The sequence below is a fragment of the Oratosquilla oratoria genome, chromosome 27, assembly GCF_046742065.1.
Source record: "Oratosquilla oratoria isolate Oo_2021 chromosome 27, ASM4674206v1, whole genome shotgun sequence".
Classification (NCBI taxonomy): Eukaryota; Metazoa; Arthropoda; class Malacostraca; order Stomatopoda; family Squillidae; genus Oratosquilla; species Oratosquilla oratoria.
Window position 1 is genome coordinate 55,434,620 of NC_134803.1, and position 117,500 is coordinate 55,552,119.

Here is a 117,500-nt window from a genome sequence, read left to right on the forward strand (position 1 = left end):
TCATGTAATGTTGATTCCTTCATGCTAGCTAAAGTGCACGTGCTTATCATTGCCCACCATTGTATGCTAAACCCATTCATGCTGCTTACTGACCCTTGACTTCACACCATACCATGCTGTTCTGTGCATATAAATGCCATTCCACTCTGCCCGTGCTGTTATGCTGGTTGCTCTAAGGCCTAAGCTTTGAAACTTCTGAAATTATACACTTATTCATTGCTGTCTGCCATCCTATGCTACACCTATCCATGCTGTCTACCGTCCCTTGATTTCACACCAGAGTATGCCGCGCCACATGCTGCCCAACATCCTATGCTAAAAGTGTAGCAGACTGGCTACTCTTGCAGTACGAGCGGTCTCTTCGGATCGGTGTGGATACTCTTGGTCCACCGCTGCCGTCAACATGTAACAGATTGGTTCTACCGAAAAATGGGCTCAGCGGGGTCAGATAAACCTTCTTCTGTTTTCTAGTTTTATTAGCAAAGATATATCCTCCCCTGGTGAGTCTAGGGAGTGTCTCCCCTAGCTCCTCTCTCTGACGAACGCAGTCGCCTCATTATAAGAAATAAAAAAGCCTAGGTAAGCACGTTTGGTGTAGGTTGTCACATAGGAAATGTGTCTGTGACAAAAACACATATGTGTGTCAGTTGCATTGTATGGGGTTTAGTAATATTATTTGTGCTTGTGACTAGTATGTATTGGATTTACGATAATGTAGCTTGGTAGGTATAAGGAAAGGTTAATGAACTGGTGTTATTAGGTACTTCCTTGCTGGGCGATGGCGCGATGTAGCTTATGATGCCTTGCGTTATCTGAGTCAGTTGTTTTGATTCGGAAATTTGAGGTCGTCAAGATAGCTAAAGGCTAGCGTCTTCATGTACGTGAGGGAATATATGTCATGGCGTGTGATAGTAATGGTAGGATACAAAAGCCATTTACAGTTGCCACTCTCATGTTGTCAGGATCTTAAGCATAGTGTCCGGTATATGCTGCTTAATAGCTTTACTTCATGCTGCCCTCCTGCCCATGCTGACGCTTTCTTTCCATGCTGCTTAATCATCCGAGCCAAGTGCAAGAATGCGTTACCCTTTCTGAATATTTAATGACGGTGGACTCGCACGGAACGCTGTCGGTTTTGTTTTTTCGTGCTCAGTAGTGCTACATAACAGATGGTGTTTATCACTGTACAATGCTAAGACGACCGCCCATTATGAGGGTATTTAATGATCACGTTGATGGTGTGTATGTGTGGTGCACTACTACTGTTCCGTTTTGTGTGCCACGAACAAAGTTTTTTTTTTGCTGCTACGAATTCCTGAACACGCAAACACACACACACACACACACACACACACACACACACACACACACACATACAAGATACAAGATTTTAAGAATAAACTGGATGCGGAGAGATACGGAAACGGGTCACTACGAGCGTAGCTCTCGTCCCGTAAAATACAATTAGGTAAATACAAGGTAAATACACACACACACACACACACACACACACACACACACACACACACACACACACACACACACACACACACATGCGCGCGCAAATAAAACGCAACGTGTCACCTGACAAACATAGCAGGATTATAGGAGAAACGTACATACTACTGCAGGATATTAAAGTGTCATTCCTCTGTATGGATGAAGAGATGATGAAAAAACTCATCGGAACCCTGATCCGTCCAAGACTGGAATATGCGTCAGTGGTATGGTCCCCACACAGAGTGAAGGATATAAGCAAGATCGAGAGAATACAAAGAACACCAAACAAAATGGTCCCCAGCCTGGTAGATAAACCATATGAGGAAAGACTAAAAGCACTGGGTCTACCAACTTTGAAAGATCGAAGAGAAAGAGGTGATATGATTACAGTATTCAGGTCACTAAAGAGGAGAGGTTACAATGACAGAAGAGATCTCTTGATTAATGATAGGAAGGCTCTGGTGAAGGCGGGTGATTTGTCCACGCAAGGCATTACTCGTAGACGCCACTTGAGCCCTGCCCACGTTCCTTCTCTTTCTCTGTATATTAGACATGTATTTTTCTCCACTGCTCTGTATTCCACTGAAGAGGATCACAGTCCGTGATCGAAATATATGGATATCGTCTATTCAATTTCTTCTTATCCAACATAGTGGGTTCTTGTTGAAATTTACGAATGTGTTACGACATTACTTTGTAGTTATGGGAACGAATGAAGGAGGACTACTTGTCTAAGGATATGAAGAAATAAAGTTTTCCATATAGATGCATAAATACTTAGAATGGCTTAGAAGTAGATATAGCACAAGCTGGAACAATACATGAAGTCAAATCTAAATATGATAATTGGAAGTCAAAGATATAGAATAAGTTGGAACTGTACATGAATTTGAGGCTAGGAATGACAGATTGGAGAGTGGGAGACGGGACCCTACGAGCATTGCTCCTTTCCTATATGCTACAATTAGGTAAATACATACATACATACATACATATACCATAGGCTTTTTCCCCCTACACGGGGGGTAGCCAAAAAGAAAAAGGCATAGAAACCACTCCCACCCATTCCATTTCCTATATATTCCACTCCCCTCCACCCTCCTCCCTCCCTCCTATCTTGGCACCTCCTGGATGACGGGTCATCCCTGCATCCTGTCCACTGCCCTGGGTCAGAAGTAGTGTCGCAAGGTAAATACAATCAGGTAAGCACACACATCTTCTTATCCACCAGAGATGGAGTACCGGCTCGTAGTACGGCAATCCTGATTTTTTCAGCTATGAGCGGTACTCAAATTCGGATCGCCGATCGAGCGATGTACCACCACACCATTGAGCCAGTATAGTATGCATGTAATTCACCATGGTCTTGGATCACGTGTTGGACTCGTGATCGACAGCTATTACCTTCCCGGAAGAGAGCTCAGAGCTCATATATGACCGATCTATGGGTAATGCTGTGACCTTACACGCACACACACACCCAACTCCCCGCCCACGAGAGTTGGAGTAACGACCCGCAGCGCAGCGATACTGAAATTATTTCAGCCCTGGGTGGGATTCGAACCCGGACCGCCGTAGTGGCGGCCGCGAACGCTACCCCTGCGTCATCGTGTCGTGTATGTATGTGCTTGTGCACGTGTGTGTGTGTGTGTGTGTGTGTGTGTGTGTGTGCGTGTGTGTGTTCCTGTAAGGGTCAAGCCTCGAAACAGTTACTGAAGTACTTGGTCCACCACTTCGTCGACAACACCGCTGGGTATGTATATACCATATGGTGATGGATACGGAGCTGCCTAGTGTAGGCCTTATGGTCTCTTGCAGTCTCCTTCATTCTTATGTTCTTGTGTAATTGTAGTATGCAGGAAAGGAGCAACGCTCGTGGGGTACCGTCTTAATCTCCAATTTATCATAACTACCTTCAAGTTCCTGTATAGTTCCAACTTGGGGCATGGCAGTCATTACCTAAGCAAGATGCTATAATGACTGCCGTTTATTTTATATTGTTTGTTTATTTGTTTGTTATTATTTGTCTGTTTATTATTTGCTTGATTTTTATTTATTGTTAATTATATGTTAATTTATTATTTACTATTTACCTGTTTGTTTATTATTTAACTATACCTATGCATTTATTTATTTTATTTATTATTATCTATATTATTATAATTTTTATTTATTTATTTTTATTTATTTATCATTATTATAATTTTTTCCGCATCCGACCTAGTTATGGACCAAAAGGTCTCCTGTCGGCATGCTCCGCCTTTGTAATCCTTTGTAATTCAAGTACTGGTCTAGCAGGCTAAGCAGTAGCCCAGGGGATAGCGTGTCGAACTCATGACCAGGTGGTCGTGAGTTCGAGTTCCGGGACCCACTGCGGCCTTGTTGCCTTGGTTCTCGACCGAGCCTGGCCAGGCAGGGAGGCGATCCAAAGTCGGCCTAGTAAACTCAGCGGCTTTCCGCAACTGACAGGGCTTTGCCTTACCAGGGGTTTTTCACTTCCCACTGCATGGAAGCTGGATGGCGAGTTTGTGTATTGTTCTAGCTTGAGCATTATCTGCCATGGTGTTGCAGGTGTTTATGCGTCTGAATGGAAAATGAATTCACATCCTTTATCAAATTGTTCCTATGATCTCTTAAAATCCTCCCATCCCTAATCAAAATATCTCTTCAATGTAGTTGTGTGTGTGTGTGTGTGTGTGTGTGTGTGTGTGTGTGTGTGTGTGTATATATGTATGTGTGTGCGCGTGCGTAATACGTATGTGTGGTGTTCATGTGTGTGTGTGTGTGTGTGTGTGTGTTATTGTTTATGATTGTGTGTGTTTTGCGTGTGTTTGTGTATGTATGTGTGTGTTTGTGTGTGCGTGCGTGTTTGTGTATGTGTGTGTGTTTGTGTATGTATGTGCATGTATGTGTGTGTGTGTGTATGTGTGTGCGAGGGCGCGCAAGCGTCGGAGTGCAAGACACACATGCAGGAATTAAATCCAGCTCTTGGTATTAGAAGTCAACCAAAGACGTTGCCAACTGTTCAGGAGCTGAACCAATACCACGCCATTAACTCCCCTCCTCCCTCTACCTCTCAGCCACTACTGGGCAACACAAATCAACTCCTCATCAAGGAAAACTTACGTCACGGGTTATGTTTGGCCTTGCACCGGACAATTCTATTTAGCCTATGAGCCTATGAAAGAACTTCACGACATGAGGAATTATTATATCTATTTACTTCGACACGAAAAGAGAAATTTGTATTGTGACACGGACTTCTCGTACACGGGAATCGATCTGACGGGTTGAATTAGTACCGACTGGAGAGTGCTGCCCGGAACAGACGTTGGAATTATGATCTTGTTAAACCATGTTCACGTGTTAAGCAGAACAGAGGCAAAGACACCTTGGATGATTCGATCAATGAGGACCTGTCTTTCCAACTTGTCTACACTAACACACACACACACACACACACACACACACACACACACACACACACACACACACACACACACACACACACACACACACACACACACACACACACACACGACTTGTGGCGCAGTGGTAGAGTTCCCGGCTGCCACTACGGCGGTCCGGGTTCGAATCCCGCCCAGGACTGAAGTAATTTCAATAACGCTGCGCTACGGGTCGTTACTCCAACTCTCGTGGGCGGGGAGTTAGGTGTGTGTGTGTGCATGTAAGGTCACAGCATTACCCATAGATCAGTCATATGAGCTCTGATCTCTCTTCTGGGAGGGAAATAGCGGTTGATCACAATTCCAACACATGATCCAAGACTATGGTGAATCACACACACACACACACACACACACACACACACACACACACACACACACACACACACACACACACACACACACACGACTCGTGCGCAGTGGTAGAGTTCCCGGCCGCCACTACGGCGGTCCGGGTTCGAATCCCGCCCAGGACTGAAGTAATTTCAATAACGCTGCGCTACGGGTCGTTACTCCAACTCTCGTGGGCGGGGAGTTCGGTGTGTGTGTGTGCGTGTGAGGTCACAGCATTACCCATAGATCAGTCATATATGAACTCTGAGCTCTCCTCTGGGAGGGAAATAGCTGTCGATCACGAGTCCAACACGTGATCCAAGACTATGGTGAATCACACACACACACACACACACACACACACACACACACACACACACACACACACACACACACACACACACACACACACACACACACACAAGAGGTCTATATCATCTACAAATACAGTTGAATTTTGAGAACTATGAAAGTGAAGACTTCGGTAGTATGAGAAGACACACCTTATGTTATAACAAAACTGAACGGTCAAATTTTACTGTGAAGCCAAGTATAAGCTGGTGGTCGGACCTTGGTGGCCTATGATCCTTTCCCTGAAGATGGCTGCTAAGCCGAAATGGAGGATTAAAATACTCGAACTTTCTATCATACATACATAATCTACTTCTGATGTAATTGTTTGATTAAAATTTTAGGTGCGGGTATGTGTGTTCGGTATGCGGATGAATCGAGTGATTATATGACTGAACGTAGTAATTTCTCCAATTTAACATGAATTAGTGGTTGGTTAGTTGCTTGTTTGAACTCTTAAGCCACACCCAAACCAAACTAACGTCAACTAGCTCGTGCAGACGCTGATTCAGTCGCTGTTCAGAAGTTGTAACGCTTTGTGAAGTGAGTGTGTTTTACATTTGTTTACATAATTTTCGTCTTGGTTTGTAATTTATTTGAATTTGTGATAAACTTCTAAGCCCCGTAATTGGCTCCACAAGTACCACCCGAAATGGAAGAAGCATCTAGGTCTGCATTTGAGAAACATGCTTTATTGCTATTACGAGCTGCCCTTTCATAGTCAGTGGTAGTTGAAACTGGATCAAGATATAATCTTAATTGCTTTAGGTGTGTTATAGATAAAATCATTAGGCACTTGTTTTTTGTTCCTTGCGATGCAGCATGCAAAGGAAACAGAGCAAGGCTCTCATCTAGCATAACATGCTTTGCATACAACTGAAACTTTACTGTTGCGGAATAGTCCAATCACACACACACACACACACACACACACACACACACACACACACACACACACACACACACACACACACACACACACACACACACACACACACACACACACACACACAGTTGGTAGAGCGCTGGGACTGGGAAGTACGATAGTGCTCGCAGTACCCAGTTCGAATCCTGCCCAGGGCCGAAATTATTTCGGTATCGCTGTGCCTCGGGTCGTTACTCTGACTCTCGTGGGCGGGGAGTTGGGTGTGTGTGTGTGTGTGAAAGGTCATAGCATTACCCATAGATCGGTCATGCGAGCTCTGAGCTCTCTTCCGGGAGGGAAATAGCTGTCGATCACGAGTCCAACACGTGATCCAAAGACCAAGGTGAATACACACACAGTTCCGAGGCGTTGATACTCGTGGAATTAACATGTTATCATCTTCATGTATGACAAATTCTTCTCTAATCGATTTATTTAATTCGTCAGTTATTTTTTCTATCCTATTTATATATATATAATTTTTTCAAGTTCAAATAAGAATAAATTATCAGAAATTCAATTCGGTCAAATATCCATTTATTCAAAGGTTTAGCGGTCAAATGTCTGGTCGGTCAAATGTCCGTCTGGTAATTGTCCGTTGGCCATCCGTCCGGCCACACACGCGTACACACGCACACACACACACACACACACACACACACACACACACACACACACACACACACACACACACACACACACACACACACACACACACACACACACCTCGTGGCGCTGTGGTTAGAGTTCTCGCCTGCCACTACGGCGGTCCGGGTTCGACTCCCGCCCAGGGCTGAAACAATTTCAGTATCGCTGCGCTGCGGGGTGTTACTCCAACTCTCGTGGGCGGGGAGTTGGGTGTGTGTGTGTGCGTGTAAGGTCACAGTATTACCCATAGATCGGTTATACGAGCTCTGAGCTCTCATCCGGGAGGTTAATAACTGTCGATCACGAGTCCAACACGTGATCCAAGACCATGGTGAATCACACACACACACACACACACACACACACACACACACACACACACACACACACACACACACACACACACACATACATGAACACACGCACACACGCACGCACATCGTACGAAGCAACAATGTTTACCTCGTAATTGAACTCTGGAATACTGGATGGCAACGTGCGTGCGTGCGTGCGTGCGTGCGTCTACACGAATGTGACTGCGTATCCGCATGCAACTTCTTCAAGTTTGTTTGTCACGATCATTAGTGTCCGTTTGCTGGTGTAGTATCCACATTCTTCATCCAAAGGTACACGGTACGCGCAGAATGAAACAAAGCGGGGTTAGGTCACTTGCGGGGGAATATATGAATTAATGCGTTGCCCAAGGCATTGGTGAGAGTGGTGGAGACACTACGTGGAAGCGTAGAGTGAAGCGAACGTGATCATGGAGCGGCTAGATTGGGAGGGGGGGGGGGGCTGCCCACCCGCCCCCCATGGGCAGGTAGGAGGGTGGAGAGGGGGAGGGGGAGGTGGCACCAGGCACGGCAGCGCCATGGAAGGGAAGTGTTTGGCACGGGTACCTCGTCAGTGAATCTTGGTTGGTCGTGCGGGCGAGTGTCCCGTTTATTTGTTCCTTGTCCTACGAACTCCCTACGCTGGCGCCAACCGCTTTGGCATAATACCTATTGACAGCACGTGCCTCGGCACCCACCCATTCCCCCTTGTAAGCACTTGTGCCCCTCTAGGTGTTGCGGAAGACCGGTGGGAATATTTGTGGAACGCGAAGATGACGCGCGGTTCTGTGTATCGAACTACGGTGAAGGAGGTACAGTCTTCCTGGCAGTTCGTGGCTGTCCATGTCGAAGAACGGCTGCAGACCCCATCATGGCTATTGAGAAAATTCCAAGCTGTTGGGTCACAGCTCCTGAGTACCAATGTATACCCAGGAACATTAACAGTATTATGAGAAAGAAAAAAAAAATAAAAGACGCGATAGAAATATTCTAGTTTTGACTTTGGACAAAGTGTACCATCTCGCCAAATGAACTGGTCAATATAGTGTAAGAGTATAAAGAGGTCTCGAAGCCCCAACAGGACTACCACGAAATGTAAACACTCTGTTGTGTGATTTTCTTCAACCCTGTGAAGAGGTTCTTACACAGATCTAAAGATAAAAACATTTGTTTTAGGGACGAAAGTGATGGATGAAGCAGGGTGTAACCCATAATGGAAGGCTATGAAACTAAGCTGAAATATTTGTCATAATTACAAGAGGTTATGTTGCCTCTTTGCCCGCAGGAGAATACGTCACAGACACTTCCATCTTTTCCTAAAAAACGAAAAATTCCATCAAGGTCCTTAGCTGTCGACAACATTCCCTGAAAGTTAACCGTGACGTTGTGTAAAAATATATTATCTATGACTTCCCTCCCCATAAATAAGAAGAAAATATATATTTAGTCACATACCTTTACTTGCATCGGGGACGTTTGGGGTGCTGGACCTATCTGCCTCTCAAACCTCAAGTGTGATTGTCATTCAAGTCATCAATCTTGCAATTTTAGAATACGAATAGAGGAAGCCTGTGTGGTGTCTTGCATTCTTGCTTTCGGCATTGTGACAGGTTGGTAAAGGTGGGCGAGGAAGACATAAATCAAAATCCAAGTTTATTTCTGACTAGTTTCGGACAAATAGGCTTATTTCTCTGAAGAAGCCTATTTGTGCGAAACTGGTCAGAAATAAACTTGGATTCTGATTTATGTCTCCCTCACCCAACTTTACCATTCTTGCTTTCATTTAGTATACTTGTGTGTGTGTTTGTATGTTTTGTTTTTGCGTGTGGAGGTATTTATCACGAAACTAAATCGCGAAAGGCACAGGGGGAGGGGGATATCTGTATACGACATTCTTGGACTTGGAGAAAACGTATGCAAGGGTGGGGAATATGGAGTACTGAAAAGGTATTAAGACTGCAGAGGAGAGTAAGGGTATGCGTGAAATGGAAAGACGTGTTTAAGGAAATGTAAAATAGAGACAGAATTATCCAGAGCGGTAACATTACTGAGGCAAGGCTGGGGTTGTGTCATATAATTATGACAGTAGATGGATGGAAGTCGAAAAGGGGAAAGTCAGGATTATGCAGATAGGAACAGACTTGGGGAAAGTATCTTTTGTTTGCAAGTGCTCTTGTATTGATGGAAGGCAATAGAAAAGAATTACAGAAACAAACACACACACACACATACACACACACACGCACACAAAATTTTGGACAGATATGTGAATAGATTAAAAATAACGTGATTCATCTTTAGTAGGCGGGAATGAGAGCCTGTCAAAGAGAGAGAAATTATAAAAAAAACAATAGGGAGAGAGGTTGTAATCTTTAGATTTTTATGAATTGGCATAGCAGCGGATGAGTGTATAGAGATGGAAATGATATTAGAATGCAGGAAGAAATGAAAACGGCAGGAGCACTCAAATAACATGGAGCAGGACACTGCTAATCCAGACTGAAATAAGGACTATACTGCTATATGGCAGTGAGTTGTGGATTTTGGAATTAGATGTAAGAAGGAAGGCAATAGCACAATAAATGGGTTATCCACGAGATATATGTATGATCAGCGGACTGAATAAGCTGTAAAATAAAATGATAATGGAAATGAATATTATAAAAAGGTGCATGTAGGGGAGAAGACGGACATGGGAAGGGAATGGAGAAGGACAGACAAATACAAAAATTGCAAGGCAAACGAGCAAGGAAAGAGAAAAGAAAGTCTGACATCGTGAGAGGGAGTTTAAAGAAAACGGAGATAGCAGCGGAGGAGGCAGAAATGCTGGTGCATGATAGGAGTGAATGGAGAAGGAAAAAGAGGGATAAAGAGGAAGAGAGAGGAAGGAAACGGATATGGTGATAAAAGGGGAATGGGGAAGGAGTAATGAAATTAGCGGAATAGGGGTTCCAGAAGGGAGATGATGTGGGAGGATTTAGTATTGTTTCACCAGTAACCAGCGTTTCTATCCTTGAAGAGCTGAGAAAAGGTTTATTCTTATGCAGTCCTTTCTGATAGCACCCAGGAAACTCGTCCCATCTGCCTCTGCTGTCATTCTGGTTTTGGGGCGAAATAGATATACTTTTATGGTTGGATTGACCCTTGTCTTGAATAAAAATCGCCCTACGTCAGCCAGAATAAAATCATTAAAGTGGTTACAGGTATTTAATAAGTTCATAATGGTACCTACAAGTTGAATAAAATCGTTAGGTACTAGCCAGAATAAAGTCATGAAGAGGATCTGCCCCTCAGTGACACAATGAAACCAACGGATGGCGGCTTTCATGATAAAGTCTCTAAAGTACGTCGCGCTGAAGTACCTAACGTTGTGTTTCTGATCTCCGACACGAAGTCACGTCGAAGAAGCCCCAAGTCGTCGTTCTACTCTTCGCCGAAGTCGTGGCCTTTGCGAACGGAATCGGACGCTCGAGAATCGATGGACGTTCGTTGGTGTTCGTGTCTTCACGGTTCCACTTCGTCCGTTCGTTGTCGGTTCGTCTCGGAGCTCACAGTCGCTTCTTCAGAGTTCCTAAATCGGAGTTCTCTCTCTGTGGGCATCGAGGCACCTACCGGCAGTATGCCTATACCACATTAAAGTATCTAGGGGTAGTGGGCGTCGAAAAGGAGTTTTGTGGGTCGTAATGAACTTTGATAATTCAACGCAAATGTGCATGAAACCAAGACTTCTGATGCGATCAAGGCGAGGTGTATATATATATATATATATATATATATATATATATATATATATATATATATATATATAAATATATAGTTATCAAATCCATTTTAATCACCCGGACAATGAGTGTTCGTATTCATGTCCTTCCCATAGGTCAGATGTGGGTCATCGATTCCATAATGAAGTAGGGTCACACGAATAACACACACACACACACACACACACACACACACACACACACACACACACACACACACACACACACACACACACACACACACGGACACATTCACATTCAGGGCTGGAATATGTTTAAACAATGAGATATGAAACAATTATTGAAGCCAAGGGGTAGTGGGACCTGGTCAAATTGGTTATGAATAATGTCGTCAGAAAACAGAGTAACAGCATAACGTGAGGCATATGAACGCTGCTGGCAAACATGAAAGTGGCACTTTACCATACTGATGAAGCGAAAAAAAAAATAGTTACGAGCTTATTTGCTCCAAATAGGAATACACAGTGGCAGTATGCTTTCCACGCAAAAGTAAATATATGATAATGAAAAAGGAAACATGTAAAATTATTTCTAGCCAAGTCGACAGACTATGCAAAAAAAAAGGACATGTTGGGATTGCTTACATTGGAAGAAAAGGCGATGTAAATGATGTCTACAACTCTGAGACATATGGGATATGCAAAAGACTGACGGAAATTATTCATAAGATGAAAGGATAGCAAAAAGACATAACAGGAACCTTAAGAAAGTGAAATGTTTTAAGGATGTTAAAAATGCAGCTTTCCGCAAATAATTAAGAATACATACATATATCAAGGGCCTTTTTCCCCCTTACAAGGGAGGTAGCCAAAGTCAAAGACATAAATCCACTCCCACCCATTTCATCCACACATACTCCACTCCCATTCACCACCCCTCTCTCCCTCTTTTCTTAGCTCTTCCTGGATGACAGGCCATCCCTGCATCTCACCCACTGCCCTGGGTCAGAGGGAATGCAGCAAGACACAGCACATCCACAGCAAGGCCGCTTCATTTAATCGGCGACCCCCCCTTCCCCGTCCCCTCACGTAGAAAAAGAGAAGATAGGGAGAAATCCCTTCGGGCTGCGTCAAAATATCATTCACACATACTCCCTAACTCCCCCATCCCCCACCCACTCCCTTTCATGCATCACAGCATCATCCATACACAACCATTCTCCATTCACCCCTATCTTCTGTCTTCTCCCTTTCTTCCTCAACAGACATCCCCCCTCTTTCCCAACGCCCCTTTTACCCCACCCATCCATCTCATCCTCATCGCAAATGATAATAGAGAAACGGAGAAACGGTTCATGCGGTAAACATAAATGAATGAGGATATGGTAGCTGGAGACAAATGCTATCCCAATAAAGTTAGCTCCTATTCTATATCTTTCAGTTAGGTAAATACAATGAGGTAAAGACACAAGAAAGTACAAAGCTAAAAAACACCATATTTTGCCCTATTCAAATAACGTTATTAATATACGAAACGGCTTCTCTAAGTGGAATAAAATAGTTATCCAAGAAGAAAATTTTTCAAGAGAGTTAGAATGTAGAGAATGAACCGAGATAGTTTTTGTCGAGTGTGACACACAAAAGAGAATAAGGTTTTACACAAGCAGGACATGGCTTGGCGGTAACCAACACAAAGTTCTTAAATTAGGTAAATCTAAGGAGTTGAATAACATCTAATGGGGGTGGAGAGGTTAACATGTACAGGACGCTGCGATGCCATGTACAGGACGGTGCTATGCCATTTACAGGACGCTGCGCTGGCCTGTACAGGACGCTGTGCTGACATATACAGGACACTGCGCTGGCCTGTACAGGACGCTGCGTTGGGCTGTACAGGACGCTGCGCTGGCCTGTACAAGACGCTGCGCTGGCATGTGCAGGACGCTGCGCTGGCATGTGCAGGACGCTGCGCTGGCCTGTACAGGACGCTGCTCTGGCCTGTACAGGACGCTGCGCTGGCCTGTACAGGACTCTGCTCTGGCTCGTACAGGACGCTGCTCTGGCCTGTACAGGACGCTGCTCTGGCATGTACAGGACGCTGCTCTGGCATGTACAGGACGCTGTGCTGACATATACAGGACGCTGCGCTGGCATGTGCAGGACGCTGCGCTGGCCTGTACAGGACGCTGCGCTGCCATTTACAGGGCGCTGCTCTGGCAAGTACAGGACGCTGCGCTGGCCTGTAAAGGACACTGCGCTGGCCTGTACAGGACGCTGCGCTGCCATTTAAAGGGCGCTGCTCTGGCCTGTACAGGACGCTACGTTGGCCTGTACAGGACACTGCTCTGGCCTGTACAGGACGCTGCGGTTGGAATTGAATGGTTCTTGACCTTTTCCCAAAATCGCATCAACTGAAATATCAGTGCGTCCCTCCATTCTCTCATCGATGTGAATCTCGAATATAGATAGTTGATTATATTTCTTAAAATATCTTAATCAGGATTTGGGTAATAGATGTACGACATTTTTAGATTTAGAGGTCGGTAATTATAGTTTACAAGTGGTTCTCTCCTTGTGGACAATTTCACGACGTTGTCGTGATTACACATTCGTAAGAATGAAAATGTACTGTACATTATTGTGTTTTAACAAGGAGGCTGTTCATGCTATCAATAATTCAGGTTTTATTACAAATGTTTCATTTATATACCATTTCTTCTCTGCCTCGTCCTTGACAAAAGGAATAACTATCTCATATTCTGTCCAGATCATCCGTTTGACGTCTGAAAATTAAAAAAGAAAAAGACTTAAGTGAACTTCACCATGACGAAACACAAATACACGGAGACGGTGTTACACACCAGGTAGCCCGGTGCCCCCAGTAACTCGTCGGACAGGACCAGAATCTCCGGTAGTATGCTGAGGAAGGCCAGTACATCCGGGCAGGTCGGCTACGCGGTGTGAAATGTCCGGTAACTCGTAGCGGACTGGAAAGAAGCTCCGTCCCCGGGACTTTAGCGCTGGCAGCCAAGAGACTCTTTGTGTGCGTCCGGGCAGGTCAGCTACACGTTGTGAAATGTCCGGGAACTCGTAGGTGACTGGAGAGAACCGCTGTCACCGGGACTTGAGCTCAGGCAGCCAGGAGACTCTTTCTGGTCCAGACACGCGGATCCGCCCTAGCGAACGGGCCTCCCGCTGGTGTGGAAGAGAGCATGGGGTCAGTGCACAACCCCGCCGGGAGTTCGCTGTCACCATGGCAACAGAATGGCAACTACTTAGGGAGCAACTGCTAACCCCAGACATCCTCTGCCTGCAGGTATGTTGACAGAAACCAATTTTGTATATTCATTTATCTAATCTCATTTATTTATATATTTCTTTATTCTTAATTATCTATTCATTTATTCTAATGTATGTATCTCTTCTCTGCCTGCAGGTATGTTCACAGAAACTAATTTTGTATATTCATTTATCTAATCTAATTTATCTATTTCTTTATTCTTAATTATCTATTCATTTATTCTTATGTATGTATCTCTTCTAATTCATTTATCTATGTATTCTTATTCATTTATCTAATTATTCTTACTTATCAATTCATTCTATCTATTCTTATTTATCTGTCTATTTATTCATTCTTATCTATTTATCTATCTATCGTTATTCATCTATTTATTTATTCTTACTTATTCATCTATTCATTCTTATAATTTTTTTTACTTAGTTCTACAGCGTCACACCTTGTTATTACCATAAAGTGAGTCTCGCCACCAAAGTTAACTCCAGACTAGGATGATATTTATTGTCGTTTAAAAAGCCAGACTCTTTTATTCATTGGGTTACGGGCCCACCGACTTTGGGAATCCCGAAATCAAAATAAAATGAAAACCGCTGAAATTCCTCTTCTTTTTTTATTATTTCCGTCGAACTGCCGACTAGCGCTGGTATAACGATCAAAGTAAAAAACAAAACAAAAAAACTGTAGGTCTACTGTTTGTACAAAAGATGCAAAGCCTGGTGCATTATACAGAAGCCTGGGAAGGTATAAATAAAACATATATATGTGTATATATATATATATATATTTATATATATGTATGTATATATATATATATGTATATATATATATATATAATTATATATTTGTGTGTGTATATATATATATATATATATATATATATATATATATATATATAATTTTTTTTTTTTTTTTTTTTTTTTTTTTTTTTTCCTCCGACCTGACATGACTTCCTAGTAGATAAATGTATTGGGTGCAATTAGTTAATTAATTTATTTATTTATTCAGTTATCATTATTTTTTCATTTCGCCCCTCTACCTAAGGGGAAGAATCCCTGGTGCCTCTAATTCAATGAATAAAAGAAAGTCTGGCTTTAAAGGTTAACCGCCACGCCCTGTGGCACAATTTTGCATTTTTTCTTTCGTAATGTCATCTATTTTCACAAGGACCATGTTTAAAACAAACACTTGATCTCAAAAGTAGTTTCTGAGGGACTTTTTGTCGAAAATATTTGTCGTCTGTTAGTTTGCATCCGAAAGCACCGCATACAGCGCCATAGTTTGCTGATGACGTCACCAGGGTACAATGTCAATAAACAGTCATCAAGTAGCGAAGTCGACGATTGATTCATTGATATTGAAAGGTTTCCGTCGTCTTTTGAGAGTAGTTTCGACTCCCTAAATATCAACCAAGAACAAGGAGTGGACGGCATAGTCACGGGCCATCAATTTGAACCGGAATATATCTCTGAAGAAGAAGAATTGGTGTCTCCAGACTTCGTTCAACCCGAAAACATGTATTGATAAAAAAAAATAAAAAAAAAAAAAAAAAAAAAAAAAAAAAATATATATATATATATATATATATATATATATATATATATATATATATATATATATATATATATATATATATATATATATATATATAAATGACGCCCCGTGTGCTATTTACTCTGTATTAAATTTCAGTCTGGTTTTATATTTGTTGTCGAACAAAATTGGGATGTATGGTTAGTGTGTATTAGAAACAATATTGGTCGAAACTATTTTGAGTTTAGCATTGTAATGCTGTGATCTTACGCACACACACACACACACACACACACACACACACACACACACACACACACACACACACACACACACACACACACACACACCAATACACACACACACACACACACACACACACACACACACACACACACACACACACACACACACACACACACACACACACACACAGCTCCTTGCTCATCAAAATTGGAGTGCCAATTCACAGTGCAGTGATGATGAGAATTTTTTAGCTTTGGGCGCGACATAATGTACTTCGTCACGTCACCGAGACTTTCAGAAAGCTTGGCTTCCCCACTGGTCTTCTCTCGTCCACCTTGAAGAGAGCCAAAGCTGTAAGGGAGAGAAAGAATAACAAGAAAGAAAACGCAAACGACAAAATATACGTAGTAGTTCCCACATCTGATTTGTCCTGCACACTAAGAACTAAGGAACCCAAATATCCGCATCTCGTGTGACGCAGGAAAGAAACTCGGTGACATCAATAAAACAAAGGCGGAAAATAATAATACCGACAGTTTAGTTTATAAAATCCCTTGCTCAGGTTGTGTGTTTCCCCCTACTCCTCTTACAACCTGTTAGGATGTCTTTTTTATATATATACAGTATATATAATATACAATATATATGTGTGTGTGTGTGCGTGCGTATACATATAGTTAGATATATAATTATATGCATTGGTAAAAAATGTAGAGAGAATATTTCAACTTTTCTTGACTAGTGTCACGATACCGTAGATAAGGAGGAGCTAAACCATCAGAACAACCTTAAGACTGCTTCTCTCTTATCATGAAAACTTTCTCGGTGTTGCGACGATCCTAAAGAAATTGGATGTCGATGTAGTTTTTAGATACAATAGCACCTTCAAGAAGTCTCTCATCCGGGACAATCCACCTAAGAACAAAGCGTTTGTCCATGACTGTGAAAAAATAAAGCGGTTGTCCATAAGGTTTTGTGTCATGACTGAAAAAAATAAAGCGGTTGTCTCTGAGGTTTCGTGTCATGACTGAAAAAAAAATATTCAGGACAATCTGGGAAAGCTTGGAAACAGGGATTTCCGAACATACAGTGTGAGAACTGCCCAAGAAAATAATGCTTTATTTCAGCACAAACTTTTTGATAATCAGCATTTTGGTTAATCATGGTCTAGGATCATAGCGGGGTCCAGGAGTGTGTTTAAGAGAAACGTGATTGAAGGGTAAAAGGAGTAGAAGAAGTTGACTAAGTGCTTTACTTACCAAATAACGTAGTTGACAAAGTAAGTTCATCTGTAGGAAGTGAACTCGTTATAGGGCCCTATTCTTCCTACCTCACACTACATTTACGTGAAATTAATTATCTTTGTGACCTATCTAATGGTGGCAGATAGACAGGGAAATAGAACCAAGAACTACTATGTGTTAAATATAATTCCTCCCTTTATTTTGTTGACAAACATGATTAAGTATGTGACAAAAACAATAGACAGTTTTACCCCAATGTGGCTACTTTTGGGCCTTCCTATTGTACGTACCGTAGGTCGGTAAGTGAAGGCGTCACAGGACTCCGTTCTCCCTACCTCTGTAGTGTTCTGTAGCCAACACGTGTAATTACCCCTTCAGGACTCGTGATCGCCGAGTACGGGATAAACAATAGTCACCCCTTAGAACATGCGTTCGACTAATTTTAATTAATATAGATAAAAATGTTCATTATAATAACTTAAATTACACGTGTTGGCTACAGAACACTACACCTCGCATTTACGTGCAACGATGATTAATTTCACAAACTTGGCCGCCCTCGTGACACCAAAAGAGAAAGTGTGGAGACCACGAGGGAAGGGGGCTGCGTTCTATCTCTCCCTAAAATCAACACCTACGTGCCACAAGGGGTCACGGAATTCTCCGTTCTTTTCCGCAGCAAGGCTGAGAGAGAGAGGGAGAGAGAGAGACGGGGAATGAGGGAGAGAGAGAGAGAGAGAAGGAAAGAAGAGAGATGAAAAGAGAGAAAGAAAGAAGAGAAATGTAGAGAGGAAGAAAGGAGAGAGAGAGAGGCAGGGAGAGCAAGAGAGAGAAGCAGGGAGAGAAAGAGAGAGAGAGAGAGACAGGAAGAGAAAGAGAGATAAAGAGGAGAGAAAAAGGGGAAATGAGAGAGAGAGGGAGAGAGAAATAGAGAGAGGAAGAGAGAGTGTGTGTGTGTTTGTGAAAAGGAGAATACACAGTTTCCTTTATGGTATCTAAACCCACAGACGCTCGAAGGGGATTAGATCAGTGGCGGCGCCAGGGGGGGGGGCTTGAGGGGGCTTTAGCCCCCCAAAAAAAGTGGCCAGCCCCCCCATTAGCCCCCCCCAACTGAAATGAGCAAATTGAAAATTTAAAACACTCATTGAAATAATTTTATCAAGTGGAATTTTTAATTGCCAGGGCTAAAGATTTGTCAGCCATCAGTGCTAGCCCAACCATTAACCCCCTCCCCTTCTGAAATGAGGATAATATATGTGTATTATCATATTACCATTAGCCCCCCAAAAAATTTGCTCAGCCCCGCCTTACCCTCCCCAACTAAAAATTCCTGGCGCCGCCGCTGGATTAGATGTTTTTTTTTTTTTTTTTCTTGAGGCGAATAAAGTCATTTCGATCTACCCAGGACAAAATTTCAAGTCAAATACTACATCACAAAGAATCAATTGAGATTGCGTGTTAACTCTGTGTCCAGGAAGTTTCTCTGAATAAAACTAAAATCGTTTAATGTTTGAGAGAGCAGAACCTAACGGGTCTGGGAAGGCTTAATCAAGGTAGTTTCTTTGGCGTAAATGAATGAGAGATTTCTTCTAATGTCAAATAAGATGATCTGAGGGACAATTCAATTTCTTCATTTTCACGTTCTCGATTATCAACAGGTACGTCATATCCAGAATTGTAAATATCAGTATTTTCATCGTATTCTGACCCGAAGACAGACACGAAGAAAGAAAACGTTACATCTTCTCTGATAAGCCGGAAGTTTCCGTGTTCAGGATGATTTAAAATGCTTTCCCAAGTACCGTAGCCACAAAAGTATCCACATGGAGTAAAACTGGCCATTGTCTTGGTCACATATCTAATTCTGTTTGTCAAAAAAAAAAATAATAATAATAAATAAATAAATAAATAAATAAATAAAGGGAGGAATTATACAAAACACAGTATATACTTGGTGGTTTTATTTCCCTATTTATCTGTCATCATTAGGAATGTCACAAAGAAATTGGCCAGTTTTACCTCAAGTGGCTACATTGGCCCCTTCCTTCGGTACATATACGTGAAAAAGTTTCAACAAATGTAACTTTGTACTTTTAACAAAGGTCTCATCCTTATATGGTGTCTACTTTCACCCTTTCTGTGTCCAGTTGGATGATAATTGTCATCACCTCCACGTACTACACCAAATGATATAATTCAAACAGTTACAGAAAACAGATTCAAGTGGTACTGATGACCCACTTTCGGAGAAGAATAAGTATCACTAAATTTCGATCACTAAATATACAGATCATACTTTCGCTTATTCTTCTCTGAAAGTGGGTCATCAGTATTATTTTACAAATGTGCTACGACATAACTTTGTTGTGATATTCAAGTGGAACAATGACCGTGCGTATGTTGACAAGATCGTGAGACATCCACTCCCGTGGCCAGTCTACGGACGGGAGATCCCCGATTCCCTCGAAGACGCAAAGAGTAATTTTCCTTCTAAGCCAGCGTTTCTCAACCTTTTTACCCTTGCGTAAACTTTAAAATAAATTTCACGTCTCAAGGAACCCCTACGGAAAATAAACACATATACCATATCTTTCTCATTTTATTTTCGGCGTAATGATAGGTTAGATAGGATGATGTCTATATTACATTATTACAATAACCTTTCGCGGAACCCTGGTTGAGAAACGCTGCTCTAAGCTGTTCGCAGGTGATTCACCATGGCCTGGATCACGTGTTGGACTCGTGATCGACAGCTATTCCCCTCCCGGAAGAGAGTTCCGAGCTCATATATAGCTAATCTATGGGTAGTGCTGTGGCGTTATACTTGCACACACACACCCAACTCCCCGCTCACGAGAGTTGGAGTGACGACCCGCAGCGCAGCGATACTGAAATTATTTCAGCCCTGGGCGGGATTCGAACCCGGACCGCCGTATTGGCAGTCGGAAACTCTACGACTGTGCCCCGAGTGCGCGTGCACACATGTTTTACAACAAGCGCGAAAAAGAAAAAATACACACACAAGGTTTTCAAGATGAAATTAATTTTCTTAATTAAGGAAATTAATCGTATGATTTTATAACGAGTTTAAAAAGATGTTGTTTTGAGAATATGTCTGAACCTTAGAAATGTAAGTGTACAATTTTATAATTTCATATGTAGTTTTGACTTTGTTCGGGGGTCAGTATAGTGACTTGCATGTATGCGTACATACTTTGCAAAGAAGACAAAATTTGCACACACATACTTTGCAAAGAAGACAAAATCTGCATACTTTGCAAATAAGACAAAATTTGCACACACATACTTTGCAAAGAAGACAAAATTTGCACACACATTGCAAAGAAGACAACATTTGCACACATTGCAAAGAAGATGAATTCTGCACACACATACTTTGCGAAGAAGAAAAAATTTGCACACACATACTTTGCAAAGAAGACAAAATTTGCACACACTTTGCAAAGTAGACAAAATCTGCACACACATACTTTGCAAAGAAGACAAAATTTGCACACACTTTGCAAAGAAGACAAAATTTGCACACTCATACTTTGCAAAGGAGACAAAATCTGCACACACATACTTTGCAAAGAAGGCAAAATCTGAACACACTTTGCAAAGAAGGCAAAATTTGCAAACACATACTTTGCAAAGAAGGCAAAATTTGCAAACACACTTTGCAAAGAAGGCAAAATTTGCACACATTGCAAAGAAGACAAAATCTGCACACCCATACTTTGCAAAGAAGACAAAATTTGCACACATTGCAAAGAAGACAAAATCTGCACACACATACTTTGCAAAGAAGGCAAAATCTGCACATATATACTTTGCAAAGAAGACAAAATTTGCACTCATTACAAAGAAGACAAAATCTGCACACACATACTTTGCGAAGAAGAAAAAATTTGCACACACATACTTTGCAAAGAAGGCAAAATCTGCACACATACTTTGCAAAGAAGACAAAATTTGTACACAAACAAATTTCTGCGCTCACTCACAGTAAGAAATTAGAGGGAACATTGTTCATGAGACGCTGGATTACTTGGAAGTGGAGCCAACTGTGTACAGAACGTTCTTTGAAAAGGGTCACGTGATGAGAGGCTACAGAATAAACGGTTATTTTTGAAGCGAGGCGCCTTATCTTCTTAATGGCGCCGCTCGGAACAGACACTTTAATATATTTGCATCGAAGAAAACGTGTCAACTTGTTTTCTTGCTCGCGGGTCCTGGGAGGGTGGTGGGTGAGGGGAAGGGGTAGGAGGACGACGATATGAAATTCTTTACCATGTGGTCTCTTCTCCGATTACTTCAGGTGACGTAATTTTTTTTTTTTTTTTTTTTTTTTTTTTTTTTTAGCCATGTGGTTGTCCGTACACTCCAAAATTCATGATGATTTTGACAGTTAAGGGTGTTTGAAAAGTATATGTCACACTAGATATTTATATCTAAGAAACTACAAATGCTATAGTTTCTATTTCCTGAGACATGAGTTCTTAGAAAATTATATGTAGTTTTGAAACATCCTGTATATCAAAGAAAGTTATGTTAGTGCAGTGGTCGGGAAAGGACCTCTTGAAGAAGAATTCTGTTATTGCGTTGGGTCCTTGACAGATGATTTCTTTCAGTTTAGGACCAAACTCAAACAAAATGGCGTCTCTATCTATTTTTTTTTTTTTTTTTATAATATATGATAAAGGAGACACGTTAAATGGCGTCTTTAATATATATATATATATATATATATATATATATATATATATATATATATATATAATATATATATATATATATATATATATATATATAATATATATATATATATATATATATATATATATAATATATATATATATATATATATATATATATATATATATATATATATATATATATATATATATATATATATATATATATATTCATATACATATATATATATATATACGATAAAGAAGACACGTTATATACCTTATATGGAAGAAACGATTTCACTCATTGCCTTGTAATGCTTTAAGTGTCAAATGTACGACAACGCTGCCAGAAAATGTACCCAAGAATTGAAATTTGCATGGTCGACCCATGACGACAAGCTTTCTGTATGCAAAGCAAACAAGAACTAGACGGATAACAAACGCTTGGCAAATAGTATTAAGTATTCAGTACATGAAGAAGAAATAACAGGCAGAAACAAAACGGATCTTGGTATCTAGAAGATGAATGAAAACGGTTTAAAGAAGAATATTAAAATCGTTTTGCAAAGAAACTGGGAAATAAGAAAAGTGAAAATAAGGTAGAAGATAGAAGTAAACTATAATCATAATTATAAAAGTAAAAAAATAGATGATAATGATAATAAAGGTATTAGTTATAACAACACTAATAACAATAGTTATAACAACACCACCGATAACAACAGTATAAAAATAAAGTTATATAATAACAACATTGATAACAATAACAACGATAACAATGATGATATCAATAACAACAAAAAAACGCTTTTGCATGGCCTGTCAGCACCGACAATGAATAATAAAAAATGAAAAAATATATATATATATATAGAAATAAATAAAAACAATCAAATAAAGTTAAATAAATTAAATAAGTAAATGAAATGGAGATAAATAAAGAAATAAACAAATAAAAAGATAAAATAAAATTGAAATAAAAACAGACATATGAAAGCGGCTTTCCACAGGGCTTTGTCCTACCAAGGAATTTCTCAATTCCCACTGCGTGCGGGTGGGACGGTGAGGTGACTGAACCTATCAAAGCACAGAGCAATCTTTTGTGATTTTATTCTGGTTTAGAGCAGACAATTTTATTTATCTTAGAGGAACACGTCTGGTAACGTATGGTTACGGCAACCAAGAACTTAGTAGCCATGTACGCCTTCTCGTGATCGTGATGGTGGCTCTCCATAATCTACGGGAGGAGACCAGACGTCGGGCAGTCACACCAAAGCCCATACTCACCACGTCCTACAAAAATTGCCAGGACGTAGTGAGGACCGGCTTGGACGCAGTGGGGACGCGGTGAGGTCGCAGTGGGGACGCAGTAGGAACGTAGTGGGGACGCAGTGGGAACGCAGTGGTGACGTGGTGAGGTCGCAGTGGGAACGTGGTGGGGACGCAGTGGGAACGTGGTGAGGATGCAGTGGGAACGTGGTTAGGACGCAGTGGGGACGTGGTGAGGTCGCAGTGGGAACGTAGTGGGGACGCAGTGGGAACGTAGTGAAGACGCAGTGTGGACTGCAAGGACGGCATGGACGTGGTCCAGTTTCGATTCTGCTCAAAATTGACGTAGCGAGAGTGTAGATGATTTAGGACCGGGTGGTGACCGTAGTAAGAACAGCCTCTAGTGTGAAGGAACCTTAATTTCAAATTCCTGCCACAGTTTGTAACCAAATAAGGAGCTAAAACTTGTTCTCGTTTTATGCTTGAATTTTATCATCTGAAAACGGTGAAGAGGAATGAAAAAAATCTGAATCCATTTCTTTTTTTTCGTGATTTGGTTTAACGTCACAAACTTCCCTCTATCGGGAGGCTAGTACGGTGCCCCTTACAGTGGACTTTGTAGCGTGGAATTTAATGAACCGTGCCCTTGGTTCAACTCGCCCCGAACAGGGTTCGATTCGTCATCAGCTCGACCTTTGCCGCAAGTAACGGCGCCCTAACCTGCTCGTCCAGCGATTTGTACAAATTTTTTTTTTTTTTTTTTTTTTTTTTTTTTTTTTTACCAGCTCCCGCGCGTGACCAGGGCAAGAGTTGCAGCGACAGGATACGAATTCCTTCTTCCAGTGATGTTTCCTAAAATGAGGAGACTGTGTGACCTCAGCAGTGTGACTTGGTTCAATATCCTTCTGCTTTTATAATTTTTGAATAACATTATTTCTGTCTTCGGCATCAATATGTACTAAGTCCCCTTCTTCATTTCTTCAATATTAAGGTACTTCGTAGATTTTTTCGTTGACGTCAGGTGATTTTATTCAGTTCAAGGTCACACCCAAGCGTGGGTGGTTGGGTATGGGGTCTTGATCCGCCAAAAAGTCATTCAAATCGGGGTCCGCTCCTCAGGTGAGATGACAGAATCGTTCGACGACAACAGACAACCTTACCTTATGTAACCTCATGTATGCACTGGACGCGGGTGCATTATACCTCAATGTCCCGATCTTCCGTATCAACTTCAAAGTCAACCGGTTGTGTGTTGTGGTCAGTATCGTAATTAAATTTCACTTCCTGATTTTTCCAGTATTTGTCTAAGCAATTTTCGAAAGAGTGCACACTAAGGGCATTCACTATTTGACTTGGCAGGCTATTCCAAGTGTCGGTAATATAATCCTTAGAGAAAACTGCTGTTGTCTCATTTTTCCTGCTGCCCTAATCTTGTAGAGTTTCAGACCATGGGTCCTGGTGATACCTTCAAGTTTTATCAACGTTGGTACAGTGTCTTGATCGTAGTAATTATACATAATCTTGTACACTTTAATCATATCTCCCCTGAGCCTTCTATATTTCAAAGTGGTCAGGTCCAATCTCTTAAGTCTTTCCTCAATTGATTCAGAAATAATGTCGTAATCCTGAAGGGACTTGAGGACACTTTGGTGCAGTCAGCTGAAGATCTCAAATATGCAACTGGATACCTCTTTGGCTATTGGTTGTCCGACTGTAAGTGACGACGATATGGACCTAAAGGTCTCCTGTCGGTATGCTCCGCCTTTGTAATCCTTTGTATGATGATAACCTACAGACGAAAATAACGGCGATGACGACGACGACGACAACGGCGATGATGATGGTAACGATCTATATTGACTGACGACGACGACGACGACGACGGTGACAACGACAACGACAGCACAACGACATCGACACCGATACCGTTAATAAAGAAAGGGGTAATCCAAACTTGAAATGAATTCGAAAAGACACTAAGATGCGTTCGGTTGCGTGCCTTCTTCCTGTACCCTTTGATGAAGTATCCAGAAGAAATAATTGATTAATCAACTCTATTTTCGTCAGTCTGGGGCCCAGCATGTCAAGGTTCTGTCGTATGATGGATGGTTCCGACCTCTCCTCAATCTCCTCAATCAAGCCCCCCTCCCCCCCCTCCCCTACCCTTTCTGGGAAGGATGGGTTGGGGGACAGGATGAATCCAAGTCTATAACATTTTTGGATCAATACAACCAGACAGCTAATCAATTGTGTGTGTTTGTGTGTGTGTGTGTGTGTGTGTGTATGTGCATGTGTGCAGTGCGTGTGTACGTTTATGGTCCCAGTGCACACCCATACTCTGCTTCAAATTGATCCAAGTTGCCTCCCTAGACAGTCTCAACTTTTTACATCCTTATCTCTTATCCCGTATCTCCTCCCTGACCTTCGCCAATTAATCATCTCCCGTCTTTTCTGTTACTTTAATTAAACGATTTCGTCTATTTCCTCATCTTTGTTATCCATTCATTCGATTGATCATTTCTCCTTCCTGCCTTCCTTCCTTCCTTCCTTCCTTCCTTCCTTCCTTCCTTCCTACACCACATCCACTTTTCGTCTTGCTCCCCTAATCTTCTTTCTCCTTCCTCCTCTTTCTTCTTCATCCCTTCTTCCTCTTCCTCCTCCTCTCCCTCTTCTCTTCATCTTCCCTCCACCTCCTCCTCTTTCTCCTCCTCCCTCTCCTTTTCCTTCCTTCCTTTTTCTTCTTCATTTCTCTTTCCTCTTCCATCTCCTATTCCTCCTTCTTTCTCCTCCTCCCCCTTCTCTTCATCTTCCCTCCACCTCCTCCTCTTCCTCCTCCTCCCTCTCCTTTTCCTTCCTTCCTTTTTCTTCCTCATTTCTCTTTCTTCTTCCATCTCCTCTTCCTCCTTCCTTCTCCTCATTCTCCCTCCTCCACCTCCTCTTGATATCGCTCCTCCTCATCTTCCTCTTCCTCTTCCTCCTCCTCCTCCTCGTGCTCCCGCCTGCCCTCGGCTTTCCACAGAGTGAATCGAACGCTTCCCACCGATGTGTCTATATTTAGCTTTCTTCCGTGCGCTGTAGCATTCCTGTCAGGACATTCCTCCTCCTCCTCTTCCTCCTTCTCCTCCTCCTCCTCCTCCTTCTCCATCTTCTCCCACTACTTATCATCCCCCTCCTTCTCCTCTTCCCCTCCCCCTTCCTCTTTCTCCTGCTCTTCCTTCCATCTCCTTCTCTCTCCCTCTTCTTCTTCCCCGTCCTCCTCTTCTTCCTCTTCCTCCTTCTCCCCCATCCTGTTTTTAACCTTCTCCTCTTCTCCTCCCTCCTCCTCCGCCTTTCTCTCACACACACACACACACACACACACACACACACACACACACACACACACACACACACACACACACGCACATACACACACACACACACACACACACACACACACACACACACACACACACACACACACACACACACACGCATATATATATATATATATATATATATATATATATATATATACACATCGTGAGCAGTAGCATTGCTATACGCTAATATATATATATATATATATATATATATATATATATATATATATATATATATATATATATATATATATATATATATATCCATAAAGTGACATAGCACTGTGGCAAAGGGGGTAAGTGTCTTTAACTATTTTCTGCTGGTTAATTCCAAGCAATTTTATTCAGCTGAGAGGAACTTGGTGTCTTGAGTGGTTCGAAAACAACCATCATGAGTAATTCACTTGCAATGCCCTTTCTAATGACACAGAGGGAATTCCACATCCGAAAATGACGAAGCTCACATATCTGGTTTACTGGATATACACGATGTCCTGACTGACTCGTGCTGACAGGAGATGCTGTGTGGAAGAGTATTAAGGTAGTGCACGTAGTATATTTCTGCGTTACAAAGCAGAAGTGGTGGAGAAATGATTATAATTAATTTTGTATTATTTGTTTTTGTTTTGTTATCATTTGTCTGTTTGATTCTCATTTATTATTAGTTATATGTCAATTTATTATTACTTACTATTTACTTATTATTTAACTATAACTATGCATTTATTTATGTATTTTATTTTTTATTTACGTTATTATAGTTTTTATTTATCAATTTATTATTATTATGATTTTTTTCGCATCCGACTTAGATATGGACCAAAATGTCTCCTGTCGGCATGCTGCGCCTTTGTAATCCTTTGTAACTGTAAAAATCAGGTGATGAGGTGTACAAGGGGTGAAGGTGGCAGTAAATAGAGACAAATAGATAGTTTTAGATATTTAGGGTCACATCTTTGCATGTATGAATGTATGTATGTTTGAATGAATGTATGTATGAATGTATGTATGCAAAGGATTACAAAGGCGGAGCATACCGACAGGAGACCTTTTGGTCCATATCTTGGTCGGATGGAAAAATCAAAATAATAATAAATGAATAAATGAAAACTATAATAATGTTAATTACAAATAAAATACATAAATAAATGCATAGTTATAGTTAGATAATAAACAAACAGATAAATAGTAAATAATATGAGTATATGTATGAACGTATGTATGTATGTGCAAATCACCACACAGTGTATATATCTAGGATGCACTTTCAACGCAGGCTCATCAACATAAGTCCCCTTCGGTAAATAACATTTGGGAAGAACTTTTTGAATGCGACTCAGTGGCTACAAAGTGATTGCGAAGCTCGGGAAAGGCAGCTTCGCCTCCGTCTACGCCGCCAGAAGAAAGAGCGACAAGACACCTGTGGCCATCAAGAAGGTGCCTCTCGATATGGTGCACACCTGGAGCGAGCATGAAGGACGCCTTGTGCCCGAAGAAGCTGCCCTTCTGTATAAGGTGCAGCACGTTCCAGGTGTCATCAAGCTCCTGGAATGCATCACCACGGAGGACACCATCTTCATGGTCATGGAACGCGTTTCTAGGTCCATGACCATTGAAGATTACCTGAGGACCCACGGACCCCTGAAAGAAAAAGTCATCAGGAGGATCTTCAGGCTCCTGGTAAGGACGGTCGAAGGATGCCTGGATGCGGGGGTTTCCCACAAAGACATCAAGACAGAGAATGTCTTAGTCTTCAGAGACCGGGAGACTAGAGCCCTCGACATCAGGCTGATCGACTTCGGGTGCGGGGAGTTCGTGAAGGGAGATCGAGGCACCGACACGGGGGGGACCGAGATGTATTGGCCCCCGGAGTTCTTGTTCGAGGGCGAGTACCTCCACGTCCCTGCTACGGTATGGAGCCTCGGGACTCTTCTCTACTACATGCTCTGCCGCAGGGACGCCTTCCGCACCGTCGGAGACATCCAGAAGGCGAGACCGAAGTTCGGTCACGAAGTCCCGGAGCTGTGTCGGGAGCTTCTGACGAGGTGCTTCGCCAGAGACCCCGAGGACCGTCCTTCCGTCGAGGGAATTCTCTCTCATCCTTGGCTCCAGAAGTCGTCCTCGAAGAGACACGACGCCAAGAGGAAGCGCCTGGCAGAGGAGGACCTCTCTGCGTCGACGAGGGAGGCCGAAGGGCGCAAGAGGCGTCGCCATGATGACGGGAACCGCCGGCGAAGACCCGCGGAAGGTCACAAGAAGAGGAGGAAGCACGGAAAGCTGTCCGAATGATCCTCCGACGGGTCACATAATAAAACAATTATAAAAAGTAAAAAAAAAATATATATATAGGAATAAGAAATAAGAATAGAAATAAGAAATAGAAATAGAAAATGAAAAAAATGACAATAAAAAGAAAATAAAAAACTAAAAAGAAAAAAAGATTAAAAAAAAATATATATATAAAAATGGAGGTGGGAGGTGACCCCTCAGCTGAATAAAAACGTCGTTATGCGTTATCCAGAGGAAAATCAATAGTGTGTGCCGCAGGATGCAACTTTATCATCATGGGCTCGAAACTCTTGGGCCCTATAACGGGCCCTCAGGAAAATATGGTGGACGATGCGTTCCCTTCCCCGTGTAGCTGCCATTTGAGCCTTTGTCATTTGTCTTTTTCACCTTAATCGTCTCCACGCATGTCGTTCTGTTGATGATACATTTTTCGCCGTCTGTGTTGGTTTTACAGTAATCATTCCCTTTCCCTGTCGATCACGAGTCCAGCATGTGATCCAAAGACCAAGGTGAATACCGTGTAGCTGTCAGTGTAGACTTTACCTTTGTCTTTTCGCCTTAGTCGTCTCCACGCATGCCATTCTGTTGATGATGCCTTTCGAGTCGTCTTCGTTGTCTGCGCCTACAATAGAGACGGTTGTCGAACAAGGGGGAGGGGCGATTTGAATCTTGTTGCTTTCGACTTTTTTCTTGGCTCTGACGTCATGCTTTGCATTTTTTTCCTTTTTCATTTTTTCCTTTCCCTCTTTTCTTCTTTTCTTTCATTATTTCTTATTTTCCTTTTCTTTTTCATTTCTGATTTTGTGTTTTCTCTCGTTTTATATGTTCTTGTTTTATTTTATTTCTCTTTTGCATCATTATTCATCTAATTATAATTACATTGTTATAATTTGATCACTATCTAAAGAAAATACAACTGTTGTACTAGTAGAGGCAAATTTCAACATAACTAATCTTGTTCTATCGGCCTATAAAAACTAAATATTGTTAACAATACTTTTGTATCTTTCATGATGTTCGTACATTTTCTTCACTGCACGATCAATAATATTGAACAACAGCCTATATTGAACAATATTATTGACAATGTAGAGATAGTACTGTTGGAGTCGTGTAAGGGTGGGGGTTGGACAAGAGTATTGTCAATAACATTGATCACAATATTATTGACAATGTAGGGATAGCACTGTTGGAGTCATGTAAGGATGCGGGTGGACAAGAGTATTGCCAATAACATTGATCACAATATTATTGACAATGTAGGGATAGTACTGTTGGAGTCGTGTAAGGATGCAGATTGGACAAAAGTATTGTCAATAACATTGATCGTAAGCGATAATATTGTTGGAGCCATATAAGGGTGCAGGTTGGACAAGAATATTGTCAATAACATTGATCGTAAGCGATGCAGTATACAAAGGTTAATTCCGGCTTCCATTCCTTTCTTCATCAACAATGAATCTCGGCCAAATGAAACCAAACGAGATATTTTGAGACATTTCCTCTATTCGAGTCTTTCGTGTTGGGTTGATTGCTCAATGATGAATGTTGTTGCGAAGCCGACTCCGCTCGTAATTACTGCCGCAGACGTTGGCGTCTTTCTCGCCGAGTCGTGGTCAGCGGAGAGGTTTCTGGTCGTAGAATTACGATCTGGATGAGTCATTGGCGACCTCGTAGTCTTAGTCGTATCGTAAATGTATGACATAATGAGGGATGGTTGTTGTAGTTTTGAGGAAGACCACCACCGTAGTACTTACAAGTGAAGCTAGTCGTCTCTGTTCAAAGAGCAATTATTGTTGTGACTCTGACAACAATGAAGACTGACACTAGTCAAGACGTTTACAACTGTTAACCCTCGTTTACACGAGGCAAGTTGAGAGTCAAGTTAAGTGTGCAAGTTACTTGAAATGAAGAGGAAAACGAGCAAGTACATGTTCACACAGGACAAGTGTCTGACAACAAGCAAGACTGTCACTACCGTAGTCAAGATCTTTACAGCCGTCTACCCTCGTTTACACAGGGCAAGTTGAGAGGCAAGTTAAGTGTGCAAGTTACTTGAAATGAAGAGGAAAACGAGCAAGTACATGTTCACACAGGACAAGTCAGAGACAAGTGGCCTTTGTGAATATGTACTTGCTTACTTTCCTTTCCAGTTCAAGCAAGAGACAAGTGGCCTGTGTGAACATGTACTTGCTCTCTTTCCTCTCCAATTCAAGCAACTTGCACACTTGACTTGCCTCTCATCTTGCCCCGTGTAAACGAGACTTGAACGCAGTTACGATTTTTTGGACGAGGAAGTAGTTTTGTTAGGCTGAGCTGTCGGCTAACGTGGTATGTCGTCTTACAGTCGCGGACTAAAGTTCGTTCTTCACGTTTCCTTGTTCAGCCAAGATATTACGTCTGCGATGACGTATAACGATGGAACTGGAAAAGAATGTGAGTTTGATAGACATCACATTGTATACACGTGTCACTTGACAACCAATATTCTCCCAAGACCTCTTGTAGTTGACTGAAGAATCGGAAGAGTAATTGGAAATAGTCCTCAAGAGTTCATAGTTACAGTATTCTTAAATCGAAAAAAGCGAAGATCTATTTAAAGTCGAAACAAGAACAGGTCACCTCACTTCGGGGAGGAAACGAACGATATGAGGTCATGCAAAGTGGCAAAAAGTGCCAACCAGAGAGACTCGAGATATGGCTCCGAGACAGAATTATTTATGAGCAATTGTCTGACAGTGTTCTTGTTGTTAAATACTACATCATGTAATTTTAATATTAATGTAGCTACGGAATTGTTTATGAACAATTGTCCTACAGTATTCTTGTTGTTATAAACTACATCACGTGATTTTAATGTTAATGTAATTTTAAAGGGAGGATTTATAAGCAATTGTCTTACAGTGTTCTTGTTGTTAAATACTACATCACGTAATTTTAATATTAATGTAACTACGGGATAATTTATGAACAATTGTACTACAGTATTCTTGTTAAATACTAAGTCACGCAATTTTAATGTTAATGTAAGTTTTAACGAAATTGTCAATGAACAATTGTCTTATACTATTCATGGTGCTAAAAATTACATCACGTAATTTTAATGTCAATATAGCTTCAACGGAATTGTTTATGAACTACATGTTTATGTATTACAGTATTTTTGTTTTTAAAAAATACATTTTCATCAAAAATATGTTATATAATTCTTAACAACAATGGTACTCTAAGACAATTGGTCATAGATAATTACTTACTGTGAGCTATACTATCGTTTAGGTCATTGTTGATTCCAAGTGTACAGACGTCTTGAGAATGGTGTCTGACTATGTTATGGCTTTTTCTTTAACAATACACGTCGCTGTTCACAAATATCGTTTATGAAAGATAAGCACTTATCGCGTGCGAATGAATGTCATGTTGCATAGAAAATTTCCGTTCTTCACTTGGTTCAAATCACAAATAAAATAATCTAATACTTAATTATTTATCAGACAGTGGGGCTTAAAGGTATTATTATGGATGTCTGAAGAAAAATCTATTAATTTTTGGGGTTGCTATGTGATTGGCATAAGGCCATTACAATGTTATTTTTTATCTTCAGTTTCATTCAACGAACGTTAAAGAATTGCATGAGAATATATGACACGTCCTCCTCTTCTTCCTCTTCCTCCTTCTCCCCCATCCTGTTTTTATCCTTCTCCTCTTCTCCTCCCTCCTCCTCCGCCTTTTCACACACACACACACACACACACACACACACACACACACACACACACACACACACACACACACACACACACACACACATGTATATATATATATATATATATATATATATATATATATATATATATATATATATATACACACACACGGAGTTAAACACGACAGCATTTTGGCACTGGTTAATCTTCTTACTGAGATTTTCAATTTTCCTCACAGTAGGTCTCATTTCAGGAGGGTGGGCAAATACAAGCCTTCCAAATTCTTCCATATTTAATTTAACGTTTCGACTTCAGGGAGTCATCTTCAGAATAGTTACAAGAGAAAAGTCACAATTTTCAAAGCTACATGATTCACAATTGACAATGGTGTACAGACAACATGGGTTTAAATATGGGCCGCTTGGGAACGGTGCATGGTTCGTGATCCGTTACGTAGCCGGGCACTACGTCTTGGAAGGGAAGGGGGAGGGGGAGGGGGAGGAGGAGGGAGAGGGGGGGAGTCAGGTAAGGTAGGTCTTCTCGCTGGGTCACCACGCTGGTCATGTGGGGGTTGGTGAGGTGTAGGAGGGGGAGGGGGAGAGGAAGGAGGTGGGTGTTGCTGTTGTTGGGCTCCAAATCTCGTGGAAGAATTAAATAGCGGGATGGCAGAAATCATATTACATTGAATATTAATAATTGGAGCTCTCTCCCTAATGTGGATGGCTTCAAGCATTTTTAGTTCCTTAATTTTGGCACAGTGTGCAACTATCCTAGTGTTATCCACGATTGTCTTCCTATCGATTAAAGCCTGGTGGTATTGGAGGTGGTGTTGTTTAATTGCTCCTTGTTGTAAATGTAAGGACAACCGTCTACTCAGTTGGTATGTCGTGAATTCAATGTATGAAGAATTACGAGGTGCGCAGCCCCCAGTTATACAGCGATATTCATAAATGACATTGGTTCTCGATGATATGCCGCCATTGCCAGACAGATTGTTTTTCACAACAAGGGAACAGGTACGGGGGTTTCCCTGAAGTCGAAACGTTAAATTAAATATGGAAGAATTTGGAAGGCTTGTATTTGCCCACCCTCCTGAAATGAGACCTACTGTGAGGAAAATTGAAAATCTCAGTAAGAAGATTAACCAGTGCCAAAATGCTGTCGTGTTTAACTCCGTGTGTATTAGTGAGAATCTGCGCCCTAAATATACAATATATATATATATATATATATATATATATATAAATATATATATATAGATATAGATATATATATATATATCTTTAAGTGACATAGCCCTGTGGCAAAGAGGGTAAGTGTCTTCAACTCGTTTCTGCTGGCTAATTTCATGTAATTTTATTCAGCTGAGAGGAACTTGGTGTCTTGAGTGGTTCGAAAACAACCATCATGAGTAATTCACTTGCAATGCCCTTTCTAATGACACAGAGGGAATTCCACATCCGAAAATGACGAAGCTCACATATCTGGTTTACTGGATATACACGATGCCCTGACTGACTCGTGCTGACAGGAGATGCAGTGTGGAAGAGTATTAAGGTAGTGCACGTAGTATATTTCTGCGTTACAAAGCAGAAGTGGTGGGGAAATGATTATAATTTATTTTGTATTATTAGTTTTTGTTTTGTTATCATTTATCTGTCTGATTCCCATTTATTATTAATGTGTCAATTTATTATTATTTACTATTTACCTGTTTGTTTATTATCTAACTATACCTATGCATTTGTTTATGTATTTTATTTGTTATTTACATTATTATAGTTTTTATTGATTAATTTATTATTATTATGATTTTTTTCGCATCCGACCTAGATATGGACCAAAAGGTCGTCTGTCGGCATGCTCCGCCTTTGTAATCCTTTGTAAATGTGAATGTAGCAGTTTTAGAGGGATCAGTTTGTTGAGTGCAGTTGGAGAAGCATATGGGGTAATTGGGAAGTGAGCCAGTTGTTGTTTGCTGATGACACTGCAGCGCTTAAGGGTGAGTCAGTGGGGGTCTGTGGCGGCCTGTGACGGATATTGGGAAGATATGTGATAGGAGAAAGTTGAAAGTAAACGTTGTTAAAAAGAAGGTGTTGAGGTCTACAAGGGGTGAAAGTGACAGTAAATAGAGACAAATAAATAGTGTTAGATATATAGGGTCACATCTATGCATGTATGAATGTATGTATGAATGTATGTATTCATGTATGAATGTATGTATGCATGTATGTATGAATGTATGTATGCATGTATGAATGTATGTATGCATGTGTGAATGTATGTATGCATGTATGCATGTGTGAATGTATGTATGCATGTATGAATGTATGTATACATGTATGAATGTATGTATGCATGTATGAATGTATGTATGAATGTATGTATGAATGTATGTATGAATGTATGTATGCATGTATGAATGTATGTATGCATGTATGAATGTATGTATGCATGTATGAATGTATGTATGCATGTATGAATGTATGTATGAATGTATGTATGCATGTATGTATGAATGTATGTATGAATGTATGAATGTATGTATGAATGTATGTATGCATGTATGAATGTATGAATGCATGTATGTATGAACGTATGTATGCATGTATGAATGTATGTATGCATGTATGAGTATATGTATGTACGTATGTATGTATGTGCAAATCACCACACAGTGTATATATCTAGGATGCACTTTCAACGCAGGCTCATCAACATTAAGTCCCCTTCGGTAAATAACCTTTGGGAAGAACTTTTTAAATGCGAATCAGAGGCTACAAAGTGATTGCGAAGCTCGGAAAAGGCAGCTTCGCCTCCGTCTACGCCGCCCGAAGAAAGAGCGACAGGACACCTGTGGCCATCAAGAAGGTGCCTCTCGATATGGTGCACACTTGGGCCGAGCATGAAGGACGCCTTGTGCCCGAAGAAGCTGCCCTTCTGTACAAGGTGCAGCACGTTCCAGGTGTCATCAAGCTCCTGGACTGCATCACCACGGAGGACACCATCTTCATGGTCATGGAACTCGTCTCCAGGTCCATGACCATTGAAGATTACATGAGGACCCACGGACCCTTGAAAGAGAAAGTCATCAGGAGGATCTTCAGGCTCCTGGTAAGGACGGTCGAAGGATGCCTGGATGCGGGGGTTTCCCACAAGGACATCAAGACCGAGAATGTCTTAGTCTTCAGAGACCGGGAGACTGGAACCCTCGACATCAGGCTGATCGACTTCGGGTGCGGGGAGTTCGTGAGGGGAGATCGAGGCACCGACACGGGGGGGACCGAGATGTATTGGCCCCCGGAGTTCTTGTTCGAGGGCGAGTACCTCCACGTCCCTGCTACGGTATGGAGCCTCGGGACTCTTCTGTACTACATGCTCTGCCGCAGGGACGCCTTCCGCACCGTCGGAGACATCCAGAAGGCGAGACCGAAGTTCGGCCACGAAGTCCCGGAGGAGTGTCGGGAGCTTCTGACGAGGTGCTTCGCCAGAGACCCCGAGGACCGTCCTTCCGTCGAGGGAATTCTCTCTCATCCTTGGCTCCAGAAGTCGTCCTCGAAGAGACACGACGCCAAGAGGAAGCGCCTGGCAGAGGAGGACCTCTCTGCGTCGACGAGGGAGGCTGAAGGGCGCAAGAGGCGTCGCCATGATGACGGGAACCGCCGGCGAAGACCCGCGGCAAGTCACAAGAAGAGGAGGAAGCATGGAAAGCTGTCCGAATGATCCTCCGACGGGTCACATAATAAAACAATTATAAAAAGTAAAAAAAATATATATATATATATAGGAATAAGAAATAAGAATAGAAATAAGAAATAGAAATAGGAAATGAAAAAATGACAATAAAAAGAAAAAAAACTAAAAAAAGAAAAAAATATATATATAAAAATGGAGGTGGGAGGTGACCCCTCAGCTGAATAAAAACGTCGTTATGCGTTATCCAGAGGAAAATCAATAATGTGCGCCGCAGGATGCAACTTTATCGTCATGGGCTCGAAACTCTTGGGCCCGAGAACGGGCCCTCAGGAAAATATGGCGGACGATGCATTCCCTTCCCCGCGTAGCTGCCAGTCGAGCCTTTGTCCTTTGTCTTTTTCACCTTAGTCGTCTCCACACATGTCGTTCTGTTGATGATACATTTTTAGTCGTCAGTGTTCGCTTTGCTGCAAGCATTCCCTTTCCCTGTCGATCACGAGTCCAGCACGTGATCCAAAGACCAAGGTGAATACCGTGTAGCTGCCAGTGTAGACTTTACCTTTGTCTTTTCGCCTTAGTCGTCTCCACGCATGTCGTTCTGTTGATGATGCCTTTCGAGTCGTCTTCGTTGTCTGCGCCTACAATAGAGACGGTTGTCGAAGGGGGGGGGGGCGATTTGAATCTTGTTGCTTTCGACTTTTTTCTTGGCTCTTACATCTTGTTTTGCATTTTTTCCCCTTTCTCTCATTTTTTCTTTCCCTTTTTCTTTCCTCGTTTTTTATCTTCCTTTTCTTTATGCTTTATCTTTATTTTCTGATTTTGTGTCTTCTCTCTTTTTATATGTTCTTGTTTTACTTTATTTCTCTTATTTTTTTCTATTTTACTTGATCTCTTTTGGATCATTATTCATTTGATTGTAATTACATTATTGTCATTTGCTCGCTATCAAAAGAAAATGAAACTGTTCTGCTATAGTCAGCGCAAGGAGAATTGGCCGATAAGGCGTGGCTAGGATATTTCCCGGTGTTGCCACATATGGGCATCCATGGCGAGAACGTGCGTCTGGATGCAATGTTTTCTGAATGCAGTGTGAGGGGGGCGGGGCCAGAGATTAGATGTAGTGGCAACGTCGCTCTCGCATGCACATATGCCATATCTACACTTAAAGAAACGAAACCTTTGTATAGAAAACATTGCTTTGATTTTTATCTCAGTGGTGGTGTGTGACAAAAAATTATAATATAATCATATGAGGCAACATTATAAAATTATAAAATAGAATTATATAGTAAAATAAAACTATAAAATAATTATATGTGGCACCACAGGGGAACTCCCAGTGGTCCGCCCTAACGGCCAAATCTCAGTGCATAGGGTATAGTAGAGGCAAAATTCAACATAACTTGTTCTGTCGGCAAATAGAAAAATAAGTATTGTTAACAATACTTTTTTTTTTTATCAATCATGATGTTCGTACATTTTCTTCACTGCACAATCAATAATATTGAACAATAGCCCATACTGAACAATATTATTGACAATGTAGAGATAGTACTGTTGGAGTCGTGTAAGGGTGGGGGTTGGACAAGAGTATTGCCAATAACATTGATCACACTATTATTGACAATGTAGAGATAATACTGTTGGAGTCATGTAAGGGTGCGGGTTGGACAAGAGTATTGCCAATAACATTGATCACAATATTATTGACAATGTAGGGATAATACTGTTGGAGCCATGTAAGGGTTGGGGGGTGGACAAGAGTATTGTCAATAACATTGATCACAATATTATTGACAATGTAGGGATAGTACTGTTGGAGTCGTGTAAGGATGCGGATTGGACAAGAGTATTGTCAATAACATTGATCGTAAGCGATAATACTGTTGGAGCCATATAAGGGTGCGGGCTGGACAATAGTATTGTGAATAACATTGATCGAAAGCGATAATATTGTTGGAGCCATATAAGGGTGCGGGCTGGACAAGAGTATTGTCAATAACATTGATCGTAAGCGATGTAGTATACAAAGGTTAATTGCGGCTTCTATTCCTTTCTTCATCAACAATGAATCTCGTCCAAATGAGACCGAACGAGATATCTTGAGACATTTTCTCTAATCGAGTCTTTCGTGATGTCTTGATTGCTCAATGATGAATGTTGTTGCGAAGCCGACTCCGCTCGTAATTACTGCCGCAGACGTTGGCGTCTTTCTCGCCGAGTCGTGGGCAGCGGAGAGCTCTCTGGTCGTAGAATTACGACCTGGATGAGTCATTGGCGACCTCGTAGTCTTAGTCATATCGTAAATGTACGACGTAACGAGGGAGGGTTGTTGTTGCAGCTTCGAGGAAGACGACTATCGTAGTACTTATAAGTGAAGCTAGTCGTCTCTGTTCAAAGAAAATTTTTTGTCGTGACTCTGACAACAATGAAGACTGTCACTAGTCAAGACGTTTACACGGGGCAAGTTGCGGGTCAAGTTAATTGTGCAAGTTACTTGACATGAAGAGGAAAACGAGCAAGTACATGTTCACACAGAACAAGTGTCTGACAACAAGCAAGACTGTCACTACCGTAGTCAAGACCTTTACAGCCGTCTACCCTCGTTTACACAGGGCAAGTTGAGAGTCAAGTTAATTGTGCAAGTTACTTGAAATGAAGAAGAAAACGAGCAAGCACAGGTTCACACAGGACAAGACAGAGACAAGTGGCCTTTGTGAATATGTACTTGCTTACTTTCCTTTCCAGTTCAAGCAAGAGACAAGTGGTCTGTGTAAACATGTACTTTCTCTCTTTCCTCTCCAATTCAAGCAACTTGCACACTTGACTTGCCTCTCATCTTGCCCCGTGTAAACGAGGCTTGAACGCAGTCACGATTTTTTCGACGAGAAAGTAGTTTTGTTTGGCTGAGCTGTCGGCTAACGTGGTATGTCGTCATACAGTCGTGGACTAAAGTTTGTTCTTCACGTTTCCTTGTTCAACCAAGATATTACGTCTGCGATGACGTATAACGATGGAACTGGAAAAGAATGTGAGTTTGATAGACATCACATTGTATACACGTGTCACTTGACAACCAATATTCTCCCAAGACCTCTTGTAGTTGACTGAAAAGGTGGAAGAGTAATTGGATCTAGTCCTCAGAGTCCATAGTTACAGTATTCTTAAATCGAAAAAAGGGAAGATCTATTAAAAGTCGAAACAAGAACAGGTCACCTCACTTTGGGGAGGAAACGAACGATATGAGGTCATGGAAAGTGGCGAAAAGTGCCAACCAGAGACTCGAGATATGGCTCCGAGACAGAATTATTTATGAGCAATTGTCTGACAGTGTTCTTGTTGTTAAATATTACATCACGTAATTTTAATATTAATGTAGCTACGGAATTGTTTATGAACAATTATCGTACAATATTCTTGTTAAAAAGTACATCACGTAATTTTAATGTTAATGTAATTTTAAAGGGAGGATTTATGAGCAATTGTCTTACATTGTTCTTGTTGTTAAAACCTATATCACATAATCTTAATATTAATGTAACTGCGGGATTATTTATGAACAATTGTACTACAGTATTCTTGTTAAATACTAAATCACGTAATTTTAATGTTAATGTAAGTTTTAACGAAATTGTTTATGAACAATTGTCTTTTACTACTCATGTTGTTAAAAATTACATCACGTAATTTTAATGTCAATATAGCTTTAACGGAATTGTTTATGAACAGTTGTATTACAGTATTCTTGTTTTTAAAAAATACATTTTTATCAAAAATTGTCTTAGAGTACCATTGTTGTTAAGAATTATATATTCTTAACAACAATGGTACTCTAAGACAATTGGTCATAAATAATTACGTACTGTGAGCTATACTGTCGTTTAGGTCATTGTTGATTCCAAGAGTACAGACGTCTTGAGAATGGTGTCTGACCATGTTATGGCTTTTTCTTTAACAATACACGTCGCAGTTCACAAATATCGTCTAAGAAAGATAAGCACTTAACGAGTGCGAATGAATGTCATGTTGCATAGAAAATTTCCGTTCTTCACTTGGTTCAAATCACAAATGAAATAATCTAATACTTAATTCTTTATCAGACAGTGGGGCTTAAAGGTATTATTATGGATGTCTGAAGAAAAATCTATTAATTTTTGGGGTTGCTATGTGATTGGCATAAGGCCATTACAACGTTATTTTTTTATCTTCAGTTTCATTCAACGAACGTTAAAGAATTGCATGAGAATATATGACACGTCCTCCTCTTCTTCCTCTTCCTCCTTCTCCCCCATCCTGTTTTTATCCTTCTCCTCTTCTCCTCCCTCCTCCTCCGCCTTTTCACACACACACACACACACACACACACACACACACACACACACACACACACACACATATATATATATATATATATATATATATATATATGTATATATATATATATATATGAATATATACACACACACATCGTGAGCAGTAGCATTGCTATACGCTAATATATATATATATATATATATATATATATATCCATAAAGTGACATAGCACTGTGGCAAAGGGGATAAGTGTCTTTAACTATTTTCTGCTGGTTAATTCCAAGCAATTCTATTCAGCTGAGAGGAACTTGGTGTCTTGAGTGGTTTGAAAACAACCATCATGAGTAATTCACTTGCAATGCCCTTTCTAATGACACAGAGGGAATTCCACATCCGAAAATGACGAAGCTCACATATCTGGTTTACTGGATATACACGATGCCCTGACTGACTCGTGCTGACAGGAGATGCTGTGTGGATGAGTATTAAGGTAGTGCACGTAGTATACTTCTGCGTTACAAAGCAGAAGTGGTGGAGAAATTATTATAATTCATTTTGTATTATTTGTTTTTGTTTTGTTATCATTTGTCTGTTTGATTCTCATTTATTATTAGTTATATGTCAATTTATTATTATTTACTATTTACCTGTTTGTTTATTATTTAACTATACCTATGCATTTATCTATGTATTTTATTTGTTATTTATATTATTATAGTTTTTATTTATCAATTTATTATTATTATGATTTTTTTTCGCATCCGACTTCTAAGATATGGACCAAAAGGTCTCCTGTCGGCATGCTCCGCCTTTGTAATCCTTTGTAAATGTCAATGTAACAGTTTTAGAAGGATCGGTTTATTGAGTGCAGTTGGAGAAGCATATGGGGGAAGTGGGAAGTGAGCCAGTTGTTGTTTGAAGATGTCACTGTGCTTGTGGCCGAGTCATAGGTGGTCTGAGGCAGCCTGTGACGGAGTTTGGGAAGTTGTGTGACAGGAGAAAGTTGAAAGTAAATGTCGGTAAAAAAAAAAGGTGACGAGGTGTACAAGGGGTGAAGGTGACAGTAAATAGAGAAAAATAGATAGTTTTAGATATTTAGGGTCACATCTTTGCATGTATGAATGTATGTATGTATGAATGTATGTATGTATGAATGTATGTATGAATGTATGCATGTATGTATGAATGTATGTATGTATGTATGTATGAATGTATGCATGTATGTATGAATGTATGTATACATGTAAGAATGTATGTATGTATGTATGCATGTATGAATGTATGTATGTATGAATGTATGTATGCATGTATGAATGTATGTATGTATGAATGTATGTATGCATGTATGTATGTATGAGTATATGAATGTATGTATGAATGTATGTATGCATGTATGAATGTATGTATATATGTATGAACGTATGTATGAGTATATGAATGTATGTATGAATGTATGTATGCATGTATGAATGTATGTATGTATGAATGTATGTATGCATGTATGTATGTATGAATGTATGTATGCATGCATGAATGTATGTATGCATGTATGTATGAATGTATGTATGTAAGTATGAATGTATGTATGAATGTATGTATGAATGTATATGAATGTATTTATGTATGTATGAATGTATGTATGAATGTATGTATGCATGTATGAATACATGTATGTACGTATGTATGTATGTGCAAATCACCACACAGTGTATGTATCTAGGATGCACTTTCAACGCAGGCTCATCAACATTAAGTCCCCTTCGGTAAATAACCTTTGGGAAGAACTTTTTAAATGCGAATCAGAGGCTACAAAGTGATTGCGAAGCTCGGAAAAGGCAGCTTCGCCTCCGTCTACGCCGCCCGAAGAAAGAGCGACAGGACACCTGTGGCCATCAAGAAGGTGCCTCTCGATATGGTGCACACTTGGGCCGAGCATGAAGGACGCCTTGTGCCCGAAGAAGCTGCCCTTCTGTACAAGGTGCAGCACGTTCCAGGTGTCATCAAGCTCCTGGACTGCATCACCACGGAGGACACCATCTTCATGGTCATGGAACTCGTCTCCAAGTCCATGACCATCGAAGATTACATGAGGACCCACAGACCCCTGAAAGAAAAAGCCATCAGGAGGATCTTCAGGCTCCTGGTAAGGACGGTCGAAGGATGTCTGGATGCGGGGGTTTCCCATAAAGACATCAAGACAGAGAATGTCTTAGTCTTCAGAGACCGGGAGACTGGAGCCCTCGACATCAGGCTGATCGACTTCGGGTGCGGGGAGTTCGTGAAGGGAGATCGGGGCACCGACACGGGGGGGACCGAGATGTATTGGCCTCCGGAGTTCTTGTTCGAGGGCGAGTACCTCCACGTCCCTGCTACGGTATGGAGCCTCGGGACTCTTCTCTACTACATGCTCTGCCGCAGGGACGCCTTCCGCACCGTCGGAGACATCCAGAAGGCGAGACCGAAGTTCGGTCACGAAGTCCCGGAACAGTGTCGGGAGCTTCTGACGAGGTGCTTCGCCAGAGACCCCGAGGACCGTCCTTCCGTCGAGGGAATTCTCTCTCATCCTTGGCTCCAGAAGTCGTCCTCGAAGAGACACAACGCCAAGAGGAAGCGCCTGGCAGAGGAGGACCTCTCTGCGTCGACGAGGGAGGCCGAAGGGCGCAAGAGGCGTCGCCATGATGACGGGAACCGCCGGCGAAGACCCGCGGAAGGTCACAAGAAGAGGAGGAAGCACGGAAAGCTGCCCAAATGATCCTCCGATGAGTCACATAATAAAACAATTATAAAAAATAAAAATGAAATATATATATATAGAAATAAGAAATAAGAATAGAAATAAGAAATAAAATTAGAAAATGAAAAAATAACAATAAAAAGAAAAAAATTAAGAAAAAAATATATAAAAATGAAGGTGGGAGGTGACCCCTCAGCTGAATAAAAACGTCGTTATGCGTTATCCAGAGGAAAATCAATAGTGTGTGCCGCAGGATGCAACTTTATCGTCATGGGCTCGAAACTCTTGGGCCCGAGAACGGGCCCTCAGGAAAATATGGCGGACGATGCATTTCCTTCCCCGTGTAGCTGCCAGTCTAGCCTTTGTCCTTTGTCTTTTTCACCTTAGTCGTCTCCACGCATTTCTTTATGTTGATGATACCTTTTTTGTCGTCAGTGTTGGCTTTGCTGCAAGCATTCCCTTTCCCTGTCGATCATGAGTCCAGCATGTGATCCAAAGACCAAGGTGAATACCGTGTAGCTGCCAATGTAGACCTTACCTTTGTCTTTTCGCCTTAGTCGTCTCCACGCATGTCGTTCTGTTGATGATGCCTTTCGAGTCGTCTTAGTTGTTTGCGCCTACAATAGAGATGGTTGTCGAACGGGGGGCGGGGGGTTTGAATCTTGTTGCTTTCGACATTTTTCTTAACTCTGACGCCATGCTTTGATTATTTTTGGCAATTTTTTCATTTTCTTTCCTTTCCCTCTTCTCCTCTTCTTTCTTTCCTCATTTCTTATTTTCCTTTTCTTTTGATTTTCTTTTTCTTTTCAAATTTTGTGTTTTCTCTCTTTTTATATGTTCTTGTTTTACTTCATTTCTCTTATTTTTCCTATTTTGCTTGATGTCCTTTGCATCAGTATTCATTTAATTATAATTACATTGTTATAATTTGATCACTATCAAAAGAAAATGAAACTGTTCCACTAGTAGAGGCAAATTTCAACATAACTAATCTTGTTCTGTCGGCTTATAAAAAAAATAAGTATTGTTAACAATACTTTTTTATCATTCATGATGTTCGTACATTTTCTTCACTGCACAATCAATAATATTGAACAATAGTCCATACTGAACAATATTATTGACAATGTAGAGATAGTACTGTTGGAGTCGTATAAGGGTGGGGGTTGGACAAGAATATTGTCAATAACATTGATCACAATATTATTAACAATGTAGGGATAGTACTGTTGGAGTCATGTAAGGATGCGGGTTGGACAAGATTATTGCCAATAACATTGATCACAATATTATTGACAATGTAGAGATAGTACTGTTGGAGTCGTGTAAGGATGCGGATTGGACAAAAGTATTGTCAATAAAATTGATCGTAAGCAATAATATTGTTGGAGCCATATAAGGGTGCGGGCTAGAGAAGAGTATTGTCAATAACATTGATCGTAAGCGATGCAGTATACAAGGTTAATTCCGGCTTCCATTCCTTTCTTCATCAACAATGAATCTCGGCCAAATGAGACGAAACGAGATATTTTGAGACATTTCCTCTATGCGAGTCCTTCGTGTTGGGTTGATTGCTCAATGATGAATGTTGTTGCGAAGCCGACTCCGCTCGTAATTACTGCCGCAGACGTTGGCGTCTTTCTCGCCGAGTCGTGGGCAGCGGAGAGCTCTCTGGTCGTAGAATTACGACCTGGATGAGTCATTGGCGACATCGTAGTCTTAGTCGTATCGTAAATGTATGACGTAACGAGGGAGGGTTGTTGTTGTACCTTTTAGAAAGACGACCATCGTAGTACTTACAAGTGAAACTAGTCGTCTCTGTTCAAAGAATTTAATTTGTCGTGACCCTGACAACAATGAAGACTGTCACCAGTCAAGACGTTTACACGGGGCAAGTTGAGGCTCAGGTTAATTGTGCAAGTTACTTGAAATGAAGAGGAAAACGAGCAAGTACATGTTCACACAGGACAAGTCTCTGACAACAAGCAAGACTGTCACTACCGTAGTCAAGAGATTTACAGCTGTAAACTCTCGTTTACACAGGGCAAGTTGAGAGGCAAGTTAAGTGTGCAAGTTACTTGAAATGAAGAGGAAAACGAGCAAGTACATGTTCACACAGGACAGGACAGAGACAAGTGGCCTTTGTGAATATGTACTTGCTTACTTTCCTTTCCAGTTCAAGCAAGAGACAAGTGGCCTGTGTGAACATGTACTTGCTCGCTTTCCTATCCAATTCAAGCAACTTGCACACTTGACTTGCCTTTCATCTTGCCCCGTGTAAACGAGGCTTGAACGCAGTTACGATTTTTTGGACGAGGAAGTAGTTTTGTTAGGCTGAGCTGTCGGCTAACGTGGTGTCGTCTTACAGTCGCGAAATAAAGTTCGTTCTTTACGTTTCCTTGTTCAGCCAAGATATAACGTCTGCGATGACGTATAACGATGGAACTGGAAAAGAATGTGAGTTTGATAGACATCACATTGTATACACGTGTCACTTGACAACCAATATTCTCCCAAGACCTCTTGTAGTTGACTGAAGAAGCGTAAGAGTAGTTGGATCTAGTTCTCAGAGTTCATAGTTACAGTATTCTTAAATCGAAAAAAGGGAAGATCTATTAAAAGTCGAAACAAGAACAGGTCACCTCACTTTGGGGAGGAAACGAACGATATGAGGTCATGCAAAGTGGCGAAAAGTGCCAACCAGAGACTCGAGATATGGCTCCGAGACAGAATTATTTATGAGCAATTGTCTGACAATGTTCTTGTTGTTAAATACTACATCACGTAATTTTAATATTAATGTAGCTACGGAATTGTTTATGAACAATTGTCCTACAGTATTTTTGTTGTTAAAACCTACATCACATGATTTTAATATTAATGTAATTTTAACGGATATTTTTATGAGCAAATGTCTTACAGTATTCTTGTTGTTAAAACCTACATCACATAAATTTAATGTTAATATAACTTTAACGGAATTGTTTATGAACAGTTGTCTTAGTATTCTTGTTTTAAAAAATACACTTTTATTAAAATTACGTTATGTAGCTTTTAACAACAAGAATAATGTAAGACAATTGGTCATAGATAATTACTTACTGTGAGCTATACTATCGTTTAGGTCATTGTTGATTCCAAGTGTACAGACGTCTTGAGAATGGTGTCTGACTATGTTATGGATTTTTCTTTAACAATACACGTCGCTGTTCACAAATATCGTTTAAGAAAGATAAGCACTTATCGCGTGCGAATGAATGTCATGTTGCATAGAAAATTTCCGTTCTTCACTTGGTTCAAATCACAAATAAAATAATCTAATACTTAATTCTTTATCAGACAGTGGGGGCTTAAAGGTATTATTATGGATGTCTGAAGAAAAATCTATTAATTTTTGGGGTTGCTATGTGATTGGCATAAGGCCATTACAACGTTATTTTTTCATCTTCAGTTTCATTCAACGAACGTGTAAAGAATTGCATGAGAATATACGACACGACGCGGAGTGTTCGTTAATCTTAATTCGTTGCTATTCGCTATTTTTACATTTGTTTAGGTTGCCCACAGCCGACTCGATCCAGTTGAAGGTGAACGTTGTTTTCTTTATTTTTAGTTCCATTCAACCGAAGTGTTATGAATTGCATGAGGTTATATGACACGGCGTGGGGAGTTCGTTAGTCGTTAATTCGTTACTATTCGCGACTTTTAGGCTGCCCAATGCTGATTCGATCTAACTTAAGGATTATCCCCTCCTCTGCACGAATGTCGAGACCTTTTCAGAGACCTTGAAACCTTGAAATGTCCGTTATTTCTTGTAATAATTTATTTTGTATTATTTGTTTTTGTTTTGTTATCATTTGTCTGTTTGATTCTCATTTATTATTAGTTATATGTCAATTTATTATTATTTACTATTTACCTGTTTGTTTATTATTTAACTATACCTATGCATTTATTTATGTATTTTATTTGTTATTTACATTATTATAGTTTTTATTGATTAATTTATTATTATTATGATTTTTTTCGCATCCGACCTAGATATGGACCAAAAGGTCTCCTGTCGGCATGCTTCGCCTTTGTAATCCTTTGTAAATGTGAATGTAGCATTTTTAGAGGGATCGGTTTGTTGAGTGCAGTTGGAGAAGCATATGGGGGAAGTGGGAAGTGAGCCAGTTGTTGTTTGCTGATGACACTGCAGCGCTTGTGGCTGAGTCAGAGGGGGTCTGAGGCGGCCTGTGACGGATTTTGGGAAGATATGTGATAGGAGAAAGTTGAAAGTAAACGTTGGTAAAAAGAAGGTGTTGAGGTGTACAAGGCGTGAAGGTGGCAGTAAATAGAGACAAATAAATAGTGTTAGATATTTAGGGTCACATCTATGCATGTATGAATGAATGCAGAGGCAAAGATGTTCTTACAAACCTCATTGTGGGAGTTTGTAATGAACTAGCTCCTTTTTTAGGGTAGAAGGCCAAAGGGAAGGGGAAATAGAATGTACCTGGGAAAACAGTGTAGAGTATAGCATTAATGTAGAACAATGTACCAGTATAGGACAAAATATAATTTTAGGATTTAATGTCGTTAGAGGACGAAATGTCACATTAGGATATAATGTCATAGGCCAAAATGTCACAATGGGATGTAATGACAGTGGAGGATAAAAGGTCACGATGGGAAGTAATGATAGTGGAGAACAAAATATCACGATAGGATGTAATGATAATGGAGGAGAAAATATCACGGTAGGATATAATGTCATTGAAGGCCAAAATGTAATTTTAGGAAGGGATACCGGACAGAATGTCAATGAAGGCCAAAATATCATGATAGGATGTAATGTCGCTAGAGGACGATATGACACATTAGGATGTAATGTCATAGGACAAAATGTCACAATGGGATGTAATGACAGTGGAGGACAAAAGATCACGATGGGAAATAATGATAGTGGAGAACAAAATATCACGATAGGATGTAATGATAATGGAGGAGAAAATATCACGGTAGGATATAATGTCAGTGAAGGACAAAATATAATTTTAGGAAGAGATACCGGACAGAATGTCAATGAAGGCCAAAATATCAAGATAGGATGTAATGACAGTGGAAGACAAAAGATCACGATGGGATGTAATTATAGTGGAGGAAAAAATATCACGGTAGGATATAATGTCACTGGAGGACAAAATATAATTTTAGAAAGGGATGCCGGACATAATGTCACTGAACGATGGGAGGCCGGCGTGAATCACGGTGACGTAGGGGGACAAAATGTACAAAATAGATCGGATGACCGTAATCGACCAGATGTCCGTGGTGGGGGAAATTTTAATTTTGATAGGAGAAATGTTAATGAGGCATTGAATGTCAATGAAGGACCAAATAATAATAATATAGAGCAAGGCATAAATAAAAAACAAAATGATAATATAAGACATGATATTGAAACTCAAAATGTGGCAAAAAGAAATAATCACGAGTTTCTTAAAACTATGTACTTTAATGCTCGTAGTATTAGGAACAAATTTCAAGAAATACAGGCGTATGTCAAAAGCGAAAATCTCGATATGATAGGAATAACTGAGACATGGTTAAATGGTACAGAGTTCGAAGCTGAATTTAATATTGCGGGATTTAAACACTTTCATCAGGATAGAAACCACAAGAAAGGTGGGGGTGTTCTATTGTACGTTAAAAACAATGTTCATGCTTGTGTTTTAGAGAAAGTGAAACAGGATGCATATGACAGTTTGTGGGTTGAGTTAACCTTAACAAATGGACAAAAAATGAATATAGGTGTAATATATAGGCCAAAGACATTATCATTAGCAGACGACAAACTGTTATTTCAAGAACTGTCTAGTTTCTGCAACCGGGATTTATTGATAATGGGTGATTTCAATTTTACTGACATTGATTGGATGACCCTTGAACATGGCCATATAGGTAGTCGCTTGATTGATTTTCTTGGTGACAATTACTTAATTCAGCATGTAAAAGAGCCCACAAGATATGGAAACTTGCTCGATTTATTGATCACTAGCCGTGAAAGCATGGTAACTGATGTAGAAGTCGGTGAATCTGTTGCAAATAGCGATCACAATTTAGTCAGATTCAAACTCCTAAACAATTTTAGAATAGATACTTGTGCTTCTAAAATACCCGATTTCAGTAAAGCTCAGTTCATAGAACTACGTCAGGAGCTTCAGCTTACAGATTGGGAGGCAAAATTAAACGAAAGGCCTGTAGATCAGATGTGGGAAATATTTCAAAATACGCTCACTAAGATGATTCAAACTTACATTCCTTTTAAGGACAGACGTCCCCCAAATCAGGCTCGCCCAAAGTGGCTCGACAAAGAAACTGAAAAAAGTATTGCTAAAAAGAGACAGGCTTATAAGAAATATAAGTGCTCGGGTGCATCTAATGACTATGAAAGTTATGTATCAATACAGAGAGATTTAAAAAAGACAATATGAAAAAGAAAACGACAATACGAAATGAACATCGCTGATAAATCCAAAGAGAATCACAAAGAATTCTATAGTTACATTAGAGATAAAAAGGTTGTTAGGAATCACATTGGTCCACTATTATCTGCTGACGGTCAACTTGAATATTCAAATGAAGGAATGTGTAATATCTTAAATAATTATTTTAGCTCGGTATTCGTAAACGAAACACCTCAAAGTGAATTCCAAACTGAAACCTGTGAAAAGTCTGGGGTAAACTTACTCACTACGGTAAATATAACAAAAGAAAAAATTAAAAGGTGTATAGACAAACTCAAAGTTAATAAAACACCAGGGCCTGACGGTTGGCATCCAAGAATCTTAAAGGAAATGAAAAATGAGATTGTTGTTCCATTAGAAATTATTTTCAAGAAATCCATCATATCCGGAGATGTCCCAAGAGAATGGAAGCTAGCTAACGTTACTCCCATATTCAAAAAAGGTGACAAAAAGAAACCAAATAACTATAGGCCTATAAGTTTGACTTCGATCGTAGGAAAAATAATGGAAATTATCATCAGAGATTATATCGATTATCATTTAGAAAGTAACCGTTTAATAAATGATAGCCAGCATGGTTTCAGACGGAAACGTTCTTGCGTGACTAACTTACTCGAATTCTACAACACAGTTATCTCGAATTATGACAAAAGAAACAATATAGATTTAATATATCTAGACTTTGCAAAAGCTTTTGATACCGTCCCACACGAAAGACTACTTACTAAATTAGCTTTGCATGGAATAAGTGGTAGCCTATTAGGTTGGACTAGTAATTGGTTGAAAGGTCGGAAACAGAGAGTTGTTTTAAATGGAAAAACTTCTGGATGGAAAAATGTTGCAAGTGGAGTTCCTCAGGGTTCCGTTCTTGGGCCACTTCTATTCATAGTATATATAAATTATATAGACAATGGACTAAAATCTACTGTTTCCAAATTTGCTGATGATACAAAACTGTGCGGAGTGGCAAATGATCACTCAAACCAATTAGATATTCAAGAAGATTTAGATCAATTACAGCAATGGTCTGAAAAGTGGCTAATGAAATTTAACACAAGTAAATGCAAGGTAATGCACATAGGTAAAAATAACAGTAAGTACGATTACAAGTTATTTGGAAATTCGTTAACAAAAGTGGATAGTGAAAAAGATCTCGGCGTAATTATCAGTAACGACCTCAAATCATCCAAGCAGTGTATTTCAGCCTCTGAGAAAGCAAATAAGATTCTGGGATTGATTGCGCGATCTTTTGATTTCAAAAGTCCATCACTCATTAACAAGCTATATAAATCGTTAGTTCGTCCACATTTGGAATATGCTGTTTCCGTATGGTCACCGAATCTCATTAAAGACATTGACAGACTGGAAAAAGTACAACGGCGAGCCACAAAACTGATTCCAAATATCAAAAATAAATCATACGAAAATCGACTTAAGCACATGAATCTGTTTTCCCTAAAAAAGCGTAGACTCAGAGGTGACTTGATACAGGTCTTTAAGATTTTAAAGGGAATTGACAACATCAAAAGTGACAAAATTTTCACATTGAATGAGAATCAGACAAGAAACAATGGTCTCAAACTGTCCGGAAATAGATTCAATTTGGAAGTAGGCAGAAACAACTTTGCCAACCGTGTAGTTAATGAATGGAATATACTTCCTGCACAGGTAGTGCAATGTAGTTCAGTTCGAAGCTTTAAGAATCATTTAGATAAATACCTAAGTAAGATGCTGTAATGATTATAATTTATGATATATTATTTGTTTTTGTTTTGTTATAATTTGTCTGTCTGATTTTCATTTATTATTAGTTATATGTCAATTTATAATCATTTACTATTTACCTTTTTTTTTGTTATTAAAATATACCTATGCATTTTTTTTTTTTTTTTTTTTTTGCATCCGACCTAGATATGGATCAAAAGGTCTCCTGTCGGCATGCTCCGCCTTTGTTTGAATGTATGTATGCATGTATGTATGAATGTATGTATGCATGTATGAATGTGTGTATGCATGTGTGAATGTATGTATGCATGTATGTATGAATGTATGTATGCATGTATGTATGAATGTATGTATGCATGTATGAATGTATGTATGCATGTATGTATGAATGTATGTATGCATGTATGTATGAATGTATGTATGAATGTATGTATGAATGTATGTATGAATGTATGTATGCATGTATGTATGAATGTATGTATGCATGTATGAATGTATGTATGCATGTATGAGTATATGTATGAACGTATGTATGTATGTGCAAATCACCACACAGTGTATATATCTAGGATGCACTTTCAACGCAGGCTCATCAACATAAGTCCCCTTCGGTAAATAACCTTTGGGAAGAACTTTTTAAATGCGAATCAGAGGCTACAAAGTGACTGCGAAGCTCGGAAAAGGCAGCTTCGCCTCCGTCTACGCCGCCAGAAGAAAGAGCGACAGGACACCTGTGGCCATCAAGAAGGTGCCTCTCGATATGGTGCACACTTGGGCCGAGCATGAAGGACGCCTTGTGCCCGAAGAAGCTGCCCTTCTGTACAAGGTGCAGCACGTTCCAGGTGTCATCAAGCTCCTGGAATGCATCACCACGGAGGACACCATCTTCATGGTCATGGAACGCGTCTCCAAGTCCATGACCATTGAAGATTACATGAGGACCCACGGACCCCTGAAAGAAAAAGTCATCAGGAGGATCTTCAGGCTCCTGGTAAGGACGGTCGAAGGATGCCTGGATGCGGGGGTTTCCCATAAAGACATCAAGACAGAGAATGTCTTAGTCTTCAGAGACCGGGAGACTGGAGCCCTCGACATCAGGCTGATCGACTTCGGGTGCGGGGAGTTCGTGAAGGGAGATCGAGGCACCGACACGGGGGGGACCGAGATGTATTGGCCCCCGGAGTTCTTGTTCGAGGGCGAGTACCTCCACGTCCCTGCTACGGTATGGAGTCTGGGGACTCTCCTCTTCTACATGCTCTGCCGCAGGGACGCCTTCCGCACCGTCGGAGACATCCAGAAGGCGAGACCGAAGTTCGGTCACGAAGTCCCGGAGGAGTGTCGGGAGCTTCTGACGAGGTGCTTCGCCAGAGACCCCGAGGACCGTCCTTCCGTCGAGGGAATTCTCTCTCATCCTTGGCTCCAGAAGTCGTCCTCGAAGAGACACGACGCCAAGAGGAAGCGCCTGGCAGAGGAGGACCTCTCTGCGTCGACGAGGGAGGACGAAGGGCGCAAGAGGCGTCGCCATGATGACGGGAACCGCCGGCGAAGACCCGCGGGAGGTCACAAGAAGAGGAGGAAGCACGGAAAGCTGTCCGAATGATCCTCCGACGGGTCACATAATAAAACAATTATAAAAAGTAAAAAATATATTTGTATAGAAATAAGAAATAAGAATAGAAATAAGAAATAGAAATAGGAAATGAAAAAAATGATAATAAAAAAAAAACTAAAAAAAGAAAAAATATATATATATAAAAATGGAGGTGGGAGGTGACCCCTCAGCTGAATAAAAACGTCGTTATGCGTTATCCAGAGGAAAATCAATAGTGTGCGGCGCAGGATGCAACTTTATCGTCATGGGCTCGAAACTCTTGGGCCCGAGAACGGGCCCTCAGGAAAATATGGCGGACGATGCATTTCCTTCCCCTTGTAGCTGCCAGTCTAGCCTTTTTCCTTTGTCTTTTTCACCTTAGTCGTCTCCACGCATGGCTTTCTGTTGATGATACATTTTTAGTCGTCAGTGTTGGCTTTGCTGCAAACATTCCCTTTCCCTGTCGATCACGAGTCCAGCACGTGATCCAAAGACCAAGGTGAATACCGTGTAGCTGCCAATGTAGACTTTACCTTTGTCTTTTCGCCTTAGTCGTCTCCACGCATGTCGTTCTGTTGATGATACATTTTTAGTCGTCAGTGTTGGCTTTGCTGCAAGCATTCCCTTTCCCTGTCGATCATGAGTCTAGCACGTGATTCAAAGACCAAGGTGAATACCGTGTAGCTGACAGTGTAGACTTTTCCTTCGTCTTTTCGCCTTAGCCGTCTCCACGCAAGTCATTCTGTTGATAATGCCTTCAGAGTCGTCTTCGTTGTCTGCGCCTACGATAGAGACGGTTGTCGAACGGGGGGGGGGCGATTTGAATCTTGTTGCTTTCGACTTTTTTCTTGGCTCTTACATCTTGTTTTGCATTTTTTCCCCTTTCTCTCATTTTTTCTTTCCTTTTTTTCTTTCCTCGTTTTTTATCTTCCTTTTCTTTATGCTTTATCTTTATTTTCTGATTTTGTGTCTTCTCTCTTTTTATATGTTCTTGTTTTACTTTATTTCTCTTATTTTTTTCTATTTTACTTGATCTCTTTTGGATCATTATTCATTTGATTGTAATTACATTATTGTCATTTGCTCGCTATCAAAAGAAAATGAAACTGTTCTGCTAGTAGAGGCAAAATTCAACATAACTTGTTCTGTCGGCAAATAGAAAAATAAGTATTGTTAACAATACTTTTTTTTTATCATTCATGATGTTTATACATTTTCTTCACTGCACGATCAATAATATTGAACAACAGCCTATATTGAAAAATATTAATGACAATGTAGAGATACTACTGTTGGAGTCGTGTAAGGGTGGGGGTTGGACAAGAGTATTGCCAATAACATTGATCACACTATTATTGACAATGTAGAGATAATACTGTTGGAGTCATGTAAGGGTGCGGGGTGGAGAAGAGTATTGTCAATAACATTGATCACAATATTATTGACAATGTAGAGATAATACTGCTGGAGTCATGTAAGGGTGCGGGGTGGACAAGAGTATTGTCAATAACATTGATCACAATATTATTGACAATGTAGGGATAGTACTGTTGGAGTCGTGTAAGGATGCGGATTGGACAAGAGTATTGTCAATAACATTGATCGTAAGCGATAATATTGTTGGAGCCATATAAGGGTGCGTGCTGGACAAAAGTATTGTCAATAACATTGATCGTAAGCGATAATATTGTTGGAGCCATATAAGGGTGCGTGCTGGACAAGAGTATTGTCAATAACATTGATCGTAAGCAATGCAGTATACAAAGGTTAATTCCGGCTTCCATTCCTTTCTTCATCAACAATGAATCTCGACCAAATGAGACCGAACGAGATATTTTGAGACATTTTCTCTAATCGAGTTCTTCGTGATGTCTTGATTGCTCAATGATGAATGTTGTTGCGAAGCCGACTCCGCTCGTAATTACTGCCGCAGACGTTGGCGTCTTTCTCGCCGAGTCGTGGGCAGCGGAGAGCTTTCTGGTCGTAGAATTACGACCTGGATGAGTCATTGGCGACCTCGTAGTCTTAGTCGTATCGTAAATGTACGACGTAACGAGGGAGGGTTTTTGTTGTTGTAGCTTAGAGGAAGACGACCATCGTAGTATTTACAAGTGAAGCTAGTCGTTTCTGTTCAAGAAAATTTTTTGTCGTGACCCTGACAACAATGAAGACTGTCACTAGTCAAGACATTTACACGGGGCAAGTTGAGAGTCAAGTTAAGTGTGCAAGTTACTTGAAATGAAGAGGAAAACGAGCAAGTACATGTTCACACAGGACAAGTCTCTGACAACAAGCAAGACTGTCACTACCGTAGTCAAGACATTTACAGCTGTAAACTCTCGTTTACACGGGGCAAGTTGAGAGGCAAGTTAAGTGTGCAAGTTACTTGAAATGAAGAGGAAAACGAGCAAGTACATGTTCACACAGGACAAGTCAGAGACAAGTGGCCTTTGTGAATATGTACTTGCTTACTTTCCTTTCCAGTTCAAGCAAGAGACAAGTGGCCTGTGTGAACATATACTTGCTTTCTTTCCTCTCCAGTTCAAGCAACTTGCACACTTGACTTGCCTCTCATCTTGCCCCGTGTAAACGAGTCTTGAACGCAGTTACGATTTTTTCGACGAGGAAGTAGTTTTGTTAGGCTGAGCTGTCGGCTAACGTGGTATGTCGTCTTACAGTCGCGGACTAAAGTTTGTTCTTCACGTTTCCTTGTTCAGCCAAGATATAACGTCTGTGATGACGTATAACGATGCAACTGGAAAAGAATGTGATGTCTATCAAACTTACAGAAGCTGAAGTGCTACATAAAGGTTTTGATAAATTCACTAAAAGAATTGTTGAATCAGCATATATTTCTACTAATAATTCATCGAATCATCAAGGATGGTTTATCAATTTAGCTAAAGAAACTAGTATTTTAATTCTAAAACACGCCAGAAAAACGACCTTTCCCAAGTGTCCGAAAAGATAATTAGATTTAGTACATAAACTCCAATTGCAGTTCTACATACACTCTCTGAAGAAGTTCTACGCGAACGAAACGTTAGAGTGCATAGGGTTCCGAGCCATCCCCTGTATTTATGCTCTCCATCATCCAAATACATCACATTGTATACACGTGTCACTTGACAACCAATATTCTCCCAAGACCTCTTGTAGTTGACTGAAAAGGTGGAGGAGTAATTGGATCTAGTCCTCAGAGTCCACAGTTACAGTATTCTTAAATCGAAAAAAGGGAAGATCCATTAAAAGTCGAAACAAGAACAGGTCACCTCACTTTGGGGAGGAAACGAACGATATGAGGTCATGCAAAGTGGCGAAAAGTGCCAACCGGACAGACTCGAGATATGGCTCCGAGACAGAATTAATTATGAGCAATTGTCTGACAGTGTTCTTTTTGTTAAATACTACATATATATATATATATATATATATATATATATATATATATATATATATATATATATATATCTATATATATATATATATATATATATATATATCTTTAAGTGACATAGCCCTGTGGCAAAGAGGGTAAGTGTCTTCAACTCGTTTCTGCTGGCTAATTTCATGTAATTCTATTCAGCTGAGAGGAACTTGGTGTCTTGAGTGGTTCGAAAACAACCATCATGAGTAATTCACTTGCAATGCCCTTTCTAACGACACAGAGGGAATTCCACATCCGAAAATGACGAAGCTCACATATCTGGTTTACTGGATATACACGATGCCCTGACTGACTCGTGCTGACAGGAGATGCTGTGTGGAAGAGTATTAAGGTAGTGCACGTAGTATACTTCTGCGTTACAAAGCAGAAGTGGTGGGGAAATGATTATAATTTATTTTGTATTATTTGTTTTTGTTTTGTTATCATTTGTCTGTTTGATTCTCATTTATTATTAGTTATATTATGTCAATTTATTATTATCTACTATTTACCTGTTTGTTTATTATTTAACTATACCTATGCATTTATTTATGTATTTTATTTGTTATTTACATTATAGTTGTTATTGATTAATTTATTATTATTATTATTATTTTTCTCATCCAACCTAGATATGGACCAAAAAGTCTCCTGTCGGCATGCTCCGCCTTTGTAATCCTTTGTAAATGTGAATGTAGCAGTTTTAGAGGGATCGGTTTGTTGAGTGCAGTTGGAGAAGCATATGGGAAAAGTATGTATGCATGTATGCATGTATGTATGAATGTATGTATGCATGTATGAATGTATGTATGAATGTATGTATGCATGTATGAATATATGTATGTACGTATGTATGTATGTGCAAATCACCACACAGTGTATATATCTAGGATGCACTTTCCACGCAGACTCACCAATATTCACTCTCCTTCGGTAAATAACCTTTGGGAAGAACTTTTTAAATGCGAATCAGAGGCTACAAAGTGATTGCGAAGCTCGGGAAAGGCAGCTTCGCCTCCGTCTACGCCGCCCGAAGAAAGAGCGACAAGACACCTGTGGCCATCAAGAAGGTGCCTCTCGATATGGTGCACACTTGGGCCGAGCATGAAGGACGCCTTGTGCCCGAAGAAGCTGCACTTCTGTACAAGGTGCAGCACGTTCCAGGTGTCATCAAGCTCCTGGAATGCATCACCACGGAGGACACCATCTTCATGGTCATGGAACGCGTCTCCAGGTCCATGACCATTGAAGATTACTTGAGGACCCACGGACCCTTGAGAGAGAAAGTGATCAGGAGGATCTTCAGGCTCCTGGTAAGGACGGTCGAAGGATGCCTGGATGCGGGGGTTTCCCATAAAGACATCAAGACCGAGAATGTCTTAGTCTTCAGAGACCGGGAGACTGGAACCCTCGACATCAGGCTGATCGACTTCGGGTGCGGGGAGTTCGTGAAGGGAGATCGAGGCACCGACACGGGGGGGACCGAGATGTATTGGCCCCCGGAGTTCTTGTTCGAGGGCGAGTACCTCCACGTCCCTGCTACGGTATGGAGCCTCGGGACTCTTCTGTACTACATGCTCTGCCGCAGGGACGCCTTCCGCACCGTCGGAGACATCCAGAAGGCGAGACCGAAGTTCGGTCACGAAGTCCCGGAACAGTGTCGGGAGCTTCTGACGAGGTGCTTCGCCAAAGACCCCGACGACCGTCCTTCCGTCGAGGAAATTCTCTCTCATCCTTGGCTACAGAAGTCGTCCTCGAAGAGATACAACGCCAAGAGGAAGCGCCTGGCAGAGGAGGACCTCTCTGCGTCGACGAGGGAGGCCGAAGGGCACAAGAGGCGTCGTCATGATGACGGGAACCGTCGGCGAAGACCCGCGGAAGGTCACAAGAAGAGGAGGAAGCACGGAAAGCTGTCCGAATGATCCTCCGACGGGTCACATAATAAAACAATTATAAAAAGTAAAAAAAAAATATATATATAGGAATAAGAAATAAGAATAGAAATAAGAAATAGAAATAGAAAATGAAAAAAATGACAATAAAAAGAAACTAAAAAACTAAAAAGAAAAAAAGATAAAAAAATATATATATCTAAAAATGGAGGTGGGAGGTGACCCCTCAGCTGAATAAAAACGTCGTTATGCGAAATCCAGAGGAAAATCAATAATGTGCGCCGTAGGATGCAACTTTATCGTCATGGGCTTGAAACTCTTGGGCCCGAGAACGGGCCCTCGGGAAAAGATGGCGTACGATGCGTTCCCTTCCCCGTGTAGCTGCCAGTCTAGCCTTTGTCCTTTGTCTTTTTCACCTTAGTCGTCTCCACGCATTTCTTTATGTTGATGATACCTTTTTTGTCGTCAGTATTGGCTTTGCTGCAAGCATTCCCTTTCCCTGTCGACCACGAGTACCAGCACGTGATCCAAAGACCAAGGTGAATACCGTGTAGCTGCCAGTGTAGACTTTACCTTCGTCTTTTCGCCTTAGTCGTCTCCACGCAAGTCGTTCTGTTGATGATGCCTTCAGAGTCGTCTTCGTTGTCTGCGCCTACAATAGAGACGGTTGTTGAACAGGGGGGGGAGGGACGATTTGAATCTTGTTGCTTTTGACATTTTTCTTAACTCTGACGTCATGCTTTGCATTTTGTTGTTGTCATTTTTTCGTTTTCTTCCCTTTCCCTCTTCTCTTCTATTTTCTTTTCTTTCCACATTTCTTAATTTCCTTTTCTTTCGATTTTCTTTTTCTTTTCTGATTGTGTGTTTTCTCTCGTTTTATATGTTCTTGTTTTACTTCATTTCTCTTATTTTTTCTGTTTTGCTTGATCTCCTTTGGATCATTATTCATTTACTTATAATTACATTATTGTCATTTGCTCACTATCAAAAGAAAATACAACTGTTTTACTGGTAGTGGCAAATTTCAATATAACTAATCTTGTTCCATCGGCCTATAAAAACTAAGTATTGTTAACAATACTTTTGTATCTTTCATGATGTTCGTACATTTTCTTCACTGCACGATCAATAATATTGAACAACAGCCTATATTGAACAATATTATTGACAATGTAGAGATAGTACTGTTGGAGTCGTATAAGGGTGGGGGTTGGACAAGATTATTGTCAATAACATTGATCACAATATTATTGACAATGTAGAGATAATACTGTTGGAGTCATGTAAGGATGCGGGGTGGACAAGAGTATTGTCAATAACATTGATCACAATATTATTGACAATGTAGAGATAATACTGCTGGAGTCATGTAAGGGTCCGGGCTGGACAAGAGTATTGTCAATAACATTGATCACAATATTATTGACAATGTAGGGATAATACTGCTGGAGTCGTTTAAGGATGCGGATTGGACAAGAGTATTGTCAATAACATTGATCGTAAGCGATAATATTGTTGGAGCCATATAAGGGTGCAGGCTGGACAAGAGTATTGTCAATAACATTGAGCGTAAGCGATAATATTGTTGGAGCCATATAAGGGTGCAGGCTGGACAAGAGTATTGTCAATAACATTGATCGTAAGCGATGCAGTATACAAAGGTTAATTCCGGCTTCCATTCCTTTCTTCATCAAGAATGAATCTCGGCCAAATGAGACCGAACGAGATATTTTGAGACATTTCCTCTATTGGAGTCCTTCGTGTTGGGTTGATTGCTCAATGATGAATGTTGTTGCGAAGCCGACTCCGCTCGTAATTACTGCCGCAGACGTTGGCGTCTTTCTCGCCTAGTCGTGGTCAGCGGAGAGGTTTCTGGTCGTAGAATTACGATCTGGATGAGTCATTGGCGACCTCGTAGTCTTAGTCGTATCGTAAATGTATGACGTAACGAGGGAGGGTTGTTGTTGCAGCTTCGAGGAAGACGACCATCGTAGTACCTACAAGTGAAGCTAGTCGTCTCTGTTCAAAGAAAAATTTTTGTCGTGACTCTGACAACAATGAAGACTGTCACTAGTCAAGACGTTTACACGGGGCAAGTTGAGGCTCAGGTTAAGTGTGCAAGTTACTTGAAATGAAGAGGAAAACGAGCAAGTACATGTTCACACAGGACAAGTCTCTGACAACAAGCAAGACTGTCACTACCGTAGTCAAGACATTTACAGCTGTAAACTCTCGTTTACACGGGGCAAGTTGAGAGGCAAGTTAAGTGTGCAAGTTACTTGAAATGAAGAGAAAAACGAGCAAGTACATGTTCACACAGGACAAGTCAGAGACAAGTGGCCTTTGTGAATATGTACTTGCTTACTTTCCTTTCCAGTTCAAGCAAGAGACAAGTGGCCTGTGTGAACATGTACTTGCTCTCTTTCCTCTCCAATTCAAGCAACTTGCACACTTGACTTGCCTTTCATCTTACCCCGTGTAAACGAGGCTTGAACGCAGTTACGATTTTTTTCGACGAGGAAGTAGTTTTGTTAGGCTGAGCTGTCGGCTAACGTGGTATGTCGTCATACAGTCGTGGACTAAAGTTCGTTCTTCACGTTTCCTTGTTCAGCCAAGATATTACGTCTGCGATGACGTATAACGATGGAACTGGAAAAGAATGTGAGTCTGATAGACATCACATTGTATTCACGTGTCACTTGACAACCAATATTCTCCCAAGACCTCTTGTAGTTGACTGAAGAAGAGGAAGAGTATGGAGGAGAAATAAGGAAGGATGAGGTGAAGGCAGTTGTAAAGATGATGAAAGCAGGTAAGGCACCTGGTCTGGATGGATGCCATGCAGAATGTCTGAAAAAGGGAGGTTCAGTGATGGTGGACTGGTTGGTGAGGTTATTTAATGTTTGCTGGAGAGAGAGTAGAGTACCGGAGGACTGGAGAAGTGCCTGTATAGTTCCTCTTTACAAGGGAAAAGGGGACAAGTGTGAATGTAGTAGTTTCAGAGGGATTAGCCTGTTAAGTGTAGTAGGGAAGGCTTATGGGAGGATCTTAATTGAGAGGATTAGGAGAGGAACAGAAGGAGTAATTGGTGAGGAACAGTGTGGATTTAGGACAGGTAGAGGTTGTGTAGATCAGATCTTTGTGGTAAGACAGATATGTGAGAAAGCTATAGGAAAGGGGAAGGATGTTTTTTGGGCTTTTATGGATCTGGAAAAGGCTTATGATAGGGTAGACAGAAAGGCACTGTGGGAGGTTATGCAGATTTATGGGATAGGAAGAAAGCTTTTGGGAGCTGTCAAGAGTTTTTATGAGAGTAGTAGAGCATGTGTCAGGATTAGAAATGGAGAGAGTGAGTGGTTTGAAGTAAAGGTGGGACTTCGTCAAGGATGCGTTATGTCGCCCTGGCTGTTCAACTTATACATGGATGGGGTGGTGCGAGATGTGAATGCTAGGGTAGTGGGTCAGGGATTGGAGATGGTTAAAGAAAATGGAGAAAAGTGGGAGGTGAGCCAGCTGTTGTTTGCGGACGACACTGCGCTTGTGGCAGGGTCAGAGGAGGGATTGAGGAAGCTGGTGGCAGAGTTTGGGAGAGTATGTGATAGAAGAAAGCTAAAGATAAATGTGGGTAAAAGTAAGGTGATGAGATGTACAAGGGGTGAAAGTGGCAGTACACTGAAAGTGAACATTAAGGGAGAGCGACTGGAGGAAGTGGATAGTTTTAGATACTTGGGTGCAAGTGTAGCAGGAAAAGGTGGAGTGAAGGTGGAGGTAGAATGTAGATTGAGAGAAGCGAGTAAATGCCTTGGTGGTTTAAAGAGTGTAATGAGGAATAGACATTTGGGAATGGATGCGAAGAGGAGACTGTATGAAGGAGTGATTGTGCCAACAGCACTGTATGGGGCAGAAACGTGGAACATAAGAGAAGAAGAGAGAAGGAGTTTGAATGTGTTTGAGATGAGGTGTCTGAGAAGTATGGTGGGGGTTACTAGGCTGGATAAAGTGAGAAATGAGGAGGTGAGGAGGAGAACAGGGGTGAATAAGGATTTGGGAGATAGGGTTGATGAAAGAATATTAGGATGGTTTGGACACATGGAAAGAATGAGTGAAGAAAGACTAGTAAAAGAGGTATGGAAGGCAGATGTGGAGGGAGTGAACATGAGGGGACGTCCTAGGATGAGGTGGATGGATGGGGTGAAGGGGGCTTTGGGGAAGAGGGGAATGTCTGTTGAGGAAGGAAGGGAGAGGACGGAAGACAGAGGTGAATGGAGAATGGTTGTATATGGATGATGTTGTGACTGCATGAGGAGGACTGGGGGTGGGGTAGTATGTGTGAGTAAATTTTGCCGCAGCCCGAAGGGATTTCTCCCCGTCCTCGCCTTATATGCAAAGGGGGACGGAGAGGGGGGTCGCCGATTAAATGAAGCGGCCTTGCTGTGGATGTACTGTGTCTTGCGACACTGCTTCTGACCCAGGGCGGTGGGCAGGGTGCAGGGATGACCCGTCATCCAGGAGGTGCTCAGATGAGAGGGAGGGTGGGAGGGGTGTGGAGTGTATTTAGGGATGAAATGGGTGGGAGTGTTTTTATGCCTTTCCCTTTTTGGCTACCTCCCATGGAGGGTGAAAAGCCTTTGGTATATGTATGTATGTATGTAGCTACGGAATTGTTTATGAACAATTGTCGTACAGTATTCTTGTTAAAAAGTACATCACGTAATTTTAATGTTAATGTAATTTTAAAGGGAGGATTTATGAGCAATTGTCTTACAGTGTTCTTGTTAAAACCTATATCACGTAATTTTAATATTAATGTAACTACGGGATTATTTATGAACAATTGTACTACAGTATTCTTGTTAAATACTAAATCACGTAATTTTAATGTTAATGTAAGTTTTAACGAAATTGTTTATGAACAATTGTCTTTTACTACTCATGTTGTTAAAAATTACATCACGTAATTTTAATGTCAATATAGCTTTAACGGAATTGTTTATGAACAGTTGTATTACAGTATTCTTGTTTTTAAAAAATACATTTTTATCAAAAATTGTCTTAGAGTACCATTGTTGTTAAGAATTATATATTCTTAACAACAATGGTACTCTAAGACAATTGGTCATAAATAATTACGTACTGTGAGCTATACTATCGTTTAGGTCATTGTTGATTCCAAGTGTACAGACGTCTTGAGAATGGTGTCTGACTATGTTATGGATTTTTCTTTAACAATACACGTCGCTGTTCACAAATATCGTTTATGAAAGATAAGCACTTATCGCGTGCGAATGAATGTCATGTTGCATAGAAAATTTCCGTTCTTCACTTGGTTCAAATCACAAATAAAATAATCTAATACTTAATTCTTTATCAGACAGTGGGGGCTTAAAGGTATTATTATGGATGTCTGAAGAAAAATCTATTAATTTTTGGGGTTGCTATGTGATTGGCATAAGGCCATTACAATGTTATTTTTTATCTTCAGTTTCATTCAACGAACGTTAAAGAATTGCATGAGAATATATGACACGTCCTCCTCTTCTTCCTCTTCCTCCTTCTCCCCCATCCTGTTTTTATCCGTCTCCTCCCTCCTCCTCCGCCTTTTCACACACACACACACACACACACACACACACACACACACACACACACACACACACACACACACACACACACACATATATATATATATATATATATATATATATATATATATCTTGTAAACATACGAGGTTGAAGGCTAAAGAGGATTCATTGTTGATTATTTTATTACGTGTAGCTTCGATACAACGTACAATCTTTTTGTCTTCAAATTTGACGTATCTTAGTAGTTGTCCTATTGTGGCCGACGTTTCGGAACTTCCTGGTTCCATCTTCTGGGCGATCTGATGTGCAGTGTCTGTGGATGTCGTATTTATTCATGGAGTTGGGATCATAAGGCTTCTTGCAGGAAGAGGTCTCCGACCCCGAAAAACAAATCCAACTCATCATCTATTACAATACTAAGAAAACAGCCCAATTGATTATCCGTAACCAACCCACCACCACAAAAACAACACTACAACAAGACCACGTTGTATACCAATATAAATGCAATAGTGAGGCGTGTGGATCTCACACTTACATTGGTATGACAACAACACAATTAACACGACGCCTAACATGCCACCTGTCCAACGGATCAATCAAGTCACACTATACCTCTTCCCACAACAAAGCACTAACAAGAAAAGACCTAGACAATAACACGACAATCATAGACAAGGAATCGGATCCCCGACGGCTACTGTTCCTGGAAGCCATATACATACAAGATAACCATCCTAACATCAACATCCAGACCGAAGACCTGCGCGTCTTACCATCCATGAAGAGACTGAACACAGACAGAATCACTACACGCACTGGGAGAGGTCTCTCAGATCTCCAGTAACCCGGCTCCCCTATTGGTCCTAGGCAACCAATCAGAGGAGACCTCTTCCTGCAAGAAGCCTTATGATCCCAACTCCATGAATAAATACGACATCCACAGACACTGCACATCAGATCGCCCAGAAGATGGAACCAGGAAGTTCCGAAATGTCGGCCACAATAGGACAACTACTAAGATACGTCAAATTTGAAGACAAAAAGATTGTACGTTGTATCGAAGCTACACGTAATAAAATAATCAACAATGAATCCTCTTTAGCCTTCAACCTCGTATGTTTACAAGAGAATATACTACCTGGCTACACCAATATATATATATATATATATATATATATATATGTATACATATATATACATATTTTTATATATATATATATCTTTAAGTGACATAGCCCTGTGGCAAAGAGGGTAAGTGTCTTCAACTCGTTTCTGCTGGCTAATTTCATGTAATTTTATTCAGCTGAGAGGAACTTGGTGTCTTGAGTGGTTCGAAAACAACCATCATGAGTAATTCACTTGCAATGCCCTTTCTAATGACACAGAGGGAATTCCACATCCGAAAATGACGAAGCTCACATACCTGGTTTACTGGATATACACGATGCCCTGACTGACTCGTGCTGACAGGAGATGTTGTGTGGAAGAGTATTAAGGTAGTGCACGTAGTATATTTCTGCGTTACAAAACAGAAGTGGACAAATGATTATAATTTATTTTATAATATTTGTTTTTGTTTTGTTATCTTTTGTCTGTTTGATTCTCATTTATTATTAGTTATATGTCAATTTATTATTATTTACTATTTACCTGTTTGTTTATTATCTAACTATATCTATGCATTTATTTATGTATTTTATTTGTTATTTACATTATTATAGTTTTTATTTATTAATTTATCATTGTTATGATTTTTTTCGCATCCGACCTAGATATGGACCAAAAGGTCTCCTGTCGGCATGCTCCGCCTTTGTAATCCTTTGTAATTGTGAATGTAGCAGTTTTAGAGGGATCGGTTTGTTGAGTGCAGTTGGAGAAGCATATGGGGGAAGTGGGAAGTGAGCCAGTTGTTGTTTGCTGATGACACTGTGATTGTGGCTGAGTCAGAGGGGGTCTGAGGCAGCCTGTGACAGTTTGGGAAGGTGTGTGACAGGAGAAAGTTGAAAGTAAACGTTGGTTAAAATAAGGTGATGAGGTGTACAAGGGGTGAAGGTTGCAGTAAATAGAGAAAAATAGATAGTTTTAGATATTTAGGGTCACATCTATGCATGTATGAATGTATGTATGCATGTATGTATGAATGTATGTATTCATGTATGTATGAATGTATGTATGCATGTATGTATGCATGTATGAATATATGTATTGCATGTATGTATGAATGTATGCATGTATGAATATATGCATGTATATATGAATGTGTGCATGCATGTATGAATGTATGTATGTATGTATGAATGAATGTATGTATGCATGTATTAATGTATGTATGCATGTATTAACGTATGTATGTATGCATGTATGCATATATTAATGTATTTATGCATGTATCAATGTATGTATGTATGTATATATGTATGTATGTATGTATGTATGCATGTATGAATGTATTTATGAATGTATGTATGAATGTATGTATGAATGTATGTATGCATGTATGAATGTATGTATACATGCATGTATGAATGTATGTATGCATGTATGAGTATATGTATGTACGTATGTATGTATGTGCAAATCACCACACAGTGTATATATCTAGGATGCACTTTCAACGCAGGCTCATCAATATTACCTCTCCTTCGGTAAATAACCTTTGGGAAGAACTTTTTAAATGCGAATCAGAGGCTACAAAGTGACTGCGAAGCTCGGAAAAGGCAGCTTCGCCTCCGTCTACGCCGCCCGAAGAAAGAGCGACAGGACACCTGTGGCCATCAAGAAGGTGCCTCTCGATATGGTGCACACTTGGGCCGAGCATGAAGGACGCCTTGTGCCCGAAGAAGCTGCCCTTCTGTACAAGGTGCAGCACGTTCCAGGTGTCATCAAGCTCCTGGACTGCATTACCACGGAGGACACCATCTTCATGGTCATGGAACGCGTCTCCAAGTCCATGACCATTGAAGATTACCTGAGGACCCACGGACCCCTGAAAGAAAAAGCCATCAGGAGGATCTTCAGGCTCCTGGTAAGGACGGTCGAAGGATGCCTGGATGCGGGGGTTTCCCATAAAGACATCAAGACCGAGAATGTCTTAGTCTTCAGAGACCGGGAGACTGGAACCCTCGACATCAGGCTGATCGACTTCGGGTGCGGGGAGTTCGTGAGGGGAGATCGAGGCACCGACACGGGGGGGACCGAGATGTATTGGCCCCCGGAGTTCCTGTTCGAGGGCGAGTACCTCCACGTCCCTGCTACGGTATGGAGCCTCGGGACTCTTCTGTACTACATGCTCTGCCGCAGGGACGCCTTCCGCACCGTCGGAGACATCCAGAAGGCGAGACCGAAGTTCGGTCACGAAGTCCCGGAGCTGTGTCGGGAGCTTCTGACGAGGTGCTTCGCCAGAGACCCCGAGGACCGTCCTTCCGTCGAGGGAATTCTCTCCCATCCTTGGCTCCAGAAGTCGTCCTCGAAGAGACACAACGCCAAGAGGAAGCGCCTGGCAGAGGAGGACCTCTCTGCGTCGACGAGGGAGGCCGAAGGGCGCAAGAGGCGTCGCCATGATGACGGGAACCGCCGGCGAAGACCCGCGGAAGGTCACAAGAAGAGGAGGAAGCAGGGAAAGCTGTCCGAATGATCCTCCGACGGGTCACATAATAAAACAATTATAAAAAGTAAAAAAATATATATATATATAGGAATAAGAAATAAGAATAGAAATAAGAAATAGAAATAGAAAATGAAAAAAATGACAATAAAAATAAAATAAAAAACTCAAAATAAAAAAATAAAAAATATATAAAAATGGAGGTGGGAGGTGACCCCTCAGCTGAATAAAAACGTCGTTATGCGTTATCCAGAGGAAAATCAATAGTGTGCGCCGCAAGATACAACTTTATCGTCATGGGCTCGAAACTCTTGGGGCCGAGAACGGCCACTACAGGAGAAGATGGCGTACGATGCGTTCCCTTCCCTTTGTAGCTGCCAGTCTAACCTTTTTCCTTTGTCTTTTTGACCTTAGTCGTCTCCACGCATGGCTTTCTGTTGATGATACATTTTCCGCCGTCAGTGTTGGTTTCGCTTCAAGCATTCCCTTTCCCTGTCGATCATGAGTCCAGCACGTGATCAGTGTAGACTTTACCTTCGTCTTTTCGCCTTAGTCGTCTCCATGCAAGTCGTTCTGTTGATGATACCTTTCGAGTCGTCTTCGTTGTCTGCTCCTGCAATAGAGACGGTTGTAGGGGGAGAGGCAATTTGAATCTTGTTGCTTTCAACATTTTTTTTTTTAACTCTGACGTCAAGCTTTGCAATTTTTTTTGTCATTTTTTCATTTTCTTTCCTTTCCCTCTTCTCTTCTTTTTTTCTTTTCTTTCCTCATTTCTTATTTTCATTTTCTTTCTGTTTTCTCTTTCTTTTCTGATTTGTGTTTTCTCTCGTTTTATATGTTCTTGTTTTACTTCATTTCTTATTTTTTCCATTTTGCTTGATCTCTTCCATCATTATTCATTTAATAATAATTACATTATTGTCATTTGCTTACTATCTAATGAAAATACAACTATTCTACTAGTAGTGGCAAATTTCAACATAACGAATCTTGTTCTATCTGCCTATAAAGAGTAAGTATTGTTAACAATGCTTTTGTATCTTTCATGATGTTCGTACATTTTCTTCACTGCACGATCAATAATATTGAACAATAGCCTATACTAAACAATATTATTGACAATACAGAGATAGTACTGTTGGAGTCGTGTAAGGATGTGGGTTGGACAAGAATATTGTCAATAACATTTATCACAATATTATTGACAATGTAGGGATAATACTGTTGGAGTCATGCAAGGATGCGGGGTGGACAAGAGTATTGTCAATAACATTGATCACAATATTATTGACAATGTAGAGATAATACTGCTGGAGTCATGTAAGGGTGCGGGGTGGACAAGAGTATTGTCAATAACATTGATCACAATATTATTGACAATGTAGAGATAGAACTGTTGGAGTCGTGTAAGGGTGCGGGGTGGGACAAGAGTATTGTCAATAACATTGATCACAATATCATTGACAATGTAGGGATAATACTGCTGGAGTCGTTTAAGGATGCGGATTGGACAAGAGTATTGTCAATAACATTGATCGTAAGCGATAATATTGTTGGAGCCATATAAGGGTGCAGGCTGGACAAGAGTATTGTCAATAACATTGATCGTAAGCGATGCAGTATACAAAGGTTAATTCCGGCTTCCATTCCTTTCTTCATCAACAATGAATCTCGGCCAAATGAGACCGAACGAGATATTTTGAGACATTTCCTCTATTCGAGTCCTTCGTGTTGTCTTGATTGCTCAATGATGAATGTTGTTGCGAAGCCGACTCCGCTCGTAATTACTGCCGCAGACGTTGGCGTCTTTCTCGCCGAGTCGTGGGCAGTGGAGAGCTCTCTGGTCGTAGAATTACGACCTGGATGAGTCATTGGCGACCTCGTAGTATTAGTCGTATCGTAAATGTACGACATAACGAGGGAGGGATAGTTGTTGTAGGTTTGAGGAAGACGACCATCGTAGTACTTACAAGTGAATCTAGTCGTCTCTGTTCAAAGAAAATTTTTTGTCGTGACCCTGACAACAATGAAGACTGTCACTAGTCAAGACGTTTACAACTGTAAACCCTCGTTTACACGAGGCAAGTTGAGAGTCAAGTTAAGTGTGCAAGTTACTTGACATGAAGAGGAAAACGAGCAAGTACATGTTCACACAGGACAAGTCTCTGACAACAAGCAAGACTGTCACTACCGTAGTCAAGACATTTACAGCTGTAAACTCTCGTTTACACGGGGCAAGTTGAGAGGCAAGTTAAGTGTGCAAGTTACTTGAAATGAAGAGGAAAACGAGCAAGTACATGTTCACACAGGACAAGTCAGAGACAAGTGGCCTTTGTGAATATGTACTTGCTTATTTTCCTTTCCAGTTCAAGCAAGAGACAAATGACTTGTATGAACATGTACTTGCTCTATTTCCTCTCCAATTCAAGCAACTTGCACTCTTGACTTGCCTCTCATCTTGCCCCGTGTAAACGAGACTTGAACGCAGTTACAATTTTTTCGACGAGGAAGTAGTTTTGTTAGGCTGAGCTGTCGGCTAACGTGGTATGTCGTCTTACAGTCGCGGACTAAAGTTTGTTCTTCACGTTTCCTTGTTCAGCCAAGATATTACGTCTGCGATGACGTATAACGATGGAACTGGAAAAGAATGTGAGTTTGATAGACATCACATTGTATACACGTGTCACTTGACAACCAATATTCTCCCAAGACCTCTTGTAGTTGACTGAAGAATCGGAAGAGTAATTGGATTTAGTCCTCAGAGTCCACAGTTACAGTTTTCTTAAATCGAAAAAAAGGGAAGATCTATTAAAAGTCGAAACAAGAACAGGTCACCTCACTTTGGGGAGGAAACGAACGATATGAGGTCATGCAAAGTGGCGAAAAGTGCCAACCAGAGACTCGAGATATGGCTCCGAGACAGAATTATTTATGAGCAATTGTCTGACAATGTTCTTGTTGTTAAATACTACATCACGTAATTCTAATATTAATGTAGTTACGGAATTGTTTATGAATAATTGTCGTACAGTATGTTTGTTGTTAAAACCTACATCACATGATTTAAATATTAATGTAATTTTAACGGGTTTTTTATGAGCAAATGTCTTACAATATTCTTGTTAAAACCTACATCACATAATTTTAATGTTAATATAACTTTAACGGAATTGTTTATGAAAAGTTGTCTTAGTATTCTTGTTTTAAAAATACACTTTTATTAAAACTACGTTATAAAGCTTTTAACAACAAGAATACTGTAAGACAATTGGTCATAAATGATTGTGTACTGTGAGCTATACTATCGTTTAGGTCATTGTTGATTCCAAGTGTAAAGACGTCTTGAGAATGGTGTCTGACTATGTTATGGCTTTTTCTTTATCAATACACGTCGCTGTTCACAAATATCGTTTAAGAAAGATAAGCACTTATCGCGTGCGAATGAATGTCATGTTGCATAGAAAATTTCCGTTCTTCACTTGGTTCAAATCACAAATAAAATAATCTAATACTTAATTCTTTATCAGACAGTGGGGCTTAAAGGTATTATTATGGATGTCTGAAGAAAAATCTATTAATTTTTGGGGTTGCTATGTGATTGGCATAAGGCCATTACAATGTTATTTTTTATCTTCAGTTTCATTCAACGAACGTGTAAAGAATTGCATGAGAATATATGACACGGCCTCCTCTTCCTCCTTCTCCCCCATCCTGTTTTTATCCTTCTCCTCTTCTCCTCCCTCCTCCTCCGCCTTTTCACTCACACACACACACACACACACACACACACACACACACACACACACACACACACACACACACACACACACACACACACACACACACACACACACACACACACACACACACACACACATGTATATATATCTTTAAGTGACATAGCCCTGTGGCAACGAGGGTAAGTGTCTTCAACTCGTTTCTGCTGGCTAATTTCATGTAATTCTATTCAGCTGAGAGGAACTTGGTGTCTCGAGTGGTTCGAAAACAACCATCATGAGTAATTCACTTGCAATGCCCTTTCTAATGACACAGAGGGAATTCCACATCCAAGAATGACAAAGTTCACATATCTGGTTTACTGGATATACACGATGCCCTGACTGACTCGTGCTGACAGGAGATGCTGTGTGGATGAGTATTAAGGTAGTGCACGTGGTATATTTCTGTGTTACAAAACAGAAGTGGTGGAGAAATGATTATAATTCATTTTGTATTATTTGTTTTTGTTTTGTTATCATTTGTCTGTTTGATTCTCATTTATTATTAGTTATATGTCAATTTATTATCATTTACCTTTTACCTGTTTGTTTATTATCTAACTATACCTATGTATTTATCTATGTATTTTATTTGTTATTTACATTATGGTTTTTATTGATTAATTTTTTTTTCTCATCTGACCTAGATATAGACCAAAATGTCTCCTGTCGGCATGCTCCGCCTTTGTAATCCTTTGTAAATGTGAATGTAGCAGTTTTAGAGGGATCGGTTTATTGAGTGCAGTTGGAGAAGCATATGGAAGAAAGTGGGAAGTGAGCCAGTTGTTGTTTGCTGATGACACTGCAGCGCTTGTGGCTGAGTCAGAGGGGGTCTGAGGCGGCCTGTGACGGATTTTGGAAGATATATGATAGGAGAAAGTTGAAAGTAAACGTTGGTAAAAACAAGGTGATGAGATGTACAAGGGGTGAAGGTGGCAGTAGAGACAAATAAATAGTTTTAGATATTTAGGGTCACATCTATGCATGTATGAATGAATGAATGTATGTATGAATGTATGTATGCATGTGTGAATGTATGTATGTATGTATGAATGTATGTATGCATGTATGAATGTGTGTATGCATGTGTGAATGTATGTATGCATGTATGTATGAATGTATGTATGCATGTATGTATGAATGTATGTATGCATGTATGAATGTATGTATGCATGTATGAATGTATGTATGCATGTATGAATGTATGTATGCATGTATGAATGTATGTATGAATGTGTGTATGAATGTATGTATGCATGTATGAATATATGTATGTATGAATGTATGTATGCATGTATGAATGTATGTATGCATGTATGAATGTATGTATGAATGTGTGTATGAATGTATGTATGCATGTGTGAATGTATGTATGCATGTATGTATGAATGTATGTGTGCATGTATGTATGCATGTATGCATGTATGAATGTATGTATGCATGTATGTATGCATGTATGTATGTATGCATGTATGAATGTATGTATGAATGTGTGTATGAATGTATGTATGCATGCATGAATGTATGCATGCATGAATGTATGTATGCATGAATGTATGTATGCATGAATGTATGTATGCATGAATGTATGTATGCATGAATGTATGTATGCATGAATGTATGTATGCATGAATGTATGTATGAATGTATGTATGCATGAATGTATGTATGCATGCATGTATGTATGTATGCATGTATGCATGTATGAATGTATGTATGCATGTATGTATGCATGTATGTATGCATGTATGTATGTATGCATGTATGAATGTATGAATGTTTGTATGAATGTATGTATGCATATATGAATGTATGAACGTATGTATGCACGTATTAATGCATGTATGAATGTATGTATGCATGTATGAATATATGTATGTATGTATGTGCAAATCACCACACAGTGTATATATCTAGGATGCATTTTCAACGCAGGCTCATCAACATTAAGTCCCCTTCGGTAAATAACCTTTGGGAAGAACTTTTTAAATGCGAATCAGAGGCTACAAAGTGACTGCGAAGCTCGGGAAAGGCAGCTTCGCCTCCGTCTACGCCGCCCGAAGAAAGAGCGACAAGACACCTGTGGCCATCAAGAAGGTACCTCTCAATATGGTGCACAATTGGGCCGAGCATGAAGGACGCCTTGTGCCCGAAGAAGCTGCCCTTCTGTACAAGGTGCAGCACGTTCCAGGTGTCATCAAGCTCCTGGAATGCATCACCACGGAGGACACCATCTTCATGGTCATGGAACGCGTTTATAGGTCCATGACCATTGAAGATTACCTGAGGACCCATGGACCCTTGAGAGAGAAGGTCATCAAGAGGATCTTCAGGCTCCTGGTAAGGACGGTCGAAGGATGCCTGAATGCGGGGGTTTCCCACAAAGACATCAAGACAGAGAATGTCTTAGTCTTCAGAGACAGGGAGACTGGAGCCCTCGGCATCAGGCTGATCGACTTCGGGTGCGGGGAGTTCGTGAGAGGAGATCGAGGCACTGACACGGGGGGGACCGAGATGTATTGGCCCCCGGAGTTCTTGTTCGAGGGCGAGTACCTCCACGTCCCTGCTACGGTATGGAGCCTCGGGACTCTTCTGTACTATATGCTCTGCCGCAGGGACGCCTTCCGCACCGTCGGAGACATCCAGAAGGCGAGACCGAAGTTCGGTCACGAAGTCCCAGAGCAGTGTCGGGAGCTTCTGACGAGGTGCTTCGCCCAAGACCCCGAGGACCGTCCTTCCGTCGAGGAAATTCTCTCTCATCCTTGGCTACAGAAGTCGTCCTCGAAGAGACACGACGCCAAGAGGAAGCGCTTGGCAGAGGAGGACCTCTCTGCGTCGACGAGGGAGGCCGAAGGGCGCAAGAGGCGTCGCCATGATGACGGGAACCGCCGGCGAAGACCCGCGGAAGGTCACAAGAAGAGGAGAAAGCACGGAAAGCTGTCCGAATGATCCTCCGACGGGTCACATAATAAAACAATTATAAAAAGTAAAAATATATATATATATTTAGGAATAAGAAATAAGAATAGAAATAAGAAATAGAATTAGGAAATGAAAAAAATGACAATAAAAAGAAAAAAAAACTAACAAAAGAAAAAAAATATATATATAAAAATGGAGGTGGGAGGTGACCCCTCAGCTGAATAAAAACGTCGTTATGCGTTATCCAGAGGAAAATCAATAATGTGCACCGCAGGATGCAACTTATCGTCATGGGCTCGATACTCTTGGGTCCGGGAACAGGCCCTCAGGAAAATATGGCGGACGATGCATTCCCTTCCCCGTGTAGCTGCCAGTCTAGCCTTTTTCCTTTGTCTTTTTCACCTTAGTCATCTCCACGCATGTCGTTCTGCTGGTTATGCATTTTTAGTCGTCTGTGTTGGTTTTACAGCAATCATTCCCTTTCCCTGTCGGTCACGAGTCCAGCACGTGATCCAAAGACCAAGGTGAATACCGTGTAGCTGCCAATGTAGACTTTACCTTTGTCTTTTCGGCTTAGTCGTCTCCACGCATGTCGTTCTGTTGATGATACATTTTCCGCCGTCTGTGTTGGTTTCGCTTCAAGCATTCCCTTTCCCTGTCGATCATGAGTCCAGCACGTGATCAGTGTAGACTTTACCTTTGTCTTTTCGCCTTAGTCGTCTCCACGCAAGTCGTTCTGTTGATGATGCCTTTCGAGTCGTCTTAGTTGTCTGCGCCTACAATAGAGACGGTTGTCGAACAGGAGGGGCGGCGATTTGAATCTTGCTGCTTTCGACATTTTTCTTAACTCTGACGTCATGCTTTGCATTTTTTTTGTCACTTTTTCATTTTCTTTCCTTTCCCTCTTCTCTTCTTTTTTTTCTTTTCTTTCCATATTTCTTATTTTCCTTTTCTTTCGATTTTCTTTTTCTTTTCTGATTTTGTGTTTTCTCTCTTTTTATATGTTCTTGTTTTACTTAATTTCTCTTATTTCTTCTATTTTACTTGATCTCTTTTGTATCATTATTCATTTGATTATAATTACATTATTGTCATTTGCTCACTATCTAAAGAAAACACAACTGTTCCACTAGTAGAGGCAAATTTCGACATAACTAATCTTGTTCTGTCGGCTTATGAAAAAAAGTATTGTTAATAATACTTTTTTTATCATTCATGATGTTTATACATTTTCTTCACTGCACGATCAATAATATTGAACAACAGCCTATATTGAAAAATATTAATGACAATGTAGAGATAGTACTGTTGGAGTCGTGTAAGGGTGGGGGTTGGACAAGAGTATTGCCAATAACATTGATCACACTATACAAAGGCGGAGCATGCCGACAGGAGACCTTTTGATCCATATCTAGGTCGGATGCGAAAAAAAAAAATCATATTAATAATAAAATAATAAATGAAAACTATGATAATGTAAATAACAAATGAAATAAATTAATGCATAGGTATAGTTAAATAATAAACAAACAGGTAAGTAGTAAATAATAAATTGACATATAACTAATAAGAATATAAGAACATAAGAAATAAAGGAGACTGCAAAAGACCATAAGGCCTACACTAGGCAGCTCCGTATCCATCACCACCTGTCATCCCCATCCATAAAGTTGTCTAATCGTTTTTTAAAACAACTGATAGTTTCAGCGCTTACTACATGGTTACTAAGTTTATTCCATTCATCGACCACCCTATTAGTAAACCAATTCTTGCCTATTTCCTTCTTAAATCTAAATTTGTCCAGTTTGTACCCATTACTGCGAGTCCTGCCCTGTTGTTTTATTATGATGACCTTGTTTGCATCACCCTTGTTATAGCCTTTGATCCACTTGAACACTTCTATTAGATCACCCCGCACTCTGCGTCTTTCCAGAGAGTGTAAGTTTAGGTGCCTAAGCCTCTCTTCGTAAGGCAAATTTCCGAGTCCTTGTATCATTTTGGTCATTCTTCTCTGTACTGATTCTAATGAATTTACGTCCATTCTGTAGGACGGAGACCAAAACTGTACCGCATAGTCAAGGATGGGTCTAACTATCGCTAGGTAGAGTTTAATAATTACCTCTGCACTTCTATTCGTTACCGTCCTAGCAATGAAGCCTAATGCTCTGTTAGCTTTATTTCTGGCGCTAATACACTGCTTCCTGGTTTTAAGGTCCGGACTCACCAGAACTCCCAAGTCCCTCTCGCACTCAGATTTTTCTAAAAACGTGTTATCTAAGTTGTATCTATTTTCGGGGTTGTGTAGCCCTACGTTTAACACGCTACACTTAGAGATATTGAAGTTCATTTGCCACTTCACCGACCATGTTAACAGCTTATTAAGGTCATCCTGCAGAATCTGGGCGTCGTCTTCTGACCTAACATCACTATTTAACCCTTCGTCCAAGTCGTTTATATACATAATGAACAACAAGGGACCCAAAACCGAGCCCTGGGGAACCCCGCTAGTAACATTGCCCCACCTAGATTTTATTCCATTTATGGTGACCCGTTGCTTTCTGTTACTAATCCAAGCTCTAATCCATTCTAACACTTTTCCTCCTATGCCATGGGCTTTGATTTTATTTAGTAGTCTCTGGTGTGGCACTTTGTCGAACGCTTTGCTAAAGTCAAGGTAAATAACATCGTAATTTTCATTGTTGTCTGCCGCCTTATATACCTTAATAATAAATGAAAATCAGACAGACAAATGATAACAAAACAAAAACAAATAATATAAGATAAACTATAATCATTACAGCATCTTAGGTATTTATCTTAATGATTCTTAAAGCTTCGAACTGAACTACATTGCATTACCTGTGCAGGAAGTTTATTCCATTCATTAACTAAACGGTTGGCAAAGTTGTTTCTACCTACTTCCAAATTGAATCTATTTCCGGAGAGTTTGTGACCATTGTTTGTTGTCTGATTCTCATTCAATTTAAAGATAATACTGTTGGAGTCATATAAGGATGCGGGGTGGACAAGAGTATTGTCAGTAACATTGATTACAATATTAATTGACAACGTAGAGATAATACCGTTGGAGCCATATAATGGTTGGGGTGGACAAGAGTATTGTCAATAACATTGATCACAATATTATTGACAATGTAGGGATAGTACTGTTGGAGTCGTGTAAGGATGCGGATTGGACAAGAGTATTGTCAATAACATTGATCGTAAGCGATAATGCTGTTGGAGCCATATAAGGGTGCGGGCTGGACAAGAGTATTGTCAATAACATTGATCGGAAGCGATGCAGTATACAAAGGTTAATTCCGGCTTCCATTCCTTTCTTCATCAACAATGAATCTCGGCCAAATGAAACCAAACGAGATATTTTGAGACATTTTCTCTATTCGAGTCCTTCGTGTTGGGTTGATTGCTCAATGATGAATGTTGTTGCGAAGCCGACTCCGCTCGTAATTACTGCCGCAGACGTTGGCGTCTTTCTCGCCGAGTCGTGGGCAGCGGAGAGCTTTCTGGTCGTAGAATTACGACCTGGATGAGTCATTGGCGACCTCGTAGTATTAGTCGTATCGTAAATGTACGACATAACGAGGGATGGTTGTTGTTGTAGCTTTGAGGAAGACGACCATCGTAGTACTTACAAGTGAAGCTAGTCGTCTCTGTTCAAAGAATTTTTTTTGTCGTGACCCTGACAACAATGAAGACTGACACTAGTCAAGACGTTTACACGGGGCAAGTTGAGGGTCAAGTTAGGTGTGCAAGTTACTTGACATGAAGAGGAAAACGAGCAAGTACATGTTCACACAGGACAAGTGTCTGACAACAAGCAAGACTGTCACTACCGTAGTCAAGACATTTACAGCTGTAAACTCTCGTTTAGACGGGGCAAGTTGAGGATCAAGTTAAGTGTACAAGTTACTTGAAATGAAGAGGAAAACGAGCAAGTACATGCTCACACAGGACAAGTCAGAGACAAGTGGCCTTTGTGAATATGTACTTGCTTACTTTCCTTTCCAGTTCAAGCAAGAGAGAAGTGGCCTGTGTGAACATGTACTTGCTCGCTTTCCTTTCCAATTCAAGCAACTTGCACACTTGACTTGCCTTTCATCTTGCCCCGTGTAAACGAGGCTTGAATGGATTTACGATTTTTTGGACGAGGAAATAGTTTTGTTTGGCTGAGTTGTCGGCTAACGTGGTATGTCGTCTTACACTCGTGGACTAAAGTTTGTTCTTCACGTTTCCTTGTTCAGCCAAGATATAACGTCTGCGATGACGTATAACGATGGAACTGGAAAAGAATGTGAGTTTGATAGACATCACATTGTATACACGTGTCACTTGACAACCAATATTCTCCCAAGACCTCTTGTAGTTGACTGAAGAAGCGGAAGAGTAATTAGATCTAGTCCTCAGAGTCCATAGTTACAGTATTCTTAAATCGAAAAAAGGGAAGATCTATTAAAAGTCGAAACAAGAACAGGTCACCTCACATCGGGGAGGAAACGAACGATATGAGGTCATGCAAAGTGGCGAAAAGTGCCAACCAGAGACTCGAGATATGGCTCCGAGACAGAATTATTTATGAGCAATTGTCTGACAGTGTTCTTGTTGTTAAATACTACATCACGTAATTTTGATATTAATGTAGCTACGGAATTGTTTATGAACAATTGTCGTACAATATTCTTGTTGTTAAAAAGTACATCACGTAATTTTAATGTTAATGTAATTTTAAAGGGAGGATTTATGAGCAATTGTCTTACATTGTTCTTGTTGTTAAAACCTATATCACGTAATTTTTTATATTAATGTAACTACGGGATTATTTATGAACAATTGTACTACAGTATTCTTGTTAAATACTAAATCACGTAATTTTAATGTTAATGTAAGTTTTAACGAAATTGTTTATGAACAATTGTCTTTTACTACTCATGTTGTTAAAAATTACATCACGTAATTTTAATGTCAATATAGCTTTAACGGAATTGTTTATGAACAGTTGTATTACAGTATTCTTGTTTTTAAAAAATACATTTTTATCAAAAATTGTCTTAGAGTACCATTGTTGTTAAGAATTATATATTCTTAACAACAATGGTACTCTAAGACAATTGGTCATAAATAATTACGTACTGTGAGCTATACTATCGTTTAGGTCATTGTTGATTCCAAGTGTACAGACGTCTTGAGAATGGTGTCTGACTATGTTATGGCTTTTTCTTTAACAATACACGTCGCTGTTCACAAATATCGTTTAAGAAAGATAAGCACTTATCGCGTGCGAATGAATGTCATGTTGCATAGAAAATTTCCGTTCTTCACTTGGTTCAAATCACAAATAAAATAATCTAATACTTAATTCTTTATCAGACAGTGGGGCTTAAAGGTATTATTATGGATGTCTGAAGAAAAATGTATTAATTTTTGGGGTTGCTATGTGATTGGCATAAGGCCATTACAATGTTATTTTTTATCTTCAGTTTCATTCAACGAACGTGTAAAGAATTGCATGAGAATATATGACACGTCCTCCTCTTCTTCCTCTTCCTCCTTCTCCCCCATCCTGTTTTTATCCTTCTCCTCTTCTCCTCCCTCCTCCTCCGCCTTTTCACACACACACACACACACACACACACACACACACACACACACACACACATGTATATATAAATATATATACATATATTTACATATATATATTATATATATATGTATATACATATATATATATATATATAATGTATATATATATATATATATATCTTTAAGTGACATAGCCCTGTGGCAAAGAGGGTAAGTGTCTTCAACTCGTTTCTGCTGGCTAATTTCATGTAATTTTATTCAGCTGAGAGGAACTTGGTGTCTTGAGTGGTTCGAAAACAACCATCATGAGCAACTCACTTGCAATGCCCTTTCTAATGACACAGAGGGAATTCCACATCCGAAAATGACGAAGTTCACATATCTGGTTTACTGGATATACACGATGCCCTGACTGACTCGTGCTGACAGGAGATGCTGTGTGGAAGAGTATTAAGGTAGTGCACGTAGTATATTTCTGCGTTACAAAACAGAAGTGGTGGACAAATGATTATAATTCATTTTGTATTATTTGTTTTTGTTTTGTTATCATTTATCTCTCTGATTCTCATTTATTATTAGTTATGTGTCAATTTATTATTATTTACTATTTACCTGTTTGTTTGTTATCTAACTATACCTATGCATTTGTTTATGTATTTTATTTGTTATTTACATTATTATAGTTTTTATTGATTAATTTATTATTAATATGATTTTTTTCGCATCCGACCTAGATATGGACCAAAAGGTCGTCTGTCGACATGCTCCGCCTTTGTAATCCTTTGTAAATGTGAATGTAGCAGTTTTAGAGGGATCAGTTTGTTGAGTGCAGTTGGAGAAGCATATGGGGGAAGTGGGAAGTGAGCCAGTTGTTGTTTGCTGATGACACTGCAGCGCTTGCGGGTGAGTCAGAGGGGGTCTGTGGCGGCCTGTGACGGAGTTTGGGAAGATATGTGATAGGAGAAAGTGGAAAGTAAACGTTGGTAAAAAGAAGGTGTTGAGGTGTACAAGGGGTGAAGGTGACAGTAAATAGAGACAAATAAATAGTGTTAGATATATAGGGTCACATCTATGCATGTATGAATGAATGAATGTATGTATGAATGTATGTATTCATGTATGAATGTATGTATGCATGTATGTATGAATGTATGTATGCATGTATGAATGTATGTATGCATGTGTGAATGTATGTATGCATGTTTGAATGTATGTATGCATGTATGAATGTATGTATACATGTATGAATGTATGTATGCATGTATGAATATATGTATGCATGTATGAATGTATGTATGCATGTATGTATGAATGTATGTATGAATGTATGTATGAATGTATGTATGCATGTATGAATGTATGAATGCATGTATGTATGAACGTATGTATGCATGTATGAATGTATGTATGCATGTATGAATGTATGTATGCATGTATGTATGAATGTATGTATGAATGTATGAATGTATGTATGCATGTATGAATGTATGAATGCATGTATGTATGAATGTATGTATGCATGTATGAATGTATGTATGCATGTATGAGTATATGTATGTACGTATGTATGTATGTGCAAATCACCACACAGTGTATATATCTAGGATGCACTTTCAACGCAGGCTCATCAACATTAAGTCCCCTTCGGTAAATAACCTTTGGGAAGAACTTTTTAAATGCGAATCAGAGGCTACAAAGTGACTGCGAAGCTCGGAAAAGGCAGCTTCGCCTCCGTCTACGCCGCCCGAAGAAAGAGCGACAAGACACCTGTGGCCATCAAGAAGGTGCCTCTCGATATGGTGCACACTTGGGCCGAGCATGAAGGACGCCTTGTGCCCGAAGAAGCTGCCCTTCTGTACAAGGTGCAGCACGTTCCAGGTGTCATCAAGCTCCTGGACTGCATCACCACGGAGGACACCATCTTCATGGTCATGGAACGCGTTTCTAGGTCCATGACCATTGAAGATTACCTGAGGACCCACGGACCCCTGAAAGAAAAAGTCATCAGGAGGATCTTCAGGCTCCTGGTAAGGACGGTCGAAGGATGCCTGGATGCGGGGGTTTCCCACAAAGACATCAAGACAGAGAATGTCTTAGTCTTCAGAGACAGGGAGACTGGAGCCCTCGACATCAGGCTGATCGACTTCGGGTGCGGGGAGTTCGTGAAGGGAGATCGAGGCACCGACACGGGGGGGACCGAGATGTATTGGCCCCCGGAGTTCTTGTTCGAGGGCGAGTACCTCCACGTCCCTGCTACGGTATGGAGCCTGGGGACTCTTCTGTACTACATGCTCTGCCGCAGGGACGCCTTCCGCACCGTCGGAGACATCCAGAAGGCGAGACCGAAGTTCGGCCACGAAGTCCCGGAACAGTGTCGGGAGCTTCTGACGAGGTGCTTCGCCCGAGACCCCGAGGACCGTCCTTCCGTCGAGGAAATTCTCTCTCATCCTTGGCTCCAGAAGTCGTCCTCGAAGAGACACGACGCCAAGAGGAAGCGCCTGGCAGAGGAGGACCTCTCTGCGTCGACGAGGGAGGCCGAAGGGCGCAAGAGGCGTCGCCATGATGACGGGAACCGCCGGCGAAGACCCGCGGAAGGTCACAAGAAGAGGAGGAAGCACGGAAAGCTGCCCGAATGATCCTCCAACGGACCACATAATAAAACAATTATAAAAAGTAAGAAAAATATATATACATAGAAATAAGAAATAAGAATAGAAATAAGAAATAAAGATAGAAAATGAAAAATAACAATAAAAATAAAAAAATAAAAAGAAAAAACATATAAAAATGGAGGTGGGAGGTGACCCCTCAGCTGAATAAAAACGTCGTTATTCGTTATCCAGAGGAAAATCAATAGTGTGCACCACAGGATGCAACTGTATCGTCATGGGCTCGAAACTCTTGGGCCCGAGAACGGGCCCTCAGGAAAATATGGCGGATGATGCATTTCCTTCCGTTCTGTTGATGATACATTTTTAGTCGTCAGTGATGGCTTTGCTGCAAGCATTCCCTTTCCCTATCGACCACGAGTACCAGCACGTGATCCAAAGACCAAGATGAATACCGTGTAGCTGACAGTGTGGACTTTTCCTTCGTCTTTTCGCCTTAGTCGTCTCCATGCATGTCATTCTGTTGATGATACATTTTTCGCCGTCTGTGTTGGTTTTACAGTAATCGCTCCCTTTCCCTATCGACCACGAGTACCAGCACATGATCCAAAGACCAAGGTGAATACCGTGTAGCTGACAGTGTAGACTTTTCCTTCGTCTTTTCGCCTTAGCCGTCTCCACGCAAGTCATTCTGTTGATAATGCCTTCAGAGTCGTCTTCGTTGTCTACGCCTACGATAGAGACGGTTGTCGAACGGGGGCGATTTGAATCTTGTTGCTTTCGACATTTTTCTTAACTCTGACGCCATGCTTTGATTATTTTTGGTAATTTTTTTCATTTTCTTTCCTTTCCCTCTTCTCTTCTTTTTTTTCTTTCCTCATTTCTTATTTTCCTGTTTTTCAATTTTCTTTTTCTTTTCTGATTTTGTGTTTTCTTTCGTTTTTTATGTTCTTGTTTTATTTTATTTCTCTTATTTTTTCTATTTTGCTTGATCTCCTTTGCATCATTATTCATTTAATTATAATTACATTGTTATAATTTGATCACTATCAAAAGAAAATGAAACTGTTCTACTAGTAGAGGCAAATTTTAACATAACTAATCTTGTTCTGTCTGCCTATAAAGAGTAAGTATTGTTAACAATACTTTTTTATCATTCATGATGTTCGTACATTTTCTTCACTGCACGATCAATAATATTGCCTATACTGAACAATATTATTGACAATGTAGAGATAGTACTGTTGGAGTCGTGTAAGGGTGGGGGTTGGACAAGAGTATTGTCAATAACATTGATCACAATATTATTGACAATGTAGAGATAATACTGTTGGAGTCATGTATGGATGTGGGGTGGAGAAGAGTATTGTCAATAACATTGATCACAATATTATTGACAATGTAGAGATAATACTGCTGGAGTCATGTAAGGGTTGGGGGTGGACAAGAGTATTGTCAATAACATTGATCACAATATTATTGACAATGTAGAGATAATACTGTTGGAGTCATGTAAGGATGCGGGGTGGACAAGAGTATTGTCAATAACATTGATCACAATATTGTTGACTATGTAGAGATAATACTGTTGGAGTCATGTAAGGGTGCGGGGTGGAGAAGAGTATTGTCAATAACATTGATCACAATATTATTGACAATATAGCGATAATACTGTTGGAGTCATGCAAGGATGCGGGGTGGACAAGAGTATTGTCAATAACATTGATCACATTATTGACAATGTAGAGATAATACTGTTGGAGTCATGTAAGGTTGCGGGTTGGACAAGAGTATTGTCAATAACATTGATCACAATATCATTGACAATGTAGAGATAATACTGTTGGAGTCATGTAAGGATGTGGGGTGGAGAAGAGTATTGTCAATAACATTGATCACAATATTATTGACAATGTAGAGATAATACTGTTGGAGCCATGTAAGGGTTGGGGGTGAACAAAAGTATTGCCAATAACATTGATCACACTATTATTGACAATGTAGAGATAATACTGTTGGAGTCATGTAAGGGTGCGGGGTGGAGAAGAGTATTGTCAATAACATTGATCACAATATTATTGACAATGTAGAGATAATACTGCTGGAGTCATGTAAGGGTGCGGGGTGGACAAGAGTATTGTCAATAACATTGATCACAATATTATTGACAATGTAGAGATAGAACTGTTGGAGTCGTGTAAGGGTGCGGGGTGGGACAAGAGTATTGCCAATAACATTGATCACAATATTATTGACAATGTAGAGACAATACTGTTGGAATCACGTAAGGGTGTGGGTTGGACAAGAGTATTGTCAATAACATTGATCGTAAGCGATAATATTGTTGGAGCCATATAAGGGTGCAGGCTGGACAAGAGTATTGTCAATAACATTGATCGTAAGCGATGCAGTATACAAAGGTTAATTCCGGCTTCCATTCCTTTCTTCATCAACAATGAATCTCGGCCAAATGAGACCGAACGAGATATTTTGAGACATTTTCTCTCTTGGAGTCCTTCGTGTTGGGTTGATTGCTCAATGATGATTGTTGTTGCGAAGCCGACTCCGCTCGTAATTACTGCCGCAGACGTTGGCGTCTTTCTCGCCGAGTCGTGGGCAGCGGAGAGCTTTCTGGTCGTAGAATTACGACCTGGATGAGTCATTGGCGACCTCGTAGTCTTAGTCGTATCGTAAATGTATGACGTAACGAGGGATGGTTGCTGTTGTACCTTTTAGAAAGACGACCATCGTAGTACTTACAAGTGAAACTAGTCGTTTCTGTTCAAAGAATTTAATTTGTCGTGACCATGGCAACAATGAAGACTGTCACTAGTCAAGACGTTTACACGGGGCAACTTGAGGCTCAGGTTGATTGTGCAAGTTACTTGACATGAAGAGGAAAACGAGCAAGTACATGTTCACACAGGACAAGTCTCTGACAACAAGCAAGACTGTCACTACCGTAGTCAAGACCTTTACAGCCGTCTACCCTCGTTTACACAGGGCAAGTTAAGTGTACAAGTTACTTGAAATGAAGAGGAAAACGAGCAAGTACATGTTCACACAGGACAAGTCAGAGACAAGTGGCCTTTGTGAATATGTACTTGCTTACTTTCCTTTCCAGTTCAAGCAAGAGACAAGTGGCCTGTGTGAACATGTACTTGCTCGATTTCCTCTCCAATTCAAGCAACTTGCACACTTGACTTGCCTCTCATCTTGCCCCGTGTAAACGAGTCTTGAACGCAGTTACGATTTTTTGGACGAGGAAGTAGTTTTGTTAGGCTGAGCTGTCGGCTAACGTGGTATGTCGTCTTACAGTCGCGGACTAAAGTTTGTTCTTCACGTTTCCTTGTTCAGCCAAGATATAACGTCTGTGATGACGTATAACGATGGAACTGGAAAAGAATGTGAGTTTGATAGACATCACATTGTATACACGTGTCACTTGACAACCAATATTCTCCCAAGACCTCTTGTAGTTGACTGAAAAGGTGGAAGAGTAATTGGATCTAGTCCTCAGAGTCCATAGTTACAGTATTCTTAAATCGAAAAAAGGGAGGATCTATTAAGAGTCGAAACAAGAACAGGTCACCTCACTTCGGGGAGGAAACGAACGATATGAGGTCATGCAAAGTGGCGAAAAGTGCCAACCAGAGACTCGAGATATGGCTCCGAGGCAGAATTATTTATGAGCAATTGTCTGACAGTGTTCTTGTTGTTAAATACTACATCACGTAATTTTAATATTAATCTAGCTATGGAATTGTTTATGAACAATTGTCGTACAGTATTTTTGAAACTACATCACGTGATTTTAATGTTAATGTAATTTTAAAGGGAGGATTTATAAGCAATTGTCTTACAGTGTTCTTGTTGTTAAAACCTATATCACGTAATTTTGATATTAATGTAACTACGGGATTATTTATGAACAATTGTACTACAGTATTCTTGTTAAATACTAAATCACGTAATTTTAATGTTGATGTAAGTTTTAACGAAATTGTCTATGAACAATTGTCTTTTACTATTCATGTTGTTAAAAATGACATCACGTAATTTTAATGTCAATATAGCTTTAACGGAATTGTTTATGAACAGTTGTATTACAGTATTCTTGTTTTTAAAAAATACATTTCTATCAAAAATATGTTATATAATTCTTAACAACAATGGTACTCTAAGACAATTGGTCATAAATAATTACGTACTGTGAGCTATACTATCGTTTAGGTCATTGTTGATTCCAAGTGTACAGACGTCTTGAGAATGGTGTCTGACTATGTTATGGCTTTTTCTTTATCAATACACGTCGCTGTTCACAAATATCGTTTAAGAAAGATAAGCACTTATCGCGTGCGAATGAATGTCATGTTGCATAGAAAATTTCCGTTCTTCACTTGGTTCAAATCACAAATAAAATAATCTAATACTTAATTCTTTATCAGACAGTGGGGCTTAAAGGTATTATTATGGATGTCTGAAGAAAAATCTATTAATTTTTGGGGTTGCCATGTAATTGACATAAGGCCATTACAACGTTATTTTTTATCTTCATTTTCATTCATCGAACATGTAAAGAATTGCATAAGAATATAAGACACGACGCGGAGTGTTCGTTAATCTTAATTCGTTGCTATTCGCTATTTTTACATTTGTTTAGGTTGCCCACAGCCGACTCGATCCAGTTGAAGGTGAACGTTGTTTTCTTTATTTTTAGTTCCATTCAACCAAAGTGTTATGAATTGCATGAGGTTATATGACACGGCGTGGGGAGTTCGTTAGTCGTTAATTCGTTACTATTCGCGACTTTTAGGCTGCCCAATGCTGATTCGATCTAACTTAAGGATTATCCCCTCCTCTGCACGAATGTCGAGACCTTTTCAGAGACCTTGAAACCTTGAAATGTCCGTTATTTCTTGTAACCCACCCCCTCCCACCCCTCCCACCCCGCCCCCACCCGAGACACACAAACCTACCCACAATGCCTCGGGAATATACAAACACAACTCTCGTTCATGAATAATCAGTATATTCCTGTATACATTAGTTTTCTTACAATTAAATTATTTTTTCTCATTAACATTATATTGATAAAACAGGGGCGAATGTTGTATTTACTGTAGATACAAACAGAGCTCACGGATAACACAAAACCATGCAAATATGCAGTTTGTTGTCGATTGCTTAATCAATTTCCATATACAATATATTTGTTGCAATGGAATAGAGTTTCGTAAGCAGCATTGTGTTAATACAACCACAACGAAATATGTATTTACATAATTCTGATATTTATGGGTTACATTTGAGTGCTCGCGTAGTTCAATATGCGGCGTAGTGTCATAAAATATTGATATAGTGGGTTACTTTTGAGTGCTCGCATAGTTCAATATGCGGCGTAGTGTCATGAAATATTGATGTTGTGAGCTTTATCTATTCTCTATTTGTTTGTGAGTGGCAGCACGCGCGACCTACAGCCGGGGTCTGCACTTCGTCGACATTCTTGCCTGACCTTTACTTGGCCAAGGAAATGCAATAATAATAAAGAACAGTAATTGATCATTATGCCGGCCACCAGACTTACTTACGTCATAAGTATACTGCGTCCAGGACGCTAACTGTTGAGCAAGTCTTGAATCACGTGCCGGACTCGTGATCGGCTGTTTTTATTCACCCGTATGAGAACTCAAGGTTCGTATATGGCCCGATCTATAAGTAATACTGTGACTTTACACACACGCGCGAGCGATCACACACACACACACACACACACACACACACACACACACACACACACACACACCATGGCGCGGTGGTTAGAGTTCCTGGTTGCTACTACGGCGGTCCGGGTTCGAATCCCGCTCAGGGCTGAAATAATTTCAGTATCGCTGCGCTGAAATAATTTTAGTATCGCTGCGCTGCGAGTTGGTACTCCAACTCTCGTGGTCGGGGAGTTGGGTGTGTGTGTGTGTGTGCGTGTAAGGTCACAGCATTACCCATAGATCAATGATATGAGCTCTGAGCTCTCTTCCGGGAGGGAAATAGCTGTCGATCACGATTCGAACACCCTATCCAAGACCATGGTGAATCACACACGCGCACACACACACACACACACACACACACACACACACACACACACACACACACACACACACACACACACACACACACACACACATATATATATATATATATATATATATATGTATATATATATATATATATATATATGTATATATATATATATATATATATATATATATACATATATATATATATATATAGTCGTTAGCAGTAGCATTGCTATACGCTAATATATATACATCCATAAAGTGACATAGCACTGTGGCAAAGGGGGTAAGTGTCTTTAACTATTTTCTTCTGGCAAATTCCAAGCAATTTTATTCAGCTGAGAGGAACTTGGTGTCTTGAGTGGTTCGAAAACAACCATCATGAGTAATTCACTTGCAATGCCCTTTCTAATGACACAGAGGGAATTCCACATCCGAAAATGACGAAGCTCACATATCTGGTTTACTGGATATACACGATGCCCTGACTGACTCGGGCTGACAGGAGATGCTGTGTGGATGAGTATTAAGGTAGTGCACGTAGTATACTTCTGCGTTACAAAGCAGAAGTGGTGGACAAATGATTATAATTTATTTTGTATTATTTGTTTTTGTTTTGTTATCATTTGTCTGTTTGATTCTCATTTATTATTAGTTATATGTCAATTTATTATTATTTACTATTTACCTGTTTGTTTATTATTTAACTATACCTATGCATTTATTTATGTATTTTATTTGTTATTTACATTATTATAGTTTTTATTGATTAATTTATTATTATTATGATTTTTTCGCATCCGACCTAGATATGGACCAAAAGGTCTCCTGTCGGCATGCTCCGCCTTTGTAATCCTTTGTAAATGTGAATGTAGCAGTTTTAGAGGGATCGGTTTGTTGAGTGCAGTTGGAGAAGCATATGGAAGAAAGTGGGAAGTGAGCCAGTTGTTGTTTGCTGATGACACTGCAGCGCTTGTGGCTGAGTCAGAGGGGGTCTGAGGCGGCCTGTGACGGATTTTGGAAGATATGTGATAGGAGAAAGTTGAAAGTAAACGTTGGTAAAAATAAGGTGATGAGATGTACAAGGGGTGAAGGTGGCAGTAGAGACAAATAAATAGTTTTAGATATTTAGGGTCACATCTATGCATGTATGAATGAATGAATGTATGTATGAATGTATGTATGCATGTGTGAATGTATGTATGTATGAATGTGTGTATGAATGTGTGTGTGCATGTGTGAATGTATGTATGCATGTATGTATGAATGTATGTATGCATGTATGTATGAATGTATGTATGCATGTATGAATGTATGTATGTATGAATGTATGTATGCATGTATGAATGTATGTATGCATGTATGAATGTATGTATGAATGTGTGTATGAATGTATGTATGCATGTGTGAATGTATGTATGCATGAATGTATGTATGCATGTATGAATGTATGTATGCATGTATGAATGTATGTATGAATGTGTGTATGAATGTATGTATGCATGTGTTAATGTATGTATGCATGTATGTATGAATGTATGTGTGCATGTATGAATGTATGTATGCATGTATGCATGTATGAATGTATGTATGTATGTATGTATGCATGTATGCATGTATGAATGTATGTATGTATGTATGTATGCATGTATGAATGTATGTATGAATGTGTGTATGAATGTATGTATGCATGTGTGAATGTATGTATGCATGAATGTATGTATGCATGTATGAATGTATGTATGCATGTATGAATATATGTATGAATGTGTGTATGAATGTATGTATGCATGTGTGAATGTATGTATGCATGTATGTATGAATGTATGTGTGCATGTATGAATGTATGTATGCATGTATGCATGTATGAATGTATGTATGCATGTATGTATGCATGTATGTATGCATATATGAATGTATGAACGTATGTATGAATGTATGTATGCAGGTATGAATGTATGTATGCATGTATGAGTATATGTATGTACGTATGTATGTATGTGCAAATCACCACACAGTGTATATATCTAGGATGCACTTTCAACGCAGGCTCATCAACATTAAGTCCCCTTCGGTAAATAACCTTTGGGAAGAACTTTTTAAATGCGAATCAGAGGCTACAAAGTGACTGCGAAGCTCGGAAAAGGCAGCTTCGCCTCCGTCTACGCCGCCCGAAGAAAGAGCGACAAGACACCTGTGGCCATCAAGAAGGTACCTCTCAATATGGTGCACAATTGGGCCGAGCATGAAGGACGCCTTGTGCCCGAAGAAGCTGCCCTTCTGTACAAGGTGCAGCACGTTCCAGGTGTCATCAAGCTCCTGGAATGCATCACCACGGAGGACACCATCTTCATGGTCATGGAACGCGTTTCTAGGTCCATGACCATTGAAGATTACTTGAGGACCCACGGACCCTTGAGAGAGAAGGTCATCAGGAGGATCTTCAGGCTCCTAGTAAGGACGGTCGAAGGATGCCTGGATGCGGGGGTTTCCCACAAAGACATCAAGACAGAGAATGTCTTAGTCTTCAGAGACCGGGAGACTAGAGCCCTCGACATCAGGCTGATCGACTTCGGGTGCGGGGAGTTCGTGAAGGGAGATCGAGGCACCGACACGGGGGGGACCGAGATGTATTGGCCCCCGGAGTTCTTGTTCGAGGGCGAGTACCTCCACGTCCCTGCTACGGTATGGAGTCTGGGGACTCTCCTCTTCTACATGCTCTGCCGCAGGGACGCCTTCCGCACCGTCGGAGACATCCAGAAGGCGAGACCGAAGTTCGGTCACGAAGTCCCGGAGGAGTGTCGGGAGCTTCTGACGAGGTGCTTCGCCAAAGACCCCGAGGACCGTCCTTCCGTCGAGGGAATTCTCTCTCATCCTTGGCTCCAGAAGTCGTCCTCGAAGAGACACAACGCCAAGAGGAAGCGCCTGGCAGAGGAGGACCTCTCTGCGTCGACGAGGGAGGCCGAAGGGCGCAAGAGGCGTCGCCATGATGACGGGAACCGTCGGCGAAGACCCGCGGAAGGTCACAAGAAGAGGAGGAGGCACGGAAAGCTGCCCGAATGATCCTCCGACGGAGCACATAATAAAACAATTATAAAAAGTAAAAAAAAAAAATATTGTATATATAGAAATAAGAATAGAAATAGGAAATAAAAATAGAAAATGAAAAAATAACAATAAAAAGAAAAAAAAAGAAAAAAGAAAAAAAAAATATATATATATAAAAATGGAGGTGGGAGGTGACCCCTCAGCTGAATAAAAACGTCGTTATGCGTTATCCAGAGGAAAATCAATAGTGTGCGCCGCAAGATACAACTTTATCGTCATGGGCTCGAAACTCTTGGGCCCTAGAACGGGCCCTCAGGAAAATATGGTGGACGATGCGTTCCCTTCCCCGTGTAGCTGCCAGTCTAGCCTTTGTCCTTCGTCTTTTTCACCTTAGTTGTCTCCACGCGTATCTTTCTGTAGATGATGCCTTTTAATCGTCAGTGTTGGCTTTGCTGCAAGCATTCCCTTTCCCTGTCGATCATGAGTCTAGCACGTGATTCAAAGACCAAGGTGAATACCGTGTAGCTGACAGTGTAGACTTTTCCTTCGTCTTTTCGCCTTAGTCGTCTCCACGCATGTCGTTCTGTTGATGATACCTTTCGAGTCGTCTTCGTTGTCTGCGCTTACAATAGAGACGGTTGTAGGGGGAGGGGCGATTTGAATCTTGTTGCTTTCGACATTTTTCTGAACTCTGACGTCATGCTTTGCAATTTTTTTTTGTCCCTCTTTCACTTTCTTTCCTTTCCATCTTCTCTTTTTCTTTTCTTTCCTCATTTCTTAATTTCCTTTTCTTTCGATTTTCTTTTTCTTTTCTGATTTTGTGTTTTCTCTCGTTTTATATGTTCTTGTTTTACTTCATTTCTCTTATTTTTTCTATTTTGCTTGATCTCTTTTGCATCATTATTTATTTAGTTATAATTACATTGTCAGAATTTGATCACTAAAGAAAAAACAACTGTTCTACTAGTAGAGGCAAATTTCAACATAACTAATCTTGTTCTGTCGGCTTATAAAAAAAAAGTATTGTTAACAATACTGTTTTTATAATTCATGATGTTTATACATTTTCTTCACTGCACGATCAATGATATTGAACAATAGCCTATACTAAACAATATTATTGACAATACAGAGATAGTACTGTTGGAGTCGTGTAAGGATGCGGGGTGGACAAGAGTATTGTCAATAACATTGATCACAATATCATTGACAATGTAGAGATAATACTGCTGGAGTCATGTAAGGGTCCGGGCTGGACAAGAGTATTGTCAATAACATTGATCACATTATTGACAATGTAGAGATAATACTGCTGGAGCCAAGTAAGGGTTGGGCTGGACAAGAGTATTGTCAATAACATTGATCACAATATTATTGACAATGTAGGGATAGTACTGTTGGAGTCGTGTAAGGATGCGGATTGGACAAGAGTATTGTCAATAACATTGATCGTAAGCGATAATATTGTTGAAGCCATATAAGGGTGCAGGCTAGACAAGAGTATTGTCAATAACATTGATCGTAAGCGATAATATTGTTGGAGCCATATAAGGGTGCAGGCTAGACAAGAGTATTGTCAATAACATTGATCGTAAGCGATGCAGTATACAAAGGTTAATTCCGGCTTCCATTCCTTTCTTCATCAACAATGAATCTCGGCCAAATGAGACCGAACGAGATATTTTGAGACATTTCCTCTATTCGAGTCCTTCGTGTTGTCTTGATTGCTCAATGATGAATGTTGTTGCGAAGCCGACTCCGCTCGTAATTACTGCCGCAGACGTTGGCGTCTTTCTCGCCGAGTCGTGGGCAGCGGAGAGCTTTCTGGTCGTAGAATTACGACCTGGATGAGTCATTGGCGACCTCGTAGTCTTAGTCGTATCGTAAATGTATGACATAATGAGGGATGGTTGTTGTTGCAGCTTAGAGGAAGACGACCATCGTAGTACTTACAAGTGAAGCTAGTCGTTTCTGTTCAAAGAAAATTTTTTGTCGTTACCATGACAACAATGAAGACTGTCACTAGTCAAGACGTTTACACGTGGCAAGTTGAGGGTCAAGTTAAGTGGGCAAGTTACTTGACATGAAGAGGAAAGCGAGCAAGTACATGTTCACACAGGACAAGTCTCTGACAACAAGCAAGACTATCACTAGTTAAGACGTTTACAACTGTACAACCTCGTTTACACGGGGCAAGTTGAGAGGCAAGTTAAGTGTGCAAGTTACTTGAAATGAAGAGGAAAACGAGCAAGTACATGTTCACACAGGACAAGTCAGAGACAAGTGGCCTTTGTGAATATGTACTTGCTTACTTTCCTTTCCAGTTCAAGCAAGAGATAAGTGACCTGTGTGAACATGTACTTGCTCTCTTTCCTATCCAATTCAAGCAACTTGCACACTTGACTTGCCTCTCATCTTGTCCCGTGTAAACGAAGCTTGAATGGATTTACGATTTTTTGGACGAGGAAGTAGTTTTGTTAGGCTGAGCTGTCGGCTAACGTGGTATGTCGTCTTACAGTCGCGGACTAAAGTTTGTTCTTCACGTTTCCTTGTTCAGCCAAGATATAACGTCTGCGATGACGTATAACGATGGAACTGGAAAAGAATGTGAGTTTGATAGACATCACATTGTATACACGTGTCACTTGACAACCAATATTCTCCCAAGACCTCCTGTAGTTGACTGAAGAATCGGAAGAGTAATTGGATTTAGTCCTCAAGAGTTCATAGTTACAGTATTCTTAAATCGAAAAAAGGGAAGATCTATTAAAAGTCGAAACAAGAACAGGTCACCTCACTTTGGGGAGGAAACGAACGATATGAGGTCATGCAAAGTGGCGAAAAGTGCCAACCAGAGACTCGAGATATGGCTCCGAGACAGAATTATTTATGAGCAATTGTCTGGCAGTGTTCTTGTTAAACATTACATCACGTAATTTTAATATTAATGTAGCTACGGAATTATTTATGAACAATTGTCCTACAGTATTCTTGTTGTTAAAAACTACATCACGTAATTTTAATGTTAATGTAATTTTAAAGGGAGGATTTATGAGCAATTGTCTTACATTGTTCTTGTTAAAACCTATAACACATAATCTTAATATTAATGTAACTGCGGGATTATTTATGAACAATTGTACTACAGTATTCTTGTTAAATACTAAATCACGTAATTTTAATGTTAATGTAAGTTTTAACGAAATTGTTTATGAACAATTGTCTTTTACTACTCATGTTGTTAAAAATTACATCACGTAATTTTAATGTCAATATAGCTTTAACGGAATTGTTTATGAACAGTTGTATTACAGTATTCTTGTTTTTAAAGAATACGTTTTTATAAAAAATATGTTATATAATTCTTAACAACAATGGTACTCTAAGACAATTGGTCATAAATAATTACTTCCTGTGAGCTATACTATCGTTTAGGTCATTGTTGCTTCCAAGTGTACAGACGTCTTGAGAATGGTGTCTGACTATGTTATGGCTTTTTCTTTAACAATACACGTCGCTGTTCACAAATATCGTTTAAGAAAGATAAGCACTTATCGCGTGCGAATGAATGTCATGTTGCATAGAAAATTTCCGTTCTTCACTTGGTTCAAATCACAAATAAAATAATCTAATACTTAATTCTTTATCAGACAGTGGGGCTTAAAAGGTATTGTTATGGATGTCTGAAGAAAAATGTATTAATTTTTGGGGTTGCTATGTGATTGGCATAAGGCCATTACAATGTTATTTTTTATCTTCAGTTTCATTCAACGAACGTGTAAAGAATTGCATGAGAATATATGACACGTCCTCCTCTTCTTCCTCTTCCTCCTTCTCCCCCATCCTGTTTTTATCCTTCTCCTCTTCTCCTCCCTCCTCCTCCGCCTTTTCACACACACACACACACACACACACACACACACACACACACACACACACACATGTATATATATATATATATATATATATATATATATATCTATATATATATATATATATCTTTAAGTGACATAGCCCTGTGGCAAAGAGGGTAAGTGTCTTCAACTCGTTTCTGCTGGCTAATTTCATGTAATTTTATTCAGCTGAGAGGAACTTGGTGTCTTGAGTGGTTCGAAAACAACCATCATGAGTAATTCACTTGCAATGCCCTTTCTAATGACACAGAGGGAATTCCACATCCGAAAATGACGAAGCTCACATACCTGGTTTACTGGATATACACGATGCCCTGACTGACTCGTGCTGACAGGAGATGTTGTGTGGAAGAGTATTAAGGTAGTGCACGTAGTATATTTCTGCGTTACAAAGCAGAAGTGGTGGACAAATGATTATAATTTATTTTATAATATTTGTTTTTGATATGTTGTCATTTGTCTGTTTGATTCTCATTTATTATTAGTTATATGTCAATTTATTATTATTTACTATTTACTTATTATTTAACTATAACTATGCATTTATTTATGTATTTTATTTTTTATTTACGTTATTATAGTTTTTATTTATCAATTTATTATTATTATGATTTTTTTCGCATCCGACTTAGATATGGACCAAAATGTCTCCTGTCGGCATGCTGCGCCTTTGTAATACTTTGTAACTGTAAAAATCAGGTGATGAGGTGTACAAGGGGTGAAGGTGGCAGTAAATAGAGACAAATAGATAGTTTTAGATATTTAGGGTCACATCTTTGCATGTATGAATGTATGTATGTTTGAATGAATGTATGTATGAATGTATGTATGCAAAGGATTACAAAGGCGGAGCATACCGACAGGAGACCTTTTGGTCCATATCTTGGTCGGATGGAAAAATCAAAATAATAATAAATGAATAAATGAAAACTATAATAATGTTAATTACAAATAAAATACATAAATAAATGCATAGTTATAGTTAGATAATAAACAAACAGATAAATAGTAAATAATATGAGTGTATGTACGTATGTATGCATGTATGTGCAAATCATCACACAGTGTATATATCTAGGATGCACTTTCAACGCAGGCTCATCAATATTACCTCTCCTTCGGTAAATAACATTTGGGAAGAACTTTTTGAATGCGACTCAGTGGCTACAAAGTGATTGCGAAGCTCGGAAAAGGCAGCTTCGCCTCCGTCTACGCCGCCCGAAGAAAGAGCGACAGGACACCTGTGGCCATCAAGAAGGTGCCTCTCGATATGGTGCACACTTGGGCCGAGCATGAAGGACGCCTTGTGCCCGAAGAAGCTGCCCTTCTGTACAAGGTGCAGCACGTTCCAGGTGTCATCAAGCTCCTGGACTGCATCACCACGGAGGACACCATCTTCATGGTCATGGAACTCGTCTCCAGGTCCATGACCATTGAAGATTACATGAGGACCCACGGACCCTTGAAAGAGAAAGTGATCAGGAGGATCTTCAGGCTCCTGGTAAGGACGGTCGAAGGATGCCTGGATGCGGGGGTTTCCCATAAAGACATCAAGACAGAGAATGTCTTAGTCTTCAGAGACCGGGAGACTGGAGCCCTCGACATCAGGCTGATCGACTTCGGGTGCGGGGAGTTCGTGAAGGGAGATCGGGGCACCGACACGGGGGGGACCGAGATGTATTGGCCTCCGGAGTTCTTGTTCGAGGGCGAGTACCTCCACGTCCCTGCTACGGTATGGAGCCTCGGGACTCTTCTCTTCTACATGCTCTGCCGCAGGGACGCCTTCCGCACCGTCGGAGACATCCAGAAGGCGAGACCGAAGTTCGGTCACGAAGTCCCGGAACAGTGTCGGGAGCTTCTGGCGAGGTGCTTCGCCAAAGACCCCGACGACCGTCCTTCCGTCGAGGGAATTCTCTCTCATCCTTGGCTCCAGAAGTCGTCCTCGAAGAGACACGACGCCAAGAGGAAGCGCCTGGCAGAGGAGGACCTCTCTGCGTCGACGAGGGAGGCCGAAGGGCGCAAGAGGCGTCGCCATGATGACGGGAACCGCCGGCGAAGACCCGCGGAAGGTCACAAGAAGAGGAGGAAGCACGGAAAGCTGCCCAAATGATCCTCCGACGGGTCACATAATAAAACAATTATAAAATATATATATATATATATATATATATATATATATATAGAAATATAGAAATAAGAATAGAAATAGGAAATAAAAATAGAAAATGAAAAAATAACAATAAAAAGAAAAAAAAAGAAAAAAGAAAAAAAAAATATATATATATATAAATGGAGGTGGGAGGTGACCCCTCAGCTGAATAAAAACGTCGTTATGCGTTATCCAGAGGAAAATCAATAATGTGTGCCGCAGGATGCAACTTTATCGTCATGGGCTCGAAACTCTTGGGTCCGGGAACGGGCCCTCAGGAAAATATGGCGGACGATGCGTTCCCTTCCCCGTGTAGCTGCCAGTCTAGCCTTTGTCCTTTGTCTTTTTCACCTTAGTCGTCTCCACGCATGTCGTTCTGTTGATGATACATTTTTCGCCGTCTGTGTTGGTTTTACAGTAATCATTCCCTTTCCCTGTCGATCACGAGTCCAGCACGTGATCCAAAGACCAAGGTGAATACCGTGTAGCTGTCAGTGTAGACTTTACCTTTGTCTTTTCGCCTTAGTCGTCTCCACGCATGTCGTTCTGTTGATGATACATTTTCCGCCGTCTGTGTTGGTTTCGCTTCAAGCATTCCCTTTCCCTGTCGATCACGAGTCCAGCATGTAAAAGAGCCCACAAGATATGGAAACTTACTCGATTTATTGATCACTAGCCGCGAAAGCATGGCAACTGATGTAGAAGTCGGTGAATCTGTTGCAAATAGCGATCACAACTTAGTCAGATTCAAACTCCTAAACAATTTTAGAATAGATACTTGTGCTTCTAAAATACCCGATTTCAGTAAAGCTCAGTTCATAGAACTACGTCAGGAGCTTCAGCTTACAGATTGGGAGGAAAAATTAAACGAAAGGCCTGTAGATCAGATGTGGGAAATATTTCAAAATACGCTCACTAAGATGATTCAAACTTACATTCCTTTTAAGGACAGACGTCCCCCAAATCAGGCTCGCCCAAAGTGGCTCGACAAAGAAACTGAAAAAAGTATTGCTAAAAAGAGACAGGCTTATAAGAAATATAAGTGCTCGGGTGCATCTAATGACTATGAAAGTTATGTATCAATACAGAGAGATTTAAAAAAGACAATAAGAAAAAGAAAACGACAATACGAAATGAACATCGCTGAGAAATCCAAAGAGAATCCCAAAGAATTCTATAGTTACATTAGAGATAAAAAGGTTGTTAGGAATCACATTGGTCCACTATTATCTGCTGACGGTCAACTTGAATATTCAAATGAAGGAATGTGTAATCTCTTAAACAATTATTTTAGCTCGGTATTCGTAAACGAAACACCTCAAAGTGAATTCCAAACTGAAACCTGTGAAAAGTCTGGGGTAAACTTACTCACTACGGTAAATATAACAAAAGAAACAATTAAAAGGTGTATAGACAAACTCAAAGTTAATAAAACACCAGGGCCTGACGGTTGGCATCCAAGAATCTTAAAGGAAATGAAAAATGAGATTGTTGTTCCATTAGAAATTATTTTCAAGAAATCCATCATATCCGGAGATGTCCCAAGAGAATGGAAGCTAGCTAACGTTACTCCCATATTCAAAAAAGGTGACAAAAAGAAACCAAATAACTATAGGCCTATTAGTTTGACTTCGATCGTAGGAAAAATAATGGAAACTATCATCAGAGATGCTATCGAATATCATTTAGAAAGTAACCGTTTGATAAATGATAGCCAACATGGTTTCAGACGGAAACGTTCTTGCGTGACTAACTTACTCGAATTCTACAACACAGTTGTCTCGAATTATGACAAAAGAAACAATATAGATTTAATATATCTAGACTTTGCAAAAGCTTTTGATACCGTCCCACACGAAAGACTACTTACTGAATTAGCTTTGCATGGAATAAGTGGTAGCCTATTAGGTTGGACTAGTAATTGGTTGAAAGGTCGAAAACAGAGAGTTGTTTTAAATGGAAAAACTTCTGGATGGAAAAGTGTTGCAAGTGGAGTTCCTCAGGGTTCCGTTCTTGGGCCACTTCTATTCATAGTATATATAAATGATATAGACCATGGACTAAAATCTACTGTTTCCAAATTTGCTGATGATACAAAACTGTGCGGAGTGGCAAATGATCACTCAAACCAATTAGATATTCAAGAAGATTTAGATCAATTACAGCAATGGTCTGAAAAGTGGGTAATGAAATTTAACACAAGTAAATGCAAGGTAATGCACATAGGTAAAAATAACAGTAAGTACGATTACAAGTTATTTGGAAATTCGTTAACAAAAGTGGATAGTGAAAAAGATCTCGGCGTAATTATCAGTAACGACCTCAAATCATCCAAGCAGTGTATTTCAGCCTCTGAGAAAGCAAATAAGATTCTGGGATTGATTGCGCGATCTTTTGATTTCAAAAGTCCATCACTCATTAACAAGCTATATAAATCGTTAGTTCGTCCACATTTGGAATATGCTGTTTCCGTATGGTCACCGAATCTCATTAAAGACATTGACAGACTGGAAAATGTACAACGGCGAGCCACAAAACTGATTCCAAATATCAAAAATAAATCATACGAAAATCGACTTAAGCACATGAATCTGTTTTCCCTAAAAAAGCGTAGACTCAGAGGTGACTTGATACAGGTCTTTAAGATTTTAAAGGGAATTGACAACATCAAAAGTGACCAAATTTTCACATTGAATGAGAATTAGACAAGAAACAATGGTCTCAAACTGTCCGGAAATAGATTCAATTTGGAAGTAGGTAGAAACAACTTTGTCAACCGTGTAGTTAATGAATGGAATAAACTTCCTGCACAGGTAGTGCAATGTAGTTCAGTTCGAAGCTTTAAGAATCATTTAGATAAATACCTAAGTAAGATGCTGTAATTATTATAATTTATGTTATATTATTTGTTTTTGCTTTGTTATAATTTGTCTGTCTGATTTTCATTTATTATTAGTTATATGTCAATTTATTATCATTTACTATTTACCTGTTTGTTTGTTATTCAACTATACCAATGCATTTATTTATGTATTTTAATTGTTATTTACATTGTTATAGTTTTAATTTATTATTAATATGATTTTTTTTTTTTTTTTTTTTTTTTTTTTTTTTTTTTTTTTTGCATCCGACCTAGATATGGATCAAAAGGTCTCCTGTCGGCATGCTTTGCCTTTGTAATCCTTTGTAATGTGATCAGTGTAGACTTTACCTTTGTCTTTTCGCCTTACTCGTCTCCATGCAAGTCGTTCTGTTGATGATGCCTTCCGACGGTTGTCGAACAGGAGGGGCGGCGATTTGAATCTTGCTGCTTTCGACATTTTTCTTAACTCTGACGTCATGCTTTGCAATTTTTTTTGTCACTTTTTCATTTTCTTTCCTTTCCCTCTTCTCTTCTTTTTTTCTTTTCTTTCCTCATTTCTTATTTTCCTTTTCTTTCGATTTTCTTTTTCTTTTCTGATTTTGTGTTTTCTCTCGTTTTATATGTTCTTGTTTTACTTTATTTCTCTTATTTTTTCTATTTCACTTGATCTCTTTTGCATCATTATTCATTTAATTATAATTACATTATTGTCATTTGCTCACTATCAAAAGAAAATGAAACTGTTCTACTAGTAGAGGCAGATTTCGACATAACTAATCTTGTTCTGTCTGCCTATAAAAACTAAGTATTGTTAACAATATTTTTGTATCTCTCATGATGTTCGTACATTTTCTTCACTGCACGATCAATAATATTGAATAATAGGCTATACTGAACAATATTATTGACAATACAGAGATAGTATTATTGGAGTCGTGTAAGGATGCGGGTTGGACAATAATATTGTCAATAACATTGATCACAATATTATTGACAATGTAGAGATGATATTGTTGGAGTCATGTAAGGGTGGGGGTTGGACAAAAGTATTGTCAGTAACATTGATCAAAATATTGACAATGTAGAGATATTACTGCTGGAGTCATGTAAGGGTGCAGATTGGACGGAGAGTATTGTCAATAACATTGATCGTAAGCGATAATATTGTTGGAGCCATATAAGGGTGCGGGCTAGACAAGAGTATTGTCAATAACATTGATCGTAAGCGATGCAGTATACAAAGGTTAATTCCGGCTTCCATTCCTTTCTTCATCAACAATGAATCTCGGCCAAATGAGACCGAACGAGATATTTTGAGACATTTTCTCTATTCGAGTCCTTCGTGTTGTCTTGATTGCTCAATGATGAATGTTGTTGCGAAGCCGACTCCGCTCGTAATTACTGCCGCAGACGTTGGCGTCTTTCTCGCCGAGTCGTGGGCAACGGAGAGGTTTCTGGTCGTAGAATTACGACCTGGATGAGTCATTGGCGACCTCGTAGTTTTAGTCGTATCGTAAATGTACGACATAACGAGGGATGGTTGTTGTTTTTGCAGCTTTTAGGAAGACGACCATCGTAGTACTTACAAGTGAATCTAGTCGTCTCTGTTCAAAGAGCAATTTTTGTCGTGACCCTGACAACAATGAAGACTGTCACTAGTCAAGACGTTTACACGAGGCAAGTTGAGGGTCAAGTTAAGTGTGCAAGTTACTTGACATGAAGAGGAAAACGAGCAAGTACATGTTCACACAGGACAAGTCTCTGACAACAAGCAAGACTGTCACTACCGTAGTCAAGACATTTACAGCTGTAAACTCTCGTTTACACGGGGCAAGTTGAGGGTCAAGTTAAGTGTATAAATTACTTGAAATGAAGAGGAAAACGAGCAAGTACATGCTCACACAGGACAAGTCAGAGACAAGTGGCCTGTGAATATATACTTGCTTACTTTCCTTTCCAGTTCAAGCAAGAGACAAGTGGCCTGTGTGAACATGTACTTGCTCTCTTTCCTCTCCAATTCAAGCAACTTGCACACTTGACTTGCCTCTCATCTTGCCCCGTGTAAACGAGGCTTGAACGCAGTTACGATTTTTTGGACGAGGAAGTAGTTTTGTTAGGCTGAGCTGTCGGCTAACGTGGTATGTCGTCATACAGTCGTGGACTAAAGTTTGTTCTTCACGTTTCCTTGTTCAGCCAAGATATAACGTCTGCGATGACGTATAACGAAGGAACTGGAAAAGAATGTGAGTTTGATAGACATCACATTGTATACACGTGTCACTTGACAACCAATATTCTCCCAAGACCTCTTGTAGTTGACTGAAGAAGTGGAAGAGTAATTGGATCTAGTCCTCAGAGTCCACAGTTACAGTATTCTTCAATCGAAAAAAGGGAAGATCTATTAAAAGTCGAAACAAGAACAGGTCACCTCACATCGGGGAGGAAACGAACGATATGAGGTCATGCAAAGTGGCAAAAAGTGCCAACCAGAGACTCGAGATATGGCTCCGAGACAGAATTATTTATGAGCAATTGTCTGACAGTGTTCTTGTTGTTAAATATTACATCACGTAATTTTGATATTAATGTAGCTACGGAATTGTTTATGAACAATTGTCGTACAGTATTTTTGTTGTTAAAAACTACATCACGTAATTTTAATGTTAATGTAATTTTAAAGGGAGGATTTATGAGCAATTGTCTTACAGTGTTCTTGTTAAAACCTATATCACGTAATTTTAATATTAATGTAACTACGGGATTATTTATGAACAATTGTACTACAGTATTCTTGTTAAATACTAAATTACGTAATTTTAATGTTAATGTAAGTTTTAACGAAATTGTCAATGAACAATTGTCTTTTACTATTCATGTTAAAAATGACATCACGTAATTTTAATGTTAATATAGCTTTAACGGAATTGTTTATGAACAGCTGTCTTACAGTATTCTTGTTTTTGAAAAATACGTTTTTATAAAAAATATGTTATATAATTCTTAACAACAATGGTACTCTAAGACAATTGGTCATAAATAATTACGTACTGTGAGCTATACTATCGTTTAGGTCATTGTTGATTCCAAGTGTACAGACGTCTTGAGAATGGTGTCTGACTATGTTATGGATTTTTCTTTAACAATACACGTCGCTGTTCACAAATATCGTTTATGAAAGATAAGCACTTATCGCGTGCGAATGAATGTCATGTTGCATAGAAAATTTCCGTTCTTCACTTGGTTCAAATCACAAATAAAATAATCTAATACTTAATTCTTTATCAGACAGTGGGGCTTAAAGGTATTATTATGGATGTCTGAAGAAAAATCTATTAATTTTTGGGGTTGCTATGTGATTGGCATAAGGCCATTACAATGTTATTTTTTATCTTCAGTTTCATTCAACGAACGTTAAAGAATTGCATGAGAATATATGACACGTCCTCCTCTTCTTCCTCTTCCTCCTTCTCCCCCATCCTGTTTTTATCCTTCTCCTCTTCTCCTCCCTCCTCCTCCGCCTTTTCACACACACACACACACACACACACACACACACACACACACACACACACACACACACACACACACACACACACACACACACACACACACACACACACACATGTATATATATATATATATATATATATATATATATATGTATATGTATACATATATATATATATATATCTTTAAGTGACATAGCCCTGTGGCAAAGAGGGTAAGTGTCTTCAACTCGTTTCTGCTGGCTAATTTCATATAATTTCATTCAGCTGAGAGGAACTTGGTGTCTTGAGTGGTTCGAAAACAACCATCATGAGTAATTCACTTGCGACGCCCTTTCTGATGACACAGAGGGAATTCCACATCCGAGAATGACGAAGCTCGCATATCTGGTTTACTGGATATACACGATGCCCTGACTGACTCGTGCTGACAGGAGATGCTGTGTGGATGAGTATTAAGGTAGTGCACGTAGTATATTTCTGCGTTACAAAACAGAAGTGGTGGACAAATGATTATAATTTATCCTATAATATTTGTTTTTGTTTTGTTATCATTTGTCTGTTTGATTCTCATTTATTATTAGTTATATGTCAATTTATTATTATATACTATTTACCTGTTTGTTTATTATTCAACTATACCTATGCATTTATCTATGTATTTTATTTGTTATTTACATTACAGTTTTTATCTATTAATTATTATGATTTTTTCGCATCCGACTTAGATATGGACCAAAATGTCTCCTGTCGGCATGCTCCGCCTTTGTAATCCTTTGTAATTGTGAATGTAGCAGTTTTAGAGGGATCGGTTTGTTGAGTGCAGTTGGAGAAGCATATGGGGGAAGTAGGAAGTGAGCCAGTTGTTGTTTGCTAATGACACTGTAATTGTGGCAGCCTGTGACAGAGTTTGGGAAGGTGTGTGTCAGGAGAAAGTTGAAAGTAAACGTTGGTAAAAATAAGGTGATGAGGTGTACAAGGGGTGAAGGTTGCAGTTAATAGAGAAAAATAGATAGTTTTAGATATTTAGGGTCACATCTATGTATGTATGAATGTATGTATGCATATGTATGTATGAATGTATGTATGCATGTATGTATGAATTACACGAAAGCGCTCTGCTTCGTTAGTTTACTTTTTCCTAGTGGTTATTTACGCATTTGTGAACACACGCTCCTAGTGTTTTTATTGCAGTATGAATGTATGCATGCATGTATGAATGTATGTATACATGTATGAATGTATGTATGAATGTATGCATGTATGAATATATGTATGCACTTATGTATGAATGTATGCATGTATGTATGAATGTATGTATACATGTATGTATGAATGTATGCATGTATGAATATATGTATGCACGTATGTAGTATGTATGAATGTATGTATGCATGTATGAATGTATGTATGAATGTATGTATGAATGTATGTATGAATGTATGTATGAATGTATGTATGTATGCATGTATGTATGAATATATGTGTGCGTGTATGAATGTATGTATGCATGTATGTATGAATGTATGTAAACATGTTTCAATGTATGTATGAATGTATGTATGAATGTATGTATGTATGTATGTATGAATGTATGTATGAATGTATGTATGAATGTATGCATATATGAATATATATATGTACGTATGTATGCATGTGCAAATCACCACACAGTGTATATATCTAGGATGCACTTTCAACGCAAGCTCATCAATATTACCTCTCCTTCGGTAAATAACCTTTGGGAAGAACTTTTTAAATGCGAATCAGAGGCTACAAAGTGACTGCGAAGCTCGGAGAAGGCAGCTTCGCCTCCGTCTACGCCGCCAGAAGAAAGAGCGACAGGACACCTGTGGCCATCAAGAAGGTGCCTCTCGATATGGTGCACACTTGGGCCGAGCATGAAGGACGCCTTGTGCCCGAAGAAGCTGCCCTTCTGTACAAGGTGCAGCACGTTCCAGGTGTCATCAAGCTCCTGGAATGCATCACCACGGAGGACACCATCTTCATGGTCATGGAACGCGTTTCTAGGTCCATGACCATTGAAGATTACTTGAGGACCCACGGACCCCTGAAAGAGAAAGTGATCAGGAGGATCTTCAGGCTCCTGGTAAGGACGGTCGAAGGATGCCTGGATGCGGGGGTTTCCCACAAAGACATCAAGACAGAGAATGTCTTAGTCTTCAGAGACCGGGAGACTGGAACCCTCGACATCAGGCTGATCGACTTCGGGTGCGGGGAGTTCGTGAGGGGAGATCGGGGCACCGACACGGGGGGGACCGAGATGTATTGGCCCCCGGAGTTCTTGTTCGAGGGCGAGTACCTCCACGTCCCTGCTACGGTATGGAGCCTCGGGACTCTTCTCTACTACATGCTCTGCCGCAGGGACGCCTTCCGCACCGTCGGAGACATCCAGAAGGCGAGACCGAAGTTCGGTCACGAAGTCCCGGAACAGTGTCGGGAGCTTCTGGCGAGGTGCTTCGCCAAAGACCCCGACGACCGTCCTTCCGTCGAGGGAATTCTCTCTCATCCTTGGCTCCAGAAGTCGTCCTCGAAGAGACACGACGCCAAGAGGAAGCGCCTGGCAGAGGAGGACCTCTCTGCGTCGACGAGGGAGGCCGAAGGGCGCAAGAGGCGTCGCCATGATGACGGGAACCGCCGGCGAAGACCCGCGGCAAGTCACAAGAAGAGGAGGAAGCAGGGAAAGCTGTCCGAATGATCCTCCGACGGGTCACATAATAAAACAATTATAAAAAGTAAAAAAATATATATATATATAGGAATAAGAAATAAGAATAGAAATAAGAAATAGAAATAGGAAATGAAAAAAATGACAAAAAAAAAAATAAAAAAAAATATATATATATAAAAATGGAGGTGGGAGGTGACCCCTCAGCTGAATAAAATCGTCGTTATGCGTTATCCAGAGGAAAATCAATAGTGTGCGCCGCAAGATGCAACTTTATCGTCATGGGCTGAAAACTCTTGGGCGCGAGAACGGGCCCTCCAGGAAAAGATGGCGTACGATGCGTTCCCTTCCCCTTGTAGCTTCCAGTCGAGCCTTTTTCCTTTGTCTTTTTCACCTTTGTCGTCTCCATGCATGACTTTCTGTTGATGATACATTTTTCGTCGTCTGTGTTGGTTTTACAGCAATCATTCCCTTTCCCTGTCGATTACGAGTCCAGCATGTGATCCAAAGACCAAGTTGAATATCGTGTAGCTGCCAGTGCAGACTTTTCCTTTGTCTTTTCGCCTTAGTCGTCTCCACGGAAGTCGTTCTGTTGATAATACCTTTCGAGTCGTCTTCGTTGTCTGCGCCTACAATAGAGACGGTTGTTGAACAGGGGGGGGAGGGACGATTTGAATCTTGTTGCTTTCGACATTTTTCTTAACTCTGACGTCATGCTTTGCATTTTTTTTTGTCATTTTTTCATTTTCTTTCCTTTCCCTCTTCTCTTCTTTTTTTCTTTTCTTTCCTCATTTCTTATTTTCCTTTTCTTTCGATTGTCTTTTTCTTTTCTGATTTTGTGTTGTTTTCTCTCTTTTTATATGTTCTTGTTTTACTTCATTGCTCTTATTTTTTCTATTTTGCTTGATCTCCTTTGCATCATTATTCATTTAATTATAATAGCATTATTGCCATTTGCTCACTAACAAAAGAAAATGAAACTGTTCTACTAGTAGAGGCAAATTTCAACATAACTAATCTTGTTCTGTCGGCTTATAAAAAAAATAAGTATTGTTAACAATACTTTTTTTTTATCATTCATGATGTTTATACATTTTCTTCACTGCACGATCAATAATATTGAATAATAGGCTATACTGAACAATATTATTGACAATACAGAGATAGTATTGTTGGAGTCGTGTAAGGATGCGGGTTGGACAATAATATTGTCAATAACATTGATCACAATATTATTTACAATGTAGGGATAGTACTGTTGGAGTCATGTAAGGATTCGGGTTGGACAAAGTATTGCCAGTAACATTGATCACAATATTATTGACAACGTAGAGATAATACTGTTGGAGCCATGTAAGGGTGCGGGGTGGACAAGAGTATTGTCAATAACATTGATCACAATATTATTGACAATGTAGGGATAATACTGCTGGAGTCGTGTAAGGGTGCGGGTTAGACAAGAGTATTGTCAATAACACTGATCGTAAGTGATAATACTGTTGGAGACATATAAGGGTGCAGGCTGGACAAGAGTATTGTCAATAACATTGATCGTAAGTGATGTAGTATACAAAGGTTAATTCCGGCTTCCATTCCTTTCTTCATCAACAATGAATCTTGGCCAAATGAAACCAAACGAGATATTTTGAGACATTTTCTCTATTCGAGTACTTCGTGTTGGCTTGATTGCTCAATGATGAATGTTGTTGCGAAGCCGACTCCGCTCGTAATTACTGCCGCAGACGTTGGCGTCTTTCTCGCCGAGTCGTGGGCAGCGGAGAGCTCTTTGGTCGTAGAATTACGACCTAGATGAGTCATTGGCGACCTCGTAGTATTAGTCGTATCGTAAATGTACGACATAACGAGGGATGGTTGTTGTTGTTGTAGCTTTGAGGAAGACGACCATCGTAGTACTCAGAAGTGAAGCTAGTCGTTTCTGTTCAAAGAACAATTATTGTCGTTACCATGACAACAATGAAGACTGTCACTAGTCAGGACGTTTACACGGGTCAAGTTAATTGTGCAAGTTACTTGAAATGAAGAGGAAAACGAGCAAGTACATGTTCACACAGGACAAGTCAGAGACAAGTGGCCTTTATAATATGTACTTGCCTACTTTACTTTCCAGTTCAAGCAAGAGACAAGTGGCCTGTGTGAATATGTACTTGCTCGCTTTCCTATCCAATTCAAGCAACTTGCACAATTGACTTGCCTCTCATCTTGCCCCGTGTAAACGAGGGTTGAACGCAGTTACGATTTTTTCGACGAGGAAGTAGTTTTGTTAGGCTGAGCTGTCGGCTAACGTAGTTTGTCACCTTACAGTCGTGGACTAAAGTTTGTTCTTCACGTTTCCTTGTTCAGCCAAGATATAACGTCTGCGATGACGGATAACGATGGAACTGGAAAAGAATGTGAGTTTGATAGACATCACATTGTATACACGTGTCACTTGACAACCAATATTCTCCCAAGACCTCTTGTAGTTGACTGAAGAAGCGGAAGAGTAGTTGGATCTAGTCCTCAGAGTCCATAGTTACAGTATTCTTAAATCGAAAAAAGGGAGGATCTATTAAGAGTCGAAACAAGAACAGGTCACCTCACTTCGGGGAGGAAACGAACGATATGAGGTCATGCAAAGTGGCGAAAAGTGCCAACCAGAGACTCGAGATATGGCTCCGAGGCAGAATTATTTATGAGCAATTGTCTGACAGTGTTCTTGTTGTTAAATACTACATCACGTAATTTTAATATTAATCTAGCTATGGAATTGTTTATGAACAATTGTCGTACAGTATTCTTGTTGTTAAAAACTACATCACGTAATTTTAATGTTAATGTAATTTTAAAGGGAGGATTTATGAGCAATTGTCTTACATTGTTCTTGTTAAAACCTATAACACATAATCTTAATATTAATGTAACTGCGGGATTATTTATGAACAATTGTACTACAGTATTCTTGTTAAATACTAAATCACGTAATTTTAATGTTAATGTAAGTTTTAACGAAATTGTTTATGAACAATTGTCTTTTACTACTCATGTTGTTAAAAATTACATCACGTAATTTTAATGTCAATATAGCTTTAACGGAATTGTTTATGAACAGTTGTATTACAGTATTCTTGTTTTTAAAAAATACACTTTTATTAAAAGTATGTTATGTAATTTTTAACAACAATAATACTCTAAGACAATTGGTCATATAATTAATTACGTACTGTGAGCTTTACTATCGTTTAAGTCATTGTTGATTCCAAGTGTACAGACGTCTTGAGAATGGTGTCTGACTATGTTATGGCTTTTTCTTTATCAATACACGTCGCTGTTCACAAATATCGTTTAAGAAAGATAAGCACTTATCGCGTGTGAATGAATGTCATGTTGCATAGAAAATTTCCGTTCCTCACTTGGTTCAAATCACAAATAAAATAATCTAATACATAATTCTTTATCAGACAGTTTGGCTTAAAGGTGTTATTATGGATGTCTGAAGAAAAATCTATTAATTTTTGTGGTTGCTATGTGATTGGCATAAGGCCATTACAATGTTATTTTTTATCTTCAGTTTCATTCAACGAACATGTAAAGAATTGCATGAGAATATATGACATGTCCTCCTCTTCTTCCTCTTCCTCCTTCTCCCCCATCCTGTTTTTATCCTTCTCCTCTTCTCCTCCCTCCTCCTCCGCCTTTTCACACACACACACACACACACACACACACACACACACACACACACACACACACACACACACACACACACACACACACACACACATGTATATATATATATATATATATATATATATATATATATATATATGTATATATATATATATATATATATATCTTTAAGTGACATAGCCCTGTGGCAAAGAGGGTAAGTGTCTTCAACTCGTTTCTGCTGGCTAATTTCATGTAATTTTATTCAGCTGAGAGGAACTTGGTGTCTTGAGTGGTTCGAAAACAACCATCATGAGTAATTCACTTGCAATGCCCTTTCTAATGACACAGAGGGAATTCCACATCCGAAAATGACGAAGCTCACATATCTGGTTTACTGGATATACACGATGCCCTGACTGACTCGGGCTGACAGGAGATGCTGTGTGGATGAGTATTAAGGTAGTGCACGTAGTATACTTCTGCGTTACAAAGCAGAAGTGGTGGACAAATGATTATAATTTATTTTGTATTATTTGTTTTTGTTTTGTTATCATTTGTCTGTTTGATTCTCATTTATTATTAGTTATATGTCAATTTATTGTTATCTACTATTTACCTGTTTGTTTATTATTTAACTATACCTATGCATTTATTTATGTATTTTATTTGTTATTTACATTATTATAGTTTTTATTTATCAATTTATTATTATGATTTTTTTCGCATCCGACCTAGATATGGACCAAAAGGTCTCCTGTCGGCATGCTCCGCCTTTGTAATCCTTTGTAAATGTGAATGTAGCATTTTTAGAGGGATCGGTTTGTTGAGTGCAGTTGGAGAAGCATATGGGGGAAGTGGGAAGTGAGCCAGTTGTTGTTTGCTGATGACACTGCAGCGCTTGTAACCGAGTCAGAGGGGGTCTGAGGCAGCTTGTGACAGATTTTGGGAAGATATATGATAGGAGAAAGTTGAAAGTAAACGTTGGTAAAAAGAAGGTGTTGAGGTGTACAAGGGGTGAAGGTGCTAGTAAATAGAGACAAATAAATAGTGTTAGATATATAGGGTCACATCTATGCATGTATGAATGAATGATTGTATGAATGTATGAATGTATGTATGCATGTATGTATGAATGTATGTATGCATGTATGAATGTGTGTATGCATGTGTGAATGTATGTATGCATGTATGTATGAATGTATGTATGAATGTATGTATGAATGTATGTATGCATGTATGAATGTATGAATGCATGTATGTATGAATGTATGTATGCATGTATGAATGTATGTATGCATGTATGAGTATATGTATGTACGTATGTATGTATGTGCAAATCACCACACAGTGTATATATCTAGGATGCACTTTCAACGCAGGCTCATCAACATTAAGTCCCCTTCGGTAAATAACCTTTGGGAAGAACTTTTTAAATGCGAATCAGAGGCTACAAAGTGATTGCGAAGCTCGGGAAAGGCAGCTTCGCCTCCGTCTACGCCGCCCGAAGAAAGAGCGACAGGACACCTGTGGCCATCAAGAAGGTGCCTCTCAATATGGTGCACAATTGGGCCGAGCATGAAGGACGCCTTGTGCCCGAAGAAGCTGCCCTTCTGTACAAGGTGCAGCACGTTCCAGGTGTCATCAAGCTCCTGGAATGCATCACCACGGAGGACACCATCTTCATGGTCATGGAACGCGTCTCCAAGTCCATGACCATTGAAGATTACATGAGGACCCACAGACCCCTGAAAGAAAAAGTCATCAGGAGGATCTTCAGGCTCCTGGTAAGGACGGTCGAAGGATGCCTGGATGCGGGGGTTTCCCACAAAGACATCAAGACCGAGAATGTCTTAGTCTTCAGAGACCGGGAGACTAGAGCCCTCGACATCAGGCTGATCGACTTCGGGTGCGGGGAGTTCGTGAAGGGAGATCGAGGCACCGACACGGGGGGGACCGAGATGTATTGGCCCCCGGAGTTCTTGTTCGAGGGCGAGTACCTCCACGTCCCTGCTACGGTATGGAGCCTCGGGACTCTTCTGTACTACATGCTCTGCCGCAGGGACGCCTTCCGCACCGTCGGAGACATCCAGAAGGCGAGACCGAAGTTCGGTCACGAAGTCCCAGAGCAGTGTCGGGAGCTTCTGACGAGGTGCTTCGCCAGAGACCCCGAGGACCGTCCTTCCGTCGAGGGAATTCTCTCTCATCCTTGGCTCCAGAAGTCGTCCTCGAAGAGACACGACGCCAAGAGGAAGCGCCTGGCAGAGGAGGACCTCTCTGCGTCGACGAGGGAGGACGAAGGGCGCAAGAGGCGTCGCCATGATGACGGGAACCGTCGGCGAAGACCCGCGGGAGGTCACAAGAAGAGGAGGAAGCACGGAAAGCTGTCCGAATGATCCTCCGACGGGTCACATAATAAAACAATTATAAAAAGTAAAAAAAAAATATATATATAGGAATAAGAAATAAGAATAGAAATAAGAAATAGAAATAGAAAATGAAAAATAACAATAAAAATAAAAAATAAAAAAAGAAAAAAATATATATATAAAAATGGAGGTGGGAGGTGACCCCTCAGCTGAATAAAAACGTCGTTATGCGTTATCCAGAGGAAAATCAATAGTGTGCGCCGCAGGATGCAACTTTATCGTCATGGGCTCGAAACTCTTGGGCCCGAGAACGGGCCCTCAGGAAAATATGGCGGACGATGCATTTCCTTCCCCTTGTAGCTGCCAGTCTAGCCTTTGTCCTTTGTCTTTTTCACCTTAGTCGTCTCCACGCATGTCGTTCTGTTGATGATACATTTTTCGTCGTCAGTGTTGGTTTTACAGTAATCATTTCCTTTCTTTGTCGATCACGAGTCCAGCACGTGATCCAAAGACCAAGGTGGATACCGTGTAGCTGCCAGTCTATTCTTTTTCCTTTGTCTTTTTCACCTTAGTCGTCTCCACGCATGTCGTTCTGTTGCATATACCTTTTTCGCCGTCTGTGTTGGTTTTACAGTAATCATTCCCTTTCCCTGTTGATCATGAGTCCAGCATGTGATCCAAAGACCAAGGTGAATACCGTGTAGCTGTCAGTGTAGACTTTACCTTTGTCTTTTCGCCTTAGTCGTCTCCATGCATGTCGTTCTGTTGATGATACCTTTCGAGTCGTCTTCGTTGTCTGCGCCTACAATAGAGACGGTTGTCGAAGGGGGGGGGGGCGATTTGAATCTTGTTGCTTTCGACATTTTTCTTAACTTTGACGTCATGGTTTGCATTTTTTTTTTTTCACTTTTTCATTTTCTTTCCTTTCCCTCTTCTCCTCTTCTTTCTTTTCTTTCCTCATTTCTTATTTTCCTTTTCTTTTGATTTTCTTTTTCTTTTCAAATTTTGTGTTTTCTCTCTTTTTATATGTTCTTGTTTTACTTCATTTCTCTTATTTTTCTGTTTTGCTTGATCTCTTTTGCATCATTATTCATTCAATTATAATTACATTGTTATAATTTTATTACTATCTAAAGAAAATACAACTGTTCTACTAGTAGAGGCAAATTTCAACATAACGAATCTTGTTCTGTCGGCTTATAAAAAAAAGTAAGTGTTGCTAACAATACTTTTTCATCTTTCATGATGTTCGTACATTTTCTTCACTGCACGATCAATAATATTGAACAAGAGCCTATACTGAACAATATTATTGACAATGTAGAGATACTGTTGGAGTCGTGTAAGGGTGGGGGTTGGACAAGAATATTGTCAATAACATTGATCACAATATTGTTGACAATGTAGAGATGATACTGTTGGAGTCATGTAAGGATGCAGGGTGGACAAGAGTATTGTCAATAACATTGATCACAATATTATTGACAATGTAGAGATAATACTGTTGGAGTCATGTAAGGGTTGGGGGTGAACAAAAGTATTGTCAATAACATTGATCACAATATTATTGACAATATAGCGATAATACTGTTGGAGTCATGCAAGGATGCGGGGTGGACAAGAGTATTGTCAATAACATTGATCACATTATTGACAATGTAGAGATAATACTGCTGGAGTCATGTAAGAGTGCGGGGTGGACAAGAGTATTGTCAATAACATTGATCACAATATTATTGACAATGTAGGGATAGTACTGTTGGAGTCGTGTAAGGATGCAGATTGGACAAAAGTATTGTCAATAACATTGATCGTAAGCGATAATATTGTTGGAGCCATATAAGGGTGCAGGCTGGACAAGAGTATTGTCAATAACATTGATCGTAAGCGATGCAGTATACAAAGGTTAATTCCGGCTTCCATTCCTTTCTTCATCAAGAATGAATCTCGGCCAAATGAGACCGAACGAGATATTTTGAGACATTTCCTCTATTGGAGTCCTTCGTGTTGGGTTGATTGCTCAATGATGAATGTTGTTGCGAAGCCGACTCCGCTCGTAATTACTGCCGCAGACGTTGGCGTCTTTCTCGCCTAGTCGTGGTCAGCGGAGAGTTCTCTGGTCGTAGAATTACGACCTGGATGAGTCATTGGCGACCTCGTAGTCTTAGTCGTATCGTAAATGTATGACATAACGAGGGATGGTTGTTGTTGCAGCTTCGAGGAAGACGACTATCGTAGTATTTACAAGTGAAGCTAGTCGTTTCTGTTCAAAGAAATTTTTTGTCGTGACCCTGACAACAATGAAGACTGACACTAGTCAAGACGTTTACAACTGTTAACCCTCGTTTACACGAGGCAAGTTGAGAGTCAAGTTAAGTGTGCAAGTTACTTGACATGAAGAGGAAAACGAGCAAGTACATGTTCACGCAGGACAAGTCTCTGACAACAAGCAAGACTGTCACTACCGTAGTCAAGACATTTACAGCTGTAAACTCTCGTTTACACGGGGCAAGTTGAGGGTCAAGTTAAGTGTATAAATTACTTGAAATGAAGAGGAAAACGAGCAAGTACATGCTCACACAGGACAAGTCAGAGACAAGTGGCCTGTGAATATATACTTGCTTACTTTCCTTTCCAGTTCAAGCAAGAGACAAGTGGCCTGTGTGAACATATACTTGCTCGATTTCCTCTCCAGTTCAAGCAACTTGCACACTTGACTTGCCTCTCATCTTGCCCCGTGTAAACGAGTCTTGAACGCAGTTACGATTTTTTGGACGAGGAAGTAGTTTTGTTAGGCTGAGCTGTCGGCTAACGTGGTATGTCGTCTTACAGTCGCGGACTAAAGTTCGTTCTTCACGTTTCCTTGTTCAGCCAAGATATTACGTCTGCGATGACGTATAACGATGGAACTGGAAAAGAATGTGAGTTTGATAGACATCACATTGTATACACGTGTCACTTGACAACCAATATTCTCCCAAGACCTCTTGTAGTTGACTGAAAAGGTGGAAGAGTAATTGGATCTAGTCCTCAGAGTCCACAGTTACAGTATTCTTAAATCGAAAAAAGGGAAGATCTATTAAAAGTCGAAACAAGAACAGGTCACCTCACATCGGGGAGGAAACGAACAATATGAGGTCATGCAAAGTGGCGAAAAGTGCCAACCAGAGACTCGAGATGTGGCTCCGAGGCAGAATTATTTATGAGCAATTGTCTGACAGTGTTTTTGTTGTTAAATACTACATCACGTAATTTTAATATTAATATAGCTACGGAATTGTTTATGAACAATTGTCCTACATTATTCTTGTTAAATACTAAATCACGTCATTTTAATGTTAATGTAAGTTTTAAAGGGAGGATTTATGAGCAATTGTCTTACATTGTTCTTGTTGTTAAAACCTATATCACATAATTTTAATATTAATGTAACTGCGGAATAATTTATGAACAATTGTACTACAGTATTCTTGTTAAATACTAAGTCACGCAATTTTAATGTTAATGTAAGTTTTAACGAAATTGTCAATGAACAATTGTCTTATACTATTCATGGTGCTAAAAATTACATCACGTAATTTTAATGTCAATATAGCTTCAACGGAATTGTTTATGAACTACATGTTTATGTATTACAGTATTTTTGTTTTTAAAAAATACATTTTTATCAAAAATTGTCTTAGAGTACCATTGTTGTTAAGAATTATATATTCTTAACAACAATGGTACTCTAAGACAATTGGTCATAAATAATTACGTTCTGTGAGTTATACTATCGTTTAGGTCATTGTTGCTTCCAAGTGTACAGACGTCTTGAGAATGGTGTCTGACTATGTTATGGCTTTTTCTTTAACAATACACGTCGCTGTTCACAAATATCGTTTAAGAAAGATAAGCACTTATCGCGTGCGAATGAATGTCATGTTGCATAGAAAATTTCCGTTCTTCACTTGGTTCAAATCACAAATAAAATAATCTAATACTTAATTCTTTATCAGACAGTGGGGCTTAAAGGTATTATTATGGATGTCTGAAGAAAAATCTATTAATTTTTGGGGTTGCCATGTGATTGGCATAAGGCCATTACAACGTTATTTTTTATCTTCAGTTTCATTCAACGAACGTGTAAAGAATTGCATGAGAATATACGACACGACGCGGAGTGTTCGTTAATCTTAATTCGTTGCTATTCGCTATTTTTACATTTGTTTAGGTTGCCCACAGCCGACTCGATCCAGTTGAAGGTGAACGTTGTTTTCTTTATTTTTAGTTCCATTCAACCGAAGTGTTATGAATTGCATG

At 40.0% G+C, this 117,500-nt stretch overlaps 12 protein-coding genes across 12 annotated transcripts; all 12 read left to right on the plus strand.

The window, feature by feature from the left end:
- The first annotated feature begins 28,258 nt into the window (after positions 1–28,258).
- LOC143039829 (serine/threonine-protein kinase pim-2-like) lies at positions 28,259–29,218 on the plus strand. Its single transcript, XM_076210080.1, has one exon. The coding sequence runs from the start codon at positions 28,259–28,261 to the stop codon at positions 29,216–29,218; it is 960 nt and encodes a 319-aa protein (XP_076066195.1).
- Positions 29,219–35,688: 6,470 nt separating this feature from the next.
- Positions 35,689–36,648, plus strand: LOC143039830 (serine/threonine-protein kinase pim-2-like). Its single transcript, XM_076210081.1, has one exon. It carries the CDS (start codon positions 35,689–35,691, stop codon positions 36,646–36,648), a length of 960 nt encoding a protein of 319 aa, XP_076066196.1.
- A 6,079-nt stretch (positions 36,649–42,727) lies between these two features.
- LOC143039831 (serine/threonine-protein kinase pim-2-like) lies at positions 42,728–43,687 on the plus strand. The gene has a single exon (XM_076210082.1). The coding sequence runs from the start codon at positions 42,728–42,730 to the stop codon at positions 43,685–43,687; it is 960 nt and encodes a 319-aa protein (XP_076066197.1).
- Positions 43,688–52,546: 8,859 nt separating this feature from the next.
- Positions 52,547–53,506, plus strand: LOC143039832 (serine/threonine-protein kinase pim-2-like). Its single transcript, XM_076210084.1, has one exon. The coding sequence runs from the start codon at positions 52,547–52,549 to the stop codon at positions 53,504–53,506; it is 960 nt and encodes a 319-aa protein (XP_076066199.1).
- Positions 53,507–57,886: 4,380 nt separating this feature from the next.
- Positions 57,887–58,846, plus strand: LOC143039833 (serine/threonine-protein kinase pim-2-like). The gene has a single exon (XM_076210085.1). The coding sequence runs from the start codon at positions 57,887–57,889 to the stop codon at positions 58,844–58,846; it is 960 nt and encodes a 319-aa protein (XP_076066200.1).
- An 8,230-nt stretch (positions 58,847–67,076) lies between these two features.
- Positions 67,077–68,036, plus strand: LOC143039834 (serine/threonine-protein kinase pim-2-like). The gene has a single exon (XM_076210086.1). It carries the CDS (start codon positions 67,077–67,079, stop codon positions 68,034–68,036), a length of 960 nt encoding a protein of 319 aa, XP_076066201.1.
- Positions 68,037–73,774: 5,738 nt separating this feature from the next.
- LOC143039835 (serine/threonine-protein kinase pim-2-like) lies at positions 73,775–74,734 on the plus strand. The gene has a single exon (XM_076210087.1). The coding sequence runs from the start codon at positions 73,775–73,777 to the stop codon at positions 74,732–74,734; it is 960 nt and encodes a 319-aa protein (XP_076066202.1).
- Positions 74,735–81,984: 7,250 nt separating this feature from the next.
- Positions 81,985–82,944, plus strand: LOC143039836 (serine/threonine-protein kinase pim-2-like). Its single transcript, XM_076210088.1, has one exon. It carries the CDS (start codon positions 81,985–81,987, stop codon positions 82,942–82,944), a length of 960 nt encoding a protein of 319 aa, XP_076066203.1.
- An 8,153-nt stretch (positions 82,945–91,097) lies between these two features.
- On the plus strand, positions 91,098–92,057 carry LOC143039837 (serine/threonine-protein kinase pim-2-like). The gene has a single exon (XM_076210089.1). The coding sequence runs from the start codon at positions 91,098–91,100 to the stop codon at positions 92,055–92,057; it is 960 nt and encodes a 319-aa protein (XP_076066204.1).
- A 5,049-nt stretch (positions 92,058–97,106) lies between these two features.
- On the plus strand, positions 97,107–98,066 carry LOC143039838 (serine/threonine-protein kinase pim-2-like). The gene has a single exon (XM_076210090.1). The coding sequence runs from the start codon at positions 97,107–97,109 to the stop codon at positions 98,064–98,066; it is 960 nt and encodes a 319-aa protein (XP_076066205.1).
- Positions 98,067–106,233: 8,167 nt separating this feature from the next.
- Positions 106,234–107,193, plus strand: LOC143039839 (serine/threonine-protein kinase pim-2-like). The gene has a single exon (XM_076210092.1). The coding sequence runs from the start codon at positions 106,234–106,236 to the stop codon at positions 107,191–107,193; it is 960 nt and encodes a 319-aa protein (XP_076066207.1).
- A 5,072-nt stretch (positions 107,194–112,265) lies between these two features.
- On the plus strand, positions 112,266–113,225 carry LOC143039840 (serine/threonine-protein kinase pim-2-like). The gene has a single exon (XM_076210093.1). It carries the CDS (start codon positions 112,266–112,268, stop codon positions 113,223–113,225), a length of 960 nt encoding a protein of 319 aa, XP_076066208.1.
- The last annotated feature ends 4,275 nt before the right edge of the window (positions 113,226–117,500 follow it).

What these genes read in the sequence shown, in the direction of transcription:
- LOC143039829 (XM_076210080.1), top strand. Translation starts at nt 28,259, where the DNA reads ATGCGACTCAGTGGCTACAAAGTGATTGCGAAGCTCGGGAAAGGCAGC.
- LOC143039830 (XM_076210081.1), top strand. Translation starts at nt 35,689, where the DNA reads ATGCGAATCAGAGGCTACAAAGTGATTGCGAAGCTCGGAAAAGGCAGC.
- LOC143039831 (XM_076210082.1), top strand. Translation starts at nt 42,728, where the DNA reads ATGCGAATCAGAGGCTACAAAGTGATTGCGAAGCTCGGAAAAGGCAGC.
- LOC143039832 (XM_076210084.1), top strand. Translation starts at nt 52,547, where the DNA reads ATGCGAATCAGAGGCTACAAAGTGACTGCGAAGCTCGGAAAAGGCAGC.
- LOC143039833 (XM_076210085.1), top strand. Translation starts at nt 57,887, where the DNA reads ATGCGAATCAGAGGCTACAAAGTGATTGCGAAGCTCGGGAAAGGCAGC.
- LOC143039834 (XM_076210086.1), top strand. Translation starts at nt 67,077, where the DNA reads ATGCGAATCAGAGGCTACAAAGTGACTGCGAAGCTCGGAAAAGGCAGC.
- LOC143039835 (XM_076210087.1), top strand. Translation starts at nt 73,775, where the DNA reads ATGCGAATCAGAGGCTACAAAGTGACTGCGAAGCTCGGGAAAGGCAGC.
- LOC143039836 (XM_076210088.1), top strand. Translation starts at nt 81,985, where the DNA reads ATGCGAATCAGAGGCTACAAAGTGACTGCGAAGCTCGGAAAAGGCAGC.
- LOC143039837 (XM_076210089.1), top strand. Translation starts at nt 91,098, where the DNA reads ATGCGAATCAGAGGCTACAAAGTGACTGCGAAGCTCGGAAAAGGCAGC.
- LOC143039838 (XM_076210090.1), top strand. Translation starts at nt 97,107, where the DNA reads ATGCGACTCAGTGGCTACAAAGTGATTGCGAAGCTCGGAAAAGGCAGC.
- LOC143039839 (XM_076210092.1), top strand. Translation starts at nt 106,234, where the DNA reads ATGCGAATCAGAGGCTACAAAGTGACTGCGAAGCTCGGAGAAGGCAGC.
- LOC143039840 (XM_076210093.1), top strand. Translation starts at nt 112,266, where the DNA reads ATGCGAATCAGAGGCTACAAAGTGATTGCGAAGCTCGGGAAAGGCAGC.